The sequence below is a fragment of the Xenopus laevis genome, chromosome 1S (genome assembly GCF_017654675.1).
Source record: "Xenopus laevis strain J_2021 chromosome 1S, Xenopus_laevis_v10.1, whole genome shotgun sequence".
Taxonomy (NCBI): domain Eukaryota; kingdom Metazoa; phylum Chordata; class Amphibia; order Anura; family Pipidae; genus Xenopus; species Xenopus laevis.
In genome coordinates this window covers 118,118,271-118,262,449 of record NC_054372.1, presented here as the reverse complement: position 1 = coordinate 118,262,449, position 144,179 = coordinate 118,118,271, and the positions used below count along the sequence as shown (strand labels likewise).

General features: G+C 37.8%; 3 protein-coding genes and 1 long non-coding RNA gene across 7 annotated transcripts; 2 read left to right on the top strand and 2 right to left on the bottom strand.

Annotated features, from left to right (window-relative positions):
* Positions 1–30,060: 30,060 nt before the first annotated feature.
* vldlr.S (very low density lipoprotein receptor S homeolog) lies at positions 30,061–72,703 on the top strand. Of its 3 annotated transcripts, NM_001090699.1 has the most exon segments (19): positions 30,131–30,413; positions 53,138–53,257; positions 53,644–53,766; positions 54,435–54,557; positions 56,711–57,082; positions 58,441–58,563; positions 58,672–58,794; positions 61,061–61,180; positions 61,258–61,383; positions 61,794–61,965; positions 62,331–62,555; positions 62,980–63,098; positions 63,185–63,324; positions 64,540–64,681; positions 66,963–67,109; positions 68,050–68,118; positions 70,144–70,224; positions 71,117–71,286; positions 71,926–72,700. In NM_001090699.1, coding segments are annotated over 19 exon segments (2,610 nt in total). In that variant the 5' UTR covers positions 30,131–30,334; the 3' UTR covers positions 71,962–72,700.
* Positions 72,704–79,034: 6,331 nt separating this feature from the next.
* On the top strand, positions 79,035–87,708 carry kcnv2.S (potassium channel, voltage gated modifier subfamily V, member 2 S homeolog). Its single transcript, XM_018241628.2, has 3 exons — positions 79,035–80,741; positions 84,641–84,865; positions 87,215–87,708. The coding sequence occupies exons 1-3, from the start codon at positions 79,338–79,340 to the stop codon at positions 87,224–87,226; spliced, it is 1,641 nt and encodes a 546-aa protein (XP_018097117.2). The 5' UTR covers positions 79,035–79,337; the 3' UTR covers positions 87,227–87,708.
* A 17,499-nt stretch (positions 87,709–105,207) lies between these two features.
* Positions 105,208–105,964, bottom strand: LOC108704909. The gene is made up of 2 exons (XR_001933695.2): positions 105,665–105,964; positions 105,208–105,544 (listed from the first exon to the last, which is right to left on the bottom strand). It is a non-coding gene; the product is annotated as an uncharacterized LOC108704909 (long non-coding RNA).
* Positions 105,965–110,262: 4,298 nt separating this feature from the next.
* On the bottom strand, positions 110,263–140,769 carry pum3.S (pumilio RNA binding family member 3 S homeolog). Of its 2 annotated transcripts, XM_018241610.2 has the most exons (18): positions 140,612–140,769; positions 137,454–137,551; positions 136,428–136,625; positions 132,667–132,802; positions 131,331–131,406; positions 127,934–128,027; positions 126,979–127,045; positions 125,729–125,903; positions 125,506–125,609; positions 124,885–124,963; positions 122,532–122,630; positions 121,783–121,836; positions 121,431–121,511; positions 116,338–116,480; positions 114,415–114,637; positions 113,829–113,916; positions 113,493–113,583; positions 110,263–110,517 (listed from the first exon to the last, which is right to left on the bottom strand). In XM_018241610.2, exons 2-18 carry the CDS (start codon positions 137,539–137,541, stop codon positions 110,385–110,387), a joined length of 1,929 nt encoding a protein of 642 aa, XP_018097099.1. In that variant the 5' UTR covers positions 137,542–137,551; positions 140,612–140,769; the 3' UTR covers positions 110,263–110,384.
* Between the last annotated feature and the right edge of the window lie 3,410 nt (positions 140,770–144,179).

The window sequence follows — 144,179 nt, the reverse complement described above, 5'->3', positions numbered from 1 at the left end:
CAAATTCACAGACAAAAATAGAAAATTCTGAATATCTAAATAGCACCCAAGTTTAGGGGGCAGATGTATTAAGGGTCGAATATCGAGGGTTAATTAACCCTCGATATTTGACTAGGAACTAAAATCGTTCGACTTCGAATATCGAAGTCGAACGATTTAGCACAAATCCTGCGATCAAACGATCAAAGGATTATTCGTTCGATCGAACGATTAAATCCTTCGAATCGAACGATTCGAAGGATTTTAATACAACGATCGAAGGAATATCCTTCGATCAAAAAATCACAGGCAAGCCTATGGGGACCTTCCCCATAGGCTAACATTGACTTCGGTAGCTTTTAGCTGCCGAAGTAGGGGGTCGAAGTTTTTCTTAAAGAGACAGTACTTCGACTATCGAATGGTCGAATAGTCGAACGATTTTTAGTTCGAATCGTTCGATTCGAAGTCGAAGTAGCCCATTCGATGGTCGAAGTAGCCCAAAAAACACTTCGAAATTCGAAGTTTTTTTAATTCGAATCCTTCACTCGAACTTTGTAAATGTGCCCCTAGTTGTACCTTGAATTAACATTTCTTCTCTGGTATAGACAGTTGTATATAATGTATATATAGATACGTTGTATTTTTAAAGTATTATATGTCAGTCTGTTTGGCTACAGGTTGGGTGGGGTAGTCGAACCCCAATTACACATACTCATTAGCCTGTTTGCATATTTGGAAGAAAAGAACAGAAAGTCGCTGAAAGGAGCACAAGGTGTAGCCTTTGTAAGCCCTCACGCCACTTTGGAACCTAACTTTGTCAGTATAAGGGCATCTCTGCAACATATTAACTGGGAAAGGCTTTACACAGGGTTAAACACAGAAGAAAATGAAATGTTTTTAAAATGCTGCTTAACGCACGTCAACCCAAAAAATTTGTTTTTACCTAATAAAAGAAAACACAATTACAGTATCAGCAACTTTCCAATATGAATTTATAAAAAAATGTTAGTGCTTTAAAAGTTATTTGTAAATGTAATTGCTATTGAAAGCAGCATTTGCTTAACACCCAGTTGTTACTTTTTAAACAATGCTGCAAAAGTCAGTCTCCTCGAACAAGGTAAGAAAATATGTTCTTTTAAGGCTTTTAAAGGAATTCTGTCGTGGGAAACATATTTTTTCAATATGCATCAGTTAATAGTGCTGCTCCAGAAGATTTCTGCACTGAAATCCATTTTTCAAAAGAGCAAACAGATTTTTTTATATTTAACTTTGAGATCTGACATGGGGCTAGACATATTGTCAGTTTTCCAGGAGCCCCCAGTCATGTGACTTGTGCTCTGATAAACTTCAGTCACTCTTTACTGCTGTACTGCAAATTTCAGTGGTAACACCCCCCCAGCAGCCTAACAACAGAACAATGGGAAGGTACCCAGATAGCCAGCAACGTTACTAGAGGGGGCGGGCCCTGGCGCAGGATGCGCAACCGGGCCCCCCCGCCCCCTCCGTACGCCCAGGAACTGGCAGGAATAAGTGGTGCGCGAACTGCCATGGGGCCCTGAGGGGGTGCGGGCCCTGGCCCAATCGCACCCCCTGCCCCCCCGGTAGTTACGCCACTGCAGATAGCAGCTCCCTAACACAAGATAACACCCTGGTAGGTATAAGAACAGAAAAACTTTACTACTCAACTGCTGCAGTCTATATAGGCCTGTCAAAAAGGGCCAAGTGCTGGAATATAGCTCCCAACTCCAAAGGGCACTCAATTCAAAAATTCAAAGATATATTTCCAGTCAATTCTCAAAGTTAAAAAATCACTTTTTATTCATCATAAATATTAAAAAAGTAGGCATACAGACCAACCGATACTCCGCCCTACGCGTTTCGCACCCACAGGCACTTATTCATAGGCATTACTGTTGTTACATTTGGTCACAAAATTTATACCCCAGGAAATCCCTCCCCAAACATTAAAACCAATCACGTGCTGCCACCTCACGTCTCTTTTCTTAAAGCAACATATATATCAAATTGGTCCTATTAGCAATGTTTTTCTGCCTATACTCTGTTTCATCTCACAAACATTTTATTAGGATACCCACACTTAAACAAGTATTTAAATGGCAATCACTGCCCCATTACATTGTATTTTCCTCCTAATATTATTATCAGTATATATCACATTCTCTTAACTGCCCCATGCACTTCTATACATCCACCTCATTGTAGACATAGCTGGTCACATTATAATTTACGTAAAGCATGTTACATCAAACTCGTAGTTTAACCCAAGTGGTAACCGAGTGTGCAAATAAAAAATCCAAAAAAGTTCCCTTTTTGCTAACAACCCTGCTAGATTACCCCCTCTATTACCCAATCTTACTTTTTCTATTCCCTGTACAGAAAAATATGCTAGATCACTCCCATTGCATCTTGAGAAGTGTCTCGTTATATTACTCTTTTCAACTGTTTTTGGATTTTTTATTTGACTCAGATGTTCCCGTATTCGCTCTTTTAGCATTCTGCTTGTGCAACCCACATATTGTTTCTGACATTTCTGACATGTTATCAAGTAAACCACTGTGGATGTATTGCAATTTATATAATCTCTTATTTTGAAACTAGTGTTTGTCACCGTGGACTTAAATTCTTTTGAAATTTTCATATGTTGACAAGTTATACATCTACGACTACCACACTTGTGGTAGTCGTAGATGTATAACTTGTCAACATATGAAAATTTCAAAAGAATTTAAAATTTGATATGAAACATGAAAATTTCAAAAGAATTTAAGTCCACGGTGACAAACACTAGTTTCAAAATAAGAGATTATATAAATTGCAATACATCCACAGTGGTTTACTTGATAACATGTCTGAAATGTCAGAAACAATATGTGGGTTGCACAAGCAGAATGCTAAAAGAGTGAATACGGGAACATCTGAGTCAAATAAAAAATCCAAAAACAGTTGAAAAGAGTAATATAACGAGACACTTCTCAAGATGCAATGGGAGTGATCTAGCACTTTTTTCTGTACAGGGAATAGAAAAAGTAAGATTGGGTAATAGAGGGGGTAATCTAGCAGGGTTGTTAGCAAAAAGGGAACTTTTTTGGATTTTTTATTTGCACACTCGGTTACCACTTGGGTTAAACTACGAGTTTGATGTAACATGCTTTACGTAAATTATAATGTGACCAGCTATGTCTACAATGAGGTGGATGTATAGAAGTGCATGGGGCAGTTAAGAGAATGTGATATATACTGATAATAATATTAGGAGGAAAATACAATGTAATGGGGCAGTAATTGCCAGGTATAAGAACAGCACTTAATAGTAAAATCCAGGTCCCACTGCCACACCTTCAGTTACATTGAGTAGGAGAAACAATTGACTGTCAGAAAGCAGTTCCATCCTAAAGTGCTGGCTCTTTCTGAAAGCACATGACCAGGCAAAATAGAAATAAAAACTACACCATAAAAATCATGACAGAATCCCTTTAGCCAGGATAGCTTAAACTTTTCTCAGATATAAGGAGGCCAATAAATCATGCAAAAAAAATATCAGCCAAGCTAAAATTAAGATGAAAGGGGTTTTACAGCAATGAATACATTTTTTAAAAATATGTAAATATTTAGCTATTGGTGTACATAGTATATATATGGGTTGGTATGAATGTGTGTATGTATGTAAGATGGGGTTATAAGATGATATTTTCGAGGGGCTGAACTTGACGGACTTTGATGGCCTTTTTTTCAACCAAACTTAACTATGTTGCTATGTAACTAACTTTAGCACTTTAAGTAATATGTCCCTAAAATACTTGATAAATAAACACATTTGGCTATGAGCTTAGTGTCGATAATTTGTAAAGTTTCTATTGCCAATCAAGCAAGCATTAAAGTTATGTTAACACGCTTTATAGGAATCCAATTTAAAGGCTTTATGGTACTTTGAATTAGTGATGTGTGGGTCAAGAAAGAGTTGACCCACACCCGACCTGGACTCGCACACCCCAGATCCGCACCTGCCGCACCTGACTTCCGCCTTCCTTTTATAGACCCGTGGGCAGGTGGGTGCCTATACAACCGGACGTCAGAAGCCAGCAGTGTAAGGTCGTGGTTGGGGAGAACAGGCAGAAGAGCTCAACTCCAACCCGCCTGTGACCCGCAAATGTGGCAGCAAGGTCGGCCCACGGGTATCAGGCAAGCCCAGCACATCACTACTTTGCATTATTAATGTTAACCCTTACTGAATGCCAGATCACATAAAATTAATAGTGACACTAAATATTTTCTTTTGAAAATATTAATCTACATTAAAAATATTAATCGACATAAAAGTTACCTATAGGTAATGTTTTTTGCTAATCCCTGACGCGGTGCGCATGCGCAAATGGACGTGCCCATGCGTCGAAGGGCAAATGGACTCACAGTTAAACAAGACAGTCAGAGAGAGCAGACCAAACATGGGGTAGGCGACAGAGGAGGTACGTGCCTGTCGCCCCCCAGCTTTTGCGCCCTAGGCACGTGCCTACTCTGCCTAACCCTAGTTTATGGCAAAATTAGAAATAGCATCGAAAGATAGTGTTATGATGGATATAAAAAAAAACATTATTTTCTGATGTCAGTATCTCTTTAATATCTAAATTCTAGGGCTGAAAACCATACTGCATTACCAGGATTTTTTATCATTTAAACAAATGACCTTTTTAGTCAAAATATTACTTAAGACACTTAATAACTTATTTATAAACAATATCAGCACTTTGCACCTGCAACCCCATTTACTCATGCAAGCTCAAAGCTAAAATAGATAAAATAGATACAAGAATAAGCACACATCAACACTATTCAGAAACATACTTGCATCTTGAATGGATGCTATTGAATTGCAAAATTGAATATCAACAGCAAACAAAGAGACAGTACTTTGCCTCAAGGTAATTTATGAACAAATTAAAAAGCTAAGGGCCAAGGACAGACCCCTGTGGTACTATATTAACAATACTAGTTTTTTTTTCACTACTCCTGTAGTCTGTTCTCAATCATAGTACCAATCACAGGTTCAATGTCTATATTCCTTAATTTAATCACTGAACTTTTGTGCAGTACAGTGTCTAATGCTTTAGCAAAATCTTACTAGATCTTACTAGATCACATCCACAGCTACTCTGAGGTCTAGGCATCCACTTAGAAAACAATAAAATATATCTACTAAAGTAAAATGATGAAAGGAAACAGTATAGAAAAGATAAAGGAAATGAGAGTGGAGTAGAGAGGAGTTAAGAGTAGGAAATTAGAGGGAAGAAAGTAGGCAGCAGGGAATGGTACATATAAAGTGAAGTAGAGAAACATAGGAAGGTTGAGCATTAGAGAAAGGAGAGACATGTTAGTTAATAGAAGAAGAATAAAATAAATGAGAAGCAGTGAACATTAAGAAAAGTAAAATGGGTGGCATGGAATAGTCAAAACATGTGCAGTGCAGGACCAACCATAAGAGAAAATTATATGTATTTTTGTTGATTGGCGTCTTCAGGTCTGGTGCTCTCAGTACCATGGTCTGAGCCATGCTGTAATATACTGTTTCAAACATGTTACTCTTATCATCTGTGTTGGGGGTATTGTGAAGATAACTTTGTTTTTCATAAACATTCACTTTAATGTGATACTGAGCAAATGTCTTCAGGTATTTAAGTGTGCCTTTTATAGCTGCCCATCAATTCTCAAATAAATTAATAAATTTTACATAAATATAGAGAAATTGTTGCTTGTTGAATGTGCCTTTACAGAAATAATTACACAGGTGTCAATATCACTAATGGACACGTAATCACACTGGCCATGAGCACATAACCATGACTAACTTAAATTACCTAATATCTACATAGTACAAAAAAAATCCATTCAAAAGCAGTTTTGCAGAACATAGAAAGCGATCCTAGCATAGCCTTTATAGCATACTGTAGGTCTGCATGCTGATTTACTAATCTAAATAACTGAATAGTTAGCTCAAACCACACCTGCGCCTATGCACTAAAAAGTGGGGATTTTCCCTTTGAAATTCAGTCCTTTCAAGAGCCTAAAAAAAAAAAAACGCCAAAACCATCACAGATCAATAATTATTTTTGAAAGATAAATTTATATCTAACCACACTCTAATGGTGGCTACTCACATTCATTTATACCACCCAGAAAAGGAATTAACAGGTACAACACGCTTTTGGAAGGGCTTCCCTTAACCAGGTTCCAAGGGGAATCTGCCATCACCAAGAATATTAATGCCCTCAGACTTTCCTACCAGAGTCTCCCTCTATGATGGACCTTAGCACTTATGGCCTAAATGAGCCCCATCAGCACACAATTGTCATCAGCACACAATTTTTCTGCTGTGATTATATATATATAAAAAACTATATTATTTGGCACTACCTGTATCTAGCGTTGAAAGTAGGCCAGGGTGTTTTATAATCATTTGTTTGGTGTATGGACATGTGTGTTTGTATTAGTTGTATATTAAAACAGACAGCATGTGTTGGTGATTTTCATTCTGCAAGGAATAGTTTTCCATGTTGAAGTCCTCTTCCCACTCATACGTTGCACCTTCTGATTGCTCTTGCTTTTTTAGCAACAGATATATTTTGAAGACTACAAACCTTCAAAAGATACAATTAAAGTTTTGTTAACACTAAATTACTCCCTGATTTATTCACACCCTGCATATAATCCAGTTATTGGATAACACAATACTAAATCAATTTTTCACAGAATATATTCCATATCAAAGCATTCGTAAAATCCACACCAGCAAACACACTCATTAAATCTGAAATTGTTCTTCTGCAACATTACGAATCCTCCTTCTACCTTAATAAAAACATAAGCAGAATGTCTGTTTATTCTCATCTCATAAATGATTTCAGTAAAGACACATCAAATTAACCTGACAGGGGTGTCTTCTCATCCCTTTGCTTTTTACCCTTTTAATGAAATATCTGCCAATTATAATGAGTCAGTCATGGGTAGCTGAAGAAAGCATACTTTTTTTTTCTTGTTTTTACTCTTAAACTGTGAAATAAAATTAATTTCTTTTCAGGTCTTAAAATACAGTAAATTGGGATAAATCTAATTATCTTCATGTGCTTTGAACATACCAAATGAAATGTAAACAAACTTACATTTATAAACAAGCTCTGTTCATGTATTTGAAAACCCAAACCATATACAGTGTGCTATAATAGGTATAAAAGGTATAACTGGTCCTATCCATGTATCCTTTGTTCCATGAATATGATGCCACTTTGAAAACAAAATAGGAAAAGAAAAGGGACACAGGTATTTCTAATGGCATGAGTGAATACATTCTCTATAGCAACATCTTTTGTAGAGCTTATATCTCTCACTATGGAGAAATTAAAAGCAAAACTCACCTTTTGGCATATTCCTTTGGTCACTCTTTCACAGTATGAAGTGAAAAATGGCTGCAAAAACTTATTAATAAAGACAAAACCAAATCAATTAATTCAGCAGAACAGGGTGGACTGGACTACCAGTAAATAAAAAATCTATTTTGCATCCATTTTAGCACCCTGCACTTGCACTGGCAAGCAGAAATAATTATCTGACTGCTAACCTTCATAGATAGCATCCCAGTAGATTTGAAAAGAACCTTTAAATCTTATATAAATATAATGATCATGAAAAACGTGGTGTTCCATAGTTTTTTATTTAAACTGTTTAACTTTGAAATGTCCTTAAGAATAAAGTCAGAACCTGACAAATAGCCAGTCTATTAATATTTCAAATGCAGATGTTTCATCTTCGTAGGAAGAAAATAATATTAACAGTAACTCAGAATTTCTTAGAGAAAGCCTGCAGCACTAAACGACAAGACTGTCTGATTCAGCGACCTCTTGGCCCTTAGTGCAGTAATCCAGCGTGACCTGTAATGTAATAGACAATTTTCCATTTGCCTAATATAACTCTTGTGAATCCACAAATTTAGCAACTCATCCAACATAAAGAAAAAAAGTTGTGTATGCTATCATTTGTGCCAATCCAAGAAAGCAGTTCTTAATAAAACCTATACATTTAAAAATGCTAATTATTGTTCTCTTTTATACTAATTGTATTCCATTTATGACTTTCTCAATATGCATTGTTATAAGAATTAGCCAAGCCACTAGCCATAAAAGCTGTTTACCTCTAGTTTTCCAGAAACCAATAGGATATGCAGCCCTTCAAATGCCCAGGCTCAGCTCAACAGGAAGCCTGCAAAGTTACAATTTATAAGAAAAGCTACAAGTTGCATAAGAGAGAATAGAAAGTCCAAAAGGAAAAGTGTTTATTGTTCTATTAGTATGTCTTCAGTTGCTGCTAATGTTTCCAGTTAGAGAATTAAATTTCCAAGTAACTGTTAGAAAGGTTCATGGTGGAATTGTTTTAATAGACCAATAGAAACCAGTGGCCCAGATTTAGGGTAATTAGTAGCTCCTGCAAATGTTAATTACCTTTGTGTATAAAATAACCTCTCAGGAATCAGATTTTACTACTAGCAATTAGATCCAATTTCGTTAAGAAGGACATTAGTTGCAATAGTGGGCAAAGCTGAAAGAATTGCAAAAGGTTTAGCCAATGTATTTACCTTGGGGCCCAGCAGATCTAAGGGGCTTGCATATGGCTATGATTATATTTCTCTGTGGACCACTTATGTTCGCTCCTGAGAGCGAAGATTTTTTTGTGGGGGGCAGCCAACACAATCTAGGTACCTGCTAGTCATTTCTCTGTTAAACTGGTGACAAATTCTGTTTGTTAAACTGTAGTTTGACTCCTGCTTTGCGAATAACAAAGTGCTGTGAGAAAAACTTCTTTATATCTACGATTTTGCAACTCAATCCGCCTTGACCCCACCAATACCAGTTTGAGAAAATCCCCACAAACATTTGAAATAGATGCCTGCCAACATATTTACCAAGAGAACAACCTCCACTCACATCCTTTCTAAGTACCCCTAACTACCTCACACCTCTGAGGCAAGCTAATAGAAGTCTAAACTGCTTTTGGCTCATCTACCAAGGCCTCCCTGCACCCCCTGACCTTGTTGAGGGAGGACTCAGACCCCTCTTTATAGGCTCCAAGATTCAGAACCTTCCCTTCCCCAGGTAAAGAAATTTCTATGGGCTCCCCAACCAGGATGAATCTTGGGGAGTGCATTTCTTTTTTGGCACACTAGAAATGTAACAGTTGTAATTTCAGAGCCAAAAAGTTACAGGAATTATTATAAAAAGGATGGAGACTGGGATATATATGGGGAATGGCTATTTTCAGTTGGGAGTGGCCTGTGTGCAGATTTTTTGATTATGATTTTTTGATGAGTTGATATTTAATATAAAACCTCAACATTAAAATTTGATATTTTAGGCTGTATGATGGCAGGATGAAGCAATTGTGATTGAACAGCACCACTCATTCTATTTTTGTCTAAAATTGCCTTTATTGCAGACTTCTGGGCATCACAGCAACGATTCAGGCTGTTCAATCACAATTGCTACTACTATTGCCGGTGAAAAGTGGCCACTGTGGAACCTGCACTACAACATAAGAAGGAAACATGTAAGAAGTTGTGCTGACTACTCTACCTACATGATGACAGGATGAAAAAATGGCCTTCCTCCGTGGCCAGAATACATAAGCAAGAAAAGCTTGTCAGGCTGCAAAATACTCCTAGCAGGAGTTTAAAATATAAAATTCCTAATGCTGCATTACAATAAACACTTCTGTCATTTTATTGCTAAAACATTACATTCATAAGTTGGTTTCAGTTCAGTAGCAAAAATAAAAAAAACAATTCAACTTCAAATTTGCTTGTTTGTTTTTTTAGTAAATTGGGCAATATTTTTCCTAGCTGCAAGGAACACTCTTTAGGGAAATATAGTTCTCTCTATAAAATGGTCAGGGACAATTAATCCAGCGATTTTATTTCTATTTAGTTTTTGCGGACAACTAGGTAACAGCTGGATTTTGGGGAATAAATAAAGCTAATTTGAAAAAAAAATGCATTGATTAAATGAAATGTTTATGCAAGGAAGAGGAAGTAGAAGGCCAAGTAAAACTGTAGCATACTGCCAATTTGCTATATTTCAGATCTACATGTAGTGATTTGCAGTATACCTACATTTTTTTTCACTGTAGGGATGCCTATACAAATATCAAAACCTGAATATATATGTTTTTTACAGATTTTTTTATATTCAATTTTGAAATCTGACATGGTGCTAGACATTTTGTTAGTTTCCCAGCTGCCCCCAGTCATGTGACTTGTATCTGAACTTTAGGATGGAACTACTTTCTGGCAGGCTGTTATTTCTCCTACATAATGTAACTGAATCAGTCTCAGTGAGACTTGGCTTTTACTATTGAGTGTTGTTTTTAGATCTACCAGGGAGCTGTTATCTTGTGTCAGGGAGCTGCTATCTGGTTACCTTCCCATTGTTCTTTTGTTAGGCTGCTGGGGGTGGAATAGAGGGGGATGATATTACTCCAACTTGCACTACAGCAGTAAAGAGTGACTGAAGGTTATCAGAGCACAAGTCACATGACTGGGGGCAGCTGGGAAACTGAAAATATGTCTAGCCCCATGTCAGATTTCAAAATTTAATATAAAAAAAAATCTGTTTGCTCTTTTGAAAAATGGATTTCAGTGCAGAATTCTGCTGCAACAGGACTATTAACTGATGCATTTTGGAAAAAAAAACATGTTTTCCCATGACAGTATCTCTTAAAATTGTTCTGGGGTGTGTGAAATACTGACTACACTAAGGGGCAGATTTATTAAGGTTAATTTAGCCTTCCTGACATTCCATTTTTTCTGAGAAAAAACTCGATTCGAGTTTAAACAAATTCAGGTCGAATCAAATTTGAGTTTTCAGGACGGTAACGTTCGAGTTTTCACGTTTTTTCTTAAATAAGATACTATTCGAGTTTCGAAGTCATTCGAGGTAAAAAAAACTCTCCTTTGATAAATATGCCACTAAGACATAAAAGGGCATTTCCTGAAACACCTCTATTTCTGCACAGACTCTATTTCAAGTCAGTAAAATCAATCCAACATCAAAATAAATTCTAAAATGATTTATATTTATCACAGTAAAGATCTGTGTCTCCAAATGCCCCAGTAGCTCCTCGTCTTCTTTTCTGCTGATTCCCTGCACATCCTCTGTGTTGTTGTCACTTACTGAGCTTAGGGAGCCACTCACAATATACAGTGCACATAGAATAGAAATGTCACAGTATAAGGCTGATTAGTAATTAATACAGATAATATTACATAGCAGCACAGAAAGCAGTGCAATTAGCATAAGAATTTAATAATCAGCCCTGTAGCATCAGCTTATATTACAGGCCAACCTAATTTTATGCTTGATAATTTACAACGACCCCTAAGCTTAGATTCTCAACAGTTTCTCAGATCCCACTGAGCATGTGAGTGTCGCAGATCCTAACCAGTCAAAACCATATATATAGATGCTTCCAATATGGGAGGGTCCCCTCCTCCTGTTTCATGTGTGGTTCTGCCAATTGTGTATGTATATGTGTAATGGATATTTGTCTGACCACTGCCATTATGCAAAAAAATAACATTCTCATATTTTATACCAGAACCATGCAGTAATACCAAACCCAAATATATGCAGCTTGATTATACATTATATCTGGGTACAGCCTTGTTAGCAGTCACTTATCAATTAGTATCCTTAATAAGATGGTGCTTCCTTAAATCCACTACAAGTAGATGGCATAAATTATCAAATCAAATGTCCGACTAGTGTGTTCCGCACTCAAGGGGCCACTCCATTTGTAGAGTTGGGAATTAAGACCATGCTTTCCCGAATACAATGCACAATTTGGGCACACACTATAAAACTGCTGTAAAATGCATCAATCAATCAGGCAATAGTATATATTACTGGTTTGTCAGTAAAATATCAAAGCAAGTAACATGCCACAATTTTGACCATATGTCATATATCTGTAGGAGACTCAATCTCCATACTGGCCTGCAGGCCTGGCATGAAACTTGCAGTTATTAATTATTGTAAACACTTTTTTTTTTATTTTGTATTCAGCACATGACTTGGTTTATTTTTCCTTATGTGTGTTGGCTGTTTTCTGTGCTATGGTGAGTTTCTAAACAGTGTGAGATTTATTTTAATGCATAAGCTATTATATTGCATTTACCAATAATTGATTTGGGATGATACATACAGGGAGGTATATTCTATGGACTTCTTCTAGAACTTGTTGTGGGTTCATGTTGTGTTGCTTTATGTGCAGCCTGATGTTTGAGGTCTCCCTTCCCCACTGTGCTAATTAGACTGCCAGAGAACTGTATTTTGTTACTATCAACATCATAGATCATAATTCTCAGCCCAGACATGAACAACACTCACATCTTATAAACACTTGTTGCAAGCTGTTACTGTATTTATATTTTTTTCCTAGGACTTTGACCTTAGTGAAAAGATGTGAAAAGAAGTACTATTAGAAGGATATTAGAAGTCACTTTGGAGTTCCATGACCTCTATAAATGCAGCCTCTTGTCTTTATATGGATATCGACTCCTTGCTGACTTATAATATCCTTATATTTTACAACAGGGGGTACATTAGTCACAATATAAACGGTACCTGGTAAGGATGAGTGAAATATGTTTCTGTGTTACACTGTGAAAAAAAAAAATATAATATACTATTGTATAGTAAAAAAAATGTTGCGATGTGTCGACCAGGACCATACAGACAATTTAACACATTTCCTCATCAAGGGCTTTATTCCACATGTCAAAAAAAAACTAATAGTAGGTCATTGGATCCTGGTGATGTTGACCATGGTATATGTACCAGCAGGGATTGGCATGTTCTCCCATGAGCCATGAGTGCTGATGGAATCCAAAATATGGGTCTGATTTATGAACTATTGACAAGTATTTAGGAGTTTATATATGTATATTGTTATCTGTGCTGGAATGATTCATTTATCTCTGCATGCGATTTGCATAACAGAATGCCTTTTGCATGCTCAAATCAAAGCCTATTCTGACAAACTGATGCATATATCTTTTTTGAAAAATATTTCAGTTTGTTACAAAATATCCTATTCAGTAAATCACAAATAGACCATTCTGGGTAGCCCAGTTTGATCTAAAACAAATCTATATGTTTAAAAGAATCACAAATGAATATATGATTTGATGAAATACCTTTCACATGGTGCTATGTAGGGTCAGCATTAAAAGGAAAAGGACAGGACAATGCATTTCCCTAGGATGCATTTATGAAATATACTGTAGTGCTTTATACAAACATAGACAAACACATATTTATTTATGGTTTCAGATACAGTAAATGGGAATCTGGAGCAAAGGGCAAGTAGTAAAAATATAATAAATCAGCTATTATGAACTGCTTAAAATAAATATCTTTTGCAAACTATGGTTCATGGTCTTGCTTATTGCATTCCTTACACACTTTGTGATGGCCTAAACCTTGAGATTAAATATTTACACTACACAGTAATGAGTTAGTGATAAAATTCCTTAAAATACTCAGTTTTAGAAGGCTAGTCATATTTTCTTAGCTCAGCACATGTGTGGGAAAATGTTTGACAATGCAATCCTTTTTACTGAATGGGAATGGGAACACATATTTCCTGATACATGGATATTTTTTGATCATAACTATAGCAAGCCAATTCTATTCATCAGAAGTATTCAAAGTACCAGAAAGGTTACATTTTTGATGTAGAATAAGAGCATATTCAATGTGTCCTCATACTTAATATGCAACAATGTAATGGTTTGTATGGCAGACTAGATGATAATAGGAAAGAAGGGAGAAAATAATAATAGACCAGAATAAAAATAAAATGTTAATTCTGATATTAATTCTGCTTTTTGTTAGGGTAATTGAATTGTCAAAACTAAGGATGCAAACAGATACAGAAAAACACTTATCTCATTATAAAAATAATAAGATAAAATAATAATATAGTGTACGTTTTCTTTTTCATTTGTACTGTATTTTCTGATTTTATCCTATACAAGACTTTGCTAAGATATAAAACTAAAGGCAATATTTTTGTTAAAGAAAAATACAATTTCCTCGTCTAACATGAAACACAACATTCTGAAATGTGTCTGCTCATGTCCCTCCAAGCTGTGCATCCTTCCTTGCAAGCAAGACAATTCTTGTCACCTGTCACAATGAAGTGTGGCTCACGGTTCAGATTTTGTACTTCAGATAAAATGTCTTGCTTCAGCTGGGACACAGACATGAGTGTAATGGTTTTCTGAAATGAAGTTTGTTTGAATAGTTTCCATTGTAGCTGCTGAAAGGAAAATTACAATTCCAAATCAGATCTCTTTGTAACAAAAGGTCAAATTCCTGCAGTTACATAGTTACTTTCAGTTGAAAAAAAAGACAAAAATCCATTAAGTTCAACCCCTCCAATTGAACCACAGGGCCTAAATACACGTATATATACACAAACATATACAGACCTATACACTCACATATACACATATATAAACTATATATACCAATACCTATATTAAACTAAGGGGCCGATTCATCAAGAGTCGAATATCGAGGGTTAATTAACCCTCAATATTCGACTGGGAACTAAAATCGTTCGACTTCGAATATCGAAGTCGAACGATTTTGCGAAAATCTTGTGATCGATCGATCGAAGGATTTTTCGTTCGATCGAACGATTAAATCCTTCGAATCGAACGATTCGAAGGATTTTAATCCAACGATCGAAGGAAAATCCTTCGATCAAAAAATCACAGGCAAGCCTATGGGAACCTTCCCCATAGGCTAACATTGACTTCGGTATGTTTTATCTACCGAAGTAGGTGGTCGAAGTATTTTTTAAAGAGACAGTACTTCGATTATCGAATGGTTTTTCGATTTTTACTTCGAATCGTTCGAATCGTTCGAATTAGATCGAATTCGATCGAATTTAACCAATTCGATGGTCGAAGTACCCAAAAAATACTTCGAAATTCGAAGTTTTTTTAATTCGAATCCTTCACTCGAGCTTCATGAATCGGCCCCTAACTGTACATCTTAAGATCACAATTGCCTTGGATATCATGGTTGTTCAAGAAATCATCCAAAATAAAGGCATTAATAGAATCTGCCAAAACAACATCACCCAGCAGGGCATTCCACAATCTGACTGTCCTCACCAAGAAAAACCACATCAAATGTTAATTTCCTATAAAGGGATGGCCTCTCGTTCTTTGATCTTTTCTATGGGAGGAAAGATCCCCTGCTATCTGTCTATATTATCCTTTACTGTTTTTGTAAAGAGTAATTATGTACCCTTGTAAACACTTCTTTTCAAGAGAAAACCAGCATCGATAGTCTTCATTTTATTTTAATTCTTCAGTGTCTCTTGCATGTCTCTGGTCCCTCTCATACCCGCAAGAGATAAAAAAAAAAACCCAGAGGTTCTGCTCTTAAAGGTATTTGTGATGTGTCCCTGGTGAGATGCTGCCTGGGACAAGGTTCTTACTTTGTCTGAAGACAAAAATTCCCCTGCCTCACAGTCTCTGTCATATCTGTTGTGTTTGGAATGCCAGATTATTTAAATGCAAGCTATTTCTGAACATTTCTTTTAATCAATTTTGCGTTCAGCAAGGCCTTGGAAACATCTAGGATTTTACCACCATGCACCACATGCATTGCAGAACTGAATGATATAACGTATTGTAAAACATCCATTTATTAAAAAAAATATATATAGGGGGCATTTACAAATGCAAGTGCAGTGGACTAATTCCAATTTTGTTTGCACTTGAACTCTAGAGCTACTCACTGGTGGAAGCTTAAGGTTTCCCCTGAAATAGTAGGTACAACTGTGCAGAATTTTTCCCTTTAAAAGCCAAACATAAAAAATTTGACTTTAATAAATAACCCCATAAATACCTGGGCTATTTTGCTAAATTGACTGTGGTCAATAGAGATGCCTTGCAACTGCACTTAAATGTAAATGACTACCCCATTGGTATGGGCTAATGAGGGTCCCAGCATAGCTGCAAAAGCTGCATAGGCTTATATGTCTGTCTCTGGTGCCAGGAGTGGGGATTATGGTGCTACCACACTATGCCATAGATAGTTCTGCCTTAGGATATCAACAAAGTATAGAATAAAGGTGTATTATAGATTTTTTCAACCTATCATCCAGGGTTTGTAACAAAAATCTGAATGTTTAATTATTGCTAGACTGTAAATTGCAAAATGGCTTTATTCCCAGCTATCCATGTAGTATTTAGTTAATGAACAAAGCTGTCATTGTGTGTTTGCTAAACCATATGCTGTTCTATGACAAATTCACTTGGACTGGAAATGTAAAATCCCTCACCATCAAGTGTTTTTTTCCCAGCTAACAGGGATGTTAGATTACAACTTGCAAAAACAGCCTGAACTAGCAGTTGTTACATTCCGATCAGTTGAAAATCCCTTCTAGATCAACAGAACTGTGATACAGGTGCAAATGTCCCTAGTGAATTGCTTTTTTAGTTGACACTGTAGACGCAATTCTAGCTATTTAGTGACCATGTGAGCATTGGATGCCTACGACCTACAGTTTGTTTTCTGCCTGTAAGGGAGTATCTCAGCTTTAATATGTTTAATGGATTTCTTCTCTGACATATTTACATGCAATCAGCATTTTTCACTCATCAGCCATCCATCAACAACACTTACATGCTACAAGGTTAATTAAACTCACTCCAGCTGACAGCTGTTTCATTTATCCACCTACACTTTGCCAAAATAATGAAGAGACTGAGTAAGTAGAGCTAATTTTTACTGGTCTACTTGACTAAACACCAGAAGGCTCTGCCTAAAACAAATCAAGATAATAAAAGCAAAATACATTCTAATGCTAAAAGACATTCTTCTACTAAAGCACCATTATGATTTTGTATTTGAAACTTCTGAGTTTTCAGTAGGTGATATCACAAGTTAGCCTCTATAAATGTAAGTGTGGGGCATCTACCCTCATGGAACACAGGCTTGATAAAGCCAAACATGTGATGCTGTCCGGCCCAGTATGTGCCTCAGGTGGAATATTCAACCTTTTCCTGTAATATTGATTCCTTTGTTTTCTAATGGAACCCTTTTTTGGTACATCTTTATTTAAATTTATAATACAGATGGGCCTATTACAGGCAACTCTGCAAATGGTCTTTGAAAATCAATTGTAGGGGTTCTGTGTTACTGTTATTTTGAATTCTTTGTCTTTCTTTTTCACCTTTCATTCTGACATCCAAACTACTCCCGGGTTGTTAAAGAGATACTGACACCAGAAATTAAACTCTTTCTATCATAATATTGCCTTTAAAAGCAACTTATAACTTTGCCATAAAGTATTTGCACAATGATTTTTCATTACCTGTCTAATGCCCCATGTTCCTGTATGAGGGGGCTGCCATATTTGTGCTTTAATCTAAGATATTTTTTCTTGTTAATATAAAGTTTGAAAGGATCCTTGTTTTGATTTACCCTTACTAAAACCCATCCAGGAATGAAAAAAAAAACAGCTCTATATAAAAAAGCTCCTGTCTTCCTTCATTTGCTACCTGTGTCTTAACTCTCTTTTTCTCCAACATCAGAAACAGGTATGGGATCTATCCGGAAACCCATTATCCATATAGCTCTGAATTATGGAAAGGCCAGCTCGCATAGACTCCGTTATAATCAAATAATCCAGATTTTTAAAATTGATTTCCTTTTTCTCTGTAATAATAAAACAGTATCTTGTTCTTGATTCAAACTAAGCTATAATGAATCCTTATTGGAAGGAAAACCATCTTACTGGGTTTATTTAATATTTAAATGATTTTCTAGTACACGTAAGGCATGAAGATCCAAATTACAGAAAGATCCTTTATCTGGAAAACCCCAGGTCCCGAGCATTCTGGATAACAGGTCCCACACCTGTTTATGACACATATACTCTGACACAGACAGTTCACAGCTTGTAGACTTACATACAAGCTCTTGTTAGAAATAGATGTGAATGATATATATGCAAAATTACAGTTTCTTTATTACTGTACCAACTGCCCTATTAAAGATACAAAGTGATCAAAGTGGGGTTGTTCTACTAACACCGTTGTTAAACTGCACCAGTGCTGTTACCCATAACAATTAAAAGGATGTCTATGATTATCTAATTCTACAAAAGACAACCAACCAGTGGGGTGTGCAAGCCAAGACGAAATACGAAACTATGATACAAAACCAAAGCTGGATCGTAGCTACTCTGCCAAGCTGGATGTGACAGAGGAAGCAGAACAAATATTTCATTACCTCTACACATACACACATGCTAAACTTCACAAGAGCTGCCTTTCTCTGGAGTTTCCACGTTCCATACAAATTTCAGCCTTAAACAATCACTCAAAACATACTTTTTTATTGACACTTACCCTTATCTAGACCAGCATTCCTTCATGCCACTGCCACATGTTATGCAATGCTTAATACACCAACTGTTGCTGAAGAATCAAGAGCAGACATCATTTTGATGATGGACGTCATGAATTATGTCATCCTGACTTTTTCAGGACAAACTGTCAAAATTAACATGCACAATTTCATTTTGACATGTTGCTCATAATTTTGTGGGAAACACAACTCCCCTTTGAAGTTGCAATTACAATCAAATTATAGGATACCAACGCTTCATTCTTGCTTCCAAAATCGCATTTTGCACAATGTACATAAATAACAGTCCTTCTTGGTCTTGCTCATTTCTACATCTTGTGTCTCATATATCCTTTTCTTTGGGGTTAAGGGGCCTGTATTGGTAAGTATTTGGTCTCTATGTTATGTTCTATTGTACAGTGCTGTGGGGAGTGCTTTAAAAATGTTTGTTGATATTAATTAATTAGTTCTTTCTGGGTTCAGAATACTACATCTTTTCTACCTTTTTATGTTATTTCCATAGCTAAGAAATCAACATTCCTTGATTTCCTCTTTACCTCTAATTTAAACTGAACACTATGGGGCAGATTCACTAAGCTCGAGTGAAGGATTCGAATGAAAAATACTTCGAATTTCGAAGTATTTTTTTGGTACTTCGACCATCGAATTGGTTAAATTCGTTCGAATTCGAACGAAATCGAACGAATCGAAGTAAAAATCGATCGATCGAAGGATTAGCGCTAAATCCTTCGACTTCGATATTTGAAGTCGAAGGATTTCAATTCGAGGGTCGAATTTCGAAGTATTTTTAACTTCGAAATTCGACCCTTAATGAATCTGCCCCTATCTATAGTAAGATCTAAAATGTTTGTGGTTAAGATTTCAGATCAGATTTCCTGATAACTGCTACTTTGAGTTTTTTGTTTTAAACCAAACAGACAAGAAACATTATCTGAGACAATTTAAATGCATTCAGTATTCTGTCTCCTTAGAAATATACTTTAATATTAACACATTCATGACTATATCTAGAGCAACCTTTGTGCATTCTAGGCTCCTTATATGTGCTGTCCTTAATACATACCAGAAAGATAGCAGACATCATAAAATCAACATTTAAAAAAAAAAAAAAAAAAAATTAAACAAGCTATTTTCCTACTACTGGTGTTATGTACTGTGGTTGCCTTGAGCTGGTAAAGAAGCCCAAAACATAATGTACAACATTTCTGCCCAACTTCTTTATAGGGTTGTCACCTTTTTTTCTCCTCAATACTGGCCTCCGAATCATGACATCATTAGATATCATAGAGGGTGGGATTATGGCGTATCAGAGCAGGGAAACAAGTGGGTTGGGCAGGAAAGTAGGTGGGGAAATTGGCAGTCTGGGCAGGGAATTGAGCGGCCTTAGTGGGGAAATGGGCAGTCTGGGAGGGGAAAGGGCAGATTTAGCATTATAAGATGAGTCTGCAGGGGTTTTACAGAAAACTACATTGTCTGTATATTTCTAATACCGATGCTGGCCCTAGCTGGTGATTTAGCAGCTGGGTCGTTCAAATAACAGCCATGTGGCAACCATACTGCTTTAGTTCTTCTTTAAAATGAAACAATTTCCAATGTCTTACAAAGAGTTTAAAGAAGGAGTAAAGTAATTAGGTGATCATAGGCACCCTGCACACATTCCCACAGATAGACAAGGTTTCTCAAAAGGACCAGGTTCTTAAGAATAGCCGTAGAAGCATACACTATAGAAGCTAATTTTGTTCTTGCTTCAAGTGCACATTTATGTTCATTCCAAATTTATGCATCTACAAGATCTACAAGAAGTTTCATGTCTATCAAAGGCGAAAGTCCCACTGTAATTCTGAATACATTTTTAACAAGGTGGTGGCACTGAAAGAAGGCAAATTAAGAAAAATTACCACAATGGCAAGTTTCAGCAATGGTGAAGATGAAAAATTCCAGAACAACGATACACTAATAGAGTGCATATTTCAATATGGTAATTCCTAGACTTGTAGTATCTTTTTGTTGATGCTGATTGGTGTTTGCCTTGAGGCAAGATGAGAAACACAACCAAATTTTTTTTTTCAATCAGTAACTAGTCTCTTTCAGTGAAGGTAAGTGGCCCTAAAAAATGTTCAGAGGTCATGCAAAGGTGGCCATAGACGTTACTATCACGATCTTTCCTGGAAAAGATATTTCCAGGAAATATAGTCCTTTTTAACACGTGTAGTGCTGAATCTTCAGACATACAGGTAGAAACAGTAGAATTCTACCTGTATCTGACGATTCAGCACTAACAATGGTCGATGTTCGGGTGCCTTCAAAGGCGCCCAATCAAAATTTTACAGTGAGTCCGATCAACGAGCCAACCGATATCCAAGTCTTCTGCTGATATAAATTTTGTTATGTACGATATTATTGGTGTATCTATGGCAACCTTTAGGCTGATAAATGTAACAGCACAAATAAGGAAAACAAGATGAACACATCAAGCACGACTTTGAATTATTACTGTCACTTATAAAGCAAGAGAGAACAAAACAAATTTTCCCCATGAAATTTAAACAAGGTGGAAGATTTCAATGTATGCTTCAGTACCTCATAAAACAAATGTTTTTAGTTGTGCATGTTGTTGTGTGTCATTTTTTAAAACGTATAGTGTTATTTTAACCAACATAATTAAAGTGAAGAATGTTCTTATGAGGAGGTTTTCTGTGCAACCAGTGATTTTTCTGTCTCTGCTCTACATATTTGCTTTTCATTTTAATTAATATAAGGGACCTTTAAGAAATAAAAAAAAACAGAAGCATGGTGATGGAAGTATGGTGGTCACTGAGATACTTTGGTTTATCTTTTGTATATGACTTGTTTAATTTGTTGTTTTGCCATTTTAAGCTTTTCCATCATGAAAGGCGGAATATCAATAATTAGTAACAATAGCTCCTATATAAGCAGATAATACCTTTACAATGTGTTTAAAGGTTATGCCTCCCTTATAGTATATGATAAACGGGATATGACTATTTAATGTGTTCAAAACGTTATAAGAAATAATAAAAATAACAATGAAATCCTTAACAAGAATTGACCAAAACATAGTCCATTTAAGTACTGTACCACACATTGACACATTTAAGTGCCTATCTTGTATGCTATTTTAGAGGCTATTGAACAGTTCCTTGTTTATTTAGGTTTCCTGAAAGGGTGTGAGCAAGGACTAATTGGTGCTTTTAATCTGTCTTGTGCCTTTGCCAAGGTGTCCTTTTCATACCCTGCAGCTAGCAATCCTTCTTCCATCCCTTACCAAGTCTGTTCCCTGATTAATGGAGTCAGAAAGGTATTTTTTAATCTGTATTATTAGCAAACAGGAAAGGAATCCAATTAGATCAGAAATAAAGCTTACATATTAGCACCAATTTCAGTACTTTTCTATTTAATTTTGTAAGCAGACTATTGTCATTTCTCTATCAAAAAAGTGATATGTCTCTGACTCCAGACTGTATCTAATCCTCATTCCAATAATGCTGTTCCACACAATTCCAAGATTAGAAAATTTGTCATACAAGCTTGAAGTGGTCCTCTACCCAAAAACTTTTTTTTGTGTAGTGAAGGAAAATATAATTCAGTGGCTTATAGAGTTATTTGTAGATGCAGTTACAATTGAAAGCAGTATCAGCTTAGAGGTGTAGAGCCTTATTTTGTCTGCAAAATAAAAATAGAGATTAGATTTGGTTTGCTATATCTATATAGATTTATTTTCCACAAATGACAAGAACATAATTCACTCTCTTTTATAATAAAGAAATATTTTGATATATGTTATCAGAATCTTCTTGATCCTTGAGCCTGTAATTTCAGTAGTCTTTTGGAAATCCTGTATCCTGCCCCCATCAACAAACACATATCCAAGCAGACATTACCTCTTGCGTTTTACACTTTGCCTGGGGTTGTGGACCCCAGCTTGTTGTTAAGTAAACCTTCTAAAACTATTAGCTCCGTTATTACAGGGGTGTTACTAGGCCTAAGAACCATGGATATACAGTATGCCCCAGGTTTAAGTCCTCCTCATTAATTAGTACTTAAAATAGAAAATTCTCATCTGAAAGATGGCAGAACATGCATTGACATTGCTGGTGGTGTGCTGCTTTTGTGAACATTTCCTTTGAACCTAAGGTAATACAGATTTGTCCCTTTTATGTTAGCAACACAAACGAAACAATATTTCTACAAAAATGAACATTATATGGTTATGCCATGCTGCTGGCTCACACTCCAAGTTTTAAACGAATCACTTTACATATTGTGTAGGTGGTGTATATGTATTGCAGATCACTTAAGCAGTAAATAGCTTTGTCCTTTATGTATCGCAGCATCAGTTTTTGTATAGGCATAGTTATTTTCATTTGAAGCTATTTTTGATTACAATTTCTAATGTGTTTTTACTCAGCACACATTTTATTGCTGTGTAGTTATACAGTCAGCTTTGCTGTGAAATCTAATTAATATGTTTCTCAAAGTGGCAGAATTACTAAGGTTAGAATTTAAATTCGAATTTAAAGCCACCAACTCGAATTTGAATTCTAATGTGAGATTTATGACACTTCAACACTGGAAACAGTTCTAATTTAAAGGGCTCCTGTCCTCCGAAAACATGTTTTTTTCAAAATGCATCAGTTAATAGTGCTACTCCAGCAGAATTCTGCACTGAAATCCATTTCTCAAAAGAGCAAACAGATTTTTTTATATTCAATTTTGAAATCTGACATGGGGCTAGACATTTTGTCAATTTCCCAGCTGCCCCCAGTCATGTGACTTGTGCCTGCACTTTAGGAGAGAAATGCTTTCTGGCAGGCTGCTGTGTTTCCTTCTTAATGTAACTGAATGTGTCTCAGTGGGACATGGGTTTTTACTATTGAGTGCTGTTTTTAGATCTACCAGGCAGCTGTTATCTTGTGTTAGGGAGCTGCTATCTGGTTACCTTCCCATTGTTCTTTTGTTTGGCTGCTGAGGGGAAAACTAACTTGAAGTACAGCAGTAAAGAGTGATTGAAGTTTATCAGAGCACAAGTCACATGACTTGGGGCAGCTGGGAAATTGACAATATGTCTAGCCCCATGTCAGATTTCAAAATTGAATATTAAAAAATCTGTTTGCTCTTTTGAGAAATGGATTTCAGTGCAGAATTCTGCTGGAGCAGCACTAATAACTGATTCATTTTGAAAAAAATTTTTTTTCCCATGACAGTATCCCTTTAACTATTTGCCACCTAAGACCTGCCGAGTTCATGTAGAAGTCAATGGCAGAGGTCTGTTGAACGATTTAAAGATGTTAATTGCCTTACTGACATTCAAGGAAAACTTGTTTTTTTCATAAATAACCTCCCATTCAAGTTGTGAGTATATTCGAATTTCTTAGGGTTAAAAAAAACACATAACTTCGAAATTCGACTTTTGCTAAATAACCCCCATAGTGTCATATTTATAAAGGTGGTGATCCTTCTATACTGGTTTTAATAAACTTTGGAGGTATCCTCTGGTGAACCATCCTTTCTGTATTCCTCAACTTGCTTAGCATCCTTAACCAAAAGGCACACTTTTTTGCCAGCATGTAATTCATGACTGAAATAATGTGTAAATAAAGTTACATTATTCACATGCAAATAAGCATGTCTGAACACTCTATGCAGTGTTTGCAGGTAGGTCCCCTACTGGGTTTAGAATTGTAATAAAGTCATTATACACCATAAATTAAATGGATTGGTTCCTGTTTTTAAAGTATTACCATATGCATTTACAGGTCAGAGCCACATTTCTTATAAACCTTCTGTTCCACAAGTTTGTTACATACATATTTGCCTGTTCCAAAATAAAGAATAAAGCTACTAGCTCTCACAATTCCTTTAATAATAAGAAGCTACAAGGCTTTATTTATAGAAAGCTCACATATAATTTGCCATAATTACTAATTAGCTTCAGCCTTTAATGATGCTGGAGAGACTAGCAATTTCCTGTGTACTAGAAATTTTTTTTCATGAGTCGTTTTCGTCATGACTGCAAAGAGAAAAGCGTGTGGAAATGTGTTTCAGCAAGTTTGCCCAAATAGTTCATATTAAAGGCATCCATTTTATTCACCAATAAAAACAACAGGAGTATGCATGGTTTATTTTAATTTTTAAAAATAAACACTTTATTTTTCTGCTTACAAAATGTAACATTCTATTTGTCAAAGCCTTTTAGCACTGATGTTCTATAATGTTCATTAAACAAATTCAGTGAGGGTGTGCCATAGAAGCATTGACTGCTTCCTTTTAATGTGAGGGAAGACACACCTACTTGGGATCCCATAAAGAGGCCTTTAAATAGTGATGTTCTGTAACTTTCTTAAACATATAACATTCAAGTACTGTATTAAATTTATAATAAAATCAGCAAACTTAAAATCTCTTCAGAATTCCACATGAAAAACTGTGGTGTCTACTAGGAAGGAAGCCGAGAATGCTGGGAGATGTCACTTAGAAAAAGCTGCATAATACTTTGCTTTTGTGTATTTTAGCCTTACTGTGCTGAATGTGCTGTACATGCTCAAAAAAGAAGTATATTGCTGTATTTCTTGAAGTATATTAAATATACAGAATAGCTGAACCTAGCAATTAATCATTATGGTCCAAGAGTATGCAAGAGGGCCTATCTGATGTACGCTGCCTGGGCAAAGAGCAGGTTAAATCAGCGAAAAAACAGAGCGATTTGGTGGCTGGGCTAAGCAATAGGCTGAGTGAGTTACAGGTCAGCTGGCAAGCACACACATAATCTCAGTATCTTACACTTTACCACACTATGCTGCTACCTGCCAATAGTCTTTCCTATGGCCAGCAATGTCCCCACAACAAATGTCATTAATTTTAAAGGAACAGTAACACCAAAAAATTAAGTGTTTTATAAAGTGTTTTATAGTAATTTAAATATAAGGTGCTGTTGCCCTGCGCTGGTAAAACTGGTGTGCTTGCTTCAGAAACACAACTATAGTTTTGTTTTTGTAAGAAATGTTTTTTATTAGCACCAAAAAGAAACAAACAAGACAGATTGAAACATGCCATACAGTCATGGATACATATTTAAATTGAAGTAGGTCTGCACACATTCATCGACCTACCCCAATGGTTAAGGTCACACAATAATCTGCAAAACCCCCTTTTTTAAAAAACCTTGCAGCAAGCTTAAAGGAATAGTTCAGTGTGAAATGAAAAATTGGGTAAATAGATAGTCTGTGCAAAATAAAAAATGTATCTAATATAGTTAATTAGCCAAAAATGTAATATATAAAGACTGGAGAGAACAGATGTCTAATAAAACAGCCAGAACCCAACTTCCTGCTTTTCAGCTCTATAACTCTGAGTTAGTCAGCGACTTGAAGGGGGGCCACATGGTACATTTCTGTTCAGTGAGTTTGTAATTGATCCTCAGTATTCAGCTCATTCAAAAGCAACAGATATGACCCATGTGGCTCCCCTCAAGTCTCTGATTGGTTACTGCCTGGTAACCACGGTAACCAGTCAGTGTAAACCAAGAGAGCTGAAAAGCAGGAAGTATTGTTCTGACTGACATGTTATACATCAAATCACTCCAGTCTTTATACATTACATTTTTGGCTAACTAACTATATTAGAAACATTTTTTATTTTGCACAGCCTGTCTATTTACACAGTTTTTATTTTTACACTGAACAATTCCTTTAAGTAACTGGTTGCAGAAATGCATCTAAACCTTGCCTGACTCAATTGCCTGTAACATGATGGGCAAAGTTTAAAAAAACCGACCCTATTTTTATGGCCCCTCATATGGTATATGACTGTTTTGCCCACTGGCCAGTCTGTCGAAGTACTGTATCAATCGCCCGTTTATGACCACCTTGAGATACATGAAGAATAATTTGCATGGACCCAAACATGAAATTATTCATTTAAAGAGGACCTGCCACACGGTCTGGGCAGGGCTCAAAGTGCAAAAAACATGGGATTGTGCCTGTTTTTGCACCTTGTCCTGCATACAGTGACCTCTATGGTATATTTTACTCCATCTTCAATAGCTCCCCTTCTGTCTTACTCTTCTAATCTCCCGAGCAACATGCTGCCTGAGGGAGTGGGCTGGTGATGAGTTCTTGCTAGGATATGGTACATATGTACAGTCACTTTCCCCCTGTACCCACCCATTTGCACCATCCTTTTTGTAAAACACAAAAAGTTGCCTTTCAAATATGCTACTGTCCAGTTTATCAGGTACTTGACACATGCTGGATTTTAATATAAATGTGGTATGGTCAGTTGCCTGCCCATCACTGTGTGAGCGACAGCTGGCATGAGGATTATGTTCTGGTTCAACAATAATAACTGCATTTTGCATCAAAGCTGAATTCTATTAAAGTTGTAAATGACCTTCACAAATGTAATTAGTGCCTGTCACTTTTTCTTACTGACAAATGCTATGCCATGCTACAATGTGATTGGGGTATGCTACTCAGTGACCTTTGCTTCTGTAGTTTGAATGGAAAACATAAGGGTTGATTGTTCTTTCCCAATCCACATCATAGCAACCAGTTATGTCTTATCCCAAGGTTTCTATGAATAGTGACCTCCAGTGGTGAAAATCATGAAAAATGGAAGAAGGCTTTCATATGTTTTCCAAATGCAACATTTCTGAGTCACGGCAGAACCTGTTTATTTATCAAAAGAACTATATAAATTTACTTTTGAGTCAATAAATCACAAATAACCATAATGAGCACTCCTGAACCACCCTGTGAAGATAAAACTTGACCTTATTCCATATTACTAAAACCGCATGTCCTGACGCGTTTCGTATCTACTGATATGTAATCATAGGCACATTTACAGGCCAACCGTTAAAAGAATTTAAACATCTTAAATAGGATATCTTAGGTGTGTAAAGCAAGTTTGATCCACGGGCCAAAAAATGATCTCTCAGATTAATCAACTGTAATATAAACGTATTGGTTGGCCTGTAAATGTGCCTATGAAAAAGGCTATGATTATGTATCAGTAGATTTGAAACGTGTCAGGACATGTGGTTTTTGTAATATGGAGTAAAGTCAAGTTTTATTTTCATCGGCTGGTTCAGGAGTGCATGCTCATTTTGTTTATTCCTGCATTGCAACCCCAAGCTATGGGTTCGGGACGCAGCACCCGAGCCATCCGCCGAATTTGGGTTATACACACCCAGGGCAATTCCGTTATTGGGTAAGCCATAGTTTAAATAAAATTGCTGCCTATTATGTAGAGTTTGGGGTTTTACATACCCGGATCAGATTTTTTACACATTTATCCAACTTTTTTTAGGATAGAGATGTTTTTTGTCTTATAATAATAAATTACAAATATAATGCCCTTCTGAAAGGGTAGTTTCCATATAAAACAGTGTGTAATATAATTGAACATCGTAAAAAGCATTGAAACATAGCAACATCCAACAGCTTGACCTTTGAGATGGGTAATTTCTATTAAAGAAAACTTTTTAAAAAATGAGCATGATAAACACAGACCGTAATGATCTATGATGCAATAATCCAGGAGATGTTGTTGGGTAATAATCCACAGAATGGCAGGTTGTTTACTATAGTGCCACAACTGCATTTTCCAGGACCTGGTGGCTAAATTCTCTCTGGGGATCACAAGATTCCAGTCCAGTGACTGTTAACAAGGGTCCAAAGAGATTTGCAACTTGTTCCCAGTTCTCACCCTGGGGGATTGGAGAGGTGTGATGATTGCTATTAGTAATGTACAACATTGCAGCCATCTTGCACTGTGCCTGTTCCACAGACTGGGTTGCACGCAGTTATCTTTCATCAAAGATCTTTTCCAGTATAAAAAGAACACCCTATCCCGTTTTCTCAGACTCACTGGAATCTGAATGCAGTTGTGAAGGGCCGTTTACTTAAAAAATGAGGAACAGAGGCAAAAATGAGCCTTATGGCTCAAATGGAAACCATAAATAGCTACAGATTGACTACTTGGCTAAAATGCAAGTTTCAGCTGAAACAGTTAAATTTCAAGCGTTAGTTTCTCTTTTAAATATATGTTTAGGGAAGGTCATTTTAGCACAGATTGCCAACAACAAGCAAGAGGTAACAGAGCCCCATACTCCCCTTAGGGCTCTTACACATGAGCGTTCTGACCTGCGCTCCCCTGCGTTCCGTTTTTTGGCGTTCAGCCGCAGGGGAGCGCAGGAATAGACGCAAGTCATTATTTGAAATGGGGCTGTACGCACTCAGGCGCGTGTAGGCGCCGAACGCAGGTTCAGATGCAACATGCTGCATTTTTCCTGCGTTCGGCACCTACACGCGCCTGAGTGAGTACAGCCCCATTTCAAATAATGACTTGCGTCTATTCCTGCGCTCCCCTGCGGCTGAACGCCAAAAAACGGAACGCAGGGGATCGCAGGTCAGAACGCTCATGTGTAAGAGCCCTTAGGGTAAGTCCACACTGGGCGTTTTGGGGAGATTTGGTCGCCTGGCGACTAATTGCCTCGTCTTTGCAGCGACCAATCTCCCCATTAGACTTCCCTCACTCTGCGCCGGCTAAAATGAAAAAACGCCGGCGCTAATCACATGCGGTGGTTTATTTTCTAAAGTCGCCCGAAGTTGCCCACGAGGAAAGGAAGGCGTTTGGGGAGATTGGTCGCCGCAAAGACAAAGCGATTAGTCGCCAGGCAACCAAATCTCCCCAAAACGCCCAGTGTGGCCTTAACCTTAGTGCTGACAGTAGCTGACTTATTTATACCTGAGCACAACAGTCACATGAGGAAACATTTTGACTGGACCCATTAATTGGTACTCAGTTGAGAGCAGGGCCTGGGCTTCCTAAACTTTCAGTTAAAGCAATGGCAGTGGCAAACACTTGCTAGTATGAACCAAAGGGGATGTGCAGCCTCTTGCTTTGCATAACATGGAGGGAGCAACACAAGAAACCCTATAACAACAACCCGACACTTTGTCAATGAAAGTCAGGCTGCAAAGAATTCAGTGGAAAAAGTAAAATAAACTCAACGTAATAAATCCCGTCACGTCACGACGACATTGCTGGAAGCAGGTCCCACCACTGAACAGGCCGACACCCTGCACTGGCCTCAGCACCATACACTGGTGGCCAGACATTCCACTTGTACTGACAGCTTGTCAATGGGAAGTGCCATGTAGCGCTGATGTGCACTGACAGTTACTGTAGAGCTGTGCATACTGACAGTGACACTATTTCACTCCTCCACGCGCGCGCACACACACACACACTAACACTAGAGACACTGACAGCTGCCTGTGCATGTTCTATATGACACAGAGGCGACAGCAAGCAGTGCCCTCTCATGCGATACAGCGCTATACATACTCACAGCCCGACCTGTCCTGCCATGTACTCCAGCCACGTGCCTATCCCGTGTATGATATAACATGAGGCAGATTGGCAGCAAGCCGGGCTGCACATATTCCCGGATCTGGCATTCGGAGCCTGGATCCCAGTTCGGCCCGCGCATGTGCTCGGGGGCTCCGCCTGCTGCCGCCGCTCCACATTTTCGTCTTCACGCCGCCTGCTATAAAGGGGAGCGTGTGGAGTCGCTTGTAACTGCACGTCTCTCCCTCATCACCGGACCTGCCTCCTCCAACCCCCTCCTCCTGCCAGAGATTGTGCATGCCATCCAAACGCCACCTCCACCCCGGCTTCTCGCAGCAGGAACACTGTGGATTGTGTTTGCCGGGAGGCAGCAAGGTGTGCAGCTGTAGAAGCCGAGCAGCCCCGGTTCCTGTGTGTGTTCCCTCAGCGGCAGGCTCTCAGGAGGGGTCGGGTTCTGCAGCGAAATGAGCCGCTCCTGGAGGGGGGTTGTCCTGCTCTTGCTGCTCTGCTTCTGTCTGTACCCGGATCTTGGCTTGGTTCATGGTGAGTAGTGTGTGCTGCCATATGTCTGCGGCTTCCCTCACTTTTATCTCTCTCAAATAGAGGTGCAGCACAAGGGCCGATTTACTAACAATGAAACTTGAACGCATCGGGGTATCAATGGGCATAAATGGCCGTGGGAGAGGGGTTTATTATTCCTCATTGCCAGATGTTTCTTATTAAATCATCTGTTGGGTGTAAGGTGACTGGGCTACCAGTGTCTTATTTCACTGTTCCATTATTACACCCTGCTATTACACGGTCTGTCACCCCTCCTCTGACTCCAATGGGTTAACCGATAGTCATATTAAAGGGCACTGAGGCAGACTGAGTCCTATAATAAACCTCCTGACTCCTGGGCTTGCATTGCTACTGAGCATTTCAACATATTCCTTTGTCAGTGTCGGCAGCAGCCTCACATAAAATAACATGATTGCTCCAGCCGACTATATTGTCATGTGTACATGTTAGACTGTATGGGAGTGGGTGCTACTATTTGTCAGGCAGCTTACACATGTTGTGGGGAGGGGGGTGGCTAGTAATGCCAACCTCTAGTGGTTTCCAGTCTAACCTCTCCCTTTTTCTCAGTCATCTGCTTGACCTTTACTAAGTGGGATTAGTACAAGACATATCTTGACTCTTCTTTTCCTGAATGCATTTTTGCTGTAACCCTCCCTTCATACTTAATGGTGCAGTTTTGCATATTCTAAAAATTGGTGTTTATGCAGCTATTCTGCACTTTCTTAAATGCCCTTCAGGACAAGAACTATTGGTCCCGACCTAGGCTTATCTTTTATTTAGTGCCTGGTCTGTGGTGTTCAAGTGGCAAACAAAAAAAACTACAGGGCAACATGTAAGGCTCTTGTGATAAGCGGTGTCTTCAATAACTTTGGAGGCATAACACTGACCTGGCCTGATGGCATTTCTAATTGATTCTTGGTAACTAATGGGGAAGTGCTGGAAGTATGGCCCATGTACCTGGTAAGTTTTAAGTGAGAGTTGTGTATATTTTGTATCAATTCCAGTTGCTTTTGATTCCTTTGTGTCAACTTAAATTCTCTACAAAAAATTAGAAACCCCATACTCCAGATATATGGCTTGTGTAGTCAATGTCCGTGCCATGGGTTTAACTAACTATAATGTTTGTTGGCCAGGAAAGGGTAGACTAGCTTTCCAGAAGCTTCAGTTTCTGCCACCCAGAATGTAATTGTTGAACAAGTGATCCTTATCCTGCAAGGGCATTTTTCCTTTGGACAATTGGAAGCAGGTGCCTCTTAGATTTATTGGCCCTTCCACTCTACAGATCAATTGCTAACAAGCTTATTTAACGAGAAGGATTTTCTGGTTCAGGTTAAGACTGAGCACCCTTTAGTTGTTTGCTAACATCAAAGCACCACACTTTCTGTTCTATATGCTATTGAGGCCTAAAGTCCCTCGGCTGACTCGTGTAAATAGTGTTGAATCTGTGCTTTATACCTAAGACTATAATTTAGTAGGGCTAAAATAGAGCTGTACCTTTAAGTGCAACAGCTGCTGGGCAAGGAGCGTTTGTGTGTAAGCAAACAAAGTTTGCTTGGAAAAGGTCACTTTCTGCTGCACTAAACTTCATTAGTCTGCCTGACATCTGGGTTTACGCGCACACACATGCTTGGATCTTATGGAATAGGCTCCTAGCAAAGAGGCTTTAACCCTATAGACACTAATGTCTAATCTTCCCTTTCAATTACCTGCTTATATATTGCATGAAAGGAGACAGAAAATATACATATAAAAGTTTGGTGTGCTTTGTAAGCTTCTAGTAAAACAAGTATACTGATAAGCCAGCCTTATTTGTCTCTATTAAAGGGGTTGTTCACCTTCCTAACACTTTTTTTTTATTTTTTATTTTCAGTTTTTTTTCAGATTGTTCCCCAGAAATAAAGATATATTTTTTTTCCCACTACTTTCCATTATTACTATTTTATTTTTTTTACTGTTTTTCCAAAATCTAAGTTTAAAGTAGATATGTTTGTGTCTCTGGTGTTTCAGTCTGACAGCTCAGTAATTCAGGTGTAGACTCTAAACTGTTAAAATGTTGTGACATTTAGTTAATACATTTCTCAGCAGCATTTCTGGAGTATTAGCAACTATTGTATCAATACTAACAGCTGCCTGTAATGAAACCCAGAGATTCTGCTCAGCAGGGACAAATAAGAAATGTATCAACTAAATGTATCAATTTAGAACAGTTTACAGGGTTGGTGACCCCCCTCCCAGAGCTGCTTTAGAAGAAGAAGAAAAATACACTTTATACTTAAATATTAGAAAAATGGTGACACGTAGAAAGTAATTGGAAAAAGTCATTATTTCTGGTGATCTATCCGAAAACAACTCGTTGTCTGAAGGTGAACAATCCCTTTAATGAGCAAGCTTCCATGCTGCTTTCACTGAGCAGCAATATAATCTAATTCATAAACTCTTGTAAATCTGGCTAGAATATGCTATATAGTGTAAGTGGAAATCTTTATTTCGTTTGTTTTGGTTTGTTATACAGTACAATGAAACTCTATAAAATCAGATATCTTGTCTATACACCTGCTGATTTTGCAGTTATTTGACTAATCAAGTATTCTGATCACCCAGTCTGGCTGTTTTTATTGGAAAGGGATTGATTTACTTGATTGGTCTATGTGATCGACAATGAATGGATCCTGGGAAACAGTGGTTCCTTTTCTTATCCTTGTACCATGGATCAATAGTTTTTCAGAACAAACCTGCAGGCATATTAAGGCCTCACTAGTACATGTGAAATATGTAATATCAAAGAAAACGCTGTATCCTCAAAAGACCTGGCTGTGCAGTGCTAATTGTCACTTGAGAAAAAAAAAAAATTCAACCCCTCTGAACCCTATTGCACATACTTGTACAAACCTCTCTGAACGCCAGCATATATAGTAAGTAAGGTTGAAAAAAGACACACGTCCATCAATTTCAAGTTTTTTTTTGTTTTTTTTTTAAATCTGCCTAACTGCTAGTTGATACAGAGGAAGGCAAAAAACCCCATCTGAAGCCTCTCCAGTTTGCCTCAAAGGAGGAAAAATTCCTTCCTGACTCCAAAATGGCAATTGGATTGGTCCCTGGATCAACTTGTACTATGAGCTATCTCCCATAACCCTGTATTCCCTTACTTGATAAAAAGCTATCCAACCCCTTCTTAAAGCTATCTAATGTATCAGCCTGTACAACTGATTCAGGGAGAGAATTCCACAGCTCTCAGTGTAAAAAACCCCTTCCGAATATTTAGGCGGAACCTCTTTTCTTCTAATCGGAATGGGTGACCTTGTGTCAGCTGGAAAGACCTACAGGTAAATAAAGCATTAGAGAGATTATTATATGATCCCCTTATATATTTATACATAGTTAACATATCTCCCCTTAAGCGCCTCTTCTCCAGCGTGAACATCCCCAATTTGGCCAGTCTTTCATTAAGCCCAACAGACCTTCGTTTAGTAAAGCAGTCGTTTGTGGGCCCGGTATCAAACGCCCCCCCACTGTCCAGCATCTTACTTACCTTATCATAAACAGCAATCAGATTTGTCTGACATAACCTATCCTTCATAAAGCCATGCTGATTGCTGCTCATAATGCCATTCACTAGGACAATTTTTGAATGTGATCCCTTCAATATAATTTGCCCACCACAGATGTCAAACTTACTGGCCTACAATTGCCAGGAGTTTGTAATCCTTTTTAAATATTGGAATAACATCAGCTTTTCTCCAATCCATAGGCACCATACCAGATGAAAGCAAATGTGAGAATCAGAAATAGGTGCTGATCTAAAACTGAACCAAGCTCTCTTAGAACCCGGGGGTGTATGCCATCAGGCCCTGGAGCCTTGTTTACATTCATTTTTACTAAAGCTTTATGAATCATATCCTGAGTCAGCCACTGACTAGATTGAGCTGAGCTATTAGTGCAGCTATAAAGTGAGCCTGGGAACTCGAACTGATTTAGCACATTTGCCTTTTCTGTATCTGTTACAACCATACTGGTGCTGTATCATTATTTAATGGAGCAACACTCTAAACCTGCATCTTTTTACTATTAATATATTTAAAAAAACTTTTTAGGGTTAGTTTTCACCTCCACCACAATTAACTCTTCATTTCCTTTTTTTTTTTGCCTTCCGGATTGCTGATTTACAACATTTATTAGTGTTTATATTCATTAAATGCAGCTTCTGTCCCAACAGATTTGTAGTTTTTAAATGCCTTTCTCTTCTTTCCTATTAACTTCTTTACTTTGGAATTAAGCCACATAGGATGATTCTTAGAGCTTCTACATTTACTCCTTAAGTAACACCATTTCTGTTCTGGGTTTTTAGCTGAAAACTTAATGCCCCAATCAATGCTCTGTAGGGCAGCCCTCAAGGCACTACAACTTGGTTTTCCAAAATTCATGGCTTTTGGTGCACCAGTACATATTTGTTTTTTGCACCAGACATTAAATTATATAACATTCTTAAATGATATAACATTATGGTCACTATTACCCAGGGGTTCAATGACTTGCACATTTGCTATAAGTTCTGGGTCATTTGAGATCACTAGATCCAGAATAGCATTTTTTCTGGTAGGCTCCTCAACAACCTGTGCCATAAAATTGTCATGCAAGTTTATAAACTTGTTCCCATTAACTGATCTGACAGTACTGTTGCTCCAGTCAATATTTGGGTAATTAATTCCCCCCCCCCCCCATTATCATTACTTTACCCAAACTAGCAGCCTTTTCTATTTGTATCAGGAGCTTAGCCTCCTCACTTATTAGGGTAGGTATACATACGATTATCTATACTAATTATAAATATTAATCTCGCATTATCCTTTGCTATATTATGATTGTTCAATAAATCCTTCAAGCCACATGTAAAGGCATTAATAAATCTGTATCACAACCTCACTGCCCTCTTAGTGGAGAACCACCTACACTGCTTCAAATGGAAGTTCTGTTCTCTAATCTAAAGTGGTGGCCTCTGGTGCCTGGTGGTCTATAATGCTATAAAGGAGTAATCCTGTCCCCTTAAGTGTCCCACACCCCCAGAGAAAAACCCCAACCTTGACTGTCTGCCCTCATAATGTAATATTCTGTTCCTCTAGCCATTTTATTTGTGCAACTCTGCAGTCTTTCCAGCCCACTTCTTATGGACTGGAGCTTCCCAAAACTGCACTGCATGCACCAGGTGAGGTCTTACCAGGGACCTATAAAGAGGAAAAATTGTTATCCCACAAATTAATTTTTAAATCTTTTTGCTGTAGTAGCCACAGAATGGCTCTGCCTCGCATTGGATGACTTATCTACAAAAAATCTCCATATCTTCTAAATTATAAATACCACCTGCCGTTTAGGGCAGTGCTCTGTGATACGAAGGGCTGGTATTTAGTTTGCCTACATGGGGAGGGCCAATAATGAAAGACAGTGACCACTCCCTGTTTTTAAACCACACCCATGTTATCACAAGAACTTTTAAAGGAACAGTAGCACCAAAAAATAAAGTTTTTTTTCAAGTAGAAAAGTTAGAAATGTACAATTGTGTTGCATTGGTAAAACTGACGTGTTTGCATCAAAAATTCTGCTATAGTAGCTTTGCTGTGTAGCCACAGTCACTTAAAACTGAAAAATGAGAAGGAATAACATACACAGCAGATAAGCTCTGTAATATACAATACAGATTCTTCGGAAGTGATCTATGTATTCTGTGCTTTAATGGCTGCCCTATACATAGCAGCTTGTTTATATAAACTATACAAGTCTTTTTGAAGCAAACACACCAGTCTTACCAGTGCAGGGCAACACTACATTAAAGTGTCATTCCTTGAAAACTTTGGTGCTAACTGCAGGGATTGCACTCCTCACTTACAGTATAAAAAAATGTTGTCATATTAAAACATACCCTTAAATCCATATGCTTTCTCCCCTGTGGATAACAAAGCAACCCCTAGCACATACTTTTACACCTGGGGGGGGCCCTCTAACAACAATTTAACCACAAAATGTTTACAAACCCTACCAGGCTCACGTCCCGCAGCCTCAGGGAGCATTGGGCAGGCAGAGTATGACTCACACAGGTTTAATACACTAGCCAAAAACCTCCTGAAATACAGGTTACTTATTTTTATCTTACTCATCTGATTGTGTAATACATTGTTTTGAATGTACTCATTGTATGTACTCAAAGGGCCTTCACTGATCTAATGCACATAATGTAATCATACTGTACTTCCAAGAGTAAAAGGTGTAACTTTCTCTTCCATTGTAAACTACTGTATAAAAAGTTGCCAAATTGGAATGGGGGCTACCTGTAAGCGACCCATGTGTATAGATAAGCTGTTTCAAGTACACTTTTCTGATATACAATACTGTAGGTAGTGAACAAACCAGTGAAACTAAAAATAAAAAGCATATTTCTGGCCCTTTTTAAAATAGTTTCAAATTAAAGTTCTGTTAAATCTACTTTGTGCACTATAAATAAGTACTTGTCTTAGTTCAGACATGTCCAAAGTCAGGCCCGGGGGCCAGTTGCGGCCCTTTTTGAAATTTACACCGGGCCTTAGCCTCCATAATGAAATGAATAATAATGTGGCCCACCAGCAGAGTGCAATTGGGAATCGTGTAGCCGTAATATTTGGGCACATTGGTGAAATGATCTGCCACTTGGTCTATACTGCTGCCTGTGTGCTGAAGGTGTTCGCAGTAGACACGTACTGGAATGTAGTGACGCGCCGCTCTCGCATACTTTAAGGCTGAAGGTGTCAATAGACGTACTGACATGCCAGTACTGTAAACTAAAGAAGTATGGTCGTCAATATGTGCCAGTACGTGTCTATTGCTAACACCTTCAGCACACAAGCAGCAGTATAGGCAAAGTGGCAGATCGTTTTACTAGTGTGCCCAAATATTATTGCTACGGCTACGCGATTCCTAGTTTAAATTAGTTAAATGTTATTGGTTCAAAGAATGTCCGGCTGAATGGTCGGCCACCACACATTTTCACCTCACCAAATCTGGCCCTCGTTGCAAAAAGTTTGGACACCTCTGTATTAGATTGATAGGAAACATAATACATAGCTTAACTTTGTTTCCTATTTAAGCAGAGCATTCTGTAGTTGTCAATTGCCTTTGGTAATGTATAAACTTGTCTGTGCTGCCGCCCAAAAGGGTGATTACCCAATGTAGCTAGACGTCTATCTTCACTATTGTTTCATCTTGTGTATACTTTATAAAAGGATGATGGGGGAAAAGATTGTGGGACTGCTATTTGGGGGCATGATTTGGGAATGCTAGCCTTGTTTCCTGCCTGCAGCTGCTGTATATGGAGGCAATGTATGCATTACTATTAATTTGTCCTCAATAAGATCATTCTAAAACAGTGGTGTGTGTAACACTTCACCCTGAAAGGTCTTGCTGTGGACTGAAAGATAGGTGTCCTTTTATTGAAAATTACTTTGTGTAATTGACTCCATTTTTGTTTATATTGTTAAAAATATACATTTCAGTGCTTCCTGACCATGTCTTTATATTTTAAGTAGGGTTCAACGTCCACCTACTTCACTTTTTAGTGTGGGCACACGGCATACCATGTGTATATACTTGGATCTATATAATGCGTGTGTAGTCTGTGAAGTATGCAATTCTATTTATGGTTAATAGAAGCCGACCCTGTCCTATTGTCTGTGGAGATCACCATAGTGGGAAGAGGAAGGGGCATTCCTTTTAAGCAAACATCAAGTTCAATGGTTTATATTCAGCTAATGTAGGGCTACTGTAAGTCCTTGTAATACTAAGAATCTTGCTTGACATAATCGCAAAAAAGGTATAGCCTGAGCATAATCCCTAAACTTCATTAAAGGCAGCTGCTTTTTGATAAATCAATTCTAACTGTTGAAATCTGCCAGAGGATTATGGACAAGTGAAACGCTGGGGAAAAAAACTACACCAGAAAGTTGTTTGTTGTGCATGTATTCTGCAGTGTTGACTCTGTTTTAATATATAATATAAGGATAATTAGTGTTGCTGGACCACAACATTCTGACTTCAAAAAACATTGGTGTCGGCAAAAAAAACTAGATATAGCTTTCTGCATTTCCAGTGCAGTAGGGTTTTCTTGGGAGCTGTAGTACAACTATTAAAAGCTGTCTTCCCTAAAATGGAATTCTCCTTCTCTATTCTCTCCACTTCCATCTGAATGATTTGGAAGACTCCATAGTCCTCCACATACATTCCCATAACTTGGGGTATTAGCAGGGGTTTCTTTGTGCTGTTTTTTCCCTGCTTGAAAACACTACAAATGTTCCCGCCTGTAGTCCTCTAACTCAACAGGCATAGTGAACAGCTTATACATAGCCACCTATGAATAGTTACATTAATTACATTATGCCAAGATGACCCCATGCATTTCATTATTGTGGAAATGTACATTCTGGATTCTGTACCATATATATTTGTTTTAAACTAACAGAAATATAATGCAGTGTTGCCCTGCACTGGTAAAACTGCTGTTTGCTTCAGAAACACTATTTATATAAATAAGCTGCTGTGTAGCCATGAAGGCATCTGTTCAAAGGAGGAAAGGCTCAAGTTACACAGCAGATAGCATATAAACTCAGTAGAACATAATGTTATTTGTTATCCACTATTTATCCTGTGCCATATAGCCTTTTTTCAATTTCTGCCATTGCTATTCAGCAGCTTGTTTATATGAAGCAAACACTTTAATATTTCTGAAGCAAACACAAGTTTTACCAGTGCAGGGCAACACTACATGATATTTTTTTGGTGATACTGTTCCTTTAAGATTGTTAAAACAAGGGATGCACCGAATTCGTTAGGTAGTATTTATGATGTATATTTATTGTTAGAAAGCATAGGTATTGTAATATGAACATAGTAACCCTTTGGCTATAGATATGGGACCTATTATACAGAATGCTTGGGACCAGGAGTTTTCTGGATAAGGGATCTTTTCCACAATGTGGGTAAACATACCTTGTCTGCTAAAAATGACTTTAAACCTTACCCAGACACAATAGGATTGCTTTTAAAGGAATACTGTCATGGGGGAAAAATTTTTTTCAAAATTAATCCGTTAATAGTGCTGCTCCAGCAGAATTCTGCTCTAAAATCCATTTCTCAAAAGAGCAAACAGATTTTTTTTTTTATATTCAATTTTGAAATCTGACATGGGGCTAGACATATTGTCAATTTCCCAGCTGCCCCAAGTCATGTGACTTGTGCTTTGATAAACTTCAATCACTCTACTGCTGTACTGCAAGTTGGAGTGATATCGCCCCCTCCCTTTTCCCCCAGCAGCCAAACAAAAGAACAATGGGAAGGTAACCAGATAGCAGCTCCCTAACACAAGATAACAGATGCCTGGTAGATCTAAGAACAGCACTCAATAGTAAAAACCAATGTCCCACTCTGAGACACATTCAGTTACATTGAGAAGGAAAAACAGCAGCCTGCCAGAAAGCATTTCTCTCCTGAAGTGCAGGCACAAGTCACATGACTTGGGGCAGCTGGGAAATTGACAAAATGTCTAGCCCCATGTCAGATTTCAAAATTGAATATAAAAATCTGTTTGCTCTTTTGAGAAATGGACTTCAGTGCAGAATTCTGCTGGAGCAGCACTATTAACTGATTAATTTTGAGAATTTTTTTCCCATGACAGTATCACTTTAAGGTTGTATTTAAGAATGTAGTACAAAGTACTGTGCTATTACAGAGAAAACTGTGAAATCTTTTCAATTATTACTTAAAATGGACAGGAGATTGCCTTCCTGCAACTTAAAACGTTCTGTATAAAGGATCACATACCTGTCCAAAATGGCTTCAGCTGCAGTTTTTTGCACACATGAGATGTGATAAGACTGTGTGCAACGACAAGGAGCTCTTTAAATGATTTGGTCAGACCGTGCATAAATTGACAGAATTTAAAAGGTACTTGTGTCCACAAGCCACCACTTAAACTGCTGTGTCCATCCTGCCTCTAGTTATAAATGGTGTGCACGTTTGTGTATCAATTCTGGATAGCACTGGAGCTACTGCCATCCCAAAGGTGGCAGCATCTCCTGGTTTCCGACAGCAACCCATCAATAGATGCAGTGCAGTTGTCTAAATCGCAAGCGGATATCATTTTGACTAGTGCCACATACCTCCCAATATTTTGGAAATAGAATGAGGGACAGAAACTTGCCGTGCTCTGTGTGGGAAAGCTTTGACCATTCCTGTTTTTGTGGACACACCCCCTAATTACAAATTTCATTTTACAAAATTTGGAAGGTTATAAAAGTTTGAACACATTTCTGTGTCTTTTGTGTTATGTTAACATTAATCATTCATTCAGCACTTTGGAGCTGTGTTTTTCCAGATAACAGGTCTTTATGCAATTAGGATCTTCATACCCAGCACCGGATTTGGCGGGCGCCCCTAGGCTGCGTGGACCTAGCGCCCGCCCACACTACCTCGTGCTGGCATGGGAGAACTGAGGAGCAGCACGTCCCCAGTGCTCCCCATATAGCGACTGGGCGACATGCCGCCCCAAAAAACTTGACGCCTGGGCCTATGTGACCTCGCCACAAATCCGGGCCTTTTCATACCTTGTCTACTAGAAAGTCCTGTAAATATTAAATAAACCCAACAGACTGGTTTTGCTTCCAATAAGGATTAATTATATTTTATTTTGAATTTGGAACAAGGTACTGTTTTATTAGAGAAAAAGGAAATAATTCTTAAAAATGATTTGGATACTAAAGTAAATGTGTAGGAAATGTAGAAAGCACTTCAAGAGCAAATTCTGTAAATTACAACTTTTGTAGATTTTTGGAAGTTTGAAAACCACAGGTTTGGTAAAGACTTGTGCCTTCATAGTTTTACATGCAAAATGCATAATTACCCATTTTGAGTTAGAGGCTGGTTTTGAACTGTGACATTGTGGGGTTAACTTTAGTTTGAGGCACTGATTAATGTTTTTTTGCATGGGCTGTAATCTACTACAACAAATATTGGAGTCTTTAAGAACTACATATTTTGGGTGTCCCTATAGTAGAATATTTGTCTGGCTCTACCTAAGAGCTAGTTGGAGATAAAAGGGATGTAACATCACCTTTTGAGGTGATTCACAGTACCTAGAGATACATTGATCATATATTTATTTTAAATTCAATAACGCAAATCTCAAATGTGTGCTTGTGTGCTTATTTTATTAACTTAAGTCTCAAACATGTTTGCTTGAAAAAACGACTTTTTATTCACTGAAATCACATTTGTCTTATCACTCTTAGGGGTCTATTTATTAAACCTCACATTTTTCTGGTAGTTTTTAGATTTGTGCTCTGAAGCTGCCAAAAATGTGAATTCCAAAATACTCCGTTAAACCTGTTGAAATCATGTAAAAGTCAATGGCAGATGATCCCTTTAAGAATTGGAAACATGTCTACCTTCAGGATTCTCAATAGTCTTGGGCTGCTTGTGCTGTTTTTTTGTGCAATAATCTTATAAATGTCGTCTTGGTGACAATTCGAAAGTCTAACGATTTGAATTGACACATTTTGTTGTACTGGTTTTTTTTTTGAGAAGTTTTATTGGTAAATTAAGGGGATTCAGGTTTGGGAGTGTGGTCAAAATTATAATTTTTTTTTTTTAAATAAAATGAGTATTAGTTTGGAGTTTTAGTAAACCTCTTTAATGCAAAATTTATCTCAAGCTCAAATTAAATTGATTGGGTTGTGGGGAATGTTCTGTAGTTCTTGCTTTATAAAGTTACACTTCTACTTCTACTGTATTTAGAGTGATATATGTTGCAGAAGTAGAACTATGCACAATATCAGGCAGTTCGTTGTCCTGAGAAGACACAATTTCTAGGAATTACAATTAATCTCCCCTTTGTCCTCTAGAGCGCACAATATCAAAGTTTAGCATTCCCAAATTTTAGGATCTGCTTTTCAAATATTCAGTCCCTTGTATAAATAGGGATGTGGTATATAGGTAAATGTATACATATACAGTTTTGCTAAACGTGTTCCCCTCTCAATATGCTATACTACAGTAAATGTTCTGTGTGAAACTAAATGGGAGACGTTGGCTTTTTTTCATTGTCCTGTAACTGCATAGGTTGTCGGATTTTATCAGAGCTGTCAACTCCCCCCGACTCTTATTGGGCGTTACCAGACTTTCAACCTCTGTCCCCTGTCTCCGGCATTCCCCCCCACCCCCTCCATTTCTGACCATCTGATGATTTGGCTGTAAAAATAGTGTGTGCATGTGCTGAACATTTCAGTGACTTCAGTGGAGCGAAGTGCACATGCTTAGCGGCTTCAGGAAAGATTTTGTGCATGAAGTAACCTTTGCTGATGTGACTTCCATGACCTCACAAACCCAACATTTTTCGGTGCTGCACTGTCCCCCAGATTACAGATTTCAAACGGTTGACCGCTCTGTATTATAAAATTTTGGAACATTTACAATGTAAAATCTGATCAAATAGTCGCATGGCTTCATGTCTAATGCATCTACTAATGACTGTCTATTTTAGTGAAGGCTTTATTGGAGGATAAAGTACCATACAGCATTTTATTAAGTCATGTCAGATGCCAAACCTACCAAAACTTTCATGGAGCAAATTTTACTCTCAGAAAGCAGTATGTTGGTCCCTTGCAATCCCCTGCCTGTGTGGTTCTGACTTTTTGAAACACAGCAGAAGCTAGCTTTCTGGACTTGAGAGGCACGGATTTCTGTTGTGGTAGTTAAAAAGTTGGAATCAGACAAATTCTGTTTGCAGCCATAGTCTGAATTTATATGTAGGGGGCACACAGAAAAGTGCACCACACCGGAATTTACCTCTCCACCCAGCCCAATGAGCTTCTTCTGTGGACTCTGCTTTCAGCAGCTATTACTTACAAATAACTTTAAACCCCCACAATTTGTAACCTGTATTATGGTTCATCAAATACAGTAAAATGACTGAACATGCAAGGGCACATGTTCTGAAAGGTAGACTGCATGTCTGTACAGAAACGGGTGATGAAAACTATGCCCCCAATGCAGAACTGAAGGTTCTAGTATGGTATTTAAGTCCAAACAAACAGTGATAGGACTGTTTATATTTTCTGCTTCTGTTGCCTATGACTTCTGAGCCAGGATTGGTTGTCAGGCTCACGTGTGACCAGCTTTATACTACAGGCAAGTGCACACAGTAGATCTTCTGCCTGTGTTTTGTATGCAGACAGATGAAAAACAGATGACATTACAGCAAATACAGGCAGAGGATATGCTGTCTGTACTCTTGACCATAGTTTTACCACTTGTTATCCTACACAATTTGTATTTATTGAGCTAAATAGGGACATCGGAGATTATTTGATCTGGTAATGTATGTATCTAATCTCTTCCAATGACCAAATCTAAGTAGATTCAATTTGTTGTTGACCTGTTGGCTCAAATACAGAGGCCATAACAATTGTGATTAAGATATAAGGCAAAGTGTGTTCAGCACAATCCTTTTTCATTGTACTGTTTAAGATTTTATTTTAGTCTCTAATGGTAACGGATTCTGGCAATAACATTTTATTGTAAAACTTCATGATTGAATGCATATGCATTTAGGGAATTTGGACCCATCTCTTCTGTCTCCCTAATTTAATCTTGTCAAAGATCAACCTGTTCTATTATCTTCTGCCTTGTTACCACGGAAACTTGCCTTTACAGCGTTAACTGAAATAGCCAGTCTTCAGCAGGGCACACTCTGTCTAGCTGGAAGCCAAACTTGCTCATTGGCTGTCTTAATTATGCAGAATGCTTTAACCATTAAAATAGTAGGATATTCGCAGAGATTGTCGCCTGGCAACTAATCGCCTTGTCTTCTGGGCGACCATCTCCCCGAACTGCCTCCTCGTGTCTTCCCATGCGCTGTAATGAAAAGTTGCTGCGCTAAAGCACACAAGGCGCTTGTCAAGTCGCCCGAAGTTTCCTTGTGAGGCAACTAAAAGAGGAAACTTCAAGTGATTTTGGGAGACTGGAGCAACACATGGGTTTTACCACCAGCGATTCACATTATTGCCTATGGGAAAGCTTTAGAGTGCAGGAGATTAGTTGCCCAGAGAAGAAGCGATTTATCACTAGCGATTAATCTTCTGGTGTCACTGCCCTAATGGGCATGTACATTGCTGCAGCAGAACCCCAGCAGTTCATCTTTACGTTTACTTTTAATATGGTATATAAATGACTTATTTTGAGCAACTTTCTCCCCCCCCCCAATATAATTTGCCTTCCTATTCTGCTTCTTTCCAGCTTTACAAAGGTGTAGAGGGGAGGGGAAGTTACTGGTACCAGCAGCCAATACTTGAACTGACTTTGGCTCACAACCTTTTATTATACATACTGCACAAGTAGTCGGCCTACCTATCCCCACCTATTGGTGCTCATACAGGGGGGGGGGGGCAATGGTTGTCTTTACAGCCCTTGGGTCCCCAGATGCTGCTTGTCTAAAACTCCCAGCATGCTTCTACCCATGACTATTTTGAATGCTGGTATTTGTAGTCTAGTAACATACATTGTTGTAAGATTGAGAAACAGGATTGTACAAGATACTCGGCACTTGAATATGCCACTGGGTTGGGGGGTGTTCTACAAAAAATTCACTTCCACTCTACTTATGTCCACCTGTTAAGTTCCTGCAAATGTACTTTTTCTGCTAGGGGGTTGAGATGTCAGAGATGGGAGCCTAAAACTTGTATAGCCATTACATTTCTTATTATTCTTTGTGTTCACCTGATAAATTCCCGTAGACAAGTCTTATTTTCACTGCATACTTGGGACAGTTTGCTGCAAAGTAAACAATTTCTGTTATGTTGAAATATAGTGCCTTGCAAAAATATTCACCCCCTCTTGGCATTTTTCATGTTTTGTTGCCTCATAACCTGGAATTAAAATGGATTGTTTGAGAGTTTGCCATTTCATTTACAGAACAAGCCTACAACATTGAAGATTTTTTTTTTATTGTGAAGCAAACCACAAATACAACAAAATAACAAATCTTCAGCATGTATAACTGTTCACCCCCCCCTAAAGTCAGTACTTTGTAGAGCCACCTTTTGCGGCAATTACAGCTGCAAGTCGCTTTGGATAAATCTCTTTTAAGCTTGCCACATCTTGCCGCTGGGACTTTTGCCCATTCCTCAAGGCAAAACTGCTCGAGCTCCTTCATGTTGGATGGTTTACGCTTTTGAGCATCAATCTTCAAGTCTAACCACAGATTCTGAATTGGATTGAGGTCTGGACTTTGACTAGGCCATTTCAACGCATTTAAGTGTTTCCCCTTAAGCCACTCGAGTGCTGATTTAGCAGTATGCTTCGGGTCATTGTCCTGCTGGAAGGTGAACCTCCATCCCAGCCTCAAATCACAGGCAGACTAACACCGGTTTTGCTCAAGAATATCTCTTTATTTAGCACCATCCATCTTTCCCTCGACTCGGGCCAGTTTCTCAGTCCCAGCTGCTGAAAAACATCCCCACAGCATGATGCTGCCAGCACTATGTTTCACTGTGGCGATGGTGTTCTTGGAGTGATGGGGATGTGTTGGGTTTGCGCCAGACATAACATTTTCCTTGGTGGCTGAAAAGTTCAATTTAAGTCTCCTCTGACCAGAGCACCTTCCTCCATATGGGAAGTCGCCTACATGTCTTTTGGCAAACTCAAAACGTGCCTTATTAGCTTTAACTCTAAGTAATAGCCTTTATTCTGGACACTCTATGGAGTGTACATCTTATTGTGGTCCTATGGACAGATACTCCAGTCTCTGCTGTGGAACTCTGCAACTCCTTCATGGTTACCTTTGGTCTCTGTGCTGCCTCTCTTCTTAATTCCCAATGGGGTGAATACTTTTGCAATGCATTGTACATTCAGTTTTTCTGTTGCCATTTGTTTCTGTTGAAAAGCCTTTTGTAAACGCTGTTTTCCTGTAAGTTTGGAGTGGCCTGCATTTGTGGTGCGTCCTCTGCTTATTACCCCAAAATGTGTGTGTGTGAGCAGAATAACTATATAAATATGTATTGGCAAGTTGGGAACAACCTAGCATACTGGACTGAAAGGGTTGTGACAAATCCTAGCATTTCTTTTTGCTATTTAATTGTTCCCTTTTTTGACAGCTTGAGAAAACCTGTGCTTATTTGTAATGCTGTGGTTTTGACACTTACAGTATGTATCTATAAAAATATTTACTGTGGCAAACTGATATTTACAGACATGCTTGAAAAGCAGGTTTTTTTTTATTGGTGTTTGTAGCACAGCATAGATGCAAATGTCTGTCTCACATGTCTTTCTAGTTCAAGGATGGTCAACACCAAAATCTCTGGTAAGTGATCGTGTAGGCTGTTGGGAAGCCAACATATGGACGTGACCATTTTTTTTCTTTAGTGTGGAGGCTATATTTATGACTTTAAAATGCATAATCAAATGCTAATCAAGGGAGGACCATAACATTGTTTCACTCAGGAATTCCCTTCTGTTTTTTTACTTATGCTTATAAATATCACAATAACTAAGTTGGGGAATCATTTTCCTTTGAGCTCATAACTTTTGAGGAAGCTGCTTTAAAAGGAAACATTACCTAAAAATATTGTAGTGCAGCTTTATGTAATTTTTTGAAGCAGCTCTTGTCATACCTATTCAAATTCATATATAAATATTAAAGGGGGGTTGTACACCTTCAAATCTTGTTTAGTTGTTTTCAGATTGTGTTCACCTTAAATAGACTTTTTTTCAAATGCTTTCCATCTTTTATTTTTTTTACCTACTTCACACAATTGAAGTTTAAAGTGTAATGTTCCTGCTCTTGGGTTTTGGTCTGGCAGGAGATCCAGGAGAATTCTCAACTGTTAATTTCCTAAATTTAATTTATAAATTTAGTTTATACATTTCTCAGCTGTATCTGTGGAATATTATCAACTATTGTATCAATTCTAACAGCTGCCTTTAAAGGGATACAGTCATGGGGAAAACATGATTTTTTTTTTTTTTTTCTTAAAACGCATCAGTTAATAGTGCTGCACTGGAATCCATTTTTCAAAAGAGCAAACAGATTTTGTTATATTCAATTTTGAAATCTGACATGGGGGCTAGACATATTGTCAGTATCTCAAAATTCAGTGGGGGGAGTTAGTGGAAGCAATCTTAAAGGAAAACTATACCCCCAAAATGAATACTTAAGCAACAGTTTATATCAAATTGAACGACATATTAAAGAATCTTACCAAACTGGAATATATATTTACATAAATATTGCCCTTTTACATCTCTTGCCTTGAACCACTATTTCGTGACTCTATCTGTGCTGCCTCAGATCACCTGACCAAAAATACTAAAACACTAACTGTAACAGGAAGAAGTGAGGAAGCAAAAGGCAGAACTGTCTGTTAATTGGCTCATGTGACCTTACATGTGGTTTGTATGTGTGCACAGTGAATCTTACGATCTCAGGGGGCGGCCCTTATTTTTTAAAATGGCAATTTTCTATTTATGATTACCCAATGGCACATACTACTAAAAAAGTATATTACTATGATAATGGTTCATTTACATGAAGCAGGGTTTTACACATGAGCTGTTTTACTCAGTATCTTTTAATAGAGACCTACATTGTTTGGGGGGGTATAGTTTTCCTTTAAGGCTAAATCAAAATATATTTAAATATAATGGAAGTGCTACTTACAATACACTTCCCTGGTCCCCTGTCTCATAAGTAATTCAATATAAATGCAAATGCATATGTTTACAAAACAGGGGTTTTTAGTTACAAAGTTATGATCATAAAGTTGAAAAGCCACCATACCATGTCAAGTAAGTTAGGGACCGCCATATGGGGTTTACCGTGATGTGGTATGGTGAAATCACCAACTCCCCCCCCCCCCCCCAAGCAGCCTAACAGAACAATGGGAAGGTAACAAGATAGCAGCTCCCTATCACAAGAGAACAGCACTTAATAGTAAAACCCAAGTCCCGCTGAGACTGATTAAGTTACATTGAGTAGGAGATGTAACAGCCTGTCTGAAAATAGTTTCATCCTAAAGTGCAGGCATAAGTCACATAATTGGGGCAGCTGGGAAACTGACCGATTTCAAAATTGAATATGAAAAAATCTGTTTGCTCTTTTGAGAAATGGATTTCAGTACAGAATTCTGCTGGAGCAGCACTATTAACTGATGTGTTTTGAAAAAAACATAAGTTTTCCCATGACGGTATCCCTTTAATGACACTCAGGGATTCTGCTCAGCAGGGACAAAGATAACAAATGTATGAATGAAATATATCGATTTAGAACAGTTAGTTGGCAACCCCCCCCCTCCCAGAGCTGTTTTAGGTGTAAAATGAAACTTTACATTTCAATATTAGAAAAGCGGTCACAAATAAATAGAAAGTAATTGGAAACTCTTTTTCTGGTCTTTTTTTCTGTATCTATCCAAAACCAACTGAACTGAAAAAAGTATTTGAAGGTAAACAAATCCTTTAATAAATGCCACTGATTGTTTTGGAAATGTGCATACTAGACTATAATTTTTATGAGGTTATTTTACCTTTGCTCAGGCACTTCACAGCATCTAAGGCAAAACTGTAACTTCTTGAGGTTTGCTGCTTTTAGTCTCTCCTAGAAGACCTTGCCATTAAACTTTTTGCAATGCTTATTTAACTGCAGTGTTACCATGAAAGAAGAGGTGTGGGTATTTTTCCCCCTGCACTTTGTTAATGGACTATTTAATTGACTTGCTTTATTTACTTGAGAAAAGCTCCTATGTTCTTTAATCCTCCCCCATCCCAGTATTCTAGGAATGTACCAGTCGTGCTGGGCTATTAACATTACTAATGAGGGATACCATTCTGTACCCGACAAAGGCCCATGTCTGTCTTTCAGGGAAAGTAAATATTTACTGTATATGAACTATCGGTATCTTCAGTTAACTAGCCCACTGGAATGACCTTTCCTCAACCTTTTCTGATAAAACATGATATTGTTTTCTTTCTCTGTAGTTTAGAATGTGTAACCTGGCCCTATTTTATTTAAAAAATAAAAAATCCCCTACAATAGTTGTCCAACTGGTTGGGTGGGGAGGGCTGGTTGACAACCCTGCATATATAAATGGTTCTTATTGTTGTAGCTAAGGTACAGCTGCAAAGAAACCACAGAAAAATAAATTGTTTAACTCCCCCCTCCTTTTCCCCAACCATCTGCATTTAGATCTGGTCTTCTTTCCAAAAGAAAATTAAGACATGCATACATGGTATTTACTTGAAAGCACTATATAGCACACATTCTAATTCTAAGACACTGTTAGGGCAGTGGCCTATGAGATCTCCCGAAAATGCATCTCCATTGGAAATAACTGAAATCATTGGCAATAAAACCTACATATAGCAAAGTTGCCACAAGCTTCTTCCTGAGGCAACTTCGGATGAATGAAACAATGTTACAGGCATAGTTACATAGTTTAAATTGGGTTGAAAAAAGACATTCCATGTCCAACCCCTCCAAATGAAAACCCAGCATCCATACACACCCCCTCCTACTTTCACACAAATTCTATATACCTATACTAACTATAGAGTTTAGTATCACAATAGCCTTTGATATTCTGTCTGTCCAAAAAATCATCCAAGCCATTCTTAAAGGCATTAACTGAATCAGCCATCACAACATCACCCGGCAGTGCATTCCACAACCTCACTGTCCTGACTGTGAAGAACCTCCTACGTTGCTTCAAATGAAAGTTCTTTTCTTCTAGTCTGAAGGGGTGGCCTCTGGTGCGGTGATCCTCTTTATGGGTAAAAAGGTCCCCCTGCTATTTGTCTATAATGTCCTCTAATGTACTTGTAAAGTGTAATCATGTCCCCTCGCAAGCGTCTTTTTTCCAGAGAAAACAACCTCAACCGTGACAATCTACCCTCATAATTTAAGTCTTCCATCCCTCTAACCAGTTTAGTTGCATGTCTCTGCACTCACTCCAGCTCATTTATATCCCTCTTTAGGACTGGAGTCCAAAACTGCACTGCATACTCCAGATGAGGCCTTACCAGGGACCTATAAAGAGGCATAATTATGTTTTCATCCCTTGAGTTAATGCCCTTTTTTATGCAAGACAGAATGTCATTTGCTTTAGTAGCCACAGGATGACACTGCCCGGAGTTAGACAACTTATCTACAAAAACCCCTAGATCCTTCTCATTTAAGGAAACTCACAACACACTGCCATTTAGTGTATAACTTGCATTTATATTTTTGCCAAAGGGCATAACCTTGCATTTATCAACATTGAACCTCATTTTCCAGTTTACTGGCCAGTTTTCCAACTTAGACAAATCACTCTGTGGTTTGTGGCAGCATCCTGCATGGAACCTATAGTTCTGCACAATTTAGTATCATCTGCAAAAATAGAAACTGTACTTTCAATGCTCACCTCCGGGTAATTAATAAACAAGTTAAAAAGCAAGGGACCTAGTACAGAGCCCTGTGGTACTCCACTAACACTGGTCCAATTAGAAAATGATCCATTTACCACCACTCTTTGTAGTCTTATCTTTTAGCCAGTTCTCTATCCAGGTACAAATACTATGTTCCAGGCCAACATTACTTAATTTAACCAGTAATCTTTTGTGTGGAACTATATCAAATGCTTTAGCAAAGTCTAAGTAAATCACATCCACTGCCATCCCAGAATCGAGGTACCCGCTTACCTTCTCATAAAAAGAAATGAAGTTAGTCTGGCAAGATCTATTACGCATAAAACCATGCTGGCATACACTCGTAGTATTATGATTTGCAATGCATTGGTTTTAGTTGATTTCAGTTATTTCCAATGGACAGGCCCAGACTGGCAATCTGTGGGTTCTGGCAAATGCCAGAGGGGCTGCTGTATGGTTCCATAGAAAGTTACCTGGTAGGGGGCTGTTTGGGCCTCTGTGCACTTGGAATAGAAGGGCCTATTGTGATGTCCAGGCCTGCCAATGGAGACACATTTTCAGGAGTTTTTTTTTTCAAGGGGGACAACCCTTCCCCCCCCCCCTCCCAGTCACCACGGCCCATATTTTCTGGATAAGTGGCCTTTCTATAGCTTACCACTATATGCAGAGGGTACTAATAACTTTAACATAACAAACCACAATAGGATTGTTTGGCCACCGACATAAATTTGTATTGTATATATTTAAGGAAAAAGGAGTGCCAACTGTTAATGCTCATTATTTGTTTTGACACCACTGCTTTAAACCAAAGCCCTAGGGGGAGGAAAAAAAGAAAACGGGGGGGGCTGAGTCCAGGTACACCAAAAATTAAGTACAAATGGTTTGATACTCAAAGGGTAAAATGTGAATGATCTTCTAGCTCCAAGTGTTCCATGTGGGGTGCTGCCTTTGGTCCCAATCAAACAGTCTGCAAATAAACAAAAAAGGGGCACACTCACATTGTGTAAAACTATCTTTGCTGTTAGTCAAAAATCTATATTGCACTTACAATTTCACAGAGAATCAGAAAGGTCTAAATCAGTAAGGTCCATTAAATATCTTCCCAGTGCGTGTTTGTCATATTCTAACTTTCTAGAGAATGGTGGGGTGCTGAAAATTTACTTTTTTGATGAATGATTATTCCCTGCAAAATTGTGCAATATAGCCTAATTTGAATAAAGATGGTGATACAATTTTACACAATGGGAAAGTGCCCCTTTTAGGTTGATGAATTAATATTGACCAAGTACAAGAGAGGAATTCATGAATGGTTTTCCTTAATATGAAAATGGCATTACTATATCTTGGAGCTTTCTAGATACCAGAGCCTGTACATGGGACCTGTTATTGGGGAAAACCCCAGGTGCGTAAGCATTCTAGATACGGGGTCTTTCTATAATTTGGTGCACCATACTTTAAATTGATTAAAAAATCATTTAAACTTTAAACTCAATTGGATTGTTTTGCCTCCAATAAGGATTAATTACATCTTGGGGGTCCATGTATTAGGTTGTTCATTAGAGCTAAAAAGAGAGCACTTTTAGGAATATGAACTATTTGAATAGTCTATGGGAGACAGCCTGCCTCTAATTCAGAATTTCTGGATAACTGATCCCATACCTGTATTAACATTTTTTTTTTTTTTTTATAACTTTCTTTTTATTAAGATTTTAAGAAAATATATTTCCATAGAAAACATTGCAAAAATAAAGAGTACAAAAACAAAAATTGTCCAGTGGGCAAGAGGTAAACATATACAGGTACATCAGAGTAGTATAGTGAACACCCAGCAAACCCGAGGATGCATCCAAGTGACATTTCCATGAAACATACATAAAAGTTAACAGTGGGGCACAAAGTGTTCAGTAATAAAGGTAAACCTAGGGAGAACTATATTGCTTTATGAAAGAGGCAAATTGCAGAAACTCAAATCAGTGGCTATATCTCCTCGTATCCCCCTCGGGCACAGTGAGTTCTTAGTTCTTAGGCACCCTGACCCCAATACGTTCCAGCCCCACCAATTCTCCTACCATAGGAGATCAGTCCAATGGTCTGGATACAAGATATAGTAGCCGCCCGGCACTCCGGACTAAGTCACCCGCAGTGGTCCCCCCAGTTGGGCGGTGTCCCAGCTACACCAAATTTTGTTAAAGTTATCAATAGTATCATTTCACCTGTATTAACATTTTTTTTCCCTCCTCTAGCAACAACAACCTTATGTGAAGAGAGTCAGTTTCAGTGTGGGAATGGACGCTGCATTACTTCACTGTGGAAATGTGATGGAGATGAAGACTGCTCTGATGGAAGCGACGAGAGCTCATGTGGTAAATTGGCTCTGTTCAAATATATCATATGTCTAATAAAACTATATTTTTTACTTTCCTCCTCCGCCCTAATTTGAGTCCCTGTATTTCTGGTGAAAGTTTCTGTGCTGTACACCTATATTGCACAGACTAGAAAACACGATGCTAGAGCATTGTTTGTCAATGTAGCAACCATTCAATTAGAGCAATAATGGCATATGCTTTAACTAGCACTTGGGCCAGGGCCTACTAGCTCAAGATAAAACAGATCTGCACAGAGCTCATTATTTACAACTGAGAATCTTTGGAATGTACAATACCGAAATTGCAACAAAGAGTGCACATTGTAAGTAACTTTTTTTTTTTCTCGCCCCCCCAACCTTTTGAATTTTGTTTTCATTTCTCAGTGAAGAAAACCTGTGCAGAATCTGACTTTGTTTGTCGTAATGGACAGTGTGTTCCTAGCCGATGGGAGTGTGATGGAGACCCAGACTGTGAAGATGGATCAGATGAAACACCAGAGCTATGTTGTGAGCACTTATCTTCTGTCACCTTTTACACTTGTGTAGTGTTTTCTTGGCAGTGCCAAGGTGGCGTTTTGCACATACATGCTGAATTTTATGTAGCCGCATTCAAACAAACTGTAAAAGTGCATAAGGCCAGATAATGCCACAATGGCTTAATAGATTGTTTTAACAAGTGGCACTTTAATAAACCAAACGCTACTATGAATAAGCAGTTGAAGCATATACCACTTGAGGTTTAAAGTGTTTTTGCTTACTCGTATCTTTGCAACTTTTATTTTATTTGTAAGTAAATTAAAAAAGCCCTATGGTGTGGTGAAAAGTTGCAAAGCACAGAATTGTAATTGCTTAAGTGCCATGCAGCATGACTTACATGAAAACACATTTTTCTAATCTTGGCCTAAAATGCCATTTAACTTTTTTTTTTTTTTTTTCTTCTGATCAAAATATATGGCATTGGACGTAGTGGGATCCCTGGAATTACATGATTTAGCAACGCATGCAACTTTTAAATTCAGTAGCCGACCGGTGTATACAGTATTTTCAATTCAGCAAAAATGTCATTTAATAGCTGGTCAGTAACTAGTAACATGTTTTACACTATGCTGAATTAACCAGGTGATAGTTTACACGGTTACTTTGGGATGGGTTAAAATGTAATTGTTATCTTTCAGATATGAGGACATGCAGAGCTACTGAAATCGGTTGTGGTGTGCGTTCAACACAGTGCATTCCCCTCTCCTGGAAATGTGATGGCGAGCGTGACTGTGCAAATGCAGAGGATGAAGAGAACTGTGGTAAGGGCAAGACTGCTGTCATTCTGTAGGACATGGGTACTTGTATCCATTTCCTTGCTACATTCATACATACAACTCGTTTATATTTATATCCCTGCTTCCCATTCCCACATATTGTGGCCTCCATGTCTACTCTGCAGTTAAGAGATTAGCATTCACAAAAGTCCTTCACATTTTCACGCATTATGGTAACCTTCAGCTGGAGCCAGGTAACCAAAATGTATGTCTTTGAAATGTGGGAAGAATATTATGCCTTGGGGAAAATCCACAAAGGCACAAAAACATCACTCCTTACAAATGGTGCCAAGACCAGATTAAAACTCAGGGCAGAGCTACAAGGCAAAGGTGAAGATTACCTATCAAAGTATAGTAACAAAAACAAAGATGGCATTTACAATTATTGAGATACCACATCTTCCCTCAAAGCATTTTCACTTCACATTAACTTTAATTTCCCTTAAACGGTTTGTCACTAAATTTTTTTTTTTTTTCCTTGCCTGCCTTCAGTGCATGGAAGTAGTCACTGCGTCTTGTATTCTAGAGCAGGGGTTGAGAGTGTGATTTAGAAAGGTATTAAATCAGTAATGCAGCAATGGACAGGTGTCCTTTACAGGTAATTTACAGCATAATTCCCGTAGTTCTGCTTGTTTTCATACTGCCAAGATGTATGCAAAATGGCATATTGGGATGTGTAATGCCCCTTTTTAAGGTGTAATGCCCCTTTTTAAGGTGTGTGTGTATATAAATTTTGTGACAGACTACTCTTGCATATTCTAGCCTAGCCTTTAATTTGTGGCTGCCTTTTTGAATAAAAAGGTGGTGGTCTTCATGGTTAGGGTTGCCATGCAGCACTGAAGTATAAAATGATTTTGCTGACCTTGATTAAATATATTGAAGCTACAACTGACTTACAACATTACCAAATATGTATCCATGTCCTTCAAGGGGATTATATCCGCTGTGGTTAAAATCTGGACAATCTGACGTTATGGCACATATACAAACTACAGTAAAGGTGCATTTTCAAGCTGTACAGGGTAATGTTCTCTGGTCTCGGTCAGCATTTTGACATTTAAGTTAGTCCCTTAAATATCATGCTGTTATTGCCAGGTAAATGCGTGTCCCCTAATCAAACAAGATATAACCTGTGTCTATAAACCACTTGATCAGACAATGCACCATTTATGGGAACATTTTTGTTTGCATAGTTCATTAGGGATTTTTTTTTTTTTCTTTAAACATGATTTTTCTTATAACATGGCTTTCTTTATTATGTAAGTTACTTAATTAATGTGTATTCTCAACTCCTAAACACGTATATTGAGAGAGTCTTAGTCTCTTCACATAATCTTTAAAATTAGTGTATGAATTGCTTGTTAGAATGACTGCTTAGCTGATGAGAGCACTCAAAGGGTGGCAAATCTGCTGTATATAGCCAATTTAAGTCACAAATACATGTTATACTTATGTTTTTTGCAGGAAGAGTCTTCAATAACCCTTTTTGGAAAATGTGCAACAAATGCTCATAGGACTTAATTTGTTTAGTTTTAATTGCCCTGTTTTTGCTAGTGAAGGTCAAGATACACTATACTACAGAAACACAATGTAACTTCACTATGCTAACTGTAATGCATGTGTTGATGGCTGCTGCTGAAATGCTCACTAGGTGAAATTGTGATGAATGGGTAAGCAGTGAGGTGTCTCTAGATTTCAGTGGGCAGCTGCCCAGTAGCTAGATTTGTTTTTTTTTTAGACTGAAGAAAGTTTGATGCTTTTCAGGTAAGAAATCTTACATTTGCAAGTGGATAATTAACATAACAGCCTGCAACCATGCACGCTTGTGTAAATTCTATTTTGGCAATTTTTGGGCGATAGAAAATTAATTTATATATACACTGTGTATATGGGCAAGAGCAGAAATGTAAAGGTTGTGTACATAGTACAGTAGCGTGAAAAAGGCAAAGTGAAATAAAGGAATTTCTGTGTGTAATTAACATTAATTTAAATTGAACTGGGTGATGCATTCTGGGACTCAAAAGTCCCAGCCAGGGTACTGGCTTTTATATTTTGTTTGACAAATATATACTGCGTGAAGTGACTTAAGATGGCTACACAGAGTGATGTATAATTTATTCTACCCTGCTCTTCCCTAGGAAATATAACTTGTAGTCCATCTGAGTTCACTTGCTCCAGCGGCCGTTGCATTTCCAGCACTTTTGTCTGCAATGGCCAGAATGACTGCAGTGATGGAAGTGATGAAGTGAACTGTGTTCCTCCTACATGTGGCGCTCATGAGTTTCAGTGCAAGAATTTCTCCTGCATCCCTCTTGGCTGGGTTTGTGATGATGAGCCGGACTGTGCAGACCACTCTGACGAGTCACTGGAGCAGTGCGGTCGCCAGCCCATTGCTCCCCAGAGGTGCAGTGCCAATGAAATGCCTTGTGGCTCTGGAGAATGCATTCACAAAAAGTGGCGCTGTGATGGAGACGCAGATTGCAAGGACAAGAGTGATGAGATAAATTGCCGTAAGTCTTTAGTGGTGCTGGCCATTTACATTAATCTTGGAAAAGTTCACCTAATTTATAAAATAAAGACACTGCATACAGTATTGTATACCTTGTGTGTGTATACACTACCTACACTTAAAGGGAATGTTTGCCTTAAAATCGACACTTGGTATGATGTAGACAATGGGATTAATGCCATATAAAATGACTGAAATATGTGATGAATAGCAGTAAAAAATAGTTGTAAAAATAATAAAGCTGGGCTCATGGCAAATTTTTTGTTTCTAGGTTTCACTGTCCCTTGTAGCTAAATAGTAACATTTTAGGATAGGTAGACACAAACAAAAGGTACCTCAAAAAAATCATGCTACAAGTGATCTTCTCAAAGATAAAACTTCCCTTAGAGGATTGTAGTGCTGATACTGGGGGCTCGTAAGTAAACGTTATTGAAAATGTCAACCACAAAAAATATTTTGCCTAATAAACGTATATTGCTAACTTTTCAATATACATTTATTACAAATGTTCTGTGGTTAAGTTATTTGTATATGTATTGCTATTAAAAGCAGTGGTTGTCCCTTTCTATTCTCTGCCCTGGTGGTGCAGACTCTTAAAGCAATGTAAGACATGGCAGCTGATTTAACAGATCCATATTTGCTGGGTATATAAGACTTTTGCAACATTTAGAAAAAAAAAAACCAGGAGTTAAGCAATGCTGCTTTCAATATTGTCTCGTTCTTAAATTACTTTAAAAAAAATTGACATTTTTAAAATAAAAATGTAAAGTTGCTTAGAATTATGTTTTATTAGGAAAATTTTGGGGTTGACTTTAGAACAGTCTGAGGGTGCATCAAGTAATATGGCAGCTACAGCTGATTATATGTATCCAGGTCACATGCTAAATGTTGTAAGAGTGAACCACGCTTCAGTATGCTAAGGATAACATAAAATGGCTTTTGTAAGTGTAGTTCAACTGAAACTGCAGCAGTCAAGATTCTCTTTGTCAAGTCTTCTAAGGGCAATTTACAGACGTAGCAGTGACTGAGACCTGCATTTAGAAAAGTTCAGTTCAATTTTTTTTTTTCTTGCTTGTATTGCATATTTTTTATTCCTGAGCTGAACTCCTTTTTTTGCAGCACAGAATACAGCATGGTTTGAGTTTGCAGTAACAAAATGGATCAAGGAAACACTTGTACAGTTTATGTTCCCGACTATAAGAAAAAGCATTAAGCACCCACCAGGATTTGTTTATATGACTTAGTCCCTTCTTTAATGTGTGCTATGCATAAGTCTAGCACTAGTTCTAGTACAGCCAAGAAATATGTTGTTTTATAGTTAATTAACGGACACCTACTGCTACTTTATTCTTGTTGCAGCATCTCGCACTTGCCAACCAGACCAATTTAAATGTGAGGATGGAAATTGTATTCATGGCAGTAGACAATGCGATGGTGTGAGAGACTGCCTTGATGGCACTGATGAAATACGCTGTAAAAATGGTGGGCACATAATAGTGGATTTATTTGCGGTGTTATGTCTGTTCAGAAAAATTGATAAGCTTCTTTCTCATGGTTATCCCTCATTTCCCCTATACTGACCGTCTTCAGTCATTCAGTGCTCAGGACCTGGTAAATTCAAGTGCAAATCTGGAGAGTGCATCGAAAGTAACAAGGTTTGCAACAAGCATAAAGACTGCAAGGACTGGAGTGATGAGCCAGTAAAGGATTGTGGTAAGCCCAAACCTGTCTTAAAGCTTTACATATTTGTTTTAATACTAGCGCATTTATAAATAACTTCAGTTTTGCGTTCTTATTTAATGGTCCTGTTATCACATAATGAAGTGTGTGGGGTTTGTAATGCTTTTAAATGTAATTTGCAGCTAACAAGCGCTACTTATAAAACTGAGGTTTATATAAATTCAACTTGTACAGCCACGAGGGTACAAGTTTACCAAAGGGCCAGCGGCACACGGGGCATTTTGATTACTAGATGCCCTGTTTACAATTTAAGTCTGATCAGTGGTGATACTCCTATGTCCTAGACCTATGGGCATATTCTTTGCTCAAATGTATTTTCTCTGGCCAAACGAGGGCTGCTTCCCTGCCTAAATGTATTTTCTCTGGCCAAACGAGGGCTGCTTCCCTGCCTTTGAAGACCAAAACTCAATATCATCAGGCACCTTAATTTGCATAATGATAAATAATAAAACCATTGTCTAGAGGTGTCTGTTTAAGCATGTGGGATTGTGTAATGCAAAGTTATGGTTGCTGGAAAGCCTTGGGGTAAAATGGTTGCTCCTTGGAGGACACCTGCATCTATAGTCTTAAACTGCTGTTGCTATAAATGACTTTCCGTTAACGTTGAATGTAAGATTCTGGTAACGCAGTCTTGCTACTTTTCCCTGCCAAAGTAACAATTGAGTTGGTGTTTATTCTACTGTAGATATTCCACAATCTCATGGGCTACTAACTTAATTTTTGAATAAGTAAATGATGATGTAATGTACTGTTGTGCTGCAATGGTAAAACTGGTGTTTGATTCAGAAACACAACTATAGTTTATATAAACCAGCTGCTGTGTAGCCATGGGGGCAGCCATTCAAGAACAGGATACACAGATAGCAGATAAGTTCTGAATACTAAATATATATCCTGTTCTTGAACTACAGAGCTTATCTCTGCGGAGTATCCTGTGCCTTTTCTCCTTTTTTCACTGTACCCCAATGGGCTGCCCCCAAGACTACACAGCAGCTTGTTTATATAAATGTTTGTAGAGTTTCTGAAGTAAACACACCAGTTTTACCAGTGCAACACAAAAATACATTTTATGTTCATTTCTTTAAAGTACTTTCATTTTTTTTGGTGTTACTGTTCCTTTAACTCCCAATAAGCCATTGGAGCATGACCGGCTTTTATGGACAGCTTAGAACCATGCTGGTTGACCAATAAGGATGCAGGTAACAGTATATGCAATTACTGTTACTTGCAGATAATGAATGCTTGACTGTGCGTCTCCCTGACATTCAACTTAAGAGCAATGAGACTAGATTCAATAGAATCTCACCACTTTCTTTAGTTTAAAGGGATACAGTCTAATATAAATGGCTTTGGTGCATCTTCGTGTTTGGCTGTTTAGGTAGTGTCAGACTTATATTCAAGTCAGTATGAATACAGGGATTTTTTTTGACTAAATTGTTTGCTAGGTCTCTAGGCAAATGCAGTTTGACAACTTTTATGTAATGCTGTTATTCACAGTAATACAGGAATGCGAACGGTGTTTACTAGAATAGGGGGACCTGTACTTAAATTAAGGGATCCTTTTAGTTGAAGCCGGCTGTGAGTTTTGGGATTCCTTTTGACTGCAATACAAAAACAGAATTGTAAATTGGCATAAACAGTGTATGCAAAAATGGAACTGCAACATCTAATACATAATCTAGACTTACATTGCCTGCATTAAATGCAAGGTATGAAATCTTATCTGTTGTAATTAACCCTCCGAATGATAAGAAAATATATAGCATAGTTGGTCTTTAATTTTTCAAACTGTTACATGTTTGTACTATACAGCAATGGGGTATTCTTTTATGGTGGGTAGCTAATGATAAAACCCCACTTGCTGCATACATATTGGGGTTTAGCGGTGTCGTAAGACATTACTTTGGGTGCCTTACACCTGAAATATTTTTTTAAACCAAATTCCTACAGGCTAGTGATTCCCCAATTTGTGGGACTGCTCCCCCCCCCTCCCCGGCCGCCTAGGCATAAAAAACTTCCCTGAAGGCCCCTAAGATAAGCTTAGGAGTAGATATTGGCTGCCTTGGATAGTTCTGAAGCTGGATGATTGACCATGTTTTATGATATTGGCAACTGAACCTGGGAGGGGGAACTGATCAAAAGGTTAAGCCTTGAAACCAAGGTGCCTTAAAAACACTGCTCGCTAGACTATATAAAATACAATTTTTGCATTCTATAACTGGGTCTCCTGTTCTTACAGAGGTTGATGAATGTCTGGAGAATAATGGTGGCTGTTCTCATATATGCCATGACCTGCCTATTGGCTATGAATGTGAATGCACTGCTGGCTTTAAGCTAATTGACCGGAAAACATGTGGAGGTAAGAAATTTCTCAGACCAATTCAGATGATTCATAAAGAGGAATTTCATTATAATTAATCTTGTCTCTTTCAATAGATATTGACGAATGCCAAAATCCAGAAATCTGCAGCCAGATCTGTGTGAACCTGAAAGGAGGCTACAAATGTGAATGCAGTAAAGGATATCAGATGGATCCATCCACTGGTGTATGCAAGGCAGTAGGTAAGTAACTTTAAATGCTATTGAGTAAACAATGGGTGCAATGGCATTCAGAAACTGTTTACATGACTTTAGCAACAGGCTGTTGGTAAGGGGCAATGGAGAAGCAGAATAGCGCAAGATAACAGTCCTAAATCAAATACTGTATGAGAAGCAATTCTTTAACTGAAATATGAAGGTGCTGAAAACATTCCATCTTGTTCTGTCAGAAATCCTAGGGAATCGAAATTCAAGCATATGTTGGGAACATTAGGGGATCTAAAGCTGTGTTACCGGAAAACTTGCCGGGTAGTTGGTTTATATAAACTAGTTTAGTGAGTCTTGTGTTCGAGAAGACAAATGGCAAAAGATAAAGGACTGACAATGCAGTGGGGTTTTATTTATTTTTTTTAATTTTAACAAACTTTGTGCAGGAAGGGAGCCATGTCTGATCTTCACCAACCGCAGGGATATCCGGAAGGTTGGACTTGAAAGGAAAGAATACATCCAGCTGGTGGAGCAGTTGAGGAATACAGTAGCACTGGACGCTGATATAAAAGAACAAAGCTTATTCTGGGCAGACACTATCCAGAAAGCCATTTTTCGGTTTGTGATTATTTGCTACTTTCCACTTTATGCATTTTCAAGTGATCTAAATTCTAGTTCCCAAGATCATATCTTTGCTCCACAATTTAGATCTGTCTGGAAATGGGGAACTGTGGGAATGTGGCTTAAAAGAATTTTTGTATTTGCTAAGAGCTTAAAGTAATAGTCAGTCTTACAATTTGTATTTTCATTGCTGTCACTGTGCATTTGCTATATCTAGACACATATAGTATGGAGTGGTGGCTGACCCCTTCTCCAGTCAACCTCTGCAGTTCTAAAATGTACCCTTTCTGCTTTATTCCCCTTAGTTACCTTGCCTGTGGCTGTTAATGTGCTTTTTTTTTTTTTTTTTTTCCCCCTTCAAGTGCCCCATTTGACACCCGGGAAAAAGTAGGCTCCCATGTCAAGGTTGTGGAAGATGTGCACAGTCCATCAGCAATTGCAATTGACTGGATCTACAAAAATATATATTGGATAGATACTATTTTAAAGACCATTTCTGTGTCTAATTTTGATGGCTCCAAAAGGAAAACCTTGTTCAGTTCAGAGCTGCAAGATCTAACCTCCATTGCGGTTGATCCAATATCTGGGTACGTTTTTTTCTTTTTCTTTTCATTTAACAATTAGAATCTATACAAGTAAATGTGAAACTGCAGTATTAACGTCTTCACAAAATCAGGGTAATGCAGAAAACCTCTTGCATAGTCATGTTTTCTGACCTAATGCTATGTTACAATTTTCAGGTTTTGTTTGGATAGTTGTAAAGATGGATTGGTATTGTTGTAGTGCAACACATGACAACATTACATTTCCCACCCTTTAAGGACTTTTTTTTTTGTGGGGGAGGGGGTCTTCCCAACAATACAATTGTACAAACATTACATTTTCTAAACCTTTTTCATAAAAAAATGTAATTTAAAAAAAACAGATCTTTCTTGGGTCCATCCTTAAGCAATGTAATGTCCATCAATAAAATATGGTAATGCAGTGTTTTTTCTTGTTATCCCCACTCAGGTTTATTTACTGGTCTGACTGTGGAGAGCCTGCCAAAATTGAAAAAGCTGGAATGAATGGAATAGACAGACAACAGTTGATAACAGCAGATGTGCAAAGACCTAGTGGCATTGCAATTGGTACAATAAACTTTCTCTAGTTGGCTGCTGCTAATGTAATCTGTTAACTTGCAATCATAACTGCCTTTTTTTTTTACTCTATGTAGATGTGGTAAAAAGCCGTTTATATTGGGTTGATTCCAAACTGCATACACTCTCTAGTGTGGACCTCAATGGTCAGGATCGCAGAGTCATTCTGAAATCTCATGAATTCCTTGCTCATCCTCTTGCACTTACTATATTTGAGGTATAAACACATTTTGGATGTTCCACTCTGATTAGACTTTCATTCTATCCAGCATTCAGGTACCCTATGTGATGGGGAAAAAACTTGTATGGCCTTAAAGGAAAACTTTACCCCCCTGAACAATGTAGGTCTCTAATGCAATATATTTTTATAAACAGTTTATAAGTAAAACCCTGCTTCATGTGAATAAACCATTTACATTATATACTTTAGTAGTATGTACCATTGGGTAATAGAAAAATAAATAGAAAATTAAAATTTAAAAAAATAAAAACAAAAAAAAAACACTCCATGTTAAGTCACAATCAGGGCCACTCCGGCCACAAGGCAAGGTGAGAATCTTGGCGGCACGGAGCAGCCAGTTACCAAGGGTGGCAAAAAGCCGCCTCTGGTAACTTTAAGATACTAATTTCCGTATTATAAAACCGAAATTCGGCTCTTCTAGTGCAGCGAGCACAATATCGCTCACTGCACTAGCGATGCGGCCCATCCTCCACCTGCTCCGACGCTGGAAGTTAAGAGCGGAGCAGGAGGGGGGCAGCATTGGGGCATATATATCGATCAATATAGGTGATACCAGCACTCCGTTACATGATCCCCTTTCCAGGTGCTTGGTCAAAACGATATATAAACTAATTTGCTTTGGGGGTATAGTTGGTATACAGTGTAGTACTGCTGGTGTGGCTGCCAGCGTTGTATCTCCAAGGAAGCTTGAATTGAAAGTCGGTCAACCATTGTAATAGCCTGCAGATCAGAGAAAAAAATAGACTAGCAATTCTTGGTAATGCCAAGTATTACTGTAGACCCTAGGCTACACAACTTCAATTTGAATTTACATATGTATTAAAGGGTAGTTCATGTTTTATATTGACTGAAGTGCCCCTTTAATGTTTCTAATGGGGGGGGGGAGCAGGTTTGTACCTGATTTATCATTGGAAGTACAATGTCACAAGAAAATAGCAACAATATGAATGTCCTTTAGTCTACTCTTCAACTGCTAATCCATTAGGCTTCCTCTTTTTATTTTTACACCATACTATGCATGATGTGGTGAAAGCTAATATGTACCCAGGCATTGCAATTGCAAGTTATAGCAAAGGTTACATTTATAAGTTTAACGTTAAATACAACTGAATTATGTTGATGTGAACATGCCATTTTCACTTATTTTGTGGATCGATTTATCTTCTAATACAGATTCCTTCTATTTATTAGGATCGTGTCTACTGGATTGATGGTGAGAATGAAGCAATCTATGGGGCCAACAAATTTTCTGGGCAAGAGCTTGAAACTTTAGTCAATAATTTAAATGATGCCCAAGATATAATAGTCTACCATGAACTCATCCAACCCCTAGGTAGGTTAACTGGTGTGTATACTACAGCCTACCCCAAGACATAGTATAGCCTGCTAAAGCACAATTGATTAGGTCCATATACATATATATTTGGACATGACCGAAAAGGCTTAACATATTTTCTTTCCTGTTGGGGCACTTATTCATAGGCTGACTGGTATAGTCCCTGCATTTCCTTTTAAATTGACTGTTCCCAATCATTGCCCAACTGAATTACATAACCGATCTATAATTATTAGTGCAGCTGTACCTGTATCACAGGTAAGGTTGAAAGTGCTATGCTACAATACTCCTGCCATATTTAGCATGTGGATTTGATTCCAAGTCTTTAAAAAAAAAAAAAAAAAATCATGGAACACATACTTAAAGGGATACTGTCATGGGAAAAATGGTTTTCCCATGACAGTATTTTCAAAATATGTTTTCAAAACTCACCAGTCAATAGTGCTGCTCCAATGCATGGCATTTAAACAATTTTATTGGTAACAAGAATTTCTGCTCTCATACATATAATAAAAAAATTGGCCAGCCTACCTTAATATACCTCACTAATTAAAACAATATATAGCTAATACATATGTTTAAAAAGTTTTCAAATTAATATCAATCAAGGAGGAATTTATAACAAAACTGTCAATCATATTTTAAAACCTTTATACAGTCATAAGATTTAATTCTCATAAGTGGATGCTGTTAGAATGAAAACCCACTGCAGGTATAGTTTGTAATTTTATACAGTGTAGAATAAAATCACGTTACATTTCTTTAGGTCCTGTATTACCCCAATTAGTGATGAGCCTGACCCAGAGTAGGATTCCTTTATACCAGTCAATTTTTATATAAGCTTTGTGGGATATGAATCTTTTTATATGCATCCACACTTCCAACCGTTGTTACTGTCCACCAGCAACCTACATAGGGCATATCCTCCTGTTGCTATATCCATGCTGAAAAATTGCTATACAAAAAAGATTGATCTCACCCACACTTGGAAGTCTAGAATCCTCTCCTTCTTTCAGGCAGTTCTTGTTCACCACAACCTTTCCCAATGGGTTCCACCGCTTCACATTTGCAAATTTTACCTGCAGGTAACGGCCTCCTTTGCACTATGGTGGTTATTTTTAGTGCGTGTTCCACCATGGAACACCAGGTTGAAGTGGGAGCGGCAATTTATTTTTCAGTGGCAAGACCATTTATCCTTATGGGTTGAATGAAGGAATTGATTTAACCCCTTAGAGAATGTGAGGTGCTGATGGGGTTACTTGTGGTGTAAGTAGTTTAAAACAACCTCCCTAATTAACCAATGAATGGATATGAAACATTTTAAATATCGGTTAAGATGCAAAGGAAACGTTAATTTTTTTTTTTTTTTCTGGTTTCATTTTTATGTAGAAAGTGCTTGAGGTAGCTCAAAATTGAGTGAAACACGTAGCATAAATAAACCTAAGTATAGTTTTGAATTTGTATAGCTGTATTTGAGTGTTTATGCACTCCATGGTGGAACCTACACTAAAAATAAAGTACACGCCATAGTGCAAAGGAGGAAGCAGGTGGCCACCTTCAGGTGAAAGTTGCAAATGCCGAGCGATGGAACCCACTGGGAAAGGTTGCGGTGAGCAAGAACTGCCTAAAAGGAGATGATTCTAGTCTTCCAAGTGTGGGTGAGATCAATCTTTTTTTATTTTTTTTGTATAGCAACTTTTCAGCAGGGAAATAGCAACAGGGGGATGCCATATGTATCCTCCTCAAGCCTTAATGAAAATCTGCCTATGTGAGTGCCTATATTGGCACATTCTTGTTTGCTTTCACCCTTGCCTGTGAATTGTAGCTATAAAGGGGCCCCAGTAGACAAATGCAGTTGTTTATTTCATGGGTTAGTAAACATATGACAAAGCTCCACGTTTTCTTCCCTTCATCTGAGGTAATTAAATGTGAGACTCGTATAGTACTCCTTTTTTTTTTTTTTTTTTTTTTCTTCCCCTGCTCTAATAATCTCCAGTGTGTATTTAGTTAATTTATTTGAATCTTTGTCTCATTGTCTCATTCATACATTGTAGCTTTACCACCAATTAGAATTGTGCATTGGAAACACACTTAAAGGCTGTGGTACATGAGTAGCTTCCTAGAATTCCAGCCTTTGAAATTAACTCATTTACACCTGAAAAGCAATAATTCCAGCAGCGCTCCGATATGTGAATCAAAGATTATTTATTCATGCCATTAGCAGAGCTAATTTGATTTGGCTCATTTACACCTGAAAATACTTTTAAATTATCAACAGGTATAAACTGGTGCAATGAACAGATAGAAAATGGCGGCTGTAAATATCTGTGTTTACCGGCTCCGCAGATAAGTGATCGTTCACCCAAGTATACTTGTGCTTGTCCTGATGGCTTTGAAGTACATGAAGGAAGGAGCTGCAGAGCAGGTATGGTGAATGGAATGTTTGTACTATTATGCATTATTGTATGCTAAGCATCAGATAGTAGCATCAAACCTTTATTGCGCAATGTTGTTCTTTGCAAACATCTTTTTACAAAATCGACTGGAACCTTCTGCAATTCTTCAATATCTATAGTCTTTACACTTACTGGAAATTCTTTTGGATGTTTCAGACACTTTTTCTGCTGTGTGAATATCGGCTGGCTGGTTCATCTTAACTTCTTCTGATATGATGGGGCTTATTTACGGTCTTAATATGTACCACTATTCAAAATGCTATTTTGAAGTATGGAAAGACCATGTAACTTGGAAGACGTTAATCCAATGCTGCCTTAATGGTGTTTACCATTTAGATTCACTTTTAGTATGATGTAGAGAGGGATATTCTGAGACAACTTGCAGTTGGTTTTCATTTGGTTTTTGAGCTATAGGTTTTTAGATTTTTATTCAGCAGCTCTCCAGTTTGCAATATCAGCCATCTGGTTGCTAGGGTACAAATTACCCTATCAACCATGCATTCATTTGAATAAGAGACTGTAATATGACGAGGCCTGAATGGAATGGCTGGTGTCCTGTTTTTTTTTCACATTTGCTTCCTAATGTATTCAGTGTTTCCCATGTGTTCATTAAATGTATCATTGTCTCATACAGCACACATGCACCTGCATAAGATCAAACATAATTTTTGTGTTTGTATGATAACCATTTTAGTAAATGGAGCTGTTTCACAAAGTACCCTCCCTGTGACTGGATGGCTGTCTAGCAGTCTCATAGATTGGATTGCCATTTAGAAAAAGCCTGATCAGCACTGAACCCCCAGTACCACAAAATTGGCCTGGGTTTGGTGGCCGCTGACAGGCATATCTGTGCACTAAGAAAAATGCCATTCCTGTAATGCAAACTTACTTATTTTTATCTGTTTCAAGGTAGTAAAGCTACTATGGACCACCCTGTCAAACCTACAGGAATAATGCCTAATAAACCACTTCCAAGTGGTAAGTGCTTAATATAAACATTCATAGAGTTATTTTTGACATGGTAAGCAGAACTGGCCCCTTTGGGCAGGTTTTACGATAACTGCTCAAGGACTGCACAATAAAACATGCCCAATGTAAAATATTTATGTAGATTTTTTGTAACATAGTGGTACATGTCCTGTTCATATAAAAGTCTGCTTATATTAAAACCATTTACTTAATATCCTCTTGCTTAAAATGCTTTCCAAAAGCAGCAATTCTAATTCTCTGCTACTACCATTTGTTTAGAGCTGATCTATACACCACGGTTTGTCTCCATATGTTTCCTATCTGCACCATGTTCTGTTTGTTGCTGAAATATACTTGGGAAATGGGAACATCTCATAAACCATTCAGAGTTCAAATGTTGCTTGTTCCTCAGCCTGAAAGATAAATTGTAAACTTGCAAGAGATTGCTTACTCTGTATTTTCAATAATTTTTATTTGCTTTTTAAACATATACAGAAAGGACAGTGAATATTAACAGTAGCTTTATATGTATCTAGTGTCCATAGAAAAAGAGAGAGAAGGAGGAAAGAGTGGCCCATTTCTGACCAAGGTGTGAGGCCAAAGGAGGAGAAAAGTTTAACAAACAGGATTAGATTAACCGTTCACGAGTAGTAGCAGCGTGAGGCTGAACATAGAGTTCAATCTGACGAGGTCCCTTTAGCGGAGATTAAAAGGTTGTGGGATGCCAGGGGGCTCTGATTTTCCTAAATTTCTTGTAGCTGTCCCAAGTATGCTGGTAGATTTTTCATTAGTCATTACTCGGTTATTTTGTCTTTGAAATGAGAGAGAGGAATAAATGTTTTTTCCCCAGAATTTTGCAATTGTAATTTTGGCTGTCAGAAAGATAAAGTTATCAGGGTTCTAGTATTGTTAATTTTGGATATTTTTGTATTAAGCAAAGCATTTTGAGGGTCTTTCTTTAGGTTAATTTGTGTAACTGAGAATGTTATTCTAAATCTGGGACCAGAATCTTTGGTCACTTGCGCATTGCAACTCAATTGGGAGAGTTCATGAGAAGTTTTGCTGGGTAGTTATACTTATCCCAGATCTCTAAAGAATAAGTTAAGAAAGGGTCCATAATATCCAGACATTTTACAACAGGGCACCATAATAATGCACTTGGGGAGAGTGACTTATAGCTGATGCTGCAGAATTGTTACCCACCTGAGCTATAGAGGCATGCATATGTATTGGGTACCAATTGTGCTTCTATATAGTAATCCGTGATGAGCAGATTTGTTTTGCTTCGCTGAAAAATTTGCGAATTTTCAGTGAAATTTGTGAACGGCGAAAAATGCACGAAACACCGCTGGTGTCTCGTTTTTGGGCGCTAGTGAAAATTTCGCAATGGTAACGCTGCACCTTCAGTTTTTTTATTTATTTTTTTAAACATTTTTTGGTGCATGATAATCACTATTGCCATGGGGTGTACTTCACAGCTCTGCAGGATAAAGTTCTTTTAGCTTTATAACATTACAAGGTTGCAAATACCATTGCTATCAAGCTAAATTGTCAAAACAAATTAGCCATTGTTTCAGTATATTCAATACCCTGCCTTATCCCACTGGCTGTATATGTGAAAAAAGAAACCATATAAAAAACTAACGTTTTTGATGTGCAGCTGCATAGATTTAACCTATTGTCTTGTCTGACATTTATGTTCAAAGTTTATAAGTGAGGTGTTTTACATACTAGATCTGTAGACTAAGATGTCTTTGAATGTAATCCTATAAACTTTACCAGAAGTATATCTGGTTAGTCCCTACAACTGAAAGCTGCTGGCCTATATATTCGTTGATTAAATAACTGCAGAAACAGACTGTACAATGTCATTTGTACTTACAGATTTGAGCATGTTGGTGTGAGTGTTACCATCTGTTACTACTACAGGCCTCCTGGATATCTCATTTTAGTTTGGCTATTTAACATGTTGTATAATCCTTGTGTGCTGTCTGTACTCTGCAGGTGTATTCATTATTTTGTTCTCACCTGTAGGTAATAATGACACTGCTTCTGTGTATGAAGTAAATCAGTCTGCCAAAGGGACCTCTGCTGCATGGGCAATCCTTCCCCTTTGTAAGTACATTCTTCTGAGAAGGCAACATTTATTCTTCCCAACAGCAGTACTTGTGTTAAATGACTTTGGCTTTGCTATTGCAGGGTTTTCCAAACTGCACAAATCTCCATTTTAAACATTTTATTGGCCTATTTAAAGCAAGTCTTCATTTATTCCTTCCTTAACTTTAGGAAATTTGCCAGATTCATTTATGCCTACAATGTGTTATACTGATATTTGATTTTTTTTCTGTAGTATTTTTACATGGTAATCCTTTTGCAACCTAGACTATATAGGTTTATATTGTTAAATATTCAGTAATTTGTGTCTATGCCATGTAGTGCTTGGCATCTTGTACAGAGTTGTTAAATACCATTAATTGGTTTTATCCCTTGAAATGTTTACAACTGAATGCCAGTCTAAATGGCTTAATGAGTATTCTACACATATATCTGTCCTAGATACTCATTGGGCTCTCATTTTTAAGGTCAATTAGAGCAAAAGTTTAGGTGAGCTACTTCGAGATATTTTAGGAACAATTTCTGGTTACAAGTTTACACATTTTAACTTGCTTCATGGGCCAAGTCTGAAAACCAATGCTTTAATTTTGTTCCTGGGTTGCCTTGACTAGAAGACAATTGTAGCTTTAAGCCATTTTTCTTAATTCGAAGGTAGTTTAGAAAAAACATTTTAATATACCTTGGTGTTGTATTAGGTTAATATGGACACCCCATCCCCTTTTCTTCCAAATAATTAAGATAACTTATAGAAGTTGAAGATAGACTTTACTAAATGGAAGTTTATTGTCAATTTTTAATAGTACCATTGTCTGAAATGCGTCTTAGTGTTTTATTTTGTTTTTGTGTGTGTGCTCCAATTGTATGACTTTCTATATGCCACTTGTTTTTAAAGTGTTAATAGCAATGGCGGCTTCTGGGGGTTACCTGATGTGGCGCAACTGGCAACGGAAAAATATGAAAAGCATGAACTTCGATAATCCAGTGTACTTAAAAACAACAGAGGAGGACTTGGCAATAGATATTGGAAGGCATAGTGGGAATATAGGCCACACATATCCAGCAGTAAGTAATTCATCTGTCTGTTTTCAGTAAGTAATCTGTCCATAATGACAGTCACTGCTAATTGGCTCTAAAGGATTTGGAGTGGAGTTTTTTTTTTTTTTTTAATTATGGGTGATGCTCTTCCTTAATACTTTTTGTATGCCCCTGTCAAAAGACACCATTTTATATAATGGCACTATGGTCTCTTATCAGGACCCCATTTAGTTGTATGTTTGTATGCACGGGGCACATACAAACACTGCAGATGGTGCCTAATCAAAAGTGAACCGAGGACCCCCAAGGCCTGCTACCCTACTTGTTACATCGTTTTCAAGAACTTAAGCAAACCTTTAATTGACCATTTTGTTTTAGACAAAAACTGGGCATTTTTCTGTTGTGGACCCTGTGCTATTAATGTGAACCTTGTATCTAGATTGCTTTTATGCAAAACTAGACTTGACTTAAGTGACAAATAAGCACATGTTATAATAATTCCTCATGGCATACAGCTCAATAGAACATGAGAAAATTCAGTGAAATTGCTTGCGTTTCTTAAACACTGCTCCTTGAATTTCTACAATTATTGTTGGGTGCATTGTCCACTAACTTGTTTTTTCATAGACTTATTTTACTTTATGTTTTTTGTTTTTTACCCCTCAGATCTCTGTTGTAAACACAGATGACGACTTGTCCTGAGTTTGGTTATTCTTGATTGGCATTCACCATCCTCCTTTAGACTACACTGCTTCAACAGGGATTTTGTTGTATTCTGGATGGTAACCACACCAGTGGCTGAACTACTTGTCTTTGTCCACAACCATCCATGAGAGCATGTGCACAGAAGAGTCGTGTGAAGATGTGAACAGACACACTCCCTACATGGGAGACCTCTTGTAAATATTCATCAACTGTGTTCAGCGCTTGATATCGTTACCTCTAAACTATTTGCTCCCAAACTTTTTGTTTCTTCTTACCATCTACCTTTTTTCCCCCCTCAGTATTAAAACCAATACTTTAATAGGTCAAGTACTGTACAAAGCACTTTCCATAGAAAGCCATATTCCAGAAATTGTGCTGTATGTAGTAAGTTATCCTGTACATATGTGTAAAGGCAGTTTGTACATATCCTTAGAAAGAACACAATCACAATTCTGAAGCACTTTGAAATATTTCAACTGTAAATATGTATCTGTAAACATTTTTGGGTTTTTCATTTATTTTTCCAATGGTTGGGGCAAATGGCAATAGACAAAATTACAAACGGGTTATACATAACAAATTGCCAAATAATTTCTAAACTTAAAGAATTTTGTATGTGTGAATGCAACTGTAAATCTGTCTTGACTGACCTTTTTTATAGAGGTATGCAGAGGGTTTACTCCCTATTAAAACCACTGGAGAATCTTTTCAGAATTAAAATGAACTATGTATTTACAAATTTTGCCTCTGGTGTTTATTGTGAAACATTCCTGCAGTCTACTAAAATTAATTGACCCTTTAAGTGGCAGCAGAATTTCCTATTTTATTTGCACATTTTGTGCTCTCGCTTTAGGGGGATTTCCTGGGGGAGTTTTTAGTTCACATAGGCGAACCTGAGCTTTCTAAATATGCCTGAGACAAAATTTCATGGGCAAAAAACAAGTAGCAAGGAAATGCAGAATGCAATATAATCGCTATAATGCAATAAAACCACTAAAATCAATGCTTGATTTTTCACTTAGTGTAAGCAACCATCAGAATCAGTTTATATATTTTAGCTTGGCCAAATAAGTTTTACAGACAAACAATGAGCCCCACCTATACAGAACTAAATGTAATTTAGTTTAACTTTAAATTCACCAAAATCACCAAAATCACAAAGTAATATAATCTCCAAAATAACATTCAAAAGGTATTGCACAGTGCAGTTGGTGAATACGTTATTCTCAATGGCACTAAAACAATTTTTTTTTTTTTTCAGGCAAAAAAAACACAGGATGCAGTAAAAAAGGCAATTGTGTGTGTGTGTGTGAAAGTGTGCATACACTTGGCAAATGTGTGAAACACTCAACCCCCCCAAAAATGTGAGTGTAAAGTGTTACACTAACCTGAGTAGTGTAGACTGCAGATTGGTGTCAAGAAGGCTGGAGGAAGTGCTCTGATAGTTGGTCTGGGGGGTGTCGCTGGAGGAAGTAAGTGTAATGGCAGATGTCTGCTGCACCTACTGGGGCCCCTGGGTGATCACGCCCCAGGGGCCACTTCCCCCCCACTCCGCTTGTTGCATAGGGATTTATGATCTTATGAGCAATCGGCTTTAAAATCCGCACCTCCACTCCCCGCCTGGATGTGCTGCAGAACGTAGATTCTACGTTCTGTGGCACTTAGAGTTAAACATTAAAGCCAATATGTTTTACCTTCAATAAGGCCCAAATGTATGTTCGGATCAAGTACAAGGCACGGTTTCCTGACAGCGAAAAAATTCATGTTTAAAAATTCAAACTGTTTACTTAAATTCACACTACGAGATGACCTTTCTGTAATTTGGGTTCTTTGTGGGTAAGTTGTACAGATAAGAGATCAGGAGTCTTTCTATAGTTTGGATGTAAATTTCTTGCCAATACTTCGGATCAACATTCCAAAAATAAAAAAGAAACAAAACAATGAATACCATCCAACATGGATTTATGCCGGCTTAGTTACCCTCTAGTAGAAAGTATTTGTTTTAGGAAATCGTAAAGTTTGGACAAATTTTGTTTAAATAGGACTGCTTATCTATCTGGAATTCTCTTAAATATAGGAATTTCTGGATAATAGATTCCATAACATTCATATAACTGTCTGACCATTTAGAAATGGACTTTGACTTTGCCATTGTAAAACTTCAATTTCTCAGTGGATGTACTGGAACTTTTAAAGGGTTAACTTTTGGTTGAGCTTCAGATGTATAACATAGTCTTACAACTTCTAGTACAATGACTTGCGTAGTTATAAGCTGCCCTGGCCTTGATGCAGCAAAGCAGCCCCCAAATGACCATGCTTTACAGAGGGCAACTGTTTATTTTGGTGAGATGTTGCCTTGGCTTTTGCCAAGTAGATGGCAAGTGTCCAAAATAACTTTGGTCTTGCTTTAGTCTTCCCATGTAAATCTAATTGTACAGCCTCTTTCTAATGGTAGACTCGTACACTTTGACATCAGTAGTAGTTAAAGCTACTTGTAGGTCTTGTGATGCAATTCAACTTTCTTAAGGAATAGGGGTTGGTTAGAGGTTTTTTTTAATCTAGACTCGAGTGGGTGGGGGAACAGTAAGAAATAGTGGGTTAGACAGGGACGTGAGTGTAGTAGGTGTAAATGGATAGTGGTTAGCCTACATGATTAGTTTGGACATTTTTCCTTAGGGCAGGACTAGATGATGTGTCGGATGGTTTAGTGAAAACGGAAGTGAAGGAGAATCGCGCATAAACCTCATTGATCAGGCTGTCAGATGAAAATGCAGCGTGTTCATTCGCATTGCGACGTGTCGTAAACGCATTGTCTAGTCCTGCCCTAAAGCTGTAGGACTAGTGTATAAAACAATGTACAGAGTAATGGTGTTAAATGTTGGTGAATGCAAGAATCTCTATGGGCAAGCTTGAGTTAAACAGATTTAATAACATTTTCTATTAAGGATGGGCAACCTGTGGGCCTTCGAACGTGTTGCACTGCAACTCTCGCCATCCTGCAGACAGCCAAAGGGAGATGCACTAATTAAGTAATTTGTTTTAGTAGTATTCTGAAAGGCAGATCTAGGGACATAAGCCCCCCAGCACTCTTGTTGTATACGCCATCAATCTCCCTTGATGTTTGTTTATGGCATATGGTATTACGCAAATGGTATTGCAGCTAATTTGATTTAAGAGTTTCGGTTCCAGGATGATTTTAATGGAATGCTAAATTGCTGTTTAATAGTCTCTCTCTGTGCATTGATGCCCTGCTTTGTCCTTTCCTGACCTAGCTGTACCATTTTGACTTGGGTATTAGGGGCATATTTATTAAAAATAGTTTTACAGTATGAAAAATTCTCAGGTTGCTTGCTATTGCATTACATTTTATATACTCTATTTTATAAAGGTGTAGTTATTGGCTGCCTCTCTGCAGGCCAAAGATACTTATATAAGTAATATGGATTATGATTTGTAACTGAATACAAACCGGTATTAGGAGACCACTGAGCAATGGCCACAACACAAGCATGTCAGTTTCGTAACTAGAGGGCCTTCCTTCCTTAGTACAGCATCTTGCTGGGTCCTGCCAGCAAGGCCCGCCCCTGTGCAGTCACACTCACTAACCTGCCTATCCATAAAGAACCAATGATGCTGCTTCTAAAGAAAATTCAGTTCATCAAGTGAAAAAGGATCCAGCCCCCACTACTTGTCTATACTGTGATCCTCCTGCATTGTTCATACTTGTGAAACCTCTATTGTTCATACCCCTAAAGCCCTGTACTGTTCACACCTGAGATCCAGACTGAAGCGGTTCACCTGTTCACACTTTATTCAAAATGCTAATGGACACCAGCAGTATCACTTTATGTAGTACATATTAGAATGATAGCTTTCCCTGTCTCCTGCTCTGTTCTGCCTTCCCACCCTGTGTGTGCCATTCTCTGCTTGCCCAGTGCTACTTGCGTGTGCCATTCTCTGTTTAGTCAGTGCTGCTTGTGTGCCATTCTCTGCTTGCCCAGTGCTGCCTGTATGTGCCATTCTCTGCTTGCCCAGTGCTGCCTGTGTGCCATTCTCTGCTTGCCCAGTGCTGACTGTGTGTGCCATGCTCTGCTTGCCCAGTGCTGCTTGTGGAATGTAAGCCTGCTAGGGGTTTGTTAGCATTTGGAAATTGTTGTTAAGGGCTCCTAAGGTGTTAAATCATGTGTTGGGGGGTTGTTGTATTATCCACAGGGGAGGATGAGGCATATGGATTTAAGGGTATGTTTTAACATGACTTAAATTTTTCACATATGAGTGATGAGGGATTTCCCTGCAGTGGGCACCAGCCATTTGGTTTTTTGGTGTGCTACCACCGTTAATGTGGATATGATCTAAAAAGTTCTTGTGGTAATGTGGGTGTGGTTTACAGTGGGTGTGGGTTAAAGGTGGAGTGGCCAACACTGACTTATATTAACGGCCCTACACCACATAGGCCAGTAAAATTGGCCCTTGGTACCACAGAAGTTGGACAGCATTGCCTTAGAGCATAGGCCCCCAACCTTTTTTCCCCGTGAGCCTCATTCAAATGTAAAAAAAAAAGTTGGGGCGCAACACAAGCATGAAAAGGGCTGTGATTGACATTGGTAGCCCCTATGTGAACTGGCAGCCTACAGGAAACTCTGGCAGTAAAGCCGGTTTTTATGAAATGAAAACTTGCCTCCATGCCAGAAATTCAAAAATAAGCACCTGTTTTGAGTCCACTGAGAGCAACATGTTGCTCATGAGCCACTGCTTGGGGTTCACTGCCTTAGAGGGAACATTGCCTGGAACATAATTGTATTTGGATAGAGAAATGACTAAAGATTACAAATAGTGGTTGTAGCACGGTGAATATTTGATTTAATGATTTACAATATCTGATTTATAGTGAATCAAACCTTAAGTTTGAGTAAGTATAAGATTTTGGGATAGTTATTTGAAATTTCCCTGATGTAGTTATATTGCTTAAAGATGTTTGCTGGCCAACAATGCCTATGTTTGCTATAGAACGTTTTTCTATAGCAAACATAGGCATTGTTGGCCAGCAAACATCTTTAAGAATGAATAAACAGGCAGCAGACAGACAAGACTCCGATTAACAAACTGAGTCTTGGTGAAAGAGATACAAAGTTCTTGCTGATCTTTTAGAATTGCATTTTGGGCTAGCTAACGCTATTGCCTAGTTTAGCATTTGGGGTTAAAGGTCTCTCTAGCTGTTGATTATAAAGCATACCTTCACTTTACATGCCTAGCTTCACCTCGGACCCATGAGTGGTTGCCAGGATTTGGATCATCGTTTGATTATCAGGAACCTGAGGGTGATGAGCCAGGTTATGGGGCTCCCCGATTTGTGCTGATTTGATGCAGAACTGGCTATTCTTGTAATTACCATCATATGACGTTAAAGGGATCCTGTCATCGGAAAACATGTTTTTTTCAAAACTCATCAGTTAATAGTGCTGCTACTCCAGCAGAATGCTGCACTGAAATCCATTTCTCAAAAGAGCAAACAGATTTTTTTTTTTTTTTTATATTCAATTTTGAAATCTGACATGGGGCTAGACATTTTGTCAATTTTCCAGCTGCCCCATGTCGTGATTTGTGCCTGCACTTTAGGAGAGAAATGCTTTCTGGCAGGCAGCTGTTTTTCCTTCTCAATGTAACTGAATGTGTCTCAGTGGGACATGGGTTTTTACAATTGAGTGTTGTTCTTAGATCTACCAGGCAGCTGTTATTTTGTGTTAGGGAGCTGCTATCTGGTTACCTTCCCATTGTTCTTTTGATTGGCTGCTGGGGGGGAAAAGGGAGGGGGCGATATCACTCCAACTTGCAGTAAAGAGTGATTGAAGTTTATCAAAGCACAAGTCACATGACTTGGGGCAGCTGGGAAATTGACATGTCTAGCCCCATGCCAGATTTCAAAATTGAATATAAAAAAATCTGTTTGCTCTTTTGAGAAATGGATTTCAGCGCAAAATTCTGCTGGAGCAGCACTATTAACTGATTCATTTTGAAAAAAATTTTTTTTCCCATGACAGTATCCCTTTAAGTAAATGTTTTTAAATTCTACCTTTACGTGTGTGTGCGTGTAAGTTATTGCTCTCAAGCAGTATATCAAAAGGTTTAATCATTGATCCTGTATATTTGTATTAATATATTTATTTTAATTAATACAAGTATTATTAATGATAAAGGTTTACTCCTTTATTACAGTGGTGATAAATGGAACCTATTCAATTCAACCAGTGCTGATAGTGGACTACTACAGGGGTCTGTCATTGGCTCTTTAACAAACAAATTAAAAAGTAAAGACCTTGAAGTTGGCAACTGTCTCTATCCCTGATGATGATACTAAATTGTGGATTTGGATGGTTTTGAGGATAAACTTGTAAGCATAAGCAGAATAATTTAGTTGCTACTAAAGCAATTAAATTAGTCTTGCATAAAAATTATATTTGACTCACTGACTGAAAAATTTAATTTTGCATCTTTATAGATCCCTGGTAAGGTCTCGCCTTGAGTATACAGAACAGATATGTCTCTTAGTCCTTAACTGGCATATTATTGACCTAAAGAGTGCAGAGACTAAACTGGTAACTGTATTAATATATAACTGAAATGGAATAAGTAAACAATGAGTCAAGGTCTTTTCTCTGGATTAAATATACTTTCTAGGACTAGGGGATTACTCTTTATAAGTACATTAGAGGACAGTATAGACAGATAGCAGGGGATTTTTTTCCCCATAGAAAACAACAAAGAACAAAAGACCACCTCTTTAGACCCAAGGAACTGAACTTTCCTTTAAACAGTGTTTATTTTGTGGATGTTTTCCTACAGAAAAAAATTTTTGTTTTTTTTTAAAGCTAATAAATGCAAAAAGAATAAAAAGTACTTGGCAACCAGTGTGCATGAAAGATCAGACCATGTTAACAGCGAAAGAGTTAATATTTATGCATTCTATTTGAGTTATTTTGCAGCCTATAAAAACTTCATGCTACTCAAGTATAATTCCCAGCCCTAATACCAAATGCCTTCTAAATAAATACCATTGAATCAAATGATTGTCAGGCAGTTTACTCTTCAGTATTTTGGATTTTCCACTCACACTGCAGCTAGTTCAGGCTGAATGGGATAATAACCATAAAATCCGTTCTTAAGTACTTAAATCTTCTTTGTCAGCAGGACTTAAAACAGTCGGTGATACGTGCAAGCAGAAGAATCTTCAGTATTGCTTTGCTGAGTTAGTTGCAAATACAATAGAAGATATTGACAAATAACAAACCATTTGGTATTGCTGAAAATAGGGTCTTCTTCTTCAGCTGGATTTGTACCTGTTCTTCCTGCAAGAAAGACATGTTTTTTGTCAAGATATGCTGAAGTTTAAACAAAGAAACAGACCCTCCCCTATTTCCTACTACACGGATTTTACAAGAGGACAATATGTTGGTGATGATGACAGAATTCGACTTGCCCACAACACTGGTAACCAGTTTTTTTCAGAAAGTAATTATATTTATTATATTGAAGATGAGGAAGATGATGTAGAAGAACTTAAGTGGGCAGAAAGAGAGGAAAAAAGGTTGGATGGATGGAGAAAACAAAGTATTGCTGCACAAAAAGAGCGTGGGATCTATGAAGATGACGAAGACATACGTATACTTTCTCCTTCTTATTATGGAAGAAAGAGGAGAACATCTCTACACATTAATGTAGGGGGAACTAACTATTGTATTTCTTATGGTGTGGCAGCCAGTTATCCAAAGACCCGAATAGGCAGGTTGGCTACATATACTGACCGTCAGCGCAAACTAGATCTGTGTGATGACTACAACCCACAGGAGGATATATATTTTTTTGATCGAGATCCAGCCATTTTCCATCACATTTACAATTTTTATCGTACTGGGGTGTTATGGGTAAGGGATGAACTATGTCCTCGCAGTTTCCTGGAGGAGATACATTATTGGGGTGTAAGGGTAAAGCATACACCACGATGTTGTCGTATTTCGTTTGAAGAGAGACAGGATGAGCTTAATGAACAGCTAAAAGTGCAAAGAGAGCTGAGAGCTGAAATGGAGACAGAAGAAAACGAGGAACTATTTAGTGGGATGCTTTATGGACACCTAAGACGTCAAATATGGAACTTGATGGAAAAACCATTTTCTTCAGTGACGGCTAAAGCAATGGCAGTAGCATCAAGTATTTTTGTCCTTATATCAGTGGTTGCTATGACTCTTAACACAGTAGAAGACATGCAGTATAAAAATGCTGCAGGGCTTCCTAGTGGAAAACCATACCTTGAACATGTGGAGACACTTTGTATTGCTTTCTTCACCCTGGAATACCTACTGCGCCTCATCTCCACACCTGACGTACAACATTTTTTGCGCAGTGTCCTTAATGCTGTAGATTTGATTGCTATACTTCCTCTGTATTTGCAGTTGCTTCTTGAGAGGTTTGCTGATGAGGACCATAGTGGCAAAGGCTCCAGCCATGAACATGAGATTGAGGCAGTAGGACGGGTTGGAAAACTTGGGCAGGTTCTGAGAATCATGAGGCTCATGCGTATCTTCCGCATACTGAAGCTGGCACGTCATTCCACTGGACTCAGAGCATTTGGATTTACCCTACGTCAGTGCTACCAACAAGTAGGATGCCTCCTTCTCTTCATCGCCATGGGCGTTTTTTCTTTTTCTGCCATGGTCTACACAGTTGAGCATGATGTGTCTGGAACTAATTTTACCAGCATCCCCCATGCTTGGTGGTGGGCAGCTGTAAGTGCACATACTTAAACATGTTTTTGTTACACAGTAGTATTTATTAGCATTATATAGACAATATAATATTATTACGTTATGCTTAGATGTTAGATTTTTGTTCTACTTTGTTCTGCCCAATAAAGTCAGTTACAGAATAGTAAGGAATTAAGGAAGGGGTTGAGCAAATGCCATCATTAATATAGAAGGGGTAGAAATGGCATTGCAATGTAGATGGCAAAAGCTAGAAACTCGTGACTTTTGCCTGTGATATATTATTTAAATTGCAGATATCTTGGCCCAGATATGAGCATTTTGCATGCATCATTTTTTTCCACTGAACTAGAAAACATCCAAGACTTTACTCTAGGGGTATGCACAATTTATTTGTAGTTCACATACCGCGGCACAGCGGTACATCACTATTTGTGCACACAGCAGTGTACAGAAGAATTATCACTAGAACAGACAGGGTCAATACAATACACTAATAAAATACAAATAAATACAAAATATGTTTACATTAAAGATTCATTTCTAAGCTATAGAGCTTACAGTTTAAGTGGGTGGGTAACCTTACAGACCCCAATAGAAGGGTATACAGCTTACAGTGGTCGCTACTGTCCTGTTCTGAGTATGATGTTATGGTCATGAGGTGATCATTCAATTTATCTTTGAATTTGAGACTGGGTGAAGGCCCTGTCCAGAGGAATTTGCGTATATAGAGAGAGAGAGAGAGAAAGGGACGCACACCCTAAGCAAAATAGAAACTTGGGTGCCAGTCTGGAAAGAATTCGATAAGCAATGCAGGATGACGGCACACCAAGAAGTTACAGCAACACAATCAATAAACCTCCTTTTTATCTTCAAAGCGATTGTGTTGCTGTAACTGTAACTTCTTGGTGTGCCGTCATCCTGCATTGCTTATATATATATATAAGTAACATATATATATATATATATATATCAGTAACATATCCTGAGTGCTAGTCAAAACAGGGTAAAATAAAAAAGTCCTCTGATGAAGCGCCCAATAGTGCGAAACGCGTCAGGAGGGTGTGGCTAACAACAGGTAGGCAGACTGGGGGGGAGACACTGCTTTGTGGTGTGTGTGAATTGAATATTGATATGTTATTTTTTGTGGTTTATATGCACCAATAAATGTTTTTAAGCGAGAAACTGTGCATGTCTTTGATATTTACCTTGGTTTAATTGGACCTGTGCACAGTACTCGCTGTATAGACAGCAGCTACCCCATAATTGATTTCTGTTTTACTAAAATAAAAAATGCAGCAGCGACAGCACTCCAAGGGATTTCAACCAGATATTAATATCCAACGTTTCAGTTCCTAGTTGGAACTTTCATCAGGGAAAACCAAACAATCAACTTGCAGTGCACATTTAAAACTAAGATTTGGCGCCAGCTGTGGTTGCTAGGCAACCGGAAACCGGAAGTGGGGAAATGCAGGTCTGTGAGAAGTGACAGGGAAGGAGAAGTGTTGCGCAATAGCACTACTGTGAACAGCAGGGTACTGACCTTCTCAGACGCATTCCAGTCCCCAGCCAAAGTGCGCACGAGCATTCATAATCACCTCTGTGTATTCAATTCTGCACTGCAGGGGGGCATGTCCTAGGTCCTGTAGAGGTGGGAGTTGCCAGAGTGGCATGGAGGGGCAGTGGAATGAAACAGAGTGTACAAACCCTTCAATCATGCCCACACGTAACCATTCAGCCATGGTCTTAGCAACGCCACGCGGCGTGTCCAACAGCGATATTGATCTTACAGCATGGTGGTCAGTCCACGTAATGATGCAGCATGACCCACGTTGCTCAGGATAAAGCTACCGACCCTCAGGCTATTGGTGAGAGTGCCAAACCACCTTGCTTCCAAAACCCACATATAGTGACCCAACACAGCAATAGGGTTTGCTCAGCTGTGCGTCTTAAAAAGGCATATAGAGCTAAGAAATAGGAGACAGACTGTTAATATAGAGATGCCCTGAGTCATGGATCAGAATTAAACGCAATGTTACAGTGTGTACTGTAGCAAGAAGGAAACCAGGGAGCGTGGACATGATGAAATACTAGAGACAGGATGGACATAGCATATGAGAACAAATGACAACAAAATGTAGTGATCAGAAAAATAAAATTAAAAAAAATAAAAATAAAGAGAAGACTTTATAGAAAACTGCTCAAATAACCTCAAGGTCATGGTGATAATGACCAAGCTAGCTTGAGAACAGAATCCATTCAAGTCAGGGGGGCTCCCGGGGGGGAATCTGTAAACACTGAATTTTATTATTTTTCACCATGATTCAATGGATTAGCAACCACTTTTAAAGTTTAATGAAAAACTATTAGTTTATCAACTAGCAAGGAAAGGGTGTTGGGAATTTTGTCACATTTTACCTGCTATCACCTATACACTGCATACACCAGGATGTTGTCCCATTATGATCTACATCCATAAAAGCATTGTTAGCATTCTGCTCCCTGGAAAATATTACTTATACTGGTTTATGAGAAAATGCATATTGCTATATTTATCAATTATTTATATTAGTTATGTGACCTTACCATAATAAATATCTGAATGAAAAGCATGAGACAGGAGGGTGATTTAGACAAGCTGTTTTTTCACAGTGTCTTGAGATCTACTGATCACCAGCTAAAGGTCCACTGATCCCTATCTACCTTTTGGACACCCCTGGCATACACGGACAGCAGCCTAGAACACAACAAGGGAGAAACAAATTGCAACTCAGTGGAGATTTACATATACAGTTTCATTAATGTAGTGTTACAGAACTGGGCTTATTGAGTTTGGTAAACAGTTTATTTGCTGTTTGTTCAAGTAAAGTAAATAATAAGGAGCAGAGCACTTAAAATACTGAACAGCATTTCCTATTTGGTTGTGGAGGATAGCTATGGATACCTGTCTGTTATTAGTTGCTTCTCTTTATTTTTAGATCTTTATCTCAGCGTCTGGGTTATTTGCTTTAGCCAATTTCCTCCCAGCAAGTTTCATTTGCCTGGCATCTGTTGTTTTCTGTTACCTCAACACACCACGGTATTTTGCAAACTGGGAAAAGCTTTTATTTTTAATTAATCCCATTTTTAAGATATAAAGCATCAAAGTGAAAAATGTCTGTGGACTTCAATGTATTTTTGGCACAAGAAAAAAAGGCTATTGACTCCAATGCATTTACACTAAAAAACAATTAAATTCAATGCATTTATGTAAAAAAAAAGAAGCATAAAAAAAGCCCTTTGATTTCAAAGCATTTTCAAGGCATTGGCCTCAATGCATTTTGCAAGTTTTCAGGACATGTAGTATTTGCTCTTTGTTAATGGATAAATGTATGATTAGAGGTATGTTTAGATTAATAAAGCAATGTGTTTAGTTCATTTCATTAAATCCAATTTCATTGCTATGGGACCTGTTATCCAGAATGCTGGACCTGGCGTTTTCAGTATAATGAATCTTTCCATAATTTGGATCTTCATACCTTATGTCTACTAGAAAATCATTTAAACATTAAATAAACCCAATAGACTCGTTTGCTTCCAATAATGATTCATTATATCTTAGTTTGGATCAATTACTGTTTTATTATTACAGAGAAAAAGGAAATTATTTTTAAAAATGTATTTGGATAAAATGGAGTCTATGGAACATGTCCTTTTCTTAATTCTGAGATTTCTGGATAACGGATCCCATACCTGTACAATTACTTCGTTTTTATCAGTCTGCTGCAAGTCAGAAAATGAAAACAAATGCCTAATGGTTGTTTTTACCAGCCCTGGTGCAAGTTAGTAGCAATATTTGTAATCTCTTGTTGTACTAGAATGGAAAAAGAAGCAATATTACCAGCATGTCATTGGTTTAACATATTATTATACTTAATTTGCAGGTCAGCATATCAACTGTGGGGTATGGAGACATGTACCCCGAAACCCACCTTGGAAGACTGTTTGCTTTTCTTTGTATTGCTTTTGGCATTATTCTAAATGGAATGCCGATCTCAATTTTGTATAATAAATTTTCCGATTATTACTCCAAACTAAAGTCCTATGAATATACAACTATACCCAAGAAGCGAGGAAAAGTTCACTTCACTGGAAGAGCCATGCAGAAGGTAAATGAATGTTGCTGTGGATCTTCAACACATCATGCTGCAGGGCACAACCATTGACCATCACTTTGTGAGGAATAATCTACATTGAAGAAACTAGAGGATTCCTTATTAGTACTTAGATTAAAAAACAACAGCACTTGGCGTGAAATGAGTATTTCTTAAAAGTTATAATCAGAGTTCCCGCAGCTGCCTTGTAAAAAGAAGTTTTGGGGTTGGGTTATAATACTGCTTAATCTACAAGTCATGAATTCTTTGTAGTTGTGGCACGATTATAGATTATTATTACAGATCCACTTTGCCCTGTATTAATAGAAGTAATAATAGTGGCAGTAGTAGTAGCAGCAGACATAACAGTATAAGTAGATCGTGGATTTCTGAACTTCCATTGCGATGCTTCAGTAATTGAACCAACGCACACTCACACAGAACATTTTGCATTCTTCTAGTCATTTGGAGTATGGTCAGCTCTTAGATCATTTCTGTGCTATTCTAGAATATGTAAATGTGAATCACTAAGGACATAGATTTTCACTTCAAAAAAATCTATAAGAGAAAATTGATTATGGCTTGTATTTTACCCAGTGCCGTAACTAGAGGGGGGCGGGCCCTTTTGCATGACGCACAGCCGGGCCCCCCTCCATACACGGCGGACTCCAGTGGCGAGCGGACTACCGGGGGGCCCTGAGGGGTGCGGGCCCTGGTCCGCTCGCACCCTCTGCTCCCCCGGTAGTTCCGCCACTGATTTTTCCTACCTTGTTGTAAGAGGCATGAGGTATAAAGTGGGAGGTGTGCTATGCAAAGCATGTGTGGAGAACAGGGTGTGGTCAAAACAAAGGACAGGCTGATATTACTCACCTCTTCTAGATGCTACTTACAGTAGAAGTTTACATGTTAACTTTTTAGCAGCTGAGTGATGTAACAGAATCAACGTTTGGGAGCCTATTTATGAAGCCTCACATTTTTCTGCTCGAGTTGTAAAGGGGAAAAAAAATCAGAATTTTTAGAGGGGAAATTTTTTTAAAATTTTTGGAGATTTTTTACACTCCAAAAATGCTAAATATTTGAATCTGAAAACCGTCCAGCTAAAACCCATCAAAGTCACGTAAAAACCAATGGCAGGTGGTCCCTTTAACAATTGGAACATGTTTTTTTGCCTTCATGGTTGTTGAAAGTTTCAGGTTCTGTGACACTGGTTTTCGCTTGAATATCTGATAAATTCAAATTTAGTAGAGTTTTTCTTTGATAATCCAAATATTCGCATTGGGGCACAAATAGTCTTAAAGCTGAGATAATTCTATACAGAGAGTCATATTTATCTGCATATTTAGATGTACTTAAATGAGATTTCATTTTTTTGGCCTGAAAAGTATTAATTCTTTCTGTTGTTTAATGGGAGACAGCAGGGTCAATTCTGGATGCTTTTCAGCCTTATTGTTTGATCAACAAGTTTCTGATGAAATCAAAAACACTTTGATTAATGTTGACTTCATGGTTCTGATCTGAAGCTTGTACATGTTTAAACATCTGGTTGCAAACATACATATTAAAATTAGATCAAAGCACACAATTATATATATTCACGATCCGGCTCCGCTTGAATATTCTATTACCTGTCAGTTAGAATGAGCATGCTCTAATTCATAACTAGTTTGAAATGATGAAATGAAGCCAATGTACATTTATGAGCTGCAACTGCAGTAGTGTGACAATGCATCCATCTTATTGCGGTCATAGATAAACTCCTTCTTCTAGTTGCGCTCAATGCCAACGTGTCCACCCTGCTTCCTCTTCTGAATCATGCAAATGTGTGCCTATTGGCTCAGGGGAAACATTGGCGCTACTGCCACATTGAGATGCTGGAATTGTGGGAAAACATGGAGAATTGCTCTAAAACTGCACTTTGCACACTGCACTTATGATCATAAATGATCCCTATAGTTTATAAATTATTCTGACTTACCTACCTCTCTATGCACACAGTTTTTTAACTGCATGAAAACATGGAGTCACCCTGTCATTGTTGTGTCGTGGGTAAGACATAAATGGGCAGATTAGGAAGAATAGTAGTAATCCTGTTAAATAAAGGGAACAACAAAGTGTACTGATGGCTGTTTTTATTACCATTGCAATATATATATATATATATATATATATATATATATATATATATATATATATATATATATTGGTGTTGTTTTACTGATTACATTTTTATGGGGGGGGGGTTTACATGTCCTTTAAACAATACAAAAACTATAAAATCCGCATTAGATTACATGACAACACAGGACCCAGTGCAGTCTGTATATTCTGATTATTAATTTCCAAATTTTCTTTATTGATTTTCAGAAAGAAAAATAATATTGGTGGTGTTTTATTGGGCACAGGCCAAGTGTTTCCATGGCCTCCGCATTAGAGGGCCCTGGTGAAAGAAAAACTGAAAAGCAGAATGAACACTTACTGGTACTGGTAAAGTCCTGCCACCTCTCCTCCATCAGGAAGCCGTGTGGCTGCAGCCTAATTCTGACAAAGTGCCTTCCGTGATGCTGCCTCCATGTCCACCTTCACTTAGTCACACCGCTTGTCTAGCTGTGGGCAATAACTCGTTAGTGAGTTATTTATGCCTGCTTCCTAGACCCCCCTTCCTGGATCATTGGCCTTTTTGCTGATTCAATCCCCAGTTCCTGAAGAGCTTTCCTGATTTTGTGATCCTGTAATCCTGTTCTTATCCTTTCACAGTTCCCTCTGGTATCTGATCTCCTGGTATTGACTTCAGCCTGTTTACTGACTCTGCATGGTTTCTGCCTGTCCTGACCTTCTGCCTATGTCCTGGTTTATGTTTGACTGCCGCCCGCCCTTGACCCTGGTCCTGTTTCAAGGACTTTGTGCTGTCTGCCCCAGTTTCAAACACCTGCAGATGTCTGTGTTAGTTTTTTTATTAAACAAAATAGTTACTCAGCACATTGGCTCCTGCCAGTGTATCATAAGTTAATCCCTACAAGCAAAATCATGGGCACCCCTTGCCAAATTACATATTTAGTTCATTCTGTAAGTGAAAAGTATTCATCATCTACTGCAAGAATCAGTGTGTTACAAACAACATACTTGCAAATGTTAATGTACAGTTACAATGTTATATAGTTTATTTGGTGAATTCCAAAAACATGTTTGGATACCCTACTAAGTCAATATTTAGTAACAACCTCTTTGGCTCCAAATCTTTCATCTCATAAGGATTTCTGCCCACCCTTGCAGATCATTTCTAATTCCAAAATCTTCTTATGCTGTCTTGCTTGTTTAATATCTATCCACAGATTTTCAATGATGTTTAAGTCATGGGACTATGAGGACCAAATAGTGTCATACTGGAGTGTCTGTGACCCATTGGGCTTCAACCTCAGTGCCCCACCACCACGAGGTCCGGGGCTGGCTGGGTTTTTTCCAGGTGTCCCACTGGCCCAGTCTGATCCTGGGGACAAACCTTCAGCTTGCTTTTCTACAAGGATCTCTCTCTCCTACAAGTATCTCTCTTACCCTTTTGGGGTAAGGTAAGGATCATTGTCTTGTTGTAGGAGCCATGCCATTTTCAGCTTCAGCTTGGCTGTTTCAAATTGGCATCCAGAATAAAGTATGCTAATATTAAGTGGAATCCCCAATGTTTTATAGTTGGTACATTGGTTTTTTTTCATCAAATGCTGCACCATTTTTTCTCCAAACAAACCTGTGGTGAGTTCAGCTCTTACGTTATCATTACTTATTTCCAAAATGAATCTTGTCTATATGATATTTTACATACCCCAAAATACAAAATATAGGGATTGCACACTCATTTATATAAAAACCAAATTTGTATCAAAAACACTTACATATTAGTAATTTGGTCCAGCAATTGGCCCTACGCATTTCGACCACTACAGTGGACTTCATCAGGGGAAAAATCCATATAGTACAAAAAATTGTAAAAAGGCAGGACTATATGGATTTTTCCCCTGATGAAGACCACTGTAGTGGTCGAAACGCGTAGGGCCAATTGCTGGACCAAATTACTAATATGTAAGTGTTTTTGACACAATAAAATTAGATTTTTATATAAATGAGTGTGCAATCCCTATATTTTGTATTTTGATAATTGTACCAGGAGGCCTAATTTGGGCGGTCTCCATGAGATTGGCACCTCAGTATTGATCTTAATTATTCATTATTTCAGGGTGTGCGCCCTTCAAGTTATAGATGTATTTTACATATCCCAGACTGATGTTTCTTAGGTTTCCTCCTGATGACTCTTAAAGCGAATCATTTTTGTGCAATGCTGCAGCATAAAACCTTCCTCCTGGTCATATGAGTTTAAGCATAAGCAGTATAAGCAGTTCTCTCTGGAATTTTCTTGGTTTCCTTGACATCAACAATTCCTTGAACACTAACAACCTTTCCTGATTCCATTACAGACAGTGGAAATTGCTTTGGGTCAGAGAACTTGCAAACACAATATTTATCAATGGACAAGTAGAAGCGTGTCCAGAAGGGTGTCCTTCCTACAGTAGTTGCTACTTTTTACTTACAAGATATATTAAATATGTAATTTAAAAAGGGGTGTCCAAAATGTTGCATTCATTTGCACTTCAGGGATGATGTCAGTGAAACATCACAGGTTAAATATCCCCAAACTACATACATTAAATTGGGGTCCAAACATTTTAAAAATGCCTACACTCATGATATATATATCTGGCCTTGGCTAGGAATCATTTTGTAGATGATGGTTTTATCCACACTTGTCACCCACATACTTCCACTTATATTTTATAGCATTGTCCCAACCACAGCCCTTTCATTATTCGAAGTGGCAAATTACCCGTCTGCACTAAGACATTGTGTAGGTGATCTGTTTTATCATCATTTATTTGTGAAGCCCTAGTTACAGTATTTACACCCTAGGGTCAGTTAAACAATTAAGCTTTCAAGTGCGACAAGCATTGTTGCTGTGTTCAAGTGCTCCAATTGTGCTGTGATTGACTGAAAACATTTATTGCAGGGCAAAGGGTGGAACAGGAATTTACTGCTGAACTCATGGATGTGCTTCTCAGTGACTTAATATCGCTAGGGGAATCACAATAAGAGAAAACTTGCATAGTGCACAGCTACACAAAATGATATTGCAGTCTGTCTTATATAAATGTAATGCTTCTGATAAAACCAAAATGTATTAATATCCCATACTGTACAAGATATCATATAAACTATCTATAAGCTAGAAGCTATTTTCATAAAACCGGCCTTACATGCTACTTGGTGGTGCCAGTGTGAGTTTAAGTGACCAGGTAAATGACAAAGCTGGATGACAATCAGAGTGAGAAAGGTGTTCTTTGCGTTGAACCCATGCAAACCTGGTTTAAATACTATACTGTTCAAGGAAGCGCAACAGAAACAGATCAGGAATTATTACCCATTTCAGGCCAGGTGGTACTAGTTACTATCTATGTGCTCAAGTCTAGTTTAGTAATGCTTTAAGCAAAGGATAGCTCACTTAATTGAAGTAGCATGAGTGTATGTGAACTTCAAGGTACTGCATTAAGTAACCAGTTAGAAACTGACTTCCTATTGCCATGTGTTGAATACAATACCAGGTCTTTGAGAAGCAGAACATTTGACCACATGGTGACGCTTGTTTGTGCAATTCTTTACATTCATGTCACAGAACATGACAAGTCTGAAGATCATCAAGAAATAAGCTTCTCTGCCCAAACTATAACTTTACATTTTTTTTATATTTTATATAAATTTACATCCATGCTACTGAAATACACAAGGTTTACCATGACAAATCATTTTGTTTATCTTTAATATAAAATGAACCATACAGCACTATCAAGAATCATCTTGCAATCCAGCCAGAGACATTCTAGTGCTTTTCTGTTGCCATGGGAGTCTAATCCGTTGTGAAGGTGCTCAGTTTTCAAGAATGTGAGTGAATACAGATTAGCAGAGCCAAGGCCCAAATACGGGTTCCCATGGGCATTAGGGTTCTGCATGAAGGTATACACGAGAGAGCACTTGTATCCTCATTAGCATGGCTCCATTTAAGAATTAGTGAGGTGGAATGTATGTAAAAAAAAACAAGCTAATAAAATGTTATTGCTGCTTCATGTTGTGAGTAAAGGATGTTTCAGTAATAGAGAACAGGGATTGTGGTGTTTACATGTGCATTAAGACACCTCCTGGCAGCAGAGCGCTTGGCAGAGCTATCATCATAATTCATGTGCTGGCACTGAGTGTCTGATAATGTCAAGCTACCCTTCTGTTGCACAACTCTCTGCAACTGCAATAGGAGAAATAGGATAAATTGCGCAAACTGCCTATGAAAGTACGCGGCTCCTTGCACAGGACAGTATACATGCAATCTGTTTTACAATAGGATATTTCAACAGTTTTGATCCTGCAGGTCTAGGAATGCCAACCTACCTTTGGCCCCAGCTGTTGCTGAACTGCAGTATCAGTTCTTTTTACTACAGAGTATTTCCAATCCATGCTATAGAGCAGTGATCCCCAACCAGTAGCTCGTGAGCAACATGTTGCTCTCCAACCCCTTGGATGTTGCTCTCCGTGTCCTCAAAGCAGGGGCTTATTTTTTAATTCCAGGCTTGGAAGCATGTTTTAATTGCATAAAAACTAAGTATAGTGCCAAGTAGGGCCTCTTGTAGGCTGCCAGTTTACATAGGGGCTACTAATAGCCAATCACAGCCCTTATTTGGCACCCCAAGGGACTTTTTCATGCTTTTGTTGCTCCCCAACTCTTTTTACATTTGAATGTGGCTCACGGGTAAAAAAGGTTGGGGACCCCTGCTATAGAGTTACAAACTGACTCAGTAGAGTGAAACAGATATTTTTGAGAATTGGCATAAAAATAAAATGATTTATTTAGCAATAAATTACTTCTATTAGCTGCTTTTTACAGTAACCTATACCGGTATGGGACCTAATATCTAGAATGCTTGGGACCTGAGGTTTTCCACAATTTTTTGTGGAGGTAACTTCTTGGTGTAGGTAAGGTTTGGAAGACCTAGTGCCAATAAACTATAATTTTATTGAGTAAGGGACCTTTGTCTATAGACAAGCAATCCTTCAAAAGACCATCTGTCTATTCCAGTAGCCATTGACATAATCAAATTTAATTATCTTCTTAGCAGGGGTACCTAATGAGAAGTCTGCTTACATCACAACTTGATTTTTTACCCTTTACACAAACATCAATATATTTTGATTACATACATTAGCTAGACATTTCACTGGGCCTTAATTGCAAGCACATTTTCTTTTGGTTAGTACATTTTAGGACAAGAGGTCCTTCCCCTTTTCATAAATAATTTCTTATTGGATGAACCCTGTTCTAATTCAATATGCTGATGGGTATGCTTTTATTTATTCTGAACTTTATTCTGACTTCCTCTAGTAATCCTGCATGATTTTTGCAGTCAGCAGAACAACTTACTGATTGATATCTTAACTAAATAATTTGTTAATGTATATGTATGTCTGCTTGACCTATTTTAGAGGCCTACAGGGCCAATCTTTCCCCTTACACTAATAAGCCAAAAGGCTTTATCAATATATTCATAAAGAAATCAAACTTTGTTACATTTCAAGTTCCCGAGCATGATCCAACCTAGTTCACTGTCAATGGAATGGATTTAATCTTTGAGCAGCTGTTGAGAAGCTAAGCTCAGGGGGCATTGCAATTGCTTGTCATATAAACTGATCATGTGACAAGGCTAATTATAAAATTCTGGTACTAATTATGTTGGTTTCTGAGCTGCCATGTACCAATAATCTGATTTATTTACTAATTAGCCTTATATTATGCCATTTCTATTATTTATATGTTCAGTATCTTTTGCATCGGGCCCTAAGCTCAGTAAGTGACAGCAGCACAGAGCATGTGCAGTGAATCAGCAGGAAAGAAGATGGGGAGCTACTGAGACATCTTTGGAGACACAGATCTTTACTGCTAAAGGGCTGTGGTTGCCTTGGGCTGGTATATAAGTCCAAAACGTCATGTACAACATTTTTAGAGTACTGTTTAGACAAGCTTTAGTTCTCCTTTAAGTTGTACTTGAAGTACAACTGCCAGCATCTGTGTATTTACCAAAGCCATAGAGCAGACACGTCTTTATAAATTAAAGGGTCTCAAAAAGTCTGTTTTGCCCCAGAACCCATTATAAATAAACTTGGATCTGGTAACAATAACTAAATGATTTTCACCAACACTGATAGAATTGTAATACAAATACAAAGTAAATCTGAAATATTGTATCACAAAATCAGAATCTAAAATTCTAGTCTTACATTTTGCCAGTGCCCTGCTCTATATCTGTAGCAACAACTACTGTGTTTTATAATTCAAGAGAGGTCATAACCTTTCATTAAATATATATATATATATATATATATATATATATATAATATATATATATATATATATATATATATAGTAGTAACAAACCGCACTCCAAGGAATTTCTTGTGGAAAAAATCAAAAAACTTTTATTTCAACGTTTCGGCTCCTCTACTGGCGCCGTCTTCAGGAAGTGAAAAACCCCATACATGTGCTCCAAACTTTATAGGTGAACAAAATGGTGTCCAATCATCATATGTGACATCATCACTGTGCGTCAATTAATTGGCATATTTACCCTCATATAGTATTCACATTGTTGATTGTGATCTTATAAACAGCTTTAGTGCAGTGCGTCATCTATAGTGACAAACTTATAAATCAGTGCCTCATTTTGTGTACACACATCACCTTGCGTTTGATCTGTGACTATTTGTGTCCAAATAGATAAGTGCCGTGACTTAAAAACATCAGGCAAAAAAACATAAGTGTCCCAGATATCATCCAGGGCACACTTACCCGAGGGAAAGAGAGAAGAGGCTGTACTGGCCCTTTTTGGTCCCGCCAGCGCAGGGTGCACATACCGGTATGGATAGCTGGAATAACCTTCCGTTGCGCCTTCTTCCCTTACATCCGGTAGTTCACAACAGCTCCGCCCCTGTTACTATGGTGAGCGGCGCGCGTCCTGCCATTGCGCTGCGCTCCACCAACATAAATGTGTAGTCCACCGATCTGCTGCAATCAACCCCTTTCTCTCCCATAGGCACTTGTCCTGACATCGCTACTACCTCCACAGGGGGTAGACCTTGGGCATAAACCCGAGGCCACCTCCTGCTCTTTGGGAGCGAAGTCATGTACATCAACTGGGGTGGCAGTAATACACGGCTAATGGACTCACCTGGCCATCACGCTCTCCTGGGGGTCTTGTGAGCAATACCATGGGATCTTACCTACAGGTGTAGGTCTTCCAGCTAAACCGGTGTACTCCTCTGGCCTCGGACATACTCCTCCTCCAGCCCCTCCCCTCTTCCCTGGGGCACCGAAGCATCCTAAAGAACAGCAACAAAAATGGACACAAAGTTACCAACTTAATTGCTATTTTACATTCATGTTTCTTCGTTACTTTGTCCATATACTGGTATCTCTGTGTATCAAACCAGATATAGGATAGTGCTGTTATTAATGTCATTACCACCAGTAATATAATCGTTCCAACATCGGAGAAAAAATGAAAAGGAGAAAACCTACAGATTATCCCTGTATTGTACACAAAAATATACAGAAAAATAAATGAATAAATACAAAGAAAAAGAAAAAGAAAAAGCAAAAAGAGTCTGACCCAGCCACTAAAACATCAGGCTGCATTAAATAATACTACCCGATGTAAAAAGTTCCAAGTAACAATCGACTGTGGGATCGTCCATCTGATGCCTAGTCAATAAAAGTGGGACATGGGTAGGGTCTCATTGAGTCCTCTAGGGGACAAAGTGTCCAATTTGTAAATCCAACTGGATTCTCTCTGTAGTAATAGTAAGCCTCTATTCCCCCCTCTCCTGGGTGCAGGAACATGGTCTATAATCATATGCCGAAACTGCGGCAAAGTGTGTTTCTTTAATAGCCAGTGTCTAGCCACCGGTTGGTGCTTCGGTGCCCCAGGGAAGAGGGGAGGGGCTGGAGTATGTCCGAGGCCAGAGGAGTACACCGGTTTAGCTGGAAGACCTACACCTGTAGGTAAGATCCCATGGTATTGCTCACAAGACCCCCAGGAGAGCGTGATGGCCAGGTGAGTCCATTAGCCGTGTATTACTGCCACCCCAGTAGATGTACATGACTTCGCTCCCAAAGAGCAGGAGGTGGCCTCGGGTTTATGCCCAAGGTCTACCCCCTGTGGAGGTAGTAGCGATGTCAGGACAAGTGCCTATGGGAGAGAAAGGGGTTGATTGGCAGCAGATCGGTGGACTACACATTTATGTTGGTGGAGCGCAGCGCAATGGCAGGAAGCGCGCCGCTCACCATAGTAACAGGGGCGGAGCTGTTGTGAACTACCGGATGTAAGGGAAGAAGGCGCAACGGAAGGTTATTCCAGCTATCCATACCGGTATGTGCACCCTGCGCTGGCGGGACCAACAAGGGCCAGTACAGCCTCTTCTCTCTTTCCCTCGGGTAAGTGTGCCCTGGATGATATCTGGGACACTTATGTTTTTTTGGCTGATGTTTTTAAGTCACGGCACTTATCTATTTGGACACAAATAGTCACAGATCAAACGCAAGGTGATGTGTGTACACAAAATGAGGCACTGATTTATAAGTTTGTTTTATCACTATAGATGACGCACTGCACTAAAGCTGTTTATAAGATCACAATCAACAATGTGAATACTATATGAGGGTAAATATGCCAATTAATTGACGCACAGTGATGATGTCACATATGATGATTGGACACCATTTTGTTCACCTATAAAGTTTGGAGCACATGTATGGGGTTTTTCACTTCCTGAAGACGGCGCCAGTAGAGGAGCCGAAACGTTGAAATAAAAGTTTTTGATTTTTTCCACAAGAAATTCCTTGGAGTGCGGTTTGTTACTACTATACATGAATGCAATTATTGTTTAACCAGCACCCAGGTTGTTGCAGCTATTGGTTATGAGTGCACCCAATTCGGACTAATATATATATATATATATATATATATATATATATATATATATATATTCAATGTGGAGTAAAATATTGCAGTTCTAAGTAGATATAAGTGGCACTAGTCTGATCTCATTAGGTTTTTCATTGGAAGTGATTGCTCAGGAAATCTTTACGGCAGAGACACACGCTGCTATTTTGGGAGATTAGTCGTCCAGGGACAAATCGTTTCTTCTTCAGGCGACTAATCTCCCCGAAAAGCCTCAGAGCCACATGTGGAAGCTTCGGGCGGCTTCGGAAAACAAAGCGCTCAGAGTGCCATCCGGCTGGAGATTTCCATTCTAGACAGCGGGAAGGCTTTTCAGGGAGATTAGTTAGTTGCCCGAAGAAGAGGCGATTTGTCGCCGGGTGACTAAATATTCTCGAATCTTCGCGCGTCTGTGTCCTTAAGATCAGAAGCAGCCCAGGGAACAAATGTCCAAGACATAAGTAATACTAAAATATATTGTAAAGCTTGTTTTCCATTCTCCCTCACTGTTTGATTTGGTATGATCTAAAGATTATGTGTGGGAGGACAGCAACAGAATCAGAATACATGTCTCTTTATTCTGAGCATTATCACATGCAAGGCTGCGTCTGGTTTCCATGAATCAAACAGTAATGAACTTTCCATAAATTATGAGGAAATTCACAGAAACACTCTTCTGCCATTATGCATGCACTGGTACATCTCCCAGTAAGTGCAGGCATGTAGATTCTGTCTGGTTCTGCTATCCATATAGGAGAACGGCCACCTGTCAGAAAGAACGGCATATTCTCTACTAAAAATCATTAACTGAGTAATATTAGGGTTTTAATCCCTGTCACATAATGACTAAACACCCCTAATGTGAATAGCCCACTACCCTCCATAGTGCTCCCTCCCTGCTTCCTCACCGCATAGTGCGTTAGTGAAAAATGTGCCCCTAATTGGGAAACTCATATGTGTGCAAAGTAGAGCAGCGGAGCTCAAGGGGACCGTTCTCTTTTAACTAATGCACTATGTGGGGAAGAAGCAGGGAGGGGGCACTATAGAGGGTTGTAAGGGGCTTTTCACATTAGTTCTCCTTCTAAGTGACACACTAAAAAACTACTCTTCAAAATATTCTTCAAAATATTATTGTATGGGTATGGGACCTGTTATCCAGAATGCTTGGGTCCGGGAGTACTCCGGATAATGTTTCTGTAATTTGGATCTTCATATCTTCAGTCCACTAAAAAATCCTTTAAACATTAAATAAACCTGGTTCTGCTTCCAATATGAATTAATTAATCTTAGTTGGAAAAAAGTAGAATGTACTGTTATATTATTACAGAGAAAAAGGAAATCATTTTTTCCTTTCCATAATTCTGAGCTCTCTGGATAATGGGTTTTCCAGATAATGGATCCCATACCTGTACATTAAAAATTACCTATGGATCATGTTGATAATTTTTTGCTGAAAGGTCTCCTTTTATAAGCTGTTTTGCCAACCTCAGTGTTTCTAATGGACTACTGCTGCACTAATATAGCAGCCCCCCTTATAGAGGAACATGGGGCCTCGGATATGTAATGTAAAATCATTGGGCAAACGTTTTTTTGGCTAAATTATAAATAGCATGCAAAGACAATGTTATGATAGATGTAAAACAAGGTTTAGATTCTGGTGCATCTCTTTAAACTGCATGTGTCTTAGATTCACAAGAACAACTTAAGGGCTTCCCTTAAAGGAGCTGCAAGTTTAAATCACTGGGGCATATGGGGACCCTGATGCTTGCTCAGAAGCAAGTGCAGTTTCTGCTAACAGGATGACCTACCTGTTACCAACCTAAAGTTTCAGCATCTCTATTGTAATAATAATCCAGACTTTCAGTTTTGTCACAGGACTTTCCATCTTGAATTTTATTAGGAATGTCTGTGACATGCAAATGCTCAGTGTGCTTTGAGCTGCTGTTGAGAAGGTTAAGGGTCATCACAAATTAACAACGGTTCCAATGCTACAGTACAGTGTGCTGAGTGCCGCCGGCTTCCCTGCATAGCCTGGGAAAGAAGGCAGCAGAAACAGATGGGCAGGAATAGTAGGGTTTTGCATAGATTTTCAATAAATGAAAGCAAAACACATCTTTTTAAAGCACATTCCTCTATAATTAAAAGAGTATAGTATACACAGACACGTTCTTGTTTTTCTTGTATGGGGCAGATTTACTAAGCTCGAATGAATAATTCGAATAAAAAAATATTCGAATTTCGAAGTCATTTTTTGGATACTTCGACCATCGAATTGGTCAAATTCGATCGAATTAAATGATTCGAAGTAAAAATCGTTCCACTATTCAACTTCATACTTTGCCACTTTAAACCTACCAAAGTCCAATGTTAGCCTATGGGGACCTTCCCCAGCACTTTTCTAAGCTTTTTTTGGTCGAATAAAAATCCTTCGATCGATCGCTTTAAATCGTTCGAATCGTTCAATTCCAATGATCTTATCGTTTGATCGAACAATTTTTATTAGATCGTTCGATCAAAGCTTTTGCGCTAAAATCCTTAGAATTCGATATTTGAATTTTCGAGTTTTTTAACCCTCGAAATTCGACCCTTGATAAATCTGCCCCCATGTCTCCTTTAAAAAATCTACTACTACATATAGGGGTATCTATCCATTGTCAGACTGGGATGCCTGGGGCCCACCAGAAAACCGTTAGCCACAGGCCCAATCTCTAAACTATTTTTCCTTCTTGTCATTCACTTTCTTTATTCTTTAGTAACTTCTCCTCATATTTTATCAGTCTCTCCCTCCACTTCTTCACTTTATACTTGTATAGAAATGGGGCAATTGCTGTTGTATAGGCATACAAGGCAAATATTTGGGTAAACAGAAGGGCCCACCAGGAGTTTTCCTGGTATCCCGATTGGCCAGTTTGACACTGTATCTATCTGGGACCTGTGTTGGCTGGGGAAATAAAACTCCACACAAATATTTTTTTTTATTTAGAATAAATGAATAAATAACCCTTTCAAGGCTCTGAAGTCTTTATTCAATAAGAGAACTTTGCTAATAGGCAAGTGATCCTTCAGAAGACAGATGGCTGTCCCAGAGGGCAGTGAAGTATAGTCAAAATGTCATTATCTTCTAAGCAGGGGTACCTTATAAGCCAAAAGGTTTTATCCATAAAGAAATAATTTTGTTGTTACATGTCAAGTTCCCTAGCTCTCTCAGCATGGTCCTTCCAATATCACAGTGGTCTCTCCCCATAGTGGAAAATTTGTTTAATATCAATTCCTCATGCCAGCTGTTAAGTCTTCCTCCTTTTCCAAACTGTACTCGTCCATTTGCCTCAAGGAATGACTGTAGGCAACATACACTTTTGAAGCTTTAAAACATTGTTTCTGAAACAGGTGAAGACACAAATGCTGCAGACAGCATACAAAATGAATCACAGCAGAGGACAGTTGGGGGCATCACAGGATTGGAAGCCAAGACCTACAGGATGAACAATATTAGACGAAGCACTTCAATGTTAATTAAATTGCTAATTAGCTGCCTCAATGCACTGTACTCTGCTAACACTGCTCCATCCATATGCTATATGCTTTGTCTGTTTGCCTTGAAATAGATGAGCAATTCTTTGTACCAGCGTATGTCTTTATTCCCTTCAATTAGTTTAAATGAAACGAGGCATCACTGTGAAGATATTCCTACAAAAACAACAACGTGGAGGCTGAATACTTGGAAGCAGAAAAGATATTTGATCAGTAGCAGCTCCAAGTCTAGATCTTGTAAATTTATAGCAGCGGCATAGTCACATAAAAAGAGATGAAGTCAAGGTCACATTCTTCAAGAGTCAAGATGCACGTGACCCAAAGGAGGGGCTTTATCACATTATTTGGGAAAGAACCTTCCAAAACATGTACAACTATTCATCTATAATAAAGTACCAAAATCCATTATGGGATAGAAGTTAATTATGATTACTGGAATTATTAATTAAATAGAATTATTAATTGAATAGTTTCAGCTAGTCTATGAATTTCTTATTTTTTTGCTCAACATATTGACCAAATCTAAAGAATATAGTTGTCAACTAGTTACAGTGCTCTCTGATCTACAAGAGTGTTGAGAATAAATGGTCTGACATAATGTCCTTCATTTGAATGTTTTTAATAAGTTTTATAATAAAACATACTGGATCATACAACCAGATAATGTACATGAAGTGGAAGCTTCACATACTGTTAACAAATCATCAATGAAATTGAAATGACGAAGTCGACAAAGTTAAAAAAAAAAATAAACAAGAATTAACATTGCTCAGTGAATACCAATAGTATTACAAATAATCTATATTAAATAGTAAAACATTAGGTTCCACCATTACAACCAATGTCAAATTAAATCTGTATCAAAGCCAAAGCGTGAGATTTGTGCCTAGACTCAACATAAGGAGTCCAAGGGGCAGATTCACTAAAGGGTGAAGTGGCCGTAGCTAGCAACAATTTGTCGGAAATCTCATCCGCAGGGACATCGCCAATTCACTAATAGGCGTAGTGGACAATTCGACAGTAAATAAAATGTAGCAATAATAATAATTGTAACCTTACAAAGCATTTGTTTTTTAGATGGGGTCAGTGACCTCCATTTGAAATCTGGAAAGAGTCAGATGAAAAAGACTAATAATTAAAAAATGATTTTAAAAAAAATGAAGACCAATTGAAAAGATGCTTATAACTGGTCATTCTATAACAAAAATTTAACTGAAAGGTGAACCAAACCTTTACCTTTCAGTAAAGCAAAATGAGGGCTCATTTATTAAGGAATCACAGCATCTAATCTGGCTCAAACAAATGTATGTGCCATTTTGAGCACATGTACTAATACATTTGCGTTGCATTGCCCAAAAAATATGTTTTTGTGAAGGTTTTCTTTAAGCGCATGTTGCAAATATTGTTACGGTGTCTTTTTTGCAGGCGTGGCTACAGTGCGCAAGTATTGCAGGAGTTGGGCAATCTGCACAGACATGTACACAAATGCGTACTTACAAAGCGCCATTGATATTTTTACGACTGGTAATTTGTGGCATACTTCTAACGCAGTTGTGGCCAGTAGCGCTAGTGTGTGCGCATAATTTATGACAAGTCTTGCGACAGAAAATGAGCAGTTTCCTGAAATGCAAATGTTAGCATCCAAAGAAGCACTTTCCTTGGTTCCTCTAAATTGATTAAAAGAATCACCATTAATAATAAGCAACTTAAAGTTTTAGCCTTTGCTAATGATTTGTTGCTAATTCTAAAAAAATCCAGTCTTCTCAGCGTCTTGTTTTTGATTTGCTTCATGGCTTCCAGTCTTTTTCTGGTTATAAAGTCAATGTTGACAAATCTGAAGTAATGAATATATACGGTTCACTTTCAAACTCTCTACTCTAAAATTTAAACTAAAATACACAAAAAAATCAGATAAAATATTTAGGGTTAACAATTCCTTAAAAACTTATATGCACCAACATGTCAGAAGGTTTTTTCCAAGTGTGCGCAATTGGCCAATGCTCCCCTTAATTTAAAGGGATTAGTGCTCGTTTTCAAGTCTTCGATATTCCCTAAATTGATATATGCATTAATTAACCTTCCTTTGCACGGATAATAAAAAGCTTGATTCTGCTTTAATAAAATTACATGAAAGAAAGATTACTAGTCTTAGTAAAAGACATATTTAATCCACTCAAGGGGACCTTATTATCTTGGTCAGGACTCAAGGGAAGGTATAGATATTATTACCTGGCTTGTCAATGTGGCCTTTCTTTGAAACATAATAAGATTAACTTAGTATTATCTGACCACAAACACAGCTGAAGATTTGAACTACCTTCTTCGATTTCAATTGATTCTACATCTAAAAAAATTTGGAATGATTATGAGTCAGAACCACATCCGCTACTAAAAGTTTCTACCAAATGGTCCGAGTTTTTACAATACCAAATGTCCCCCTCTGATTTGGTGAAGTCTATACGTAATTATAATTTAATCTTAGCAGAAAGCTGGAGGATACAACCTTTTAAGCAAGTTCACTTAGGTTATGGGAAAACTTTTTCTAAAGATACCTTTACCAGTCCCGTTTCATATTGTCCTAAGTGCGATGAGACTAATGTTTCTCTTTTCCGCTATTTTATTAAGCAACTGTCTCTATGTTTTTCTTTATTGAATTCTGAGAACAATATGATTCGTTCAGTCTCCAAGCTAAAACCTATATCTCATGAAAGAAAGACATTGACAACTCTGTTTTGGACTGCTGCTAGGAAACCTTTATGGTTAGAGAGAGAGCTCTCCTCGTTAACATATATTTTTTCTTATATGAACCAACGTAGTTGGCAGGAAGCTCTAAAAGCTAAAACAATGTGTGACCTTTTCAGCGTCTCTCCTTCTAGGATGACTTGATCTAATAATCTCCAAAATTGTTAGAAAGTGGCTCTGACACCCGTCATCAAATCTGTGGCTTCCTATAGTAGTTACATCTAATAACCACAACCATAAAATATAAAGAAATTCCCTCTATTACAGTCTGGGTTTAACAGCTCCAGTCAAATTCCAGGGCTGTCTCCTTATTGTGGGGCATTCCAAAAAATATATATTTTATGCACCAAGTTGTGTTGTGTGGAGTAGAATTTTTTATTATTATTAATTCATTATATCAACCACAATGGCAGTTTTTTTCTTTTGGAAGAGTGATTTTATATTGTCTGTGCAGAGAGGGGTATTATAGTAAAACAACTGAATTGAAACAGTGTCTAGGGATCATTCCAATAAAGATCAATAGGACATTAAACGAATGAGGAAAGAAAGGGGTTATTACATTATGCATAGAACACAAATGCCACCAGAGGAACAACATTACAACATGGTATTAAATCACAGAGAAATAATCAGAGCAGGGTGACCAATCTGCATTTATATGCTCTATATCATTTGGCTCTTGAAAACAGGTTTATCACAAAATGCCCAGGGGCCCCTAGGTTAGCCAGTGTGCAGCACCTTGCTCTGTGTTGTACCTTGGTGAAATGTAATCTACTATGCTATAAACGTGTAGCTCTTTAATTGCATTTGCACTGCGTTATTGGATTATGTGCTGCTCTGCAGCCAGTACAAATGTGTAACTGCATTTCCACTGCTCATGGAAGCACAATAAAAAGGCAATATCGCTAATGAAAAAGATGCCTAACACCCTGAGTGTTCAGTCACTGTCCACAAGATCTGTTCTCTGTCCAGACATCTAATTGTTTTGGTCATATTCCGGCACAGCGTTCCCACATTCTTCTGCCTCGGGAGGATTAATCACAGTCACTCAAGTTATCCTAATCTTTTAATCTCTGTGTCACTTACAGACAATGAATGACAAGGTGAGTGATATTTTCATTTGCAAATAAGTAAGGTCCATTATATAAATGGACGTTGAGATTGCCATGTTTAATTGCTAGGGCCTGCGTGACGCTTTTGTACTGCCACCAGTTTTCTTTTTATGCTTCATACAATGCTGCGCAGTATGGGAACACTTTATTAATGCTAATAAGTAATAATAACCAGAAGTGGTGCCCAGCTTCCAGCAAGGTAATATTTCAATAGCCTTAAGAAAAACATATCTTTCTTATTCAAACCCCCATTGCTTTGTGCTGCTGGATCAAACTGGGTTACACACTGCTACCAATTAGAACAGATATACAAGCTGTGCAGTTTCAACTGTCTCAAGGTTCAGACTAAGTTAAACTATTTAATGACACGTGAAACTAGGAGACATTCTATTATCCTAAAGCCATTCTATGCCATCTTCGGTATCCTACTATACATTCGGTATAGGACCGCCATTTACAGTTGTACATGTGCATCTGTTTGATATATGCGCCTACTGCGAATGCGCTAGAATGCACCATAAATAGTCAAAGGGAAGAAGAGGATCCGAAGATGGCGCCCGTTAGCTCCCCTGCGCTACTCTGCATGGAAAGGTCTGTGCGACTTTCTGCTAAACTATTTTAAATAGTGGACTATGCAGGGTCCAGAAGTACCCCAGTTCCCTGACCATGGGAGGTGGGGGGTCTGATGAGTACCCTGCTAAGGTACCCAGGCCAATTGCAGGCTTGCATTCCCCCCACCTCTGGAAGTTAAAACTAACATTTCCCCCTGATCCACTTCCAGAGTGACACCATTTCCAGCCACCAGTGACATCACTTTCTGTTAAACAGGTTTCCAGTTAGATTAATGTTTCAAGTCCAGGTAGTGCCGACAAGACACTCAATAGCTGGTCATTGGGTCCAGGTCAGGTTCACAGGGCCAACTAAACCTGCAAAGGACTCACATACACCAGTAACAGAAAGGGTGAAACAGAAAACCAGAATTCATACTCTCCAAAGCAATTGTGGGCTCTTGTTGCACAGCCCCAGACCTGTTAGATGAGGCACATCTCATTTCATAGAGAAGCCAGCAAAAAACAAAATTTAGTACCTTATTTGTGTTTTATGTGTATTGGGGTAGAGTTTATTTTCTGTATATAACAAATTGCTTAGTATTCTTGGCACAAAATAGGTACCAATGACAAAGTTGAGGGAATGATTTAAAAAATATTAGGAAAAAAGCGGAGGGTGAGGACTTGCCAAATATGTGGATCTTTCAGTGAATGGCCAACTTTAGACAACCCAATTGATAGTAGTACAGGTATGGGACCTATTATCCAGAATGCTCGGGTCCTGGGGTTTTCCGGATAACGGGTCTTTCCGCAATTTGGAACTTCATACCTTAAGTCTTTTAGAAAATCATGTAAACATTAAATAAACCGAATAAAATGGTTTTGCTTCCAATAAGGATTAATTATATCTTAGTTTGGATCAAGTACAAGGTAATGTTTTATTATTACAGAGAAAAAGGAAATCATTTTTAAAAATTTGGATTATTTGATTACAATGGAGTCTATGAGAGATGGCCTTTCCGTAATTCAGAACTTTCTGGATAACAGGTTTCCGGAAAACGTATCCCATACCTGTAGTCCCATCTCATATATGAATGTCTACCTATCAATAATCACATACAAGCACTTTCACTTCCTACAATGTATCCATACTTGTCCTTTTAATTACTCTCTTTTTCATGCAGATACTGTAAAAGAAAAGTACAGTGGTGCTTGAAAGTTTGTGAACCCATTAAAATATTTTTTATATCAATTTTTTTATATGAATGTGACCTAAAACATCATCTTCTCTTCAAACAAGTCTAAAGAAGATGAAAAAAACCTAGTTAACAAATTAAACAAAAATGATTATATCTAGTCATGTATTTATTGAAAAAAATAATCCAATAACATATCTGCGTGTAGCAAAAGTGAATCAGCATTTACTTTCGCTCAGTATTTGGTGTGACCCCCTTGTGCAGCAATAACTGCAACTTAACCTTGCGGTAACTGTTGATTAGTCGTGTACATCTACACAGGGGAATTTTAGCCTATTCCTCCATACAGAACAGCTTCAGGTCTTGATGGGTTTCCTCACAGGAACCACTTGCTTTAGGTCTTTCCAAAACATTTCAATTGGATTACGGTTTGGGACTTAGACTTGGCCATTCCAGAACATTCACTTTATTCTTCTTTAAAGGAGAATTCAACCTGTAATAAAAAAAAAAACCTTTCAGTATCCTTCTGGGTTGTCCACATGATCTTTAGCAAACTGTAGATGGACAGCAATATTTTTGTGTAAAAGCAGTGACTCTCTCCTTGCTTACATACCATTGCTGTTCAGTATTGTTCTGATGGTGGACTCATGAACATCAACATTCACCAATGTGAGACAGGCCTTCAGTTGATTAGAAGCTACCCATGGTTCCTTTATAACCTCTCAGACTATTATACGCCTTACAGGTGGAGTTATTTTTGAAGGTTGCCCACTTCTGGGTTGGGAAACAATTGTTTTGAATTTCCTCCATTTGTACACAATCTAACGATGGTTTTGAATTTCCTCCATTTGTACACAATCTAACGATGGTTTTGAATATCCTCCATTTGTACACAATCTAACGATGGTTTTGAATATCCTCCATTTGTACACAATCTAACAATGGTTTTGAATTTCCTCCATTTGTACGCAATCTGTCTGACTGTTGATTGGTGGAGTCTAAACTCTTGTGAGACAGGCCTTCAGTTGATTAGAAGCTACCCATGGTTCCTTTATAACCTCTCAGACTATTATACGCATTACAGGTGGAGTTATTTTTGAAGGTTGCCCACTTCTGGGTTGGGAAACAATTGTTTTGAATTTCCTCCATTTGTACACAATCTAACGATGGTTTTGAATTTCCTCCATTTGTACACAATCTAACAATGGTTTTGAATATCCTCCATTTGTACACAATCTAACAATGGTTTTGAATATCCTCCATTTGTACACAATCTAACGATGGTTTTGAATATCCTCCATTTGTACACAATCTAACAATGGTTTTGAATTTCCTCCATTTGTACACAATCTTAACAATGGTTTTGAATATCCTCCATTTGTACGCAATCTGTCTGACTGTTGATTGGTGGAGTCTAAACTCTTTAGAGATAGTCTTGTAACCTTTTCCAGCTTTATGGGCATCAACAAATCCTTTTCTGAGGTCCTCAGAAACCTCCTTTGTTCAAGCCATGATACACATCCACAAATTTGTATTGTATATGTGATCAGCCTTTGCTGGATCCCCATTCTTTAAAGGAAAACTATACCTCCTAATGAATACTTAAGCAACATAGTTTATATCAAATTAAGTGTCATATTAAAGAATCTTACCAAACTGGAATATATATTTAAGTAAAGATTGCTCTTTTACATCTCTTGCCTTGCACCACCATTTTGTGATGGTCTCTGTGTTTCCTCAGAGATCACCTGAGCAGAAATACTCGACTATAATTGTAACAGGAAGAAGTGTGGAAGCAAAAGACACAACTCTGTCTGTTAATTGGCTCATATGAACTAACATGTATGGTTTGTTTGTGAGCACTGCAAATCCTAGGATTCCAGGGGGAGGATTCCTAAAATGGAAATTTATTTAGGATTACCCAGTGGTACATACTATTAAAAAAGTATATTACAGGTATGGGACCTGTTATCCAGAATGCTCGGGACCTGGGGTTTTCCAGATAACGGATATTTCTGTAATTTGGGTCTTCATGCCTTAAGTCTACTAGAAATTAATTTAAATAATAAATAAACCCAATAGGCTGGTTTTGCTTCCAATAAGGATTAATTATATCTTAGTTGGGATCAAGTACAAGCTACTGTTTTATTATTACAGAGAAAAAGAAAAATTTGGATTATTTGGATAAAATGGAGTCTATGGCAGATAGCCATTCCGTAATTCGGAGCTTTCTGGATATCGGGTTTCCAGATAAGGGATCCTATACCTGTTTTATGAAAATGTTTCACAGACAGATGTATATTATTAGGAAAATGGTTTATTTACATGAAGCAAGCTTCTACACGCAAGCTTTTTTATTCCATATATTTTTAGAGACCTACATTGTTTGGGGGATATAGTTTTCCTTTAAATAAAACAGGGTTTCACACCCGATTGTCATCCCATTGACTGGAAAAAACAAACTATGATTTCACCTTCAAATGATGATTCACTTACTTTTGCCACATACAGATATGTTATTGGGTCATTTTTTCCAATAAATACATGACCAAATATAAGTTTTGTAGAATAGAACATTTTAAAGGGTTCACACACTTTCAAGTACCACTGTAAATGTTAAAGAACCTTGTGGAACAGACAAAGGCATTTTAGGAACATATATACAACCCCACACATATTAAATGTAAAAGGAACAGACAGACTAGTTGGATGCTGGTTCTTTCCTGCTATCAGATTTGCAGCCTTCTTTCTAGATTGTAATTATTTGCTCAAAAGGCCTAATCATTAACTTACCAATAACAAGTCTTGTTTAGATTTTAGGCTCTGCTCAGCACTATAGACAAGGAAGCATTACACAGCATATCACCAGAAGTAGAATAATACATGATAAAGACACCAATTCACGTTACTGTGATTACATTTATTTTCATTCTACTTGTCGTTACTGCAAGCCCAATTTAATTAACCTAATGCCTATCAAGCCACTGCCTGTACAGACATTCGATTTTTCATTGTGTAACTTATTACCTTGAAATAGTCATTAAATATATCATTAAGAAATGGAGAGGGAAAAAAGCACAGGTAAAGACTTACTTCTCTCTGAAAAGTTTATTTAAATTGGCACTGATCAGCGATAGGCACACTAGCACTTTAAAGCTTGACTTAAACAAGGTAAATTTGAATAAATAATGTAATTTTGAGATAACACCCACATCCTGTTTTGATTCCAACGGGGGAAAGTAATAAAAGTCGTTAGCAGAGAAACTATTCTCATGTGAAAACGTATGCCTTTGCCAAACAAATTGTCCTTTGTGCAAATATAATTTCTTTTGTGAACCTGGAAAACTGTTTAGCAACCACTAGAGAGAGACTTGATGAGAAATAATCTGTTATGCCTGCACTAAATAAATAAAGGATAACAATTTCATTGCAGTAAAAATCAAGTGCTAGGGCGGTTTTGGCATTACCCGACAAGATCCCAGTTTAGTTATGTTTTTAAATAACAATATTTTTATTATCACACCACTTGCTGTTACTGGCACTACACATAAACATATTCTGTCCCTACTATCAGAATTGATTAACAAAGGACTGCATATAATCAAGACATCATTGTCAGTGAAGGAGACAGCAATGTAACTGAAGCACAAGAAAACAAACTCAGTCATTGGCAGACCTGCAATACACAGCTCAGATTATTTCCATCATCCATGTATGATAGAGATCGTTTTATTATAAACAAAATAGCTTCCTTTGATTTATAGTGAGTCATAGATTTTATTATTAGACCCTTGACAAATTCTACCCTGACATTTTGTCCTCTGTAATATTTTTATTGAAAGCATTGGATTGATTTTGTTTTGTTTTTACGCCAGACAAAAGACAGAATGAGTACTCAAGTCTCCACAATGTCACATTTTCCAGAGTCAAATTTTGCAGCAACAAAACATGTTTGGGGTGGTATGTACCAGCCTTGCACAATGTTCAGCAGTGATTTTCACAATTTGATATCAGTAGCATGAAAAAGCCTTTTCCTCTGTTCTCGCAACAGTAACTCCAGCAAAGATGCACTCTAATCTGTTTAATGCTTAGACTGCCTGGTTGCAAGGGTAAATTGCACCCTAGCAACCAGATTAAATTCCATAGCTGCCTCCTGACTGTTTTTCTTCTTCCCAAATCACAACTTGTACAATGCCATGATGTCCATCAGTTACAGCCTACATAACTAGCAAAGACTGGCAGACTTTACTTATCAGCACTTGTCACTATTGCTTTTACATTGTGGCAAGGCCACTGGTCCAGAATATTTATTCTGCCATGAGTCTTAACCCACAAAAGCAAACAACGTTGACACAGAAAAATGATCAGTTCAGTCTTTATTTGTTCCCATGGGCACAGGGTGGAATTAAATTAATTAGCACTTTTATTTCTATACTGTGGAATTCACACAAACTGAACACACACCAAACACAACTGTATATTTTCATGAGTATGTGTGCTCTTTTACTTAGGTCAGGACGATTGTCTGTGCATAATATGCTCTGCTTACACTTTTATAATGCGCTTTTAAATTGCTGCATTATTGTTTTTATTTTATAAAGCAGTTATGTACTGATGTAATGTTTATTTAAGGTGTGTCTATAAAAAAGTATATTTGAATCAAAATGCAGTTGCTCACTTAAATATTAAAAAATATTGCTCAAGTTGATATCCAGGTGGGCCTCCCACAAAGTGGTGGGAGTAAAGCTGGCCATAGACGCAAAGATCCAATCGTACGAACCCTTGATTCGTACGATTTTCGGACTGTGTGTGGACAGTCCCGACATTTTTCGTCCCACGGTGATCGGTCGTTTGGTTGATGGGCCAGGTTAAAAGATTTCTGTCGGCTGCGGGTAATATCTCTGTGTGTATTGCCGGATGATTTTCAGAGGGAGACTGTCACTAACTTTGGTCGGACATAACTTTCGTACGATTGCTGTCAGGGGCAGAACATTGGCTGATCTGTTCTTTTGTACTTTATTTGATCAGAATAGTTAGTGACAGGTCAGGAGATGGGGAAGTCTGATCGTTCCAGGATTCAAACTATCTTATCTTTGTGTCTATGGCCAGCTTTAGAATGAACCAGCTGAACAGTCAGGAAATCCTTTATTTGCTTATATATCCCACAATATATTGATTACTACAAAAAGAAGTGCCAGGCCCAGACAGAGCTGTGGGGAAAAGTTTTATTTATAAATATAAAACATTCGCACAGTCTCCCACAGACAACAATAGGATATACCATTTGAGTTTTACATGAAAACAAATATCTAACTGCGCAGCCAATGACATCACTAGGGAGAGTTTAACTGTTCTATTAAGGCCTCGATTGCCTTTGTGTTGGTTGAGTTTTTTGGTTTGGATACAAGCCCCTTGAGTCCATTTTTTGCCTGTGTAGCAATTTCTTCATCTGAACTCTGAAGAAGACTGAAATGAAAACAAACCAAAAATACCATAAATACGTGATACAGTACACAAATGGCTTAATACAGTCCTGCTGGCTTAATAAAAGCCATTTGGAATGACGGCATTTTTACGTGGAAAATAGGCTGGACTGCATTTCAATGGTCCGATTATGTGCTTCATGGTATCTAATGCTGGATGCTTTGTACATGTTTGTTTCATTTTGATTTTCTTTAGATGTCATATCATTACAAAGATTCAATATATTATTATATAGAAAATTCACAGATATAATGCTCCATAAAATGTTCCAGTGAGTTCTAATTTTCCCCATGTAGAATCTGCAAATTGGGGACCAAAGGTTGCTAAAGCCACTGCTCATTAACTCTCTACAAGAGAAGGAATCAGTATGTTTCATTGGGTCGTTCTAAAGAAAGAATAATGATTATCATCCAACAAGGGAGTAGATTATTACTGAAGGAAAATGACAAACCAAGAAACCTTTTGCTAAAGCTGTGAGTTGGTTTATAAGCAAGGCAGCTACTGGGATCTGTAATTGCAATCTCTGAGGCATCAATACTGTAACCTTTCCTTAACAAGGATTACTGTATATAGGGAAGGGTGCAGTTAGATACCAGAGGGAATTAACATAGTGTGTGACCTTTCTCAGGACACAGAGGCAAGAGAACTATAACAGATACCATCATAGATTATCACTGTCTGCAAATGTATTGGATTAACAACAATCAGAACAAATATATGTGAATCACCCAGCAAAATGGACTGTACATTTGGAGTTCATAGGATACTGGAATTTGAGACAAAACATTATTTCAGTATTCCCTATGAGAATATTAGAAAATCTGCTTGTCAATTTAGAATTGTATATATTTGCTATAAGATTTATAAAGGAAAATATAACATATTTCAATAGATTATAAAGGAAAATATAACATATTTCAATAGATTATGAGTGTCCTTTGCCAGAAACTGCAGATGCATATAATAATAGGTTCATTTGTAAAAATGTGAAATTATTAAAGAAATATAACTGATAATGGGGTGAACAAAGCACCCAACAAATTTGCTAAAAATGCTTGTGTTTTCATACCATTCACCATAGGCCCCCTAGCAGTACCTAATGTTAAAAAAGACAAATATGTGTGTCTCCTTAATGAAGCCCAAAGACTGACTCCCCTCTTTAACATTGTTCATTTCAAGGAGAAGCAAAAAAATTGTAAAAATGAAAATAAGTAGAACTTTACTGCAGAATTATACAATTCTGTTTCAAGTATAGTTGTGACGCTGTGTAAAATGTAAATCAAAAGAGCATGGGATAATTTGCAAATCATTTAATCGGTATATTTAATTGCAAATAAAACAATGGCAATATTAGATGCTGAAACGGAGAAATGTTATTGTTTTCAAGAAAGTATATGCTCATTTGGAATTTGATGCCAACATGTTTCAAAAAAAATTGGGTGAGGGCCATGTATCCCTCTGTGTTGCACCACCTCTCCTTTTAATAACACTCTGTAACCGTTTGGGAACTGAGGAGACCAATTGCTGGAGTTTTGAAAGTGAAATGTTGTCCTATTCTTGCCTGATAAAGGATTTCAGCTGCTCAACAGGTTAGGTCTCCTCGGTCTTATTTCTTGCATCAAATGTATTCGATCAGTGACAGATCTAGACTGCAGGCAGCTCACTTTAGCACCTGGACTCTATTACTAAAGAGCTAGGTTGTTGTAATACATGTAAAATATAGTTTGGCATGGTGAAACACATTGAATGGATGGCAGCATATGTTGCTCCAAAACTTGTATATATTGTTCAGCGTTAAAGGTGAGCCATTCCAGATATGTATTTTTGCCACTAATGCTCCTCTATACCATCACAGATGCTGCCCTTTGAACTGTGTACTAATAAGCCGAACGGTCCTTCTCCTCTTTAGCCTGGAGGGCTCAGCATCCATGATTTCCAAAAAGAATCAGATCACAGGACAATTTTTCACTTCGCATTAGTCCATCTTAAATGAGCTTGGGCACAGAGAAGGAAATGTTTATACATGGTTTCCTTGCATTATAGAGTTGTAACTTGCAATTAAGGATGGTTTCTGAAGTATTCCTGAGCCCATGCAATGATTTTCACTGCAGAATTGTGTCTGGTCTGAGTTCCTGAAGGTGACAGCCTTGACCTTGTATACAGAGATTTCTCTAGATTTTCTGAACCTTTTAATGCTATTAAGTGCTGTAAATGATGAAATGTTTGCAATATTTGCCAGTGCAAGGTTTTACAGAGTTGTATAACCCTCCTCATATTTACTTCTGTGAGACCCAGCCTCTCTGGGATCCACTCCTGTACAACTTTTTTTTAAATCTTTTTTGAAACATGTTGTTTCATCAAAATGAGCGTATATATTTCAGCAAACCAATTTCTCAGTTTGAACATTTGATATGTTGCCTTTGAATGATCTGCAATTAAATATAGATTTTAAATGATTTGTAATCCTCCTGTTTTACATGTTCTACAGTGTCAACTTTTTTGATCCTTTTTTTAATTCTGCAGCAGATCAATGTTATTTGACCCAGTTAATTTTGAACATTGTAGTGTGTGGCCAAGTATGAGAAAGGTCATACCTGTAAACATGCACACATACTATAGTGGATGTTTAATTGTATGTATTTATAAATAACTGAGAAAAGTGAAACAAATATTTTCATTATACCTGCACAAATTTGCCTGAATAAACATTGTAATATTTCACTAATGCAACACTTTTTCCTTTTGCACACAACCTATTTGGTGACACTCAGCATTAAGTTATTGGCAGAAAAAAAACAATGTTAGGTTGAGAAAGTCACAAACGAATACATTTCAACGAAAAATAGGGTACAGTATAAACGGGTTTGTGATGACCAATTAGAACTCACCATCAGTTCAATGAAGCAACACAATCATTCTTACAAACTATTATTTTAGAACGGTAGACATTTCCTTACCAGCAGAGGACAATTGCCCCTCTGTTCACTTGTCCCCACTGACTGAGTTTTTCTATGCTCACATGGTCCACCAGGGTTCTGGCAAAGCAGCCTATGTGAAGAAATAGGAGTTAATTTAATGTTATAATAAACATATTACAAAACATTCCTGTATGTGAAAAGCAAAGAAAAAGGTGGGCATCAAGACATTAATAGCACTGCCTTAAAGATATTTATGCATGTATATTTATACAGTGCCACTGAAATCATGGCAAACAAGTGGTCTGATAAGGATATAAAAAGAGCTTAGTTGGGGAAAGTAGAGAAAGCACATTCTGTGCCCAGTGTGCATCTTACCTTCTTTACCTTTCTCTTTCATGTCTTTATCTTGCTTTAGCAGCCATTTCAGTACCAGGTGACCTGCAGGATGTTCTACAATGTGAAGCTTCAAACAGAAAGGAGGCATCAGTCTCTTCCATGCTAATAAAGAGGTCTGCATACATTTTTTGCTACAGAAGAGCATTCCTGTTACATTATTGCTGCAATGTTAAGAATTAAATAGAGGTATGGGATCCCTTATCCAGGGAGCTGGTAGATTATTTTAAGTAAATTGACTTCACTGTACTAAATGGTTACTAAGATATATACAGCTATATTGGAGGTAAAACAATCATATTGAGTTTAACTGTATTTAGTGGGCTTAAGGTATGGTGATCATAAAGGTCCCTCATCAGGAAAACCCTAGGTCCTAAGCATGAGTCTGCCAACAGCAGGTACAAGAGGTTTAGGGCAAGGGGTTTTATCAAAATACATAAATAATAAAAAGCACAGAACAGGCTTTTAAAGTTATACTAATACTTTCCCAAAGGCTTCATAAGAATTGGGCTGTTAGAAAGGAGATAAAGTAATTGGAATGTCTGCCTTTATAAACACTACTAATTACCTGTCCTCCTTTGCCTCCTGGAACAAACTCCTCAGCTGCCATGCTGGCTATGGCATTCATTACAGGCTGGGGATCCCCAAGGGCACACAACAGAATGCTGGTAACCATGCCACACAGAGCATTCTGCAACACCACTTCTTGTATGTGCTCCTCCAAATAACTAAGTAAGGGCGGAGATATGGATTCCAATAACTCATGCTGTCGTACAGTGGCATCTTTCTTGCTGTATACAAACAAAATCTATTATTAGACCAAACCAGGCGTGTCTTTTGTACAAACATCTATAGCACTGCGACATGCAAATGAACAGTAGGTACAAGAGGCACGTGCTAAATAAGTTTAAAGACCCAATTTAAATAAGTTTTAAATGGTGCAGGTACTGTAGCTACATTCAAACATTTACTAAGACACTATCTCGTCTTAGTAAAATAGTCATCTTTGATACTTGCCAGCAAAGCAGACTTTGCTTCTTCCCAAAAGTGCAATGCTCCCTGAGAAGATATAGTGTATCAAGCAGGTATGTATACACTGAAAGATTTATCTAACTTGAATCGGTATCACAGTCAAAAAATCAAATACAAGTTTCAGAAAAATTTTGTTTTTCAGTGCTTTGAAACAAATATCACATAGAACAACATTTGCATAGAGGATCTTTTATTTTATACAACAGGATAACATGTCAGTGATCTGAATACCTTGGCAAGATCCTGTATACACATCACCTTTAGTGATTAATACCTGCCCTTATGTCTTGAGTGAACAGAAAAAAAGACAGGCCTCAAGTTAGCTATACTTAAGAAACAAAGAATTGGCAACAACCATGGGAGGCTCATGTAGAAGGTAGATTTTATGGATCGTACTGTCTGCTGAATTGTACATTGCTTATCCCCACTGGGAAAGGGGCATAGTCTGACCTGAAAGTAACAGGGGCCACATTTGCTTCCTGCTTCCCTTGAATTAAGATTTTTGGACATATGTGTTCAAATCATGCAAAAAGCCAAGTGATTGCCCACTGGCAAATTGATCTGAGTCCAAAATCAACTCACGAGTTTCCTTTATTTGATTAACTGGTCTGATATTCGTCAGGTAGACAAGGAAGATAAAAAGGATATGAAGGTAAACAGGTTAAAGGAAAACTATACCCCCAAAATGAATACTTAAGCAACAGATAGTTTATATCAAATTGAATGACATATTAAAGAATCTTACCAAACTGGAATATATATTTACATAAATATTGCCCTTTTACATCTCTTGCCTTGAACCACCATTTCGTGACTCTATCTGTGCTGCCTCAGAGATCACCTGACCAGAACACTTACTGTAACAGGAAGAAGTGAGGAAGCAAAAGGCAGAACTCTGTCTGTTAATTGGCTCATGTGACCTTACATGTGGTTTGTATGTGTGCACAGTGAATCTTACGATCTCAGGGGGCGGCCCTTATTTTTTAAAATGGCAATTTTCTATTTATGATTACCCAATGGCACAAACTACTAAAAAAGTATATTATTATGATAATGGTTAATTTACATGAAGCAGGGTTTTACACATGAGCTGTTTTACTCAGTATCTTTTAATAGAGACCTACATTGTTTGGGGGGTATAGTTTTCCTTTAAGGTTTTAATGTGGTTTTCCCACTGCATTCAGTAAGATGTCAAAGGGAGCCATTCTGCCTGGTTATTTAGTTAGTGTTCAATATAACAAGTTAGCAGTGGGGCTCTGTAGCAAGCTCTAGCAGATTCAGTAAACAGTTCAGAGATTAAACAGAAGCAAACAGTATGACTGTGACATACACAGAAAGAAGACATTGGCATTTGGATTTAGTCCCATTCACAGAACATGTAAGAAAATGTCTTATCATTAACATATTTGTCTGCAATTTTATCATGCCTGCTCTGATACAGCCCCAGCAGCAAGTTTACCTGTGCACATTGCCATCCCCCTGCTTGAGAACATCTATGATTTCAGGTACAAAATGGGCAGGACTTCTCCAACTCAGCAAATACAACAGTACCTTCCGCCCATATTTGTCATTTATTATGTTGGGCAAAGAGCTGATTAGTTCCTAACGGAAGAGAAATAAGGTTATTTACAATGGCACGTCTTCAAACAAAATTCAGTTCTATGTCTGAAATTGCTGCCCTGACATAAATCAATAATTTCAATTTATGACTTCAACTTTATGATTAAATAGAAATCTGGCCTGCTTTGCAGTGGTGATAGCGCTATTTAATCTTTCATGGATCGATTTTCCCTCTGGAGGAAAACAAAACCAGATGCTTCACTGGAGTAAACACATACTTGCAAAAAGTCAAATGTAAATGGCGCACTGGGAGCAATAAATAATTATTTTCCTGGGTGGTTTAGCGCATTGGATCGAACTAATTAAGCGCCACGTAAAAAGGCTCTCAACAGCAACAACTCTTCCTGCTTGCAGTTGTGTGTGTGCGAAGGCATATAGGGGGTACATTATCATCAGGATGTATACCCATGCAGTAGAAAGGCCTTTATTATTTATAGAGGCACTGGATAAATTAAAGTCAGCTGAAATTTGACATACATCTGTCTAAAGGGAAGAAAAAAAATATATACATATATATAGTAACAAAAAATAACGCAAAATAATCTCTTTTGCTTGTTATTAGAACGAGTTACTCTAACTGAGCCTCTTGAGTGTGGTAATTTTTTGTTATTTTGTACACATATATATATATAAAATATTTGATCAGGGCAGAACTCTGCTTCTGTATTGGCCCTGGGTGCATGGTAAAAATTCTAAAATATACTAAAGAAAACCAGCAACACCGAGATTTCTTATGATAAAAAATGAATATATTAGAATGTGCATGTACATAACAAAATAATATGGAAAAATAATCTCTTGGCCGTTTTCTTTAGTGTATATACATAAATATACACACACACACATACAGTACAGGTAGGGGACCGGTTATCCATAATGCTCAGGACCTGGGGTTTTCCGTCTAAGGGATCATTCAAACAAAAACCAATAGGATTGTTTTGCCTTTAATAAGGATTATTTATGTCTTAGTTGGGATTAAGTAAAAGGTACTATAACTAAATTACCAACAGCAGCTGAAGGATGTGGAAAGGAGTGGGTGGGAGGCAAAGAAAGTACACTTACCAACAAAGTTATCTGGCAGCAGAGCTTGGGGGGGGGGTATGGGGTTTAAGGGGACAGTGAAAAGTGTGGGGAATTGGCAGGAACTGGGAGTTGCACAAACAGATGGTCGGAAGTTTGGAAAGGTAAAAGCTTGAGAAGGCAGTGGCTACAGGATTTGGCCCAATGGTAATAGTTGTCAGACCCAGCAAGTTAACCAACAAATATTTTGACTAAAATAGGCTTCATTTATGCTGATTTATGATGATTCACTATGTATAAGCAGGGGACCCAGCAAACCTCTTGTATTAGCGTGACATTAATACAAGAGTGAAATATTCAGTAGTCGGCCTTGAACACTTGACTAACATGCCAGGCACAATGCTTTCTTGTTCTTCTCTTCAAAAAATTCTTTTACCGTATATACTCGAGTATAAGCCGAGTTTTTCAGCCCCCAAAATATGCTGAAAAACTCTACCTCGGTTTATACTCGGGTCAAGCGCAAAAACGGTCGCCGGTGCCAAAGAATAGTCGCAGGCGCCCAAGAATAGTCGCCGGTGTCTAAGAATAGTTGCCGGCGTCCAAGAATAGTCTCCAAGAATATTCGCCGGCGTCCAAGAATGGTCGCTGGCATCCAAGAACGAGACGCCGGCACCTCCAATGGGAGCAGAAACCCTCAATTTTTTGATTGAAACTTACCAGAAGCTGCTGCATTTCTCACCATCGGCTTATACTCGAGTCAATAAGCTTTCCCAGTTTTTGGAGGTAAAATTAGGTACCTCGGCTTATACTCGGGACGGCTTATACTCGAGTATATACGGTATGTGCAAAGAAGCTTCTGAATTGTTTACTTTTACTGGAAAGTCACTGCCTGCCTCTGTCAAGAGACATGGATTCACTACACATTCATAATCAGAAGTACCCTGGACGGTAAGGATGAAATCTCTGATGTGCTCCATGGTGGAGCAATTAAGGACAATACTAACAAACATTTCCTTACTGACCCTGCCTACCAACTAACTCGTTTCTGGTTGCTTTGATGGAGCATAATTTCTGGATAAGAAGATAAAAAAGATAAACATAAGGCAACTTTAGTAATGCCCAATGCAATCTCGTTATCGAGAGGGTAAATTAAATAGTTCTACAGTGAAACACTAAGGGGGTTATTATTAAAGTCTGAATGCCAAAAAACCCCAAAAAATTTGTGTTTGTTTTTACTATAAAAATTTTTAGTGGGAGAAAAAAAACTCAGTGGGAAAAGTCCCGAAGATATCTTGATCCGCGCTGGGTTTCGTGTAAGATTTAGTGTTTTTTTGGGTGGAAAATCCGAAAAAAATTTCATGATTTTTCAGTTTTTTTCCTGCACAGGAAATTTTCCGGAAAATGTATTAATAAATAAGGGGGAAAAACCTGTGCGGATTTGATCAGAGAAAAATAATAGAATAAATTTGGACTATGATAAATGGGCCTCACAATGTGACGGCACGGCAATAACAACCAAGAGGCAGCTCAGTGTGACTGCCCATAATAAATGCCACTGACAAATCTTGCATGCCTTATTGCTCACTGTTTCATTTGTGTATCAGTTCTGTCATTTCATAAAAGGAATTGACATTTGCAGTCAGGCAATACTCACTTCCAAATCTAATCGAATGAAAAAGCAGCATGAAGAGAAAGTAACAATGAGATTTAGTTTTGGGCACACATTTGTTTATATATATTTTTATCATGTCAAATCTGGTTGCTAGGGTTATTTGCTTATCTCTGGATTAGAATCTTTTAGATTGTAAACTCTTTTGGGCAGGGCCCCCTTCACCTTTGTATTTGTTACTGGTCACTATGTATGTAATTCTGTATTTTCTTCGTATAAACCCATTAATTGTACAGCGATTTGGAATATGTCGGTGTTCTAAAAATATTTTAATATATATGTTAATAATAATAATAATATTAGTTTTAATATTATCCCTTGATTGTCTTCCAGACATACAAACTGTGGTTAAAAAAAAAGAAAAAAAAGGAAAAATTTGTAAAAAATTAGTAAAAGGAAGCCTAGTTGCAAATGGCCATAGACCATTTCTATGTATAGGAGGGCTGTCCAGCTGAGGGACTGATGGCTGCCCTTGGCCTTACCAGAAATATTTATGGCCCCAGCTCCAGAGACAGGTTTATGTATAAGGCTAAATCTATAAGCTAATCTATAACATAACTGTGAACTTGACTTTGAAACACTAGCATTTATTTTGTATATTTTTCTATAAAGCTTTATTCTAGGCACACTACTTAAATCAGTTTCTCGGAAAATTAGTACGAATATTTAGAGGCACATAGCTGATCATTTTGAAATATCAGTTGTTACTATTGTTATTAAGATCTTGTGTTCCTAACACATGCTATGTAGATATTAATAAATGCTAATTGCTCGGGTGTATAGAAGTATTCTGCCAATGACTTGAAGCAAGAGGCCCTTTTTTTTTTTATTAATCTCTCTTGCTGCCATCTGCTCAGTCCTGTCACTGTTCCCAGTACTCACTGTGCCAGAATAAATGTTTTTGAAAAACACAAAAAGGACGATAAAGCTAAAAGTATATTCCAAGATGGTATATGACGTGGTTGGGTAAAATAAATATTCTGCTTGCTGTGCTTAAGCCCTCCTAGTCCATTATTTCCACTACAGTAATCTGTAAAAATACATGTCATATAAATACAGCATTACCCAAAATTCAAATAAATAAAATCTTAACAAGGCTTCTACAAAAAGTCAAGACATGGCATGGGGGATGAGAAGTTACTGATTTTCTGCTGCTCGTCTACCTTGTGGACACCCTCATATAGGCTTAATGTACCCTCTATTGTACAATATAAGTATATTCAATACCAATGAGTTCTATGGTCACACAGTATAAAGGCATAAGTCTAAAATGCTTTTACATAGGTCAAAGAACTCCAAGGTCATTTCTAGTATCTTATATTTTACATCAGGGGGTACATCAGATTTACTATAATTCACAAGTTGCAATAGATCATATGACACAGATGACATATACCATATCAAGATATTAGAAAAAAAAAAAAACTTTGCAGTGGTGTCATTGTACATTGACAGAAGTGAAACATTTGAATCGTGTAAGCGCCGGAAGATGCAGAATGTGGCAAATTCTGATGCCTATCCAATTCAAATGTTCTACCACCAGCAATTCACACAGACATCAATGCAAAGGTTTTGTCACCAGCACTGGAGGATATTATGCACGGGTCCCAAAATACATGCCCTTAACCATCAATATTTTATTGCAAGAGATACAGAAAATAAGAATTTGTTTTTTGATTGGTCTAAGAAAGAATTAGTCCTCATTGGATGCAAAACAATTATATTGGGTTAAATTCATGTTCAAATGATTTTTTAGCAGCTTTGTAGTATGGCGTTCAAAATTATGGAGAGACCTGGATCCTGAGCATTCTGTTAACAGGTCCCATATCTGTAGCGAATACTCAATTTTCTAATAATAAGATACTAAAGTCAACTGCAGGCAAGTAGAGGAGGAAAATGATTTTGTGCAGCTATACAGTTTCATTGTTCAGACATTTTACTGGGCAGGAGCAGTAACACATAGGAACCAATTAGTTATACACTTTGTTCAGACAGCTGCAGGAAGAATAATCAAAGAAAACATTCAATTGGTTGGAAGAACAGGAGTTGATAGTCAAGACATTTAGATAGCACTGGCCTATAGCACATTACAGCTGGATGGTTCACTGTTCAGGGTGATAGGAAATGCATCTTTAATCAACCATAATTATTAACCCTTGCTTATGTTTCCGAAATTCTGAAGTGTGAAGTTAGAAAAAACAAATACCACCAAAAGAGAAAAAAAAAATAAGATTAATACTCACAGAAATAATTAACTGTTTTAATAACTTGGTGTCATCCACACAATCAAACATTGCCAGCAGGACAAGATGAGAAAATTCCCCCTAAAATGGAGAGAAATTTAAAGGGATACTGTCATGGGAAAAAAAAAAATTTTTTTTTCAAAATGAATCAGTTAATCGTGCTGCTCAGAATTCTGCACTGAAATCCATTTCTCAAAAGAGCAAACAGATTTTTTATATTCAATTTTGAAATCTGACATGGGGCTAGATAAATCAATTTCCCAGCTGCCCCAAGTCATGGAGATTCTTAATTAAACTGGTGATACCAATTACTAGGAGCCCAAATTGAAATACCAGTATATGTTTCACTTACTGTGGCAATTTTTTCAACAAATGTCTTCATGGTTTTTGCAATTACTTTTCGATCCTACAAAAAAAAAAGTAGAAAACATAGTGACACAATACATTGATGTGGATTGTTCCTAGTTTACAGGGACAGTCTCATTTGTAACTATTTCTCCCAGGGAATAACTGCACCTGGAGAAGTACTAGATTTGTAATTTATTTGTCTATGCTTGTTTATTGCTCTCTTAAAATTAGCAGTATCGAAAATGGATGGTGACGGAAAGGAACTCAAACTGGAAATGAAACACTGATAATCTATGTAAATAAAACATTTAACCTTATGCTGAACTCCACTCTGGTCTCTGTGGAGTACTCTGATGTTAACATTCAACTAAATCCAACTTCAATTACCGCGACGCACAACGAACGTATTAGAAAAAGTATGTTAAAAGTAGGGATGCACTGAATCCACGATTCGGTTCGGGATTCAGGCTTTTTCAGCAGGATTCGGCCGAATCCTTCTACCTGGCCTAACTGAATCCGATCCTAATTTGCATATGCAAATTAGGGCGGGAGGGAAATTGCGTGACTTTGCCCCATAACAAGGACGTAAACAATTTTCCCTTCCTACCGCTAATTTGCATATGCAAATTAGGGTTTGGATTCGGACAAATCTTTCGCAAAGGATTCGGGGGTTTGGCCGAATCCAAAATAGTGGATTCGGTCCATCCCTAGTTAAAAGGCAATTTTTCTATTTTTACCATAGATGTACTGTACCTTTGGGGTGCCATGCCATAAACAGTGCATTCCAACTCTGGCACCATCATGGGTATGTAACATATACATTGCAGCTTCTCTGATAGCTTCAATCATTTCCTGTTAAGAAAAAAGGACACAAGATGTCTTTATGTTATAGACACTAAAACACTCCCCTAGTCTAGGATTGAACAATGAACAACTATACTTGGAGAAGTGAAATGCAAAGGCTAAAGAAAGGAACAAGTAAGAACAGGGAAACATACTATTCCAGCAGAAAAGGCTTGTCCTCACAAAGAGGCCAGTATTTAAGGTCACAAAGAGCTTGGGGCAATGAAATACAAGTCTTGACACACTTGAGAAAGGGCACCAGTTTGATCCTGAAACATGTTGTGTCAGTTAGTCTGAAATAAACCTCACTTTAGCAGTAAACCTGCTAGTTGGAGTGCTCTCCTTTCCACTTGTATTAGAATATTCAAGCAGGCGGTACACCTTCAAAAAGGATTGATGCATTCAGTGTATGGACTGCTTTGGTAGTGCACTAGGATATCCAATACTTCTTTGAAGTACAAGTATTGTGTCACAATAAATCTTCAATTCCCTATTACCATAAATGGAAAGCATATGGTTTTCTATCATCAGTATTTTTAAGTACTCCCTAATACCAGAAGAAAAGACAATAAAAAATGAGTCAATTCCTGAGGCATGGACAGCAGAAAGAATGTCTACAGGATAAAATGCCAGCAAGATAAATAAACAGCCCTATAATGTATGCCTCTATTGTAAAATGTTTTCAATATAGTTAGTTAGCCAAAAATGTAATGTATAAAGGCTGGAGTGATTGGATGTCTAACATAATAGCCAGAACACTACTTCCTGCTTTTCAGCTCTCTTACTCTGGGTTAGTCAGCGGCTTTAAGGGGGGCCACATGGGACATAACTGTTCAGTGAGTTTGCAATTGATCCTTAGCATGCAGGTCAGACTCAAAAGCAAAATGTTATGACTCATGTGCCCCCCCCCTCAAGTCACTGATTGGTTACTGCCTGGTAACCAATAGAAATCAATAGAAACCAAGAGCACTGCAAAGCAGGAAGTAGTGTTCTGGCTATTATATTAGACATCCAGTCACTCCAGCCTTTATACATTACATTTTTGCACAGCCTATCTATGTTTTTATGTTTATATTGAACAATTCCTTTAAGAGCCATTAATATCTTGCTAATTTTAACATCATAAACTGTACTTAAAGATGATGTCACAAGCTATAATTGGTGCTTAGTGATGTAATTTTTATCACGTGACTGAAATGTGTGCATTATAAAGACTAACGTACACAGTGTTGTATGAGGATATCATAAGTCACATTGGCGTTCCACCACCTTATGATATAGTCAGGGAACTCCTTAAAGGGATCCTGTCATCCGAAAATATGTTTTTTTCAAAACGCATCAGTTAATAGTGCTACTCCAGCATAATTCTGCACTGAAATCCATTTCTCAAAAGAGCAAACATTTTTTTATATTCAATTTTGAAATCTGACATGGGGCTAGACATTTTGTCATTTTCCCAGCTGCCCCAAGTCATGTGACTTGTGCCTGCACTTTAGGAGAGAAATGCTTTCTGGCAGGCTGCTGTTTTTCCTTCTCAATATAACTGAATGTGTCTCAGTGGGACATGGGTTTTTCCTATTGAGTGTTGTTCTTAGATCTACCAGGGAGCTGTTATCTTGTGTTAGGGAGCTGTTATCTGGTTACCTTCCCATTGTTCTTTTGTTTGGCTGCTGGTGGGGGGGGGAAAGGGAGGGGGTGATATCACTCTAACTTGCAGTACAGCAGTAAAGAGTGATTGAAGTTTATCAGAGCACAAGTCACATGACTTGGGGCAGCTGGGAAATTGACAAAATGTCTAGCCCCATGTCAGATTTCAAAATTGAATATAAAAAAATCTGTTTGCTCTTTTGAGAAATGGATTTCAGTGCAGAATTCTGCTGGAGCAGCACTATTAACGGATTCATTTTTCCCATGACATGATCCCTTTAATGACTTCCCCTTATAATTTAAAACAGAGGGAACATTATTCCCTTTATTATAATACACCAAAATAAGTCTGCAGGCCTATTACACAGCTGCAAAGTAACTTCAACAATATATTTATAATAAAAATATATAAAGATATTGGTATATATAAATATATACCAATATCACTTAGGAGTAAAACAGCATGTGGGTAGTAAGAGAAATAAAATAAACATGTGAATTGTATGGCTGCAAATACATTTAAAGCTATTAAAAAGATACATGCACATATGAACTCTGACACACCTTACAAGAAAAAAAAAACAGATATAAACTAGCAATTCCAGTATGTACTTACAGATCGTATTTTGGGACTTGCATGAACAAAAAAGTCTAGGAAAACTTTATGCACCAGCGAATGTTTAATAACAGCCTCCCTAAAACACAGAGATCAAATTATTCAATAATTACTCCATCCTAAAAAATAATTGTGTATTGCTATTATTTTTAAAACATTAGTATCATTCATTATTTATGCATCTTCAGTCATTATTTAGGAATGGTTTCTACACAATTATATCCAAAAATGGATGAAAAGCGGTTGTAATAGTTGTTGAATTTATAAACTTCCTTTGATCAGTAAGGTGTGTATTTCCCTGCCCGTTTCATTACAGCAGGATGGAGGAGTAATAAGTCTAGTTGAACCAATTCAAAAGACCTTTATCTGCAAACACCACACTGACAAATTTAGTCAAATATAATACTAAGCGCATGTCCTAAAAAACATAACACTGTGTTACAATTTTTTCAAAGTTAACTACAATGTACAACATGGGCCCTTAAACACATTTAGAAATACTAGATTAGTAAAATGAACAGCTCGCTCTGTGACTGTTTATCCCTGAAAGTACTTTGTTTAAAGCTGATCACAGCTCCCAAAAGACCCATCTTTACATATCTCAAGAAATGAGGGACTTACTTTTGGGCTAGAGGCACCAGTATCTGTTTCATTTCATCCAAGATAGAGTCCTTCTTTTCTGGCTGAGCTTCCAATACCTGCTCTAGAGATGGGTGAACAGTTGACTGCAATAAAATAAAAATTAGAGATTAAAACCCACTACCGGGATCTTGCTCTGTAATATAAATGGGTTACAATTATGTGCAGGTTTGGTGAGTATACCTGTGTTTCCATGGCTTCTTACCTTATAGAAGCGGAATGTGTTCCCATAAAGCTCTTCGCAGAGCATGTTTCTCTGTTCCAAGATGGCTTTATGATTGTAGGCATACTCCACAATGTATGAAGCTTCTGAATGCCGGAGTAGTTTTTTCACTTGCCCTTTAAAACTCTTAATTATTTCAGCCACTTGGGCTTTTGACCTGGCAATGTGAAAAGGTTAGATTAAAATATGTTGCAGTATTCATTTAGAATTATGTCTGATAGACTACATATTGGATTGTTATTCTTCAGTTTTTTTTTTAAATTTTATTCACTGCACACAGTGTTACACAGAATTCCTTCTACTCAACTCTCAACACACTAATTCTGGCAATGAAATACCTTGAATGAGGACACAGGCATGCCTTGTGGCATGTAAAGTCAGAACCAGGACAACCATAAGAGATTCCCAGACAAAGACAGACTTTAACTATGACTTTTTCACAACAATCTATAACTGCACTATGATGGTCCAGGTATTATTATAAGTACTGAAAGGAAAATGCATAATCTATAAAAATAAAAAATAATTTCATATATAGGCTAGTGTGTGTGTATACAGAATATTAATTCTCTGCATGATTTACACATGGAAACTCTTGTGATTTAACCTCTTCCACTTATCAGGAAACCTGATATTCAGAAAACAACAAATTATGGGGAGGTCACTTGAACAACTCGCTTTTTTAAAACTATTGCACTTGATGGTGGCTAAGCTGCATAAATTAACATTGGTGGCAAAATAATTCCAATTTGCAATGTTTTAGAGTACAATTAAGGTATGGAGATCCAAATTTTGAAGAAACCCCCTTATCCAAAAAGCCCAGCTCTGAAGTATTTCAGATAACAGATCACCTGTACAAGGTTCAGTTAATTCACTATGATATTAACCTTAGACTGTAAGTTCCACCTAGGATAAGACTGATGGCTAATCTCTGTAAAGCACTTCATTTAAAAATAACTGAAAGCAACAAGTTGTTGGTTTACAGAAGATGCATTGTTTTGCATACCGGTATATTTAATTCAGTATTCGGTCAAATCTATTGTGGAGGATACAATACTATCCAAATCCTATAATTATGGATTTCTCACACTAACTAGCATTTAGGCAGAGCCCCCTTTGTCACTGCCCCAAGCCCCCCTCACCCCAATGGAGCAAGCTCTGCAGTTTGAGGGCCACTTATTTAAAGGTTATCATCCAGTTTGTAAAGTTTTTTTTTATTTTGCCAAACTTACCCATACATCAGAAATTTTCTCACAATATTTCTGGCATACTTTGACTTACTCAAGTCTACTATATGTTCTGCATGACAAAAGAAACACAAAATGTAACTAAACAGAAATGTTTACTTTTTCAAAACAAAAGCATTGAATGCCACTTAACATACTACTATTTATTTTTTGTAGGCATATTTTATAAACACATTTTATAGACATATTTCATGTTCAGAGTCAGTATTCAATACAAGTAAAGAGAATGACAGCTACACAAAGTTACTGAGGTAAAAAGTCGAGGAAGTTAAAGCACATTGTACTGATGGGTGCCAAAATGTTAGGCACCCTCTAGTTTGTAGAAAACTGCACCAGCCTGGAGGAAAACTGTGTAATTTCTGCACAAGCATTTTACTTGGTGTCCCAAGTATTTGCAAATACGCAGTAGCGTAAAACTGAATTTTACTCTACTTAACATGTAGATAACCCAAGTACAGGTCTCCCATAGACTCCAATTTTTAAAAATGATTTCCTTTTTCTCTGTAATAATAAAACAGTAGCTTGTACTTGAACCCAACTAAGATATAATTGATCCTTTTTGGAAGCAAAACCAGCCTATTGGGTTTATTTAATGTTTAAATTAATTTCTAGTAGACTTAAGGCATGAAGACCCAAATTACAGAAAGATACGTTATCCGGAAAACCCCAGGTCCCGAGCATTCTGGATAACAGATCCCATACCTGTAATGATGACTGAAAGGTAAGAAAAAGTAGTGTAGACAGTTTTTGGGGCATGGGGCAGCACAGTTTTCTTTAAAAATGCGCACTGAGAAAAAAAACATAATATTTTGGCTTTCCTTGAACTTTAATTAGACTACATATGACACTACTAGCTATACACAGACACAATATAAAAGTAGTCAGCTGAGAAAAAAAGTACAAGTACAGTAGTCACAGAAAAAGGGAGAAAAAAAAAAACCTTTAAGTTCTTCAAAAACTTGTTGTCTTCGTTCCTCGTTTCCATGTTGTATGTAACACTGGATAACACGGGTTGTGTCATGAGCAAAAGCAATCTGTGGGGGAAACAAAAAACACAAAATGAATCCAGCCCTCGACTTAGAATAGCATCTGTGACTACGGACAAAAGGAAGGCCATGTGGGTCAGTGGAACGGGTGAGAAGACACTCGGGACATGGAGGAGGCACACCAGGATATTATAGTGCATCTCATGAATGATTTGTTTACTCATACAATATGAGGGAATCTGGGTTTACTAACTTTGACAAGTTTGTAATGAGTGTAAGTGGGAAATTTACATCACTGTTTTATTTCAATATTGATTTAACCTAATTTTGAGACTTGTAAAAGAAGCATCTATATGCCTGTGTTTAGGATTTATGAGTAATAAAGTATACATACAAGACTGGGTGTTACATAGGCTGCTAATTCTGGCTTATCAGCAGTATGTACCTTTAGTTAGAGCATGCAATATTATTTATACAAGTTGTAAAGTGTGTGTGAAGTATTGCATTTTGGAAAGACATGAGTCCCCATGCATATGTTTAAAGGGTTGTTCACCTTCAAATAAACTTTGACTATGATATAGAGAGTGATATTCTGAGACAATTTGCAACTGTTCATTTTTATTATAGTGTTTTTTGAGTTATTTAGCTTTTTAATTCAACAGCTCTCCAGTTTGCAATTTCAGCAAACTTGTTGCTAGGGTCCAAATTACCCTAACGACCATGGTTTGATTTGAATATGAGACTGGAAAAAAAAAAGGAGAAGACAATAACAAAATATGTAGCCTAACAGAGCATTTGTTTTTCAAATGTTGTCAATGACCCTATTAAAAAGCTGGAAAGAGTCTAGGGATGCACCGAATCCAGGATTGGGCTCAGGTATTAAGCCAGGATTTGGCTTTTTTCGGCATCATTTAGCTAATCATGCTGAAACATGTATATCATGCTGAACAAAGCAAATAATTAAAAAACTATAAAAAAAAAAAAAAAAAGAAAGAAATAATGAAGGCCAAAGCTGTTTAGCATAAGCCATTCTATAACATACTAAGATTTAATTTAAGGGGAAGCACCTCCTTAACAAATACCTTCCTTTTTCATCTCATGGTGACCATGTAGGTATAAGAAAGGACTGATGTTCTATCTTAAAACACCTCAACTATTAGCGATGCACCAAATCCACTATTTTAGGATTCGGTCCTACCAGGCACTTGGATTTGGCTGAATCCACATTCTGCTCTAAAAGATAGAATCCTAGCTTATTCTCAAACTGAATCCTGGATTTGGTGTATCCCTAACAACTATGCTTGCAACTAATGTACACGCCTCATAAAAGAAATATAAATAACCAAGTCTCTGCACCTGCATGTTTGTTTCCAAACAAAAAGGCCCAGTTGCATTAATGAAGTAATACCTAAACTAGACACTCAACCAACCAACCGCTTACTATGCTCCTCTACTGACCAGCTCCTCAACTCTCCTCTCTTCACATGCTCAAATTCAAGACTTTGCAATGGCTGCACCCCTTCTATGGAATTCTCTCCCCCTAGTCTGTCCGACTTTCTCCCAACCTTTCTGCTTTTAAAAGATCTCTTAAAACATTTATTTAGAGAAGCCTACCCTCATTCTGTTTAGCTACCAAATGCAACAACATATGCTACACCTCTCATCTTGCTTATTTCTGATCTTGCCCAATCCACACCTTGTGTATTAACTCCCTCCCCTTTTAGATTGTAAGCTCTTTTGAGCAGGGCCTTCTTCACCTTTTTGTATCTGTTACTGGTCGCAATGTATGTAATTAAGTATGTTCTTTGTATAAATATATTTATTTTACAGCGCTGCCAAAAATATTGGTTCTCTAAAAATATGTTAATAATTTAGAATGTGTTGTGTACAGAATTTGCCTTTCTGCACAAATCTTTAACTTTTTCTGATATTTTAACAGCTGAGCAGGTGTTTGTGCATCCCTGCTTAAAACAATTAACAGAAACGATCAACTGGAACTTAATGCAACTAGCCTTATTTATTAGAGGAATGGGGGCAGTGCAAATCAATAAACTGATTTACTGCTGAACAAAGGCATACTCTCAAGTTTAACCTTTAGTATGCAAAAAGCAGACACAGTGCCTTTAGTTTTATTCATTAGTGGGGACAGGGCAGAAGAAAAATCAAAGGAAAGTAATGGAGATGCATTGTTCAAGTCAGGAAAATCAATGTCGGAACGATTATCACATCACTGGAAGAAGCTAAAAAGTCGAATGTATTGTTCAGAAACATGACGATTTGTCTAGAAATAAGGACTCATTGAGGTACCTGCAAGCTGTATGATGACTGAAATGCAACTCTACTATGCCCACTTTGGAACCAACATTGTGAGGGGTAAACATACACCAGAGCTTGCAGCACTTAGGAAGAAATATTAACATGGCATAAAATGCTACCTCCTGGCTAGTTTCTATGTTAGCACTGTTTTTGTGAAAACACTTTGTCTGTCACATTTTTGTTTTAACAAAGGTTATTTTGTAAACAAATCCAAATCCAGAATTTACAAAACATATTTGATTAATGTTCACAACTGCAAAGTTTTAGTGGTAATCAAAAGCATGTACTTGATGTATCCACTCCCCATAGATTAACAGCTAGCAATGAAATACACTAGTTCAGTATTATTCATCTGTCATTCTTTAATATACCCAAACTAAATAACTAATTTATTTTTAAAACACATTTTCGATCCTTTTTTAGGGGAGAGGTGCACCTAAAACCATGTACATTAAGGTGTCAAAACTATTGATGTTTTAGGGAAAGCATGAATTTTAAGACTTTAATGGGGGAATGTAATATGTTTCAGTAGCGCAAGAAATGTTCGTAAACACCTTTGTGAACGTTAGCGACCATGTTTGCGACATTTGTGACTGACTGAAGACCTCAACGCAAAGTTTTGTGACCAAATTGCTTTTGCGAACATTCATAGTGTATGTAAAAAAATTTCCCAATCACAAACCATTTTTTTTGATAAAATATTTAACAAGATTAAAGAGCAGGTGTTAGAGTTTTGCTCTTTGTGAATTTTATTACATTTCCCCCTTAGTGTACTGTAATATCACACAGTCAAAATAAGCACTCCTTGTGAAACGATTAATACAATCTATAGCTTCAAGCTGTTTTCATGTGCTTAAATTATATATATTACTGAGATGCACATTTAATCATAATATACAATCTAATTAAGCAGACTTCTTCCATGCATTAGCAGGCTGTGATACATTGATTTTAAGTGAGAAAAGCAATCATTCCTGACTATCTAAGTCACATTTAATGTTCTTTCTTCCACCCCAACTATTGGACATTACTCACACTTTTCACATTGCCATGAAGCAGCTTCTCCAGGTCATCCATTAGTTTGGATCTCTTCTTTCCATCACAGTCCTTTCTGAATACCACAAAGAGATAGAAAGCAAAGGAGAATGAATAACTCAATTATACAAGATAAGGCATTTTATATAATGGTTAATTAACACCCAACTAATGTTCCCAGAGCACACGTTTCTCATATATTCTATCATATGTTTCGCTACATAAACCTCAATAGGCATAGCAAATTCCATCCCGCTGAGGTTGCAATCATATTACTTGGTCCTAGCAGGTCTAAACACACACATGCAGAGAATACTTCTGATTCTTAACTAATGTCACTGTTCTAAGCTTACACGTGCAAGTGATTAAAACAATATGAAAATATACAATCCAATACAACATTGGCAGAGAACATAAGGATCTACCCTAACTCTAATCTGACTGGTCTCTTCCTGAAGTAGAAACAAACAATGTTGTTTTGAAAGACTGACATGTTTTTCTGCTAAATGATTTTCAGCAAGACTGGTCCCATATAAATGATTTGCCAGTCCTAAACTGTTTTGTGAAACTCTTCTGAAACTTGAGGAAGGCTTTTCTTTTCTTCAACGCTGCAAGTCAGACAAAAATGAACCAAAAAGTAACGAATACACTTCATGGTAAAAGTTGGACAGCACGGTCACAAAGAATGTTATGCTTAAAGGGGAAGGAAACCTAGTCGGCGCAAACCCAACACCCCCCCTCCCGTTTGTTGCCCACCCTCCCTCCTCCCCCCTGGCCTACCCGTCCCCCTGGGCAAATGCCCCTAACTTGTTACTTACCCTTCTGCGCAGGTCCAGTCCAGGGAGTTCACAGACGACATCTTCTTCCACGCAATCTTCTTCCTGCTTTGAACGGCGCATGCGCAGTAGGATCATTTGCCGGTACGATCTACTGCGCATGCCTTTTGGCGCATGCGCAGTAGATCCGTACCGGCGAAATAATCCTACTGCACATGCGCCAAAACGCCGTTCACAGCAGGAAGAAGATCGCATGGAAGAAGATGTCGTCTGTGAACTCCCTGGACTGGACCTGCGCAGAAGGGTAAGTAACAAGTTAGGGGCATTTGCCCAGCGGGACGGGTAGGCCAGGGGGAGGAGGGAGGGTGGGCAACACACGGGAGGGGGGGGTGTTGGGTTTGCGCCGACTAGGTTTCCTTCCCCTTTAAAGATTCACCTGTCCTACAAAAGCATTCATCAAACAAATACTTATTGATTTGACTAATTATACACTTATAAATTACAGGTGTATTAACACTATTGGGTAACAATGGAGCATTCAAATAATACTTGCCAGTTACCTTCTTATAGTCTCCCAAATATGCTTGGATTTTGTCATAATATCATAGTTGTCCTTTTCATTTTGTTGTCTGGTCTGTTTTAGTTCTCTCTTTTTCTTTTTGAAGTCATCCCACTTCGGTTTCTTAGCTTCTGAGCCTGTGACAAAGACCAGGATTACCTGTATGATTAATGTGGACTTACAACACATTGTAATGGATGAAATGTGATATGACCATAAATGGATATGAGGCAAAAATATATAAATAATAAGTAAACATTGCAAATAAATGTACAAAGAATGAAAATTCAAACAAGAAGTATAAACGCAACTTGTAATGTAAATATCTGATTTGCTACTAAATAAACTACACAAGGCACACAAACCCATATTTCAGTTTTAATAAGCTTTTCACAGACACCCTTAAACCAAATAAAGACTGACATTTTGGTTTTGTGTACTAAATGTCTTAAATAGATGGATTGTGAGTTTTATGGATCTAACATATTCTGTAAATATGGTAAGCATTATTTAATTCATGCATTACATTTATTATGATGACGTATAGAAACCGATGAAATTACCACATTTGATTTGCACTATAGATTGAGTTACTGACTTATTCTCCATGTCCATAGTCTTCTAGTGTCCCCTTTATGACAGATGTTTATGAAGGCCATGACTATGAGTGCCACAGAGGGGATGTGAACAACTTTACACTATGGGTTTGACAAAAGTAAGCAGTCAGAGCAGCATATTTATAAGTTATTTTTAACAGGCTGCTGGGAGGCTGACAGCATTGCTATTCAAACTGTGTCGCTTAGTTAGAATGCATTTCAAATCAGTGCTGAACAGGGAGGAAAAAGCAGCCCTGGCAAAAGTATCAAAGCAGCCCATGGATTCACATGCATGATAAATATTTTCAAACCCAAGGTTAACTAGAACTACTGTTTATTAATAAATAGAGCGCTATTTCCTGGACCAAGCAGGGGTCCATTAGCATAGAATCCCCAGCATTATTATACACCCTATGTGCTGAAACTGGCTCTTGCAACAAGTATCTCATCCCGGTTTCTAGCATGGCTATTCTTTTAATTTCATTAGTGGCTCTATAATAATGTATATTCCCTCAGTCACTCTTATAAAAACCAGCATTTGTTTCAACCACATAAACTAGCCTGTCTCTAAAGTTTGGCCCCAGTTCCATGCCTGTATAATTTTGTAGGTTCAAATGTAGGTTGACAATCAACATAGGGGCTACCAAATGGCCAATCACAGTTCTTATTTGGCACCCCAAGTGCTAGTGTTGCTCCCCAACTTTTTTTTACATCTGAATGTTGCTCACAGGTTCAAAAGGTTGGGGATCCCTGCCATACAGCATGGACCCCAAAAATAATGCATATAGTCTGCTTTTATCCAATTGGGTACTAAGGCTAAGAAGCAGGCAAAGCTGCACTGCTTGTTGGATCTTAGATAGGTAAGGGGTGGGATTAGCCCTATTGCGTGGAGATTGGGTAGATAGCAGAGTACCTGGTCCCGCCCCGTAGCACCTGCATGTGCACTAACAAATACAGGCAGCGGCTTAGCTGTGGGTGTCTGTAACAGACAGCTCATTTACATTTCTAAAACTAGTGGCTCATTTACATATCGAAGACTGGCCTCATTTTCAGGTGAGCGGCCAATTTCCATTTTAAAGCAAACAGCCCATCAGGCATTTGCCCGAACCCACAGATGGCCAGTCCGGGCCTGTTTCAAATGCTTTGAGCAGTCAAACAACATTCTGTTTTATTGTGTGTTAAATTTAGGGGCTCAAACAGTAAACTAGTGAAAGTGGATATCAACTTCATTCAAACCATTGCAACAGGTGGATGGGTCAGGGTCTTCCTAAACCTTCCCTTGGGTTACTATCCACTGGTTTCGGTACCCGGCAAGGGGTCCAACTCCCAATAGGCACAATATAATTAAGACTCATTATCCTCAGGTGGCACCCTCGCTTATGGTATAGAGGAAGGGATTACCACACTGGTAAGCACACACAGTATTCACTCTTGATCAAGTAAACTTTGGGCGCCAGTGGTTCTTTAAAACAGCAGAACATTTATTGAACTGATGGTACACTTCTCAATACTCAGTCACATATTCAAGATGTATGCTCAGATGGTACACTCCATGAAGCAAGTAGTGGCAGCAGGTCATTTATAAACAATATGTTACTCACAGAAATTGTCTGATCCTTTGTTAGTCAGCTTTGTTAATTGAGCCGTCTTTCCTGCCTTTGGTGCACATTCCCCATTGAAGGCAACCTCACAGCTGGTTTTACACTCCAAGTATCTCTCTATCCCTGAGCTTAACCACTTGAGTCTCTAACCTGGCAGCAATATTACCACAGGGTGCTAACCTTTCACTAAATCCTCGTTGGACCCTTGGCTGCTCACTAAGTTTCCTGAACTTATCAGTCCCTCCTATAGTGACCTATTACATTTTCTGACCTGACACTTGCTTCACGTATACTGAGGCCTTCCTCTACCTCAGGCCGAGGCAGCACACCCCACTTCCAATGGGTGCACTGGACAGAGACAGAACACATAGCAACATCCCTTTTTATAACCTCTGGGGAACTACTCCCCCTCCCCTATGGGAAAAGTACCCAGGCTAGCTGGCTTACACTTTCACTGGGACATGAAAAACTTTTACCCTTTTCTATAATGACATCTACTGGCCAGTCACTGAACTGCCAACAGAACACGTTACATAGGAAAAATGAAACCAAACAACATAAAGGTTAGCAAAACCTTTACCCTCCTACCATCAATCATGGTGCTCACTTTTAACTAACTCCACAAATAACATAAAATCCAGTTACTTAAGATGTATGCCTGCACTCTTCTATATGTCAGGAAAGCAGTGTGACCACCAGAGTGTATATTTCCACGGTCACTTTTTTGCCATGGAGTACCATATAAAAGTAAGTGTAGCTATAAAATGGTTTTGTGACTTTCTTCAAATGTGAAAAACAGATGTTGAAATAGGTGGTAGACACTTACAAACCAGCCTTGTTTTTTCATAAAGCGTTTAACACATATTTCTAAAAATACACGTTCAATTGCCTAAATTGGTCCCATTCTCTTCAATGAGTCATGTCAAGTAAGAGAAGTTATAAAATACTGGCAACATTTTAGATCTTATTCTTATCCAGAATAAATGACACACCTTTATAAATATGCAGAACTGGCTCTTTATAATCAAATTAACTGCAACCAGGAAACATGTCATTAAATTAAAAGTAAGCTGTAAAACAACATTTTATAAATACACCAACTCATTCACATCTTTTTAACTGTAAGCTTTATAAACATGGACTCATATGGAAAAGGAAATGCCAGACAGGATCCAAAATGTTGCTGCTGTTGCCCTTAACATGCCAGTAACAGCATTTACATTTTTTTGGGGAGTGCTTTCTGATAGATGTACATTGTAAATAGAAGAGGCATCGCTTTAGACATTAAAAGAAAATACAGTCCATTATAACCATGCTGATCTCAAAAAGCCCATCGCTGCATATTCCAGTAATAAAATGTGCAGCATATAGCAACAAGATAAGTTTGGTATAATTAAATTGAAATGTCTCATTTTAAACAATATAAAAAAATATTCCTTACTGCCATTAAAATAGCTCTCCCAGAAAATCCCTGTATAATTGTCTAAACATCTGCCCTGATTATTATGTTTGTATTATCAGATAAAATTAAAAGTTGCTTTGGCTAGATATAACCAGCGACTTACCACCATCCTGGTCCTCTGTTTGATGCTTTCTCTTTTTTGTGAAGCCACCTCCCTGCTTAGGATTCTTAGCAGCAAATTGCTTCACCCCTGCTTTGCCTCCTGGTCTGTCTGATTTCTTTCCACCCTTCTCAAACTTGTTAGATTTGGCATTTCCCCTGGGACTCTGCCCTGTACTTTTATTGTGCTGTTTTCCAGAACCTGGTGATTTAAAAACAGTAAATATGAGCCACAAACATATGCTATTTATAAGAACGGTATAATTAAGATTTATTTTTTTTTAAAAGGCCATTATAAGCCAAAAGTTTTGATCATAAAATAATTACCTTGACTAGTAACATGTATTAGATAAGCACAATTAAGGTCAGGACTTAATAACTAATAATAGCTTACTTGTATACACTAAACTGGTGATTGTTTTTTCAAGGCCTGTTGAGTTTTATAATTTTTTGCTATATATTATACTAAGGGGGTTATTTATCAAAGGTCGCATTTCAAAGTTATGTGAATTTTTTTAACTCTAATAAAATTGGATGTACTCACAAATGGAATGGGAGATTATTTAAGAAATAACTCGAATTTCTAACATTCGATCGAATAGGAATAATCCCATGACTTCTACATGAATTCAGCAGGTTTTAGGTAGCGAAGTATTGTAAGTATTAGAACTATTTCCAGGGTTGAGGTGTAATAAATCTCACATTCAAATTCAAGTCGGTGGTTTTAAATTGTGAATTTTGACCAAAAAAAGTAAATTTGCCCCATGATGTGATTTCATAAGACATCCCCAATGTGGACTTTTCATTTTGCTTTTTTTGTTGCATTGTCTGGGTGACTTTCACAGAGAGCCAGAGGCCCATGCCCCAGACCTCCAGTAACTGACATTTTTAATTTAAAAAACAAAAACAAAACAGCATTCAATTTTATTGATGCCATAAAAAATAAAATTGCATTCAAAAACATTCTCACTTATAAACCATCTCTTACAACATTCTCTGACTATGAAGGACCTAGGCAACATTTTTATACCTTTGATTTTCCTTAATTTTGGGCTTTCTGTGGTTTTCTTCTGAAAAGATTTCTCCTTCTTCAACTGTTTGGTTCCCTTTGACTCCATCCTTGAAAATCTAAAAAATAACATTTACAAAAAGAGTTTATGTTTTAAGTACAATAAACATGCATCCACAGAACATTTCAAAGCTTATCCTTTCGGATTCTTGCAGTCAGTGCTGAATATCTGCAATATTACCACAGCCAGGCCAATTTGGAATTAACTGGTTGCATTGCTGGTGCATTCAGCGAACTCATAACACCAGTTGCACCTAGTTGATTTAAAGCTGCAGATTACACAGTACAATTACCAGACCCAGTGAAACACTACATTAAACCCAAATAGAAAAATAAATTGCATGGTAAAGTTCAGCTAAACCAAAGTTTAATTCACACTATGCCTTATCCTAGATATCAAAAAGAAAATCATTTATTCAATATTTAAAATATCTATAGAAATAAGTCAAATCAACTGGACTTGCTGTGTTTTTCTTCAAGAAAAACACAGCAAATCCAGTTGATTTGACCTATTTCTATAGATATACCATGACCTGGATGAATGAGAACTTTCAATATAAACAAACATTCAATATTTAAAGTTTTTATTTTTTTATTAATTTGCAAAAATATGCTAAATATACTAAAGTGTATATAGCTGGCATGTCTCAAACTGTTTTGCAGTGTGTTGCTACAGTATATGTTGATGCTGATTTTACTTTTTATAATTCACAAAAGCCATGAGAACTTTGTAATATGTACAAATTTACGTACGGCTTAGTGATGTCATTTGTGTCAGAAAAGCACTAGAAGTTATTCAGAAAAAATACTTTACCCCTACAAATATATGAATACATTAGAAACACCAAAACAATATATTGGGATATGGCCTGAATTCAGAATCCTTTGGGAAAAAAATATTATATTCGTTTGGTAAGATTCTTTAATATGCCACTTAAAGGGGTTGTTCACCTTTGAGATAACTTTTAGTATGACGTAGCCGTAGAGAGTGATATTCTGAGACAATTTGCAATTTGTTTTAATTTTTTATTATTGAAGGTTTTTGAGTTATTTAGCTTTTTATTCAGCAGCTCTTCAATTTGCCTTTTAGGAAATCAGGTAACTAGGGCCCAAATTACCCTAGCAACCATGCATTGATTTGAATAAGAGACTGGAATATGAATATGAGAGGTTCTGAATAGAAGGATCAGTAATAAAATAGTAGCAATAGCAATACATTTGTAGCCTTACACAGCATTTGCTTTTTAGAAGTGACGCCCATTTGAAAGTGGCAAAGAATCAGAAGAAAAAAAACAAATAACTATAAAAAATAAATAATGAAAACCAATTCAAAAGTTGCTTAGTATTGGTCATTAATGTTTATCAAATTTTAACTGAATATGTAATATTAATTGTATTACTGTATTAAGCTTACTGGTCACTTAGCAAAATCATTAATGTTTGAAAAAGCAATAACTCCTTAGGAAGAGGTTCAACTGTTTACTATGATTTTGCCGCTTCATATTAAAGCAATGCCTTTTGTGTAAGTGGCGTTTTATTCAAATATGGTAATGTACAGAAAATGGAGTATGCAGCACCTTCCACCCAATAGGAAAGCACAAAAATGGTGTGCAGGGTCAAAGGTTAATAGTAAATGTTCAAAGGAGAGAAAAGAATGACCCCCAAATTGCACCACCCCATTTATAATTCAGTGAGTCCCATGACAGGAGGTAAAACTTAACCTTTATTTGTTTTAGTTAAAATAAACCAAAGGTGAAAAATCACGAACGATTAAAATTACGAAAAGGAGGAGCGCATTATTTGCTGCATTCAGTAGTCTACTCCCGATGCTTTGAAGATAGATCGTATTCAACCTGATAAGATCATATAAATCGCATCATTAGCGGGATAAGCTACATAAAGTTCTATAAATGGTGGCAAAAGGCAACAGTAGTGGTGCTCAATTCCCCAAAGGGTTAATACACTAGTAAGTGCCAAAATTATTCATCAGATCGAAATGGACTGTGGGCAATATTGCTATCAGTCCCAAACAGTAGCCGAAAACCCCTTTATGTGACAGAAAATGTAGAGAACAGAAGTCTGTCTTGAAGGGTTAAGTGATCGGCGTTCCAAAAATGCAACCACTAAGGTGCCATTAAGCTACCCACCCTTGGTGCACCCCCAATGATACTGACGGGTCCGTGGTAAGGCAAGTTACGACGCAAAGAACTAAAGTTACAGCTAGTGAACTACCTGCCTAATCGAGCTAAAATTACTGAGAGGCGCCTAATCTCAGTAATTTTAGCTCGATTAGGCAGGTAGTTCACTAGCTGTAACTTTAGTTCTTTGCGTCGTAACTTGCCTTACCACGGACCCGTCAGTATCATTGGGGGTGCACCAAGGGTGGGTAGCTTAATGGCACCTTAGTGGTTGCATTTTTGGAACGCCGATCACTTAACCCTTCAAGACAGACTTCTGTTCTCTACATTTTCTGTCACATAAAGGGGTTTTCGGCTACTGTTTGGGACTGATAGCAATATTGCCCACAGTCCATTTCGATCTGATGAATAATTTTGGCACTTACTAGTGTATTAACCCTTTGGGGAATTGAGCACCACTACTGTTGCCTTTTGCCACCATTTATAGAACTTTATGTAGCTTATCCCGCTAATGATGCGATTTATATGATCTTATCAGGTTGAATACGATCTATCTTCAAAGCATCGGGAGTAGACTACTGAATGCAGCAAATAATGCGCTCCTCCTTTTCGTAATTTTAATCGTTCGTGATTTTTCACCTTTGGTTTATTTTAACTAAAACAAATAAAGGTTAAGTTTTACCTCCTGTCATGGGACTCACTGAATTATAAATGGGGTGGTGCAATTTGGGGGTCATTCTTTTCTCTCCTTTGAACGTTTTGTTCAAATACAAATACACACAAATAAGCAAAGCGTGATTTGAAAAAACGGTCTGGTTTAGTACATAAATATCCGGCATTCACTTTAACCCTGGGCTACCGAATGGAACACATCTCGTGATCGGGGACAGACGCTTACTATAAACAATCAGCTTTCGCCTTTGCATATTATGATGCAGTAATCAGCACGCTACAGTATAAACGATATAGTCTATTACTTACCAGAGACCCGAGTCCCACTAAGTAAAATAAGACCAACGGATACACGTGGAGTGATAGGGCTGGATTGCTGTCACGCCTGCGCAGTACACCCTGCTCTACGGCAAAGCTGAAAACGCCGCTAGTGGAGAATGTGTTTACGCCGTTTGGGACTGGGAATAAAGCTGGTTGAAAGAGGAGACAGAATGCGACCGACATTTTTAGTACTGGCAATCCGCTGTGTCGTCCCAGTCTGTGACCTCATTAAAACGCGCCACAGGTTTGCCACCTTATCGGTAGGGCTAGAGAGGCTAGCGAAATCAGTGTGGCGGCCTTACTAAATTAAAACAGTTTAAAAATTCGGCTGGGGTACCAGTATACTGCTGCACTCTTTTATGAATTTTACTGCTATTTATTTTTCTGTAGCACTTATTTTGCACTTGGATTCAGTGCACCGGCCTCCTGGTTCAAAGCAAGGATCTAAGTGAGGGAGAGGGAGTATTCGGGCCCTGCACCGTGGGCCTACGAGGGCGCACCCTGACGTTAGGACGTCTTTGGAGGCCCACTGGTTTTCTGCCCCTGTTAAGCCTTTTGACTGGAGGGGAATGGACAAAAGGACCTCTTTACCTTGTGGTGATGGGGATCTGACGACCCTTGGCCCCTCTGTGAGGGGCTGATGATAAAGGGAAGAATGCTCTTGTGCCTTTTAGCCAGGGACCCAGGAATTATTATGGACTTAGTCTTTTTAAGGCTAAAGGTGTCCATAGACGTAGAGATCGCCAAACAAGCGGATCTCTGGTAGATATATGCCCACTAGGGTTGCCACCTGGCCGGTAAAAATTATGCTTGATGCCAATGTTATTAATTGGAAAAAACGTCAAGAATATAGGAAGGCCGTTTTTTTTTTCAGGAAAAGTTGGCAACCCTAATGCCCGCATTGAAGTGGACGATATCGGGCTGATACGATCTGGGGCCCAACGATCGGATCATAATGCAGGAGAACGGGCGGTCGTATCACGGGAATGCATACACGCAGGGGTGTGGCCGCAATCCGACAGGATTTTTTTAACCTGCCCAATCGAGATCTGACGACTTTCGGCCACATATCGATTGGGAAAGCCCGTCGGTTGGCCCCACACACGGGCCAATAAGCTCTAAATAAGCTTCTTAATTCTCACCCAGTGCAAAAAAAAGTGCAAAATGGTGCATGACTTAGGGCAGGAGTGCCCATGCTTTACTAATGTGAGGTCTACTTTTAGGGATGTTGTCCCATTAAGATCTACATCCATAAAAGCATTGTTAGCATTCTGTTCCATGGAAAATATTACTTAAATATTATATTGATTTATGAGAGACTTTAAATTGCTATATTTAACAAACAACTATATCTGAATGAAACAGGAGGGTGATTTAGACAAGCTGTTTGTTGACAGTGTCTTGAGATCTACTGATCACCAGCTAAAGGTCTACTGGTAGATCCCGATCTACCTGACTTAGGGGTATATTTATCAAAGAGTGAAGTTAGAGGTCACCACTCCATTCATTTCTATGGGATTTTTAAAAGAGTATTTATCAATGGGTGAAAATGAAAGTTCATCCTTTGATAAAGACGCCTTTCAAAATCCCATAGAAACGAATGGAGAGTGGAGGAATTCCACTCTTGAGGAGTGTGGCAACCTCTAATTTCACTTTTTGATAAATATACCCCTAAGTCATGCACCATTTTCCACTTTTTTTTGCACCTGATGAGAATTTAGAAAAAAGAATTACTAGCTTCATATTGCTGAACTGTAACTCAGCCTAATTAGTAACATTGCGCAGCAGAAGGCCTAGTGTATCAGAACTAGAGCAAATAAATCCAGATTACATTTTTTTTTACATCTTGCACAGAACTCATTTATAAAAACTGAGCAACTTTTCACCTGAGGAGTAACCACAGCAATCAAAGACTGGCTTTTGACAGGCATCTGAAGATTGAGCAATGAAAGCAAACATTGGATTGGTTGCCATGGTTTACTGCCCAGATGAATATTTGCCCAGTGTTTATAAATGAGCCCCTTGTCCCTTCAAGTTGCAGCCTGTGAATCAGTGCAGCAGAATTCGTGCCTCACTCACATTTTGCATCCAATTCATCAAGATGCACACCTGCAATTACATTTGTTTTGATGCATGGGGTGCAAGTTAGCACTTGCCTTGAATGACAATGGAATTTCTTTTGAAAAAAAACACTGCACTGTGTGTAATAACATGGTGTAGGTAACAATTGTGTCCAAAATTGCACATTGCAAGACTGCACAACGTACGTTTCGCTAAACAGCTTTGTCAAGGCGGAAACAAATCCCCAGTAATCCTCTTCTGCTCAAATTGATTCTTTTTTGTAAATTCGGTCTACATTTAATAGCCTGGTTTTGCTTTTTTTCAACGGAAGTGGGGGCAAGAATTTTTGGGTCAAATCCTTTACTACTCTATACAAACTCTGATAATCTTCTTTCCATTCTAAGGGGCCGACGGTTTGTGGCTTTTTAGGGTTACTTAGCCTCTTTAAAACATCTAGGGCAAGTTAAATACCAAGGCCACAGCCCCGGTTACCCTGTCCTGCCTTATCTTTGTGGTGTCCCAGGCTCTAGAAAAAAATCAGGTAGCTAGATTACGGGACAACTCCACCATCTATTTTTTCCAATTTCTATTATCTAATTTTATGGATTGTGACTACATTTTTTAACCCACTACCATGTTTGGTCATTTTTAACTATTTTTTAATTAACCAATCAATTTTTCAGGTTTAATACTTTAAATTATTGCACCACACTTTATTTAAATAATTAATTTTTTGTCTATCTATGGATGAATTTAAGGAGTAATAAATATTAACTCACAGATGAATTGAATTAATTCGGTTTTTCAATTTCAAAGTATTTAGGAAAAGTTAATGTTATTATAACGGCACTAGCATTTAAATCCCCTTTTTTTAGTACATTTTCTAACGAATTATTGTTATTAAATAAGTAGGGTGCATCATCATTAGAATTTTCCTGTCAACTTTAGAATCATAACTATTGGTGGGGTTTCTTTTTCCTTTCCTTTTATAACATTCAAACAGGATCAATGGTGCTAAGATTTGTGACTGGCAGTGCAAAAGAGTTGGAGGAAGTTTTATTATGGCCAAAAACATTGCACTTTGCAATGCTTTGTCAATGACTTTCCTAAATATAGGGTTGTAATATCCTAAATAGCCACAAGGTGTCATTACATAAAACATTCTTTCAATGCATGACTATATAAACACCATAAAAAGGGCATATTACACTTGCCAGCACACTGTACACATTAAACCTGCAGTGTCCCTGGCTCCAATCTACTGCCACTTTTACTCTGAACAATTAGCATGCAAGATAGTTTTCTTCCTTCTCTCCCTGTTCTTTTTTCCCTTCATCTGTCAGTTCAGTTACTTGTTAAAAAGCATAATGTTAACTTGGACCAATAAAAAACAAATGCATACAAATATGTTTTAAATGATCTGTGTTAATTGGTGTCTATTAATGTAATGGTACCTTGTGATTGGCCCAAGTAAGGAAATATCCTTACTATACTT

Coding starts and splice junctions, on each gene's coding strand:
- vldlr.S (XM_041574424.1), top strand. CDS start 30,335: ATGAGCCGCTCCTGGAGGGGGGTTGTCCTGCTCTTGCTGCTCTGCTTC. Junction 62,556..62,979: donor GCGGTTGATCCAATATCTGG/GTACGTTTTTTT, acceptor ATCCCCACTCAG/GTTTATTTACTGGTCTGACT. Junction 67,110..70,143: donor AGGAAGGAGCTGCAGAGCAG/GTATGGTGAATG, acceptor TCTCACCTGTAG/GTAATAATGACACTGCTTCT.
- pum3.S (XM_018241610.2), bottom strand. CDS start 137,541: ATGGAGTCAAAGGGAACCAAACAGTTGAAGAAGGAGAAATCTTTTCAG. Junction 136,626..137,453: donor AAAATTAAGGAAAATCAAAG/GTATAAAAATGT, acceptor TTAAATCACCAG/GTTCTGGAAAACAGCACAAT. Junction 124,964..125,505: donor CTGGTGCCTCTAGCCCAAAA/GTAAGTCCCTCA, acceptor TCTGTGTTTTAG/GGAGGCTGTTATTAAACATT.
- kcnv2.S (XM_018241628.2), top strand. CDS start 79,338: ATGCTGAAGTTTAAACAAAGAAACAGACCCTCCCCTATTTCCTACTAC. Junction 80,742..84,640: donor ATGCTTGGTGGTGGGCAGCT/GTAAGTGCACAT, acceptor CTTAATTTGCAG/GTCAGCATATCAACTGTGGG.